This window comes from Thunnus albacares, chromosome 7, assembly GCF_914725855.1.
Source record: "Thunnus albacares chromosome 7, fThuAlb1.1, whole genome shotgun sequence".
Taxonomy (NCBI): Eukaryota; Metazoa; Chordata; class Actinopteri; order Scombriformes; family Scombridae; genus Thunnus; species Thunnus albacares.
Window position 1 is genome coordinate 4773 of NC_058112.1, and position 144179 is coordinate 148951.

Sequence of the window (144179 nt, forward strand, 5' to 3'; positions counted from 1 at the left end):
ACACCTAATGCTCGGTTCTGCTAGCAGAGTGAAGGCACACACAGAATATGCATTTTCATGTGTTTCTATCAATTTCAGTGTTATCGGACAGAAACTAGTCACTTTTCATCATATTCGATCCAGACTCACACCTAATGCTCGGTTGTGCTAGCAGAGTGAAGGCACACACAGAATATGCATTTTCATGTGTTTCTGTCAATTTTTGTGTTATCGGGCCCAAACTAATCAATTTTCATCATATTCGATCCAGACTCACACCTAATGCTTGGTTCTGCTAGCAGAGTGAAGGCACACACAGAATATGCATTTTCATGTGTTTCTATCAATTTCAGTGTTATCGGACAGAAACTAGTCACTTTTCATCATATTCGATCCAGACTCACACCTAATGCTTGGTTCTGCTAGCAGAGTGAAGGCACACACAAAATATGCATTTTCATGTGTTTCTATCAATTTCAGTGTTATCGGACAGAAACTAGTCACTTTTCATCATATTCTATCCAGAGTCACACCTAATGCTTGGTTCTGCTAGCAGAGTGAAGGCACACACAGAATATGCATTTTAATGTGTTTCTATCAATTTCAGTGTTATTGGACAGAAACTAGTCAGTTTTCATCATATTCGATCGAGACTCACACCTAATGCCTGGTTCTGTTAGCAGAGTGAAGACACAAACAGAATATGCATTTTCATGTGTTTTTGTCAATTTCAGCGTTATTGGGCCCAAACTAGTCACTTTTCATCATATTCGATCGAGACTCACACCTAATGCTATTCGATCCAGACTCACACCTAATGCTCGGTTCTGCTAGCAGAGTGAAGGCATACACAGATAATATGCATTTTCATGTGTTTCTATCAATTTCAGTGTTATCGGACACATACTAGTCACTTTTCGTCATATTTGATCCAGACTCACACCTAATGCTTGGATTTGCTAGCAGAGTGATGGCATAAACAGTATATGAATTTTCATGTGTTTCTATGAATTTCAGTGTTATTGGGCCCAAACTAGTCACTTTTCATCAGAATCGATGTAGACTCACCCAAAACGCTCTGCTGTACTGGCAGAGTGAAGGCATACAAAGTATATGCATTTTCATGTGTTTCTGTCAATTTCAGTGTTATTCGGCCCAAACTAGTCACTTTTCATCATATTCGATCCAGACTCACACCTAATGCTTGGATCTGCTAGCAGAGTGAAGGCACACACAAAATATGCATTTTCATGTGTTTCCATCAATTTCAGTGTTATACGACACAAACTAGTCACTTTTCATCATATTCGATCCAGACTCACACCTAATGCTTGGATCTGCTAGCAGAGTGATAGCATACACATTATATGCATTTTCATGTGTTTCTGTCAATTTCAGTGTTATACGACACAAACTAATCACTTTTCATCATATTCGATCCAGACTCACACCTAATGCTTGGTTCTGCTAGCAGAGTGTAGACATACACAGATAATATGCATTTTCATGTGTTTCTATCAAATTCGGTGTTATTGGGCCCAAACTAGTCAATTTTTATCAGAATCGATGTAGACTCACCCAAAACGCTCTGCTGTACTGGCAGAGTGAAGGCATACAAAGTATATGCATTTTCATGTGTGTCTGTCAATTTCAGTGTTATTCGGCCCAAACTAGTCACTTTTCATCATATTCGATCCAGACTCACACCTAATGCTTGGATCTGCTAGCAGAGTGAAGGCACACACAAAATATGCATTTTCATGTGTTTCCATCAATTTCAGTGTTATCGGACAGAAACTAGTCACTTTTCATCAGAATCGATGCAGACTCGTCCAAAACGCTCTGTTGTAGTAGCAGAGTCACGGCACACACCGTACATGCATTTTCATGTGTTTCTGTCAATTTCAGTGTTAGTGGGCCCAAACTAGTCACTTTTCATCATATTCGATCCAGATTCACACCCAATGCTTGGTTCTGCTAGCAGAGTGAAGGCATACACAGATAATATGCATTTTCATGTGTTTCTATCAATTTCAGTGTTATTGGGCCCAAACTAGTCACTTTTCATCAGAATCGATGCAGACTCACCCAAAACGCTCTGCTGTACTGGCAGAGTGAAGGCACACACAGAATATGCATTTTCATGTGTTTCTGTCAATTACACTGTTATCGGGCCCAAACTAGTCACTTTTCATCATATTCGATCCAGACTCACACCTAATACTTGGTTCTGCTAGCAGAGTGAAGGCACACACAGAATATGCATTTTCATGTGTTTCTATCAATTTCAGTGTTATCGGGCCCAAACTAGTCACTTTTCATCAGAATCGATGCAGACTCGTCCAAAACGCTCTGCTGTACTGGCAGAGTCAAGGCACACACAGTACATGCATTTTCATGTGTTTCTGTCAATTTCAGTGTTATTCGGCCCAAACTAATCTCTTTTCATCATATTCGATCCTGACTCACACCTAATGCTTGGTTCTGCTAGCAGAGTGAAGGCACACAAAGTATATGCATTTTCAAATGTTTCTTTCAATTTCAGTGTTATCGGACACATACTACTCACTTTTCGTCATATTCGATCAAGACTCACACCGAATGCTTGGATCTGCTAGCAGAGTGAAGGCATACACAGTATATGCATTTTCATGTGTTTCTGTCAATTTCAGTGTTATTGGGCCCAAACTAGTCACTTTTCATCAGAATCGATGCAGACTCACCCAAAACGCTCTGCTGTACTGGCAGAGTCAAGGCACACACCGTACATGCATTTTCATGTGTTTCTGTCAATTTCAGTGTTACTCGGCCCAAACTAATCCCTTTTCATCATATTCGATCCAGACTCACACCTAATGCTTGGTTCTGCTAGCAGAGTGAAGGCACACAAAGTATATGCATTTTCAAATGTTTCTTTCAATTTCAGTGTTATCGGACACATACTAGTCACTTTTCGTCATATTCGATCCAGACTCACACCTAATGCTTGGATCTGCTAGCAGAGTGAAGGCATACACAGTATATGCATTTTCCTGTGTGTCTGATAATTTCAGTGTTATTCAGCCCAAACTAGTCACTTTTCGTCAGAATCGATGCAGACTCACCCAAAACGCTCTGCTGTACTGGCATAGTCACGGTACACACCGTCTATGCATTTTCATGTGTTTCTGTCAATTTCAGTGTTATCGGGCCCAAACTAGTCACTTTTCATCATATTCGATCCAGACTCACACCTAATGCTTGGTTCTGCTAGCAGAGTGAAGGCACACACAGAATATGCATTTTCATGTGTTTCTATCAATTTCAGTGTTATCGGACAGAAACTAGTCAATTTTCATCAGAATCGATGCAGACTCACCCAAAACGCTCTGCTGTACTGGCAGAGTCACGGTACACACCGTATATGCATTTTCATGTGTTTCTGTCAATTTCAGTGTTATCGGGCCCAAACTAGTCACTTTTCATCATATTCGATCCAGACTCACACCTAATGCTTGGTTCTGCTAGCAGAGTGAAGGCACACACAGAATATGCATTTTCATGTGTTTCTATGAATTTCAGTGTTATTCGGCCCAAACTAGTCAATTTTCATCAGAATCGATGTAGACTCACCCAAAACGCTCTGCTGTACTGGCAGAGTGAAGGCATACAAAGTATAGGCATTTTCATGTGTTTCAGTCAATTTCAGTGTTATTCGGCCCAAACTAGTCACTTTTCATCATATTCGATCCAGACTCACACCTAATGCTTGGATCTGCTAGCAGAGTGAAGGCACACACAAAATATGCATTTTCATGTGTTTCCATCAATTTCAGTGTTATCGGACAGAAACTAGTCACTTTTCATCAGAATCGATGCAGACTCGTCCAAAACGCTCTGTTGTAGTAGCAGAGTCACGGCACACACCGTACATGCATTTTCATGTGTTTCTGTCAATTTCAGTGTTATTGGGCCCAAACTAGTCACGTTTCATCATATTCGATCCAGACTCACACCTAATGCTTGGTTCTGCTAGCAGAGTGAAGGCATACACAGATAATATGCATTTTCATGTGTTTCTATCAATTTCAGTGTTATTGGGCCCAAACTAGTCACTTTTCATCATATTCGATCCAGACTCACACCTAATGCTTGGTTCTGCTAACAGAGTGAAGGCACACACAGAATATGCATTTTCATGTGTTTCTATCAATTTCAGTGTTATTCGGCCCAAACTAGTCACTTTTCATCAGAATCGATGTAGACTCACCCAAAACGCTCTGCTGTACTGGCAGAGTGAAGGCATACAAAGTATAGGCATTTTCATGTGTTTCTGTCAATTTCAGTGTTATTCGGCCCAAACTAGTCACTTTTCATCATATTCGATCCAGACTCACACCTAATGCTTGGATCTGCTAGCAGAGTGAAGGCACACACAAAATATGCATTTTCATGTGTTTCCATCAATTTCAGTGTTATCGGACAGAAACTAGTCACTTTTCATCAGAATCGATGCAGACTCGTCCAAAACGCTCTGTTGTAGTAGCAGAGTCACGGCACACACCGTACATGCATTTTCATGTGTATCTGTCAATTTCAGTTATATTGGGCCCAAACTAGTCACGTTTCATCATATTCGATCCAGACTCACACCTAATGCTTGGTTCTGCTAGCAGAGTCAAGGCATACACAGATAATATGCATTTTCATGTGTTTCTATCAATTTCAGTGTTATTGGGCCCAAACTAGTCACTTTTCATCAGAATCGATGCAGACTCACCCAAAACGCTGTGCTGTAATGGCAGAGTCAAGGCACACACCGTATATGCATTTTCATGTGTTCCTGTCAATTTCAGTGTTATCGGGCCCAAACTAGTCTCTTTTCATCATATTCGATCCAGACTCACAGCTAATGCTTGGTCCTGCTAGCAGAGTGAAGGCACACACAGAATATGCATTTTCATGTGTTTCTGTCAATTACACTGTTATCGGGCCCAAACTAGTCACTTTTCATCATATTCGATCCAGACTCACACCTAATGCTTGGTTCTGCTAGCAGAGTGAAGGCACACACAGAATATGCATTTTCATGTGTTTCTATCAATTTCAGTGTTATCGGACAGAAACTAGTCACTTTTCATCAGAATCGATGCAGACTCACCCAAAACGCTCTGCTGTACTGGCAGAGTCACGGCACACACCGTACATGCATTTTCATGTGTTTCTGTCAATTTCAGTGTTATTCGGCCCAAACTAGTCACTTTTCATCATATTCGATCCAGACTCACACCTAATGCTTGGTTATGCTAGCAGAGTGAAGACACAAACAGAATATGCATTTTCATGTGTTTCTATCAATTTCAGTGTTATCGGACAGAAACTAATCACTTTTCATCATATTCGATCCAGACTCACACCTAATGCTTGGTTCTGCTAGCAGAGTGAAGGCACACAGAAAATATGCATTTTCATGTGTTTCCATCAATTTCAGTGTTATCGGACAGAAACTACTCACTTTTCATCATATTCGATCCAGACTCACACCTAATGCTTGGATCTGCTAGCAGAGTGAAGGCATACACAGTATATGCATTTTCATGTGTTTCTGTCAATTTCAGTGTTATTGGGCCCAAACTAGTCACTTTTCATCAGAATCGATGCAGACTCACCCAAAACGCTCTGCTGTACTGGCAGAGTCAAGGCACACACCGTACATGCATTTTCATGTGTTTCTGTCAATTTCAGTGTTACTCGGCCCAAACTAATCCCTTTTCATCATATTCGATCCAGACTCACACCTAATGCTTGTTTCTGCTAGCAGAGTGAAGGCACACAAAGTATATGCATTTTCAAATGTTTCTTTCAATTTCATTGTTATCGGACACATACTAGTCACTTTTCGTCATATTCGATCCAGACTCACACCTAATGCTTGGATCTGCTAGCAGAGTGAAGGCATACACAGTATATGCATTTTCATGTGTTTCTGATAATTTCAGTGTTATTCAGCCCAAACTAGTCACTTTTCGTCAGAATCGATGCAGACTCACCCAAAACGCTCTGCTGTACTGGCAGAGTCACGGTACACACCGTATATGCATTTTCATGTGTTTCTGTCAATTTCAGTGTTATCGGGCCCAAACTAGTCACGTTTCATCATATTAGATCCAGACTCACACCTAATGCTTGGTTCTGCTAGCAGAGTGAAGGCATACACAGATAATATGCATTTTCATGTGTTTCTATCAATTTCAGTGTTATTGGGCCCAAACTAGTCACTTTTCATCAGAATCGATGCAGACTCACCCAAAATGCTCTGCTGTACTGGCAGAGTCAAGGCACACACCGTACATGCATTTTCATGTGTTCCTGTCAATTTCAGTGTTATATGACACAAACTAATCACTTTTCATCATATTCGATCCAGACTCACACCTAATGCTTGGTTCTGCTAGCAGAGTGAAGGCATACACAGATAATATGCATTTTCATGTGTTTCTATCAAATTCAGTGTTATTGGGCCCAAACTAGTCACTTTTCATCAGAATCGATGTAGACTCACCCAAAACGCTCTGCTGTACTGGCAGAGTGAAGGCATACAAAGTATATGCATTTTCATGTGTTTCTGTCAATTTCAGTGTTATTGGGCCCAAACTAGTCACTTTTCATCAGAATCGATGCAGACTCACCCAAAACGCTCTGCTGTACTGGCAGAGTCACGGCACACACCGTACATGCATTTTCATGTGTTTCTGTCAATTTCAGTGTTATTCGGCCCAAACTAGTCACTTTTCATCATATTCGATCCAGACTCACACCTAATGCTTGGTTATGCTAGCAGAGTGAAGACACAAACAGAATATGCATTTTCATGTGTTTCTATCAATTTCAGTGTTATCAGACACAAACTAATCACTTTTCATCATATTCGATCCAGACTCACACCTAATGCTCGGTTCTGCTAGCAGAGTGAAGGCACACACAGAATATGCATTTTCATGTGTTTCTATCAATTTCAGTGTTATCGGACAGAAACTAATCACTTTTCATCATATTCGATCCAGACTCACACCTAATGCTTGGTTCTGCTAGCAGAGTGAAGGCACACAGAAAATATGCATTTTCATGTGTTTCCATCAATTTCAGTGTTATCGGACAGAAACTACTCACTTTTCATCATATTCGATCCAGACTCACACCTAATGCTTGGATCTGCTAGCAGAGTGAAGGCATACACAGTATATGCATTTTCATGTGTTTCTGTCAATTTCAGTGTTATTGGGCCCAAACTAGTCACTTTTCATCAGAATCGATGCAGACTCACCCAAAACGCTCTGCTGTACTGGCAGAGTCAAGGCACACACCGTACATGCATTTTCATGTGTTTCTGTCAATTTCAGTGTTACTCGGCCCAAACTAATCCCTTTTCATCATATTCGATCCAGACTCACACCTAATGCTTGTTTCTGCTAGCAGAGTGAAGGCACACAAAGTATATGCATTTTCAAATGTTTCTTTCAATTTCATTGTTATCGGACACATACTAGTCACTTTTCGTCATATTCGATCCAGACTCACACCTAATGCTTGGATCTGCTAGCAGAGTGAAGGCATACACAGTATATGCATTTTCATGTGTTTCTGATAATTTCAGTGTTATTCAGCCCAAACTAGTCACTTTTCGTCAGAATCGATGCAGACTCACCCAAAACGCTCTGCTGTACTGGCAGAGTCACGGTACACACCGTATATGCATTTTCATGTGTTTCTGTCAATTTCAGTGTTATCGGGCCCAAACTAGTCACTTTTCATCATATTCGATCCAGACTCACACCTAATGCTTGGTTCTGCTAGCAGAGTGAAGGCATACAAAGTATATGCATTTTCATGTGTTTCTGTCAATTTCAGTGTTATTCGGCCCAAACTAGTCACTTTTCATCATATTCGATCCAGACTCACACCTAATGCTTGGATCTGCTAGCAGAGTGAAGGCACACACAAAATATGCATTTTCATGCGTTTCCATCAATTTCAGTGTTATCGGACAGAAACTAGTCACTTTTCATAAGAATCGATGCAGACTCGTCCAAAACGCTCTGTTGTAGTAGCAGAGTCACGGCACACACCGTACATGCATTTTCATGTGTTTCTGTCAATTTCAGTGTTATTGGGCCCAAACTAGTCACTTTTCATCATATTCGATCCAGACTCACACCTAATGCTTGGTTCTGCTAGCAGAGTGAAGGCATACACAGATAATATGCATTTTCATGTGTTTCTATCAATTTCAGTGTTATTGGGCCCAAACTAGTCACTTTTCATCAGAATCGATGCAGACTCACCCAAAACGCTCTGCTGTACTGGCAGAGTCAAGGCACACACGGTACATGCATTTTCATGTGTTCCTGTCAATTTCAGTGTTATCGGGCCCAAACTAGTCTCTTTTCATCATATTCGATCCAGACTCACACCTAATGCTTGGATCTGCTAGTAGAGTGATAGCATACACATTATATGCATTTTCATGTGTTTCTGTCAATTTCAGTGTTATATGACACAAACTAATCACTTTTCATCATATTCGATCCAGACTCACACCTAATGTTTGGTTCTGCTAGCAGAGTCACCGCACACACAGTACATGCATTTTCATGTGTTTCTGTCAATTTCAGTGTTATCAGACTCAAACTAGTCACTTTTCATCAGAATCGATGTAGACTAGTCCAAAACGCTCTGTTGTAGTAGCAGAGTGAAGGCACACACAGTATATGAATTTTCATATGTTTCTATGAATTTCAGTGTTATTGGACACATACTAGTCACTTTTCGTCATATTCGATCCAGACTCACACCTAATGCTTGGTTCTGCTAGTAGAGTCACGGCATACACAGTACATGCATTTTCATGTGTTTCTGTCAATTTCAGTGTTATTGGACCCAAACTAGTCACTTTTCATCAGAATCGATGCAGACTTGTCCAAAACGCTCTGTTGTAGTAGCAGAGTGAAGGCACACACAGTATATGTATTCTCATATGTTTCCATCAATTTCAGTGTTATCGGACAGAAACTAGTCACTTTTCATCAGAATCGATGCAGACTCGTTCAAAACGCTCTGCTGCACTGGCAGAGTCACGGCACACACAGTACATGCATTTTCATGTGTTTCTGTCAATTTCAGTGTTATTGGGCTCAAAGTAGTCATTTTTCGTCATATTCGATCCAGACTCACACGTAATGCTTGCTTCTGCTAGCGGAGTGAAGGCACACACAGTATATGCATTTTCATATGTTCATATCAAATTCAGTGTTATCGGACAGAAACTAGTCACTTTTCATCAGAATCGATGCAGACTCACCCAAAACACTCTGCTGTACTGGCAGAGTCACGGCACACACCGTACATGCATTTTCATGTGTTTCTGTCAATTTCAGTGTTATTGGGCCCAAACTAGTCACTTTTCATCATATTCGATCCGGACTCACACCTAATGCTTGGTTCTGCTAGCACAGTGAAGGCACACACAGTATATGCATTTTCATGTGTTTCTATCAATTTCAGTGTTATCGGACCCAAAGTAGTCACTTTTCATCAGAATCGATGCAGACTCGTCCAAAACGCTCTGTTGTAGTAGCAGAGTCACGGCAGACACAGTACATGCATTTTCATGTGTTTCTGTCAATTTCAGTGTTATCGGACCCAAATTAGTCACTTTTCATCAGAATCGATGCAGACTCGTCCAACACGCTCTGCTGCACTGGGAGAGTCACGGCACACACAGTCCATGCATTTTCATGTGTTTCTGTCAATGTCAGTGTTATCAAACACAAAATAGTCACTTTTCATCATATTCGATCCAGACTCACACCTAATGTTTGGTTCTGCTAGCAGAGTCACGGCATACACAGTACATGCATTTTCATGTGTTTCTGTCAATTTCAGTGTTATCGGACCCAAACTAGTCACTTTTCATCAGAATCGATGCAGACTTGTCCAAAACGCTCTGTTGTAGTAGCAGAGTGAAGGCACACACAGTATATGTATTCTCATATGTTTCCATCAATTTCAGTGTTATCGGACAGAAACTAGTCACTTTTCATCAGAATCGATGCAGACTCGTTCAAAACGCTCTGCTGCACTGGCAGAGTCACGGCACACACAGTACATGCATTTTCATGTGTTTCTGTCAATTTCAGTGTTATTGGGCTCAAAGTAGTCATTTTTCGTCATATTCGATCCAGACTCACACCTAATGCTTGCTTCTGCTAGCGGAGTGAAGGCACACACAGTATATGCATTTTCATATGTTCATATCAAATTCAGTGTTATCGGACAGAAACTAGTCACTTTTCATCAGAATCGATGCAGACTCACCCAAAACACTCTGCTGTACTGGCAGAGTCACGGCACACACAGTACATGCATTTTCATGTGTTTCTGTCAATTTCAGTGTTATCAGACACAAACTAGTCACTTTTCATCATATTCGATCCAGAGTCACACCTAATGCTTGGTTCTGCTAGCAGAGTGAAGGCACACACAGTATATGCATTTTCATGTGTTTCTATCAATTTCAGTGTTATCGGACAGAAACTAGTCACTTTTCATCAGAATCGATGCAGACTCGTCCAAAACGCTCTGTTGTAGTAGCAGAGTTACGGCACACACAGTACATGCATTTTCATGTGTTTCTGTCAATTTCAGTGTTATTGGACTCAAACTAGTCACTTTTCGTCATATTCGATCCAGACTCACACCTAATGCTTGGTTCTGCTAGCAGAGTGAAGGCACACACAGAATATGCATTTTCATATGTTTCTATCAATTTCAGTGTTATTGGGCTCAAAGTAGTCATTTTTCGTCATATTCGATCCAGACTCACACCTAATGCTTGCTTCTGCTAGCGGAGTGAAGGCACACACAGTATATGCATTTTCATATGTTCATATCAAATTCAGTGTTATCGGACAGAAACTAGTCACTTTTCATCAGAATCGATGCAGACTCACCCAAAACACTCTGCTGTACTGGCAGAGTCACGGCACACACCGTACATGCATTTTCATGTGTTTCTGTCAATTTCAGTGTTATTGGGCCCAAACTAGTCACTTTTCATCATATTCGATCCGGACTCACACCTAATGCTTGGTTCTGCTAGCACAGTGAAGGCACACACAGTATATGCATTTTCATGTGTTTCTATCAATTTCAGTGTTATCGGACCCAAAGTAGTCACTTTTCATCAGAATCAATGCAGACTCGTCCAAAACGCTCTGTTGTAGTAGCAGAGTCACGGCAGACACAGTACATGCATTTTCATGTGTTTCTGTCAATTTCAGTGTTATCGGACCCAAATTAGTCACTTTTCATCAGAATCGATGCAGACTCGTCCAACACGCTCTGCTGCACTGGGAGAGTCACAGCACACACAGTCCATGCATTTTCATGTGTTTCTGTCAATGTCAGTGTTATCAAACACAAAATAGTCACTTTTCATCATATTCGATCCAGACTCACACCTAATGTTTGGTTCTGCTAGCAGAGTCACCGCACACACAGTACATGCATTTTCATGTGTTTCTGTCAATTTCAGTGTTATCAGACTCAAACTAGTCACTTTTCATCAGAATCGATGTAGACTAGTCCAAAACGCTCTGTTGTAGTAGCAGAGTGAAGGCACACACAGTATATGAATTTTCATATGTTTCTATGAATTTCAGTGTTATTGGACACATACTAGTCACTTTTCGTCATATTCGATCCAGACTCACACCTAATGCTTGGTTCTGCTAGTAGAGTCACGGCATACACAGTACATGCATTTTCATGTGTTTCTGTCAATTTCAGTGTTATTGGACCCAAACTAGTCACTTTTCATCAGAATCGATGCAGACTTGTCCAAAACGCTCTGTTGTAGTAGCAGAGTGAAGGCACACACAGTATATGTATTCTCATATGTTTCCATCAATTTCAGTGTTATCGGACAGAAACTAGTCACTTTTCATCAGAATCGATGCAGACTCGTTCAAAACGCTCTGCTGCACTGGCAGAGTCACGGCACACACAGTACATGCATTTTCATGTGTTTCTGTCAATTTCAGTGTTATTGGGCTCAAAGTAGTCATTTTTCGTCATATTCGATCCAGACTCACACCTAATGCTTGCTTCTGCTAGCGGAGTGAAGGCACACACAGTATATGCATTTTCATATGTTCATATCAAATTCAGTGTTATCGGACAGAAACTAGTCACTTTTCATCAGAATCGATGCAGACTCACCCAAAACACTCTGCTGTACTGGCAGAGTCACGGCACACACAGTACATGCATTTTCATGTGTTTCTGTCAATTTCAGTGTTATCAGACACAAACTAGTCACTTTTCATCATATTCGATCCTGAGTCACACCTAATGCTTGGTTCTGCTAGCAGAGTGAAGGCACACACAGTATATGCATTTTCATGTGTTTCTATCAATTTCAGTGTTATCGGACAGAAACTAGTCACTTTTCATCAGAATCGATGCAGACTCGTCCAAAACGCTCTGTTGTAGTAGCAGAGTTACGGCACACACAGTACATGCATTTTCATGTGTTTCTGTCAATTTCAGTGTTATTGGACTCAAACTAGTCACTTTTCGTCATATTCGATCCAGACTCACACCTAATGCTTGGTTCTGCTAGCAGAGTGAAGGCACACACAGAATATGCATTTTCATATGTTTCTATCAATTTCAGTGTTATTGGACCCAATCTAGTCACTTTTCATCAGAATCGATGCAGACTCACCCAAAACGCTCTGCTGTACTGGCAGAGTCACGGCACACGCAGTACATGCATTTTCATGTGTTTCTGTCAATTTCAGTGTTATTGGACACAAACTAGTCACTTTTCATCAGAATCGATGCAGACTCGTCCAAAATGCTCTGTTGTAGTAGCAGAGTCGCGGCACACACAGTATATGCCTTTTCATATGTTTCTATCAATTTCAGTGTTATTGGACACAAACCAGTCACTTTTCATCATATTAGATCCAGACTCACACCGAATGCATGATTCTGCTAGTAGAGTCACGGCACACACAGTACATGCTTTTTCATGTGTTTCTATCAATTCAATTTCACTGCTTTTCCACACAAACTAGTCATTTTTCATCAGATTTAAACCAGAATTATCCGAAATCAGTAATTCTATGACCATTTTCATCCTACACAGAATAATACCCATTGTGTCATTTCTGTCCGTTTCATACTTATTCAGCCTCAAAAATCGATGTTTTGCAGAATTAATGCCTTAAAAGCTTTTCCACTGTCATTAATAAAATATGAGTGGATTTTCATCATCTCTGAGTGAAAATCATCGAAAATCACTGATTCTATGAACAATGTCATTATACACACAATCAGTGGCGTTTCTACATGTAAAAAATTGGTGGGGCACCAACTACTTTAATAGATAGGCTACATACCAGGAAAAGTATAAAACACTTGTTGTTACTTATTGAGCCAAGCAAGCCTATGTCTAAGAAACATGCAGTGAAGCCACTTTTTTTAGACGGACTTGTTCTGAAGAATAAAAAAAACAGGTTACCAGTCACGTTCAAATGTTTCTGCACGGAGGACAGCACACGGTGCTCTACATACATCGATTGACGAACGGTTCCGCACCACCATTGATAGACAGGGGAACACGCAGACTGTCGCTGTCTATCGCCTGTGGTGCTGAACGCAGACAGGCCAGGTGCACTGTCTCAGTAACATAGCTGTCTTACACAGGAATAAAATAAACATAAAATTCACGCAGCGGCATATAACAGCGGCATATAACACTGTACACGGCCTATTCAAACGGGCGAGGACCTGTAGTGGCATGGACAGCGCCATAGATTGATCATTAAACGGTGAACTGCTGATATTTAAACAGCACAACTGCTGATATTTGATGCCCATACAGCCACCAAGCCCCTCCCAGCTATATATATATTAAAAATATATGTGAAATTTGCGGACGTAGTAGCCGACACAACAAAGCTCAGAACAAATGAGCCTACAGGGCCATAAGTGAACGTCAAAGAGCTCAACACCACAACGAAGTGCAAAGACAACTTTTTAAGGATACTAACCCATTCTGTGAAAACTTTATGACAACAACCTCAATAGATAAGCATGGACACACTGACACTCGTCACCATCTATATCAATCGATCAAGCACAACAATATGGCCAATGCATGGACCAGAACCACCAAGGCAGGATGATAAAATATGCTTTCACTCACCAACTGACGGCTCAGAAAAGGACAGCATGGCGGTTTTTCCTCTGGGCAAACTTCACAACGTTAAACCCGCGGTTAATTTTACCAGCAGTTTGAGCTGGTGGGCTCCGAGACGCTTTAATTCCAGTTTCTCCTCCAAATAAAGGGTTTATAACCTGTGCTCAAGTATGAAATCCATTTAATTTTTTTCCAAGTTAGCTGGCGTTAGCTAAGAAAGTCTCCCCTCTTTTGCTGACTATAAATTCCCAGCCCGTGCTGTAGCCCCATTGCAGCATCATTTGAAATATTCCACAGTTTGAATGGCTATCTGTCAGACAGAGAGCTATCTGATTGGCTAGCTATCAGACAGAGAGCCAATCAACTGTGAAATATGAAATGACGCTTTAGTGGGGCTACGGGCTGTCTGCCCTACTTCTCATCAATTTCGTGTGATCTACAGTGAATCATGGATGTATAAAGAGAACTGGATACAGGAAGAGCGCCAGGCTTTGAAGCCAATTTGAAATAGCGGCCAAACCATGTAATTACAACGTCATGTGATGCACACTTGCCCAAAAAGACTTTTCCCATAGACTTACATTGTGAAAGAGACGTCTGTAAATCAGCGGATATTTTTTTCTGAGTGTCACAACCCCCGCGAAATGACCTGTCTCACTATCAGAATTAAATCCGTTTGGTCCGATCACATTTTTAAAGCCTAGAAGAGCCGCATGATTGAATTGTTCTCTTTATACATCCATGCATTGAATACAGTAACACTCTGAGCATGCATATTCATATTTTCCCACGTACAATGCACATTACATTGTGAAAGAGGGGCTAGCCGGTTCCCAACGAAAATCCGTAAAACCAAATTCAAAAGACCGTGCAATTTTGGTTTAGAAATCAAGTATTTTTGTCAGTTTTGTACGATAGCGGAAGCGGCTACATTAGCCTACCCATGATCCTCAGCGACCGTTGCTATGGTGAAGACGCCAGCAACAGCCGCGCGTGTGTGTGTAAACGGGATGAAGACGGGGTTATGAAACTGAACTTTACATTTCACATCCCTCATTTAAGCCCTACACTTTCACTTTCGTAATTTTCATCAAACTGTACTTTAGATTGTGCATTTTATTCAACCTCCACTGTTACATGATGTAATTATTTATTAATTATTTATGTTTAATTTATTCTCTCATCACCTTTCTTATATTTCATACACCTCGTTTCTTTGTCCATAGCACAGATTATTTTCTTTTCATTTCAATGTACAGTAAAGTACGTTGATCCCGATTGTAACCAATAATCTTGGGATAATCCTTTCTAGAAATCATGGCATTTCTCAAACTGAATGAATACCTCACATATAAACACATAGCTGCTTCCCTAGCTTAATTTTTCCACGGACAGACTTAGCTACTACGTTACGCTAGCTGCGCCGTGTCACCGGCACCGCTGATGGAGGATGCCGGAGTGGGAGCTGAGATATGATCTCAACTGAAGGGTGGTAAAGAGTGGAGAAGGGTTCGGGTTTTTCATTGTGTGACACACTGGATGCGTGAACCTCAGCAGTGCGTGTGCGTCGCTGAACTGATGCGTCTCTCACGATTGTAGTGCCCACACTGAAAGCGTGTCTTCTGCCACTGGTAGCCGTATCTTTCTATCGTGTTCCCTGTCTATTTCTGCTGAGAACCGAAAATAAGCGAGACCTCGAATCTCTATATGAAGCGATGCAGCAGCCACGCGCATCTCAAGCTTCGTTTATACTCCCAAGCAGACGCGCACACGTTCAGCTGCGGACACCACAGACAGGTAGTTGATGTGTTTATACTACCTTCTGGGGTCCGCTCGGAGAACGCGCGCCACACATGCGCAGTAGATCGCCGTCTACAGGAACACAACGTTGTGACCGCGCAGACTGGTGTGGACAGGTCCGCGCACACACAACAAATTGCAGGTACACGGATGTCCGCACAGAGCCCACGCGCACACCCTCTGATGACGAGATTTACGTCCTAGCCCTCGCGGACTCGCGGACGCCGCAATTATAATTTGAGTTTCACGCGGGCTGTGTGGCTGCTCTAACCTGTTAACATGGGCGCCTTTTTTGCATTTTCACAAATAGAATAAAGGTTTCAAGGTCAATAAAAATGAATAAAACTCAAAATTATGATACCCTGTGATGCTCCCTATCATATTAGAGTATTGGTTTCTTGAGACTTTTTAATACTGAGCAGGCAGCAAATAGGCAGGAATAGCAACAAGACTGAAAATCAGTTTACCATGAGTAAGGGCGATGAGAAAAAAAATGCTACGGTTAAAATAATCAAAATTTAGGATTGTAAATCAATTAAAGACCATTTCATTCTATGATTTATTCTCATTTCATCTTCCTCCTATTAATGTTTTTCAGTTCATGAACTAGCTTGAAAATGACTCAACAACACTATCTACAGGCGTTATGCCACTAAGTCATTATTATGAGATAGTAAGTCATTATTATGAGATACTAAGTCATTATTATGAGATAGTAAGTCATTATTATGAGATATTAAATCATTATTATGGGATACTAAGTATAATGCATAATCTACTGTGCTACTGCAAAGGAGTCCCCTCTTAACTGACCATTGACAATGTACAGACTGAGGGCCCGGCAGAGCTGCAGTAGTTCTGTCCCATTTTTGTTTGTCATTTTATCATAATTATTCCTTGGTGGAAGAGTTAGACAGGTGTTAGTTTTGTTATTCATGTATTTGTCTCCCTTTGTGCTTGTCGTGTCTGATTCTTGTGCTGTGTTTCCATTCATATCGCCTACAATTAAGATATTTCCCAGAGTTTGGAAATGGCTGATGTCTCTTTCTAGAGAAGTTGAAGGTTTGATCCTTAAAGTAGGGAGATTCAGCTGGAGGGATATATATCGCACATAAAAAGATGTTATGGGTATTAGAGGTCAGGTCCTTTTGTAATTTAAACCATATATAATTTCCACCTTCTCTAACAAGTTCAATGGAATTCGTATATTCAGCTTTAAACCAGATCTGTGTTCCGCCTGAGCTCCTTCCTTGTGTTACTCCACGAAGTTTTCTCGATTTGACTGTCAGCTCCCCATAGCCTGGAGGACAGCCGGTGGGCAAGTCTCCCTTATCCCATGTCTCCATTAAAATGGTGATGTCAGAGTTTTTGAGTTCATCAATAAACTCAGTGTTATTACTTTTCAGTCCAAAAGCTGATGATCTCAATCCTTGGATGTTCCATTGGCTGATTACAAAAGATTCATGCTGCAATGTTAGATATTAAATTTGTTGTTGTTTTCATTCAAAGTGGAAATGCATTCTTTAAACTATGGATTATATCCCTAGAATTGTGAGAGATTATTTTAAACAGTATTAATAGTTGTATAATTGTATTGATATTAATTTGATCAGTTAACAGTATTCATAAACAGTTTACAAAAGCAGTTTATAACAATAACAACGTGTGTGTATATGTGTGTGTGTGTATGTGTGCATGTGTGTGTATGTGTGTATGCATGTGTGTATATATGTGTGTGTGTGTGTGTACGTGTGTGTGTGTGTGTGTGTGTACATGCAGTAGTGTGTGTTCACCAAGGCTCCTGGCTGGTAAGACGAGTGCAGATGAGGGTGAGCATGTGTCTGATGTCGGTCATGTCACAGGAGCCTGGAGCTCCAGTGAGGGCTTCTCTCTCTCTCACTCACTCACTCACACACTCACTCTCTCACTCTCACTCACTCACACACACACACAATGTCTCTCTCTTCCTCTGTAGATGTGTACAAAACCTGATAGAAGCAGCCACTTTGTTGTTAAAAGTGTTTTGTGGAGCCATGCATGGACCCATAACGTTTTTTAAAAAACACATCAGTAGCAAGAGCAAGTTTTATACTTTTCCTGGTATGTAGCCTATCTATTAAAGTAGTTGGTGCCCCACCAATTTTTTACATGTAAAAACGCCACTGATTGTGTGTATAATGACATTGTTCATAGAATCAGTGATTTTGGATGATTTTCACTCAGAGATGATGAAAAGCCACTCATATTTTTTTAATGACAGTGGAAAAGCTTTTAAAGCATTAATTCTGCAAAACATCAATTTTTGAGGCTGAATAAGTGTGAAACGGACAGAAATGACACAATAAGGTATAGTTCTCTGTAGGATGAAAATGGTCATAAAATTACTGATTTGGGATGATTCTGCCTCAAGTCTGATGGAAAATGACTAGTTTGTGTGGAATAGCAGTGAAATTGATAGAAACACATGAAAAGACACATGTTGTTGTGTGCCAGGACTCTGATAGTGGCATCGTTTGGGATGAGGCTGCATCGATTCTGATGAAAAGTGACTAGTTTGTGGGGAATAGGAGCGAAATTGACAGAAACACATGTTGTTGTGTGCCGTGACTCTGCTCTAGTGGAATCGAGCGTTTGGGACGAGTCTGCATCGATTCTGATGAAAAATGACCAGTTTGTGTGGAATAGCAGTGAAATTGCTTTTCCTGCAATTGTTGTGTGTGCCATGACTCTGCTAGTAGAATTAAGCTTTTGGGATGAGTCTGGATCAGATCTAATGAAAAATGACTAGTTTGTGTGGAATAGCAGTGAAATTGCTAGAAACACATCAAAAAGCATATGTTGTTTGTGCCATGACTCTACTAGTAGAATCAGTGATTTGGTATGAGACTGCTTCAAATCTGATGAAAAATGACTAGTTTGTGTGGAGTAGCGGTGAAATTGCTAGAAACACATTAAAAAAAGCATATGTTGTGTGTGCCATGACTCTGCTAGCAGAATCAGTGATTTGGTATGAGACTGCCTCAAATCTGATGAAATATGACTAGTTTGTGTGGAATAGTAGTGAAATTGATAGAAACACATGAAAAGGCATATTTTGTGTGTGCCATGGCTCTGCTAGTAGAATCAGTGATTTGGTATGAGTCTGGCTCAGAGTATGTGGAAATGAAATCTTTCAGTTAGGCCAGTGAATCTTCGGGTCCTCTACGACATATAATTATTCAAAAATAGTTAAAATACCCAAAAAGTCAAAGGTCAATTCAAAAATTCAAAAAATATATTGAAACGGGCAGAGTTCAATATCACGTTTTGATTATCCTGCTGATGGTGGACTGGTAAATGTCGAAACGATCATCCAGATCCTTCTCCTTCAGACCCAGCGACAGGTACTTTCCATTGGGGAGTGGTCTCAGACTCAGACTAGACTGTCTGTGTTTTTAATTAGATTGAATTAGATAGCAGCGTTCTCTCGGGTGCTGATTTATCAGCAAGCTGCTTTTAAAAACAAAATAATGTAGCATGAACTATGCCTACCAGTTGACGAGCTAGATTAGCTGCCTTGTCAGGAGCTGCTGTTGTGCTGGAAGTGAATTACTGTGTATCAACATGCACAATTCTCCTTGTTGCAGGTTCAGTCTGTCTCCAAAATGCCTGCATACGGCAGTAGCTGGCAAATCTAGATGAGTGAAAGAAAATTATTATTACCTTTAAATAGAATTATAACCCATTATTGATGTTCGCCCTGGTTGATCTTGCCAGGAGGCAGTGGCAGCACACTGGCCTAAATGTTTTGCTCCTATTAGTTAGAATGAATTGCAGCATAATCTTAAATGTAATCATCTGGTTTTAAACTTGAGTCCACTATAAACTGCACCTATACCAGCAATGATTGAGTAGAGATTTTAATCATGTTTTGCCCCACATTTTTGCTGACTCAATGCCTTCCATCTGTGTTGTCTCAGAATGGTTCTGGGCATCACCTGGCAGGACCGCAGTCTAAACAAAAATGTTCTAGTACAGGCAGGAATACAAAGCATGTTCCCTTGCTCGCTCATAAGCACTTGCACTGGCTTCAAATCATGTCAAAATCCTTATATACATGTAACAATCCTTATGGCCACTGGGAAACAGTCCTCCAATTTTTGAACACACTGACAATCATTCATTCAATTTCGCAGAGAATTGGTGTTTGAAAAATTGTAAGATACACACATACTTTCAGTATCTCGTTAATGTTTTTCCTGAACTGGTTTGGGATGTAGTGCAAAATGCTATACAATTTTAGCCTCTGAATGGAATGCTCAATGTGTATCCTTACACTGGAGATCAGCCTGTTATTGTTCACTTCTATGAACTGTCCATTTACGAGGAAAGATGGGATGTTCAGCAGAACTCCCTCTGGCAAAATGTCCCGTATTGTGAAGCCCTTGTCTGCCATGACCATATTACCTGGTTGCAGATGTGGGAGAAGTCCACAATCAGCTGTTATGGCCTTGTCTGAGGCACTCCCACCATACAGGTCACTGGTGAGGTTAATTACTCCATTGGGAGCCACACTAATTAGAACCTTCAGAGTGGTCCGTCCTTTGTAATGGCTGTACAAATGACTCTGTGTGTCCAGGCTCTCTGTGTTAGGGACTGCAACCTCAGTGCAGTCAAGCACTATCTGACAGTTGGGAAAGGACCGGAAGCAGTCTGGCAGTGATGTTTGATTCTTGGCTGTTGAGGAGATGTTGTTCTCAAGCATACCAACATACGAAATGTCATACAGCGCATTAACAATGGTGGTAAAGATGTTTGTTACTGTGGCGTGCTACAATTAAACCTTGTCGCAAATTCTATGTGGCCGCAATTAAGTTTGAGTTTCATTAATATCAGGAGCAACTGATCTACTAAGGTTCTGATTCTACTACATAATTTGGACAGTCCAATCAGAATGATATTGTAGCTCAAATTTAGAAAGAAGTGCTTCCAAAAACAGAATGGTGGCAGCATCGGGCAATCCGGTGAAGTATTGGACTCTGAAGTATATGCATGATGAGAACTGGTAAGGACAGGTGGGATGTAAACAGGTAACGTTAACTGGATGTAGACAGTAATATCAGATGTGCTCTTGCTTGGTTAGAACAAAAACACAGTAAAAAAACATGTTTTTTCTTACTCAGATCTATTAGAACAACAAGGAACACAGCACTGCGGCATATTGAAACAATGAGGCTTGGACCCGGAAATAGTATTTTGGAAAGGTGTTACGTTGTGACTTAAAGACTGGATATAACACTAACGTTATACAGTGGAAACCGCTTACATAATTACAGTTACAGTGATCAACTTCTTATATGGATCAAAAAGCTCAGGACAGAATCATTCCTATACAAATGCTGTTTAAGTAATATGCTTATAGCAGGGGCGTCGCTAGGCCTATTATACTAAAATCCTCTTTAGCCCTTTAATCAAATGATGGTCAATGTAGTGAGCTATCAAGTTGTTACTCATTTGTTTCTTGCTAACGTTAGCTAAATTTAGGCTTAAGTGAGGAAAAGACAAGAGGATAGGCTATATAACACTAACATTATACAGTGGAAACCGCTTATATAATCACAGTTACAGTGATCAACCACTTATATGGATCAAAAAGCGGACAGAATCAGTCCTGTACAAATGCTGTTTGAATAATTCACTTATATTAATCAATAGTCCGCTTACAGTGTTCATTTTGGGTCTTTTCATACATGAAAACATTGGGGGAAAAATAAAATAATGGTAACTCTATTTTTATTTTTTACCTTACTCCCATTATAAACATGATATTGTTATTAGTGGCTGCAGCACCATTATCAGGGGTGAGGAGGTGCAGGTGTGGGTGTGTTTATTTGTAACCGCCTTGAAACAATCAGAAAATAACATTTTCTCTCTCTTCTTCTCTCCTTAAAGTGAAGCAGGAAGGCATCAACAGCGAAACAGCTGTACTGAATGTTGAAACATCAACAGTAAATAGCAAAGCTACCATTTCATTACTTTTTTATTTGTGTAATAAATATACAAATGTCAGTTAGATGGTAATCTGCATGAGAAATAAAGAAAGAAAAAATTGGTTATAATAATCATCCGCTTATAGTAATTAATTTGACCCAGACAGCATGATCACTATAAGCGGTTTCCACTGTACTAACTTGCTGACGAGCCAGCCAGCCAAAGAGATATCAAAAGAGATAGAAATAAAGTTATTGACAGCTCTTTACATACTTTTATATGTCTCTTAAGTATTTCGAAACAATCATATCAGTAGGCATAGATTGTTGTTTGTAATCAGTTAATGTCAGTTAAAAGGTCACATTGTGTTGATCATAACACAATTTTATATCCATCAATTCCTCAACATGTAGATGGATATGCAACATTTCTTCAAAAAGACGGCAGCTCTGCTGAAGGCCGGTCAGGTGAGAAGATTTTGCCAGTTCAGACAAATATAAATTTAAACTGGTTCTTGTAAATCTGAGTTTAATAAAATAATGTACTACTGAAAACAGGCGAGGAGAGGGAGAGGAGGAAGATGAAGGCGACTGAGAAGGCTGAAGGAGCAGGTCTGATGGATGTTAGTGATCAAGAAGAAAGCAAGCGGAAATTGTTGAAGCTTTCAGTTAAAATTAATACTGAATTTTATGACATAGGCCTATTACTCATACTAGGTATAAACTAGCCTAAATGATTTTATGACATTTTTAGTTTTAGAGGTTCACGCATCAAACATCAATCTGTCTTAAATATGTTAATATACTTAGGACCTGCAACATATCTAAGAGAGAGGAGGTAGCATTCCTTGACTTCAGTACCTTTGCTTGATCTGTGCCTGTTGTAAGTGGATGGATATCATTTAAGTCATATTAGATCCGTGCCTATAACAAACTATGAAGAGACAGATCTATTGTGTTGATTTTACGCCTATTGCTACTCTAAAAATTCATTACAAACAGACATTTTGGGGCCATTTAAAAAAAAAAAATCCTCCTCCCAGCCCCCCTTAGTTAAGGCTTAGCCTCCCCTAACCATAAATCTCTAGCAACACCCCTGGCTCAAGTAGTCCGCTTACAGGGTTCATTTTGGGTCTTTTCATACATGAAAACATGGGGAAAAAATTAAAATTAGTAGCTCTATTTTTATTTTTATTTTTTACTTTACTCCCATGATACACATATTATAATTAGTGGCTGATGCACCATTATCAGGGGTGCGGATGTGCTGTTTGTGGGTGTCACCGCCGTGAAACTATCAGAAAATAAGGTTTCCATTCTCTCATTCACCAGCTTTTTCACTCCCACTGCTCGCTCTCCTCATCCATTCTCTAGCTCTCTTGACCACTACTTCTTTCTCTCTCTCTTTGTCTCCTCATCATAAAATGAGTCAGGGTGGCATCAGCAGCGAAACAAGCATTTGAAACAGCTGTACTGTATTTTGAAACAGCTACATTAAATAGAAAAGCTGGCCATTTCATTACTTTATATTCATGTAATAAATAAAGAAATGTCAGTTACATGGTAATTTGCATGAGAAATAAAGAAAAAGAAAAAAACCTGTTATAGTAATCATCTGCTTATAGTGATCAATTTGACCCAGACAGATGTGATCACTATAAATGGTTTCCACTACTAAGTAGCTGACGAACCAGCCAGTCAAAGTATGAACAAGCAAAAGAGACAGTAATAATGTTATTGACAGCTCTTTACATACTTTTCTTTAATATGCCTCTTGAGAATTTCGAAATAAGCCTATCAGTAGGCATAGATTGTTTTATAATTAGTTAATGTCAGTGAAAAGGTCACATTGTGTTGATCATAACACAATTTTATATCCATCAATTCCTCAACCTGTAGATGGCGAAAAGGCGGCAGCTCTGCTGAAGGCCAGTCAGGTGAGAAGATTTTGCCAGTTCAGACAAATACAAATTTAAACTGGTTGATCACTCACTAAGCCCTGGGTTCTTGTAAATCTGAGTTTAATAAAACAACATGTGAACTGAAAACAGGCAAGGGGAGGGAGAGAAGGGAGATGGAGGAGACTGACAAGGGTGAAGGAGCAGGTCTGATGGAGATTAGTGATCAAGAGGAAAACAAGTGGGAGTTGTTTCAGCTTTCAGTTAATATTAATATCATTTCTGCTCCATGACCTGGGAAAGTACCTTTTCTGCTGTTATCCTGACAAGACACTCTTTTTTGATGCAGAATAAGTGGAAAACAGCCAAAAGAGAGATTATGAACTACTATTGTGTGTAAGGTGGAAGTGCTCATGAAATTAGTGATTTTGGATGATTCTGGTTCAGATCTGATAAAAAACCACTAATTTCTGCACCATGACATAGAAAGTGCCTTTTCTGCTGTTATCCTCGCAAAGCACTGCTTTTGGAGCCCCAGTCCATGGGAAAAGGCCAGAAATGACAGATCCAGATACCATTCTGTGTATGATGAAACTGCTCATGAAAATAGTGATTTTGGATGATTCTGGTTCAGATCTGATGAAAAACCACTAATTTCTACTCAATGACATGGGAAGTACCTTTTCTGCTGTTATTCTGGCAAGACACTCTTTTTTGATGCAGAATGAGTGATTTTGAATGATCTGGCTTAGATCTGATAAAAAAAACCCATTAATTTTCATCATAGTAGAAGAGCTTTTTCTGCTAGAATGCTGCAAAACGGCCTTTTGAGGCTGAAGAAATGGGAAAGAGCCAGAAATTAGATAATAAACTATTGCTATGTGTATGATGAAACTCCTCATGAAATCAGTGTTATTAGATGATTCTGGCTCAGATCTGATGAAAAACCACTAATTTCTGCTCCATTACATGGGAAGTACCTTTTCTGCTGTTATCCTCGGAAAACAGTCTTTTTTTGAGGCAAAATAAGTGGGAGACAGCCAGGGGTGAGACAATAAACTACCACTCTGTGTGTGCTAAAACTGCTCATGAAATTAGTGATTTGGATGATTCTGGCTCAGATCTGATGAAAAACCATTAATTTCTGCTCCATTACATGGAAAGTACCTTTTCTGCTGTTATCTGCGGAAAACAGCCTTTTTTGAGGCAAAATAAGTGGGAGACAGCCAGGGGTGAGACAATAAACTACCATTCTGTGTGAGCTGAAACTGCTCATGAAATTAGTGATTTTGGATGACTTTGGCTCAGAACTGATGAAAAAAACACAAATTTCTGCTCAGTGACATGGGAAGTACCTTTTCTGCTGTTATCTTGGGAAAACACTCTTTTTTGATGCAGAATAAGTGGGAAACAGCCAAAAGAGAGATTATGAACTGCTACTCTGTGAAAGTGCTCATGAAATTAATGATTTCGGATGATTCTGGTTCAGATCTGATGACAAACCACTAATTTCTGCACCATGACACGGAACGTGCCTTTTCTGCTGTTATCCTTGCAAGACACTGCCTTTGAAGGCCCAATAAGTGGGAAAAGGCCAGAAATGACAGATCCAGATACTATTCTGCGGTGGGGCACAGTCCTTCCTGCTGTCACCAGACAGAACTGTGCAAACAAATGATAATATATCAAATTTCAAATTTTTATCTTTTGTAATTTATTATCTATGAATATAGCATATTCATAAATTGCATTATATAATTTGTGTCAGGATTTTAGTTTATTTTTAATTGATCCCTGCCTTGCTGCTTCAGACTGCCTTTTCCTGATTTGTGTCCGCAGTGGGCCTACAGTGACCGGCGTGAATGTGGGGCTAGGTTTATAAGGGTTATAGGGTTATAAAACTGAACTTTACATTTCACATCCCTCATTTAAGCCCTACAGGGCGGAAGGACGACACAGGCTATTTCCACACATGTAATTAATTAGGCTATTAATTCACACTACACAAGTAAATAATATATCACATTTTTTGGATAAAATATATTTCATATGCATCGCATATGTAGGCCTATTTATTTATTTTATTAGGTCCTGTGTTTGCATAATGTTGGGTGTTTTTTTAATAGATTGGCCATTCTATCCTCTTGGATTTTATTTTGACGTTTTTACACTTCATGTCCGCTTCCTGTCTTTCCACCGCGCTACTGTGTGTCCCAAATGAGAAATGAAAAAAGGAATTTGCAAAAACCAAAATTGCACGGTCTTGAATTTGGTTTTCTGGATTTTCATTGGGAAACAAAAAAGGAATAAATTACGTGATTTAGTTTTTCGTTTTTAGTTTAAAATGAAAAAAGGAATTGGCTTGATGTCCGCAGACCTGCTCGATATTCAATCCAAGAAGGAATAAAATGAATAAAACAAATCGGCAAAAACCAAAAACCGGGTTTGATTGGTTTTTTGTTATTTGATTCTGACACCAAAAACTGTTTTCCGTTTTTTGTTTTGAAACAAATAATAGATTTACCGTGTTTTAGTTTTTGAATTACAAATGAATTGCGAATTATCCGATGATACCAGGACCGGCTAGCCCCTCTCTCACAATGTAATGTATATTGTACACGGGAAAATATGAATACGTATGCTCAGAGTGTTACTGTATTCAATGTAGATCACACAAAATTGATGACAAGTAGGGCAGACAGCCCGTAGCCCCACTAAAGCGTCATTTTATATTTCACAGTTGATTGGCTCTCTGTCTGATAGATAGCCAATCAGATAGCTCTCTGTCTGACAGATAGCCATTCAAACTGAAATATTTCGAATGATGCTGCAGTGGGGCTACAGCACGGGCTTGGAATTTACAGTCGGCAAAAGAGAGGAGACTTTCTTAGCCAACGCCAGCTAACTTGGAAAAAAAATTAAGTGGATTTCATACTTGAGCACAGGTTATAACCCCTTTATTTGGAGGAGAGACTGGAATTAAAGCACCTTGGAGCCCACCAGCCACGGAATACTGTCATCACTCAAACTGCTGGTAAAATTAACCGCAGGTTTAACGTTGTGAAGTTTGCCCAGAGGAAAAACCGCCATGCTGTCCTTTTCTGAGCCGTCAGCTGATGAGTGAAAGCATATTTTATCATCCTGCCTTGGTGGTTCTGGTCCGTGCATTGGCCATATTGTTGTGCTTGATCGATTGATATAGATGGTGACGAGTGTCAGTGCGTCCATTGAGGTTGTTGTCATAAAGTTGTCACAGAATGGGTTAGTATCCTTAAAAAGTTGTCTTTGCACTTAGTTGTGGTGTTGAGCTCTTTGATGTTCGCTTATGGCCCTGTAGGCTCATTTGTTCTGAGCTTTGTTGTGTTGACTTATGACGATAGGATATCACATTTTTAATTAAACAATATTACAGAGAGGGTGTGCTTCAGTGATGCAGTCAAGCGCCTCGTTCCTGACCGCATCACTGTCGTGACTCAGCCAGCCAACTTGGGCTAACGCCTGGGACACACTGGATGCGTGAACCTCAGCAGTGTGTGTGCGTCGCTGAACTGCTGCATGTCTCACGCTTGTAGCGTCCACACTGGAAGCATGTCTGCTGCGGCGCTTCTGCCACTGGCAGCCCTATCTTTCTCGTATTCCCTGTCTATTTCTGCTGAGAAACGCGTGCGTCACGCGGAGAAAATAGGCAAGACCTCGAATCTATAGATGAAGCGACACAGCAGCCACGCGCATCTCATGTGGGCTCTAACCTGCACTCTAACCTGTTAACCTGTTAACATGGGCGCCGAAATTAAAAGCAAGAGGTTCCGCGTCGCACACGTGCTGCTTATGCAACCACTGTGTCCCAGCTTCCAGTGTGTCCCAGGCGTAACTCGTCTCACAGTCTCGGAGTTCAATCCACTCGGTAAAGGGTCTGTTTTGTTTTCCCCACAACTCCTAATCAGTTCAGTTCAATCCAGTTTCACAAACATAAAAGAAAGACAACTCAAAACTCCGCCCTGGTTTTTCACCGCTGATCCCCACAAAACAAAACAAACCACAGACACTAGCAAAGCAACACAGTACATACAATAAAGCCAGCAGAAACGTCAGATAGGTCACGAACAAAATAATGACTTATTATCTCATAATAATGACTTAGTATCTCAAAATAATGACTTAGTATCTTATAATAATGACTTCGTATGTCATAATAATGACTTAGTGGCATAACGCCTGTAGATGGCGTTGTTAAGTCATTTTCAAGCTAATTCATGAACTGAAAAACATAAATAGGGAAAGATGAAATGAGAATGAATCATAGAATGAAATGGTCTTTAATTGATTTACAATCCTAAATTTTGATTATTTTAACAGTAGCATTTCTTTTCTCATTGCCCTTACTCATGGTAAACTGATTTTCAGTCTTGTTGCTATTCCTGCCCATTTTCTGCCTGCTCAGTATTAAAAAGTCTCAAGAAACCAATACTCTAATATGACAGGGGACATCACAGGGTATCATAATCCTGAGTTTTATTCATTTTTGTGGGAGCATTTTTTTCTTATTGACCTTGAAACCTTTATTCTATTTGTGAAAATGCAAAAAAGGGAGATTTCACTGCTTTCAAGACCCCATTGGACCAGGTCAAACTGAAAAAAGGGCAAATTCATTAACTGGCTGGCTAGATATTCACAGAAAAAACATTCCTACCTTTGTTTTAAAAGGAAAAAGAAGAGCTGTACATGGCCATTCCCAACAAAATAGAGAGACATGGAATTGTGCTGTGAATAGTCAGTGAAATTGCCCTTTTTTCAGTTTTCACAAATAGAATAAATGTTTAACAAATCTGAAACTGTGCTTTAAAGAGTCTCTGGAGTCTCCTTGATAATCTAGTCCAGATTTGACAAGTCTAAGTGTAGTGGTATTTTGATCTGGACCTGGTCTGATGGGGTCTAGATTAGGGCTGCTCGATTATGACAAAAATCATAATCACTATTAATTTGGTCACTACTGAGATCACTGTTATTTAACACAATAACTTTTTGACTCTCATTTTTGCAGATTGCCAATGCCGATATATGCACACATTTTTTTCCACCTGGCTGAGGAGACTATTACACATGCAATCATAGATTGTACTAATGATCAAGAAAGACAATATATGAGGGAAGAACTCAGGAAGACTGGAGTTCAAGAACTCAGCATTAAAACCTTAATGAACCTATCAAGTGGGTGGAGCAACAGTTTTCTTTTAGTTTATTAGACAGACAGGATTAATGTGCATGATTTAATCTTTGGTCCACAGTCTGAAGCAGAGGATGGCGGTAATGCACCTAATACGCTGGTTGCCAACCGCTGTAATAAACCAAAAAAAAGAAGAAGAAAAAGTTTTTTCAAACAGAGTGGTACATCCTGTCAGCCGAGGGGTTTCCTATCTGTGCAGCGGAATGCCGCAGCACCTCCACGGACTATCACATCCTGATGGTCCCAGTGTTTCCTCCGCTGCCCAACAGACCCACTGCTTCTTCCACTTTAACCTGAATAACAAACCAGGGCTCCGTGCTCCAATTGGATCCAAACGGAAGCTAGCTGGGAGGCTAGCAGAGGCTAACTGGCTGTGCTTCCCTCCGGTCAACTAATGCTCCACTAGCCTCCCAGCTAGCCCTGGCTCTCCGTTTGAATCCAACCAGAGCACTGAGTACTGTTTTCTTCTCGTGGAGCCGACATGCAGACTATTTTGGTTCAGTAAATTTCAGCTGTTAGTTAGCCTGGTGAAGGCAGGTTGACCAGCTGCCTGTCAGAGGCGCTTAGAGAGGAGCGAAAGCACACCACTGTAAAGGAAAGGGGTGTGCTAGATTTGCAACACAAAGCAAAATGAGAGCATCATTACAAAATGACAAAAATAAACAAAAATTGTTTTATCTCGAATATCGTTTTTTGTAATCGTTGGAAGCCAAAATCATAATCAAAAGTCAAATTCGATTAATCGCACAGCCCTAGTCTAGATGTGAAAAAAACAGTGAAATCTCCCTTTTTTGCATTTTCACAAATAGAATAAAGGTTTCAAGGTCAATCAGAAAAGAATGCTCCCGTAAAAATGAATAAAACTCAGGATTATGATGGTAAATGGACTGTACTTGTATAGCGCCTTTCTAGTCTTCCGACCACTCAAAGCGCTTTTACACTACGAATCACATTCACCCATTCACACGCATTCATACGCTGAATGGTACACCATGCAAGGTCCCAATCTGCCCATCAGTGGAAATCTAATCATTCATACACATCCACACACTGATGGCACAGCCAGGAGCAATTCGGGGTTTAGTGTCTTGATCAAGGACACATCAACATGTGGACTGGACGAGCCAGGAATCGAACTGCCAATCTTCCGATTAGTGGATGACCTACTCTACCTCCTGAGCAACAGCCTCCCCAGTGATGCCCCCTGTCATATTAGAGTATTGGTTTCTTGAGACTTTTTAATACTGAGCAGACAGCAAAGAGGCAGGAATAGCAACAAGACTGAAAATCAGTTTACCATCAGTAAGGGCGATGAGAAAAAAATGCTACAGTTAAAATAATCAAAATTTAGGATTGTAAATCAATTAAAGACCATTTCATTCTATGATTCCATAGCTACCCTGAAAGGAATGATAGGCGTGTCACCACACGGTGCCAGTACTTTTGTTTCCTCATTGAATTCTGGCTCTGTCAGTGACAAAGACCTGTTCAAGCAATCTGGCATTGTCCCTCTTTTGGATGATGATATGGCTGTAATGGTGGACAACGGATTCAGAATCAACAGCCTAGTGCCCTGCAAAGTTTACAGATCACCTTTTCTAAGTAAAAAATCACAGCTGTCTCATGTCAAAGTCCTGGTCACTCAAGACATTGCATGATTAAAGATAAATTTGGAGAGGACAATTAGGCACATCAAAGAGAACAAACTGTTTGACACTATTATCCCTCTGACCATTGCTAGCAATATCAACCAGCTTTTTCTGGTAGCCTGCCTCCTAACAAACTATCAAAACAAGCCAATGGTCAAGGCTTGGGACCCGACAACGTGTTAACCTCACTGAGCCAGACACTCTGGATACTTGCACACTGAATGGCCTGTCAATATGCTTGTCTCAGATGTGCTCGCCACACTGATAATGGGCCTTCCTCAATTCTGTTTCTTTTGTCACTCTTTGTGATAAACAATAACACTATACAACAATTTCAATGATAACTGGAATCTCTAATGTTGCAGATTTGATACATATTTTATGATACATTTTTATATAGCAATACAAGTTATGTTTTGACTTTGAGTGGTTTAATTTGTCAATGCCAACTGTTCATTAACTGTCCCCCTCTATATCCCTTGTATATCTAGTAAAATGTATGGAATCAAACCATGCATGCAGTATGAAATCAGAAAACATCTTTTATGTACATTCACCATGAGACATAAACTGTATATGAAATGTTTCAATTATTTTTGTCAAATAAATCTTTGTGAAAAAAACATTTTTGTCTTTTTATGATCATTACAAAATATACAGTACCTATTTATGTAACAATTACTGTGTAACCTTTTGATGAACATAGACACAAAAGTGAACAGTTCCCAAAGTTACCTTGCTTGTAGAATCAGAACAATATTTTACTGTCAAGTAAAGGACAACATTGAGAAAGGGTGCCCCTGTGTAGTATAATGCCTTAAAACACTTGTGAGGCATATGCTGTGGTTAATATGTAGATTTGTGCGACTATCCTGTATATTATGGAGACCCAAAGTATTTAAAATTAAACAAACAAATAAGACATTATGAAATAAAAAATTACACAAAAACACAGGTGAATATGTTATGTATTGTAACAATGCAATTGTAAAATAAGCCGATACATTTTCAAAATTCAGTTGAAATGCATGAATTGACTCCTTCCATGAGCTGGTTGAATCTTGGTCTGTTGATAAACATTTTGTTCATTGGCCCTGGTTTCACTCCTGGCCAAAAAAAAGACAAACAACATACAATCTCAACAGTAATGGACAAGAAAATTTAAAGGAAAAAAATAACACAAAAAACTAACTAGTCAGGCAAAATATGTGACATATTATCTAAGACTGCCTATGTCAAAACAATGATGGCAAAACAAAATTGCATTCAATAATGCATTGCTCCCCCTCTAAACTTCCTGACCCTTTACAAGTTGGACTCTGGCATTGACAGCTCATGCTTCCAATACAGTTGTCCCATTGTTAATACTTAAATATCAGTAATACCAGGAATATGAGGCCTATGAATTGTGTCTCAACACTTTCTGCTGTTCTGGGCTTGTGTCATTGCTGCTCTTTCTCAGTGCAGATGTAGACAAGGGGCACAACCTGCACCTTCAGCTCTGTATGTGTAAGTTTAAAACAGCAAAGCAACTGTGTGATTAAACACTGCAGTACCAGCTACACATGAGCACCAATTTGATATGAGGATGACGAGGTCCGAATCCCGAGGCACAATCTGTACAAAATTTTTTATGAACACTGACACTGATTTGACAGTATGGTTGAGCTTTAATTTTTTCCAGGTGGGGAGTTTTTATTTTGAAGAAAATACAATAAAATATGGTTAAGAATATTTCTGATCCCAAAGTTTCACTAAACTCCATAAAAAATCAATAAGCTAAATTATTCAGATAGATAGCCTAGTCTACAAAATTATGAGTGATATAAAATCATAATCAGGCATTTGCAAGGTCAGCTACATTTCCTCTCTGTGGTTGGAACATCTGTTGTCACCATGAGAAAGCATTTACAAACAAAGGTAACGAGTTAACAGGAAATTTTATTTGTAACACCAGTAGCCTGCAGCTGCATTACTTATGAGACACCATGGCCAGATACCAGGTACCAGATCGGCTCAGGGTCCTGCATTTACAGATGATGTCACACATTATGATTGGCTGTACGTCAGAAAGTGTACAGATGCTGTGTGTTTGCGCTGCAGACTACCATTTAAATGAGCAAATTCTGATTCTTTGATTGTTTGTGTAGAGAAAGAGCAAGCAAGCAAATAAAGTTTATGTATATAGCACCTTTCACAGACACCATTCACAAAGTGCTTTGCAGTCAAAGAAATCAAATCAAATCAAAAAAAAAAAAAAAAAAAAAAGACGCCAGATAAAATATACAAGGATAACAGACATAAGAGACAAATTAAAACATAAAATACCACATGCTACCCATATGCCTGTGTTGGGACGGGTAGGAGGCGTTTGGTTATTAGTAATAATTCATAATTATTGCAGATTATTATGAATTATGAAATCAAGAGATTATCAATATCAATCAATAATTCGGGCACCAACGAGGGTTTGGGATGTGGACGTGACTATGGGTCACGCGAAAACCAAATGGCGGAAGTACGGCATTGTCTTGGTTAGACAATAGCAAGATGGCGCCACCTGGTGGCGTCTTGCACTCACCCAAGTCCGTGTAAAACATACGTGTCTGATGGCAGATAGCGAGGTACGAGTCCCACGTTATCTGACCATCAGATGTGCAAAAATATGTTGGTGCATGTATGTGTGTGTGTGTTAGTTGCAAAAGAGGGAAGAAAGAGGAGGGAAAGCAATCGTGAGGGGGAGAGAAGCGGTTCCTTTGTGCACAGAGAGCGCGCGTAAGGACAGCAGTCTGTAAAGCATGTTGTCTGGTTTCTGATCGACAAAGCAACTTACTTTCTCCCTCACAGTGGCACAAACACAGCAGTAGTCCCAAGTAATACAAACACAAAAACAGTCTAGCGTGGTGAACACAACTTAACAGGCAGCAAACTTTAAATTATATATACATATTTAAATTAAATTAAACAATTAATTTAAATTAAACATAAATTAATTTATGTGCTATATCTGCTATACTTAGCAGGGCAAATGGACTCAGTGGTCCGTCAATTCACACAACAAAACAATAGCAATAAAGCTTAAAAAGCTAAAAGCTAAACAACAGCACTGATGCTGAAACTAACACACAATAACACTGCCTCTGCCCAGACTTATACCTCTTACTTGGTCGCTTCAGAAAGCGAGCAGGGTGTGTGTGTTAAGTCCGTCTTTCGATCCGGCTCGGTTCCTTGGCTTGGGTGCTGACGGTGGCCATCCTTGCGCTGTCGGTGGATCTCACAGCAGCTGATTCTCAGCAGCGTGGCGGAGAAAACAGCCAAGTCGACTCAGTTGAAGATGAGCAGGGCAGAGAGGTTTCCTGTGTCTTCGTGAAGAAAATCTGTTTCTTCCTTCTGCAGGAGGTGAGAGAGCTGAGATTCCAAAGCTTTGGGGCAGCCGCCTGGAAAGCACAATCGCCCTGAGTCTTAATATGTTTCCAAGGTACACTTAGAAAGCCCTTGGTGGAGGACCTAAGAGCTCAGCTTGTAGTGTGGGGATGCAGAATGTCTGTAATATACTGTGGGGCCTGGCCATGTAGGACTCTATAAGTGAGCACCAAAATTTTAAAATGAATTCTAAAATGAACTGGAAGCCAGTGCAGTGAGGTTAAAATAGATGTAATAAGTGACCATCTGTTGGATTGTGTTAAGAGCCAAGCAGCAGCATTTTGGACAGTTTGTAAGCGTTGTAAAGAAGATTTATTAAGGCAGGTAAAAAGAGAATTACAGTAGTAAACGTGATGAAATAAAAGCGTGTATAAGCATCTCCATTTCATTTCTTGACACAACAGACCGGAGTCTGGCTATGTTTCTTAGATGAAAGAAACATGATCGAGTCGGCGTCTTAATGTGCGCTTCAAAACTCATGGATTGGTCAAAAATTACAGCAAGATTACGCAGAGAAGACGAGGATGAGGTACGAAGGTTCTGCCTGACTGAGGAGTGAAGATTATCAGGACCAAAAATCAGGGCTTCAGTTTTATCTGAATTCAATTGCAGAAAATGATTTGCCATTCAATTTCTAATTGCGTTTAAACAGTTGTTCAGTACAGACAGTTTGAGAAACTCATTGGGTTTAAATGAAAAATACAACTGGATATCATCAGCGTACAAATGGTAGGAGATGTTGCTGAAACTGCTGATAATCTGTCCCAGTGGCAGCATGTATATGGAGAATAAAATGGGTCCAAAGACTGATCCCTGGAGGACGACACATAACAAAGCTGCAGACACAAATTCATCTACAGATACTGACAAAGACCTGGCTGTGAGATATGAGGGAAACCACTCCAATGCAGTCCCAGAAATGCCCATCAGATGATTTAGCCCGTGGATTAAAATGTGGTGGTCCACAGTATTGAATGCTGCGCTAAGGTCCAGTAAAGCCAAAACAGAACAATCTCCAGCATCTGCAGCCATTAAAATATAATTTGAGACCTTACAGAGAGCTGTTTCAGTGGAATACAGTTTACAGCTTCTCAACAGCCTTTTCTAAAATTTCCTCTGTCATGGCGAAACATCAAAACTCAACACCACGCCACAGCCACACGCTTCAAAGATTATTATTTGGGAAAATCACAGGAGCGTGAATTGTCGTCGTTAAAGAAACGAAAACATGAAGAAGCTAAACGAAATCAGGACAAATGAAGGCATAAAACAGGGATAAACATTGGTGTTGCCTTTCCCAGATGGAAATCAATGTATGTGTAAAATATTTATAAGCAGTAGACCTATATTAGTTTCCCTGAAAATAAATGCCGCCACGTTTAATGTTAAATATTAGCACACTGTAGCCTCAGTTGGTGCCTCTCACAGAGCTGGTGGTGTAATAAGAGACAACAGGGAGGCGACGTTGCGTTAATAACCCAATGATTTATTCATTTTCTGTAGCAGTAAGACAACACATGGACTGATAACTAACTAAGATGTTTAGGGCTGGTGATGTGCTGAAGACACTTAAGTCAGAGTAATGAGTTAGTGTGAAAGATAAACTGAGGAGAAGTCTGCTCATCACCCAGTCAGTATATTCTGTGAATATTTTTCACAGTACTCCATAATTTCATTGTATGCTCCTAATTTGTCATTTAGGAACACATGTACACACTGAGGGGAGGAGGTGGAGTTAGCTTATAGTCCAACACAAGTAACCTTTTCCCCATTTCAGTACTGAATTGATATTTCACCATGTGCCACTGATGACCGAGAGAACATTTTTCATTACAATCAAAGACAACAAAAGTTGATTTCACTGAATAGCTATATATATATATATATATATATATATATATATATATATATATATCATATATATATGATTTCTAATAGTAAGCTGATTCATTTCTATGTGATGGGACTTTTTATAGTGCTGTTTTATTTTTCTCAGGCACTATGGGTTGGCATTATTCACCATGTCTGTGACATTTGCACCTGCCATATCAGAAGTATTGCAGACACAAGTCAGGAGAGGTCTAGGTAAGTGATAGACATTTGTTTGCCTATATAGCATATTAACTTACCCTGTAAGTCCTGCTCTTGGTTAAATAGCATTATTTCCACATGTATAACTGTATAAAAACTATGAAATAGTAAATTAACTTTATGTGTAATGGTACTGTCTTCCACAGAACCAGTTTTCCATGCAGCTGATGCTCTACACACAGCTCCTGGAGCAGATGAGGAACAGCAGTGCCAGTAAATCATGGGTGTCGTCCCTGCCCTGAGAGCATCTTCATACAGAACAGTAAATTGAATACCTTTGGTGTGGTGTTGGTCTGACCCTTGGGCTTGTCAGCTATTATATGTGCAGCAATTTGACTACTGGAAGGTGATTGGATAAGTTTAATCACACTGCTTTTAGTGTTCAAACAGACTAATGATTTGATAGCTTATTCTGTCTTCATCAGAGTCAACTCTGAAGAGGACAGAATAAGCTGTCAAAATACTTGTGTGTTTGAACAGTAAAAGCTGCACGTTTATGTTTTCCTTTTATTGTCCAGATTTAAAAGGATGTCCAAAAATATTTATGTCAAATAAAAAATATTTATATTACAAATGTCATTATTCTTAGTGTTGTTTTTTATATTTTAATTTTGTGGTTCAAACTAGTAAATTACAGTTTACATAACCTGAAGTGGTAATGACAATTAATCCATAACATGTACCACAATGCCCTGTTCTGAGGATCATTGGTATTCAAATTTTACCGCTGTTTTATGTTGCTTCACAAAATATAAATTATGAAAATATATATTAATGGTGGAAGTGATAATGATAAACAATATACTGACTGCATGGAAGTACTGTCATTGTATAAGTATATATATCATTGCTTGTATATCATTGCAATAATTACAGCGCATACATCTGATGAATATCTTTTATATGGTAAACTTGCAAATTTAAATTGAACAAATGTGAATATATAAACAAAAAATGTAATAATTATCCAGAAAATATATAAATATAGAAAATGTATAGAACAAGTATAAAAATAGATAAAATATCAAAAATGTAACAAATAAATATGAGATGATTTGATGCCTTGATGATGAACAGGCAGGTGTGTGAGTACTTGAGATACTGTGTGGACGTTCCAGAGGGCCTGGAGGGAAACTCAGAGGCCAGGTGAGAAACCAGTGTTCTGTGTTTGGAGGATCAGGGAACTTGTCCCTGATCCCTGAACATAACGGTACTCCCGGTTGTCATCCTCAGGCTTCCTGGTTTGGCCTAATACTGTAAAGTCCTCCTGGTACTCCCTGTGAATGCATAAAAAGCCTTCTTCAAGGCAATACTGGGAGAAGTGCGGTATTAGGCTCAGATAATTTGCAGGGTTCTGGCCACAGCATTTCCTCTCCCAGTCCGTAGGCATGTCCTTACAGTTACCACAAGTACACCATCGTACCCCTGGCACTCCAGCAAAAGGTGGGACACTATGCCTGCGCTGATGCACCCGCGCTGCCTGTGCTCCTCCAAGGTCATCTCTTCAAGAAGTCTCTGAAAAAATAAAACACAGGAAAAACACAGATAAGGCTTTATAGGTTATAAGTTTCAGGATATGTTGGAAATATGGTAATGGTAGTGCAGAATATACAGTGGTATGAAAAAGTTTGGGCACCCGTGACAATTTCCATTATTTTCATTTATAAATCATTGGGTGTTTGGATCAGCAATTTCATTTTGATCAATCAAATAACTGATGGACACAGCATTATTTCAGTAGTGAAATGAGGTTTATTGGATTAACAGAAAATGTGCAATATGCATCAAAACAAAATTAGGTGCATAAATTTGGGCACTCCAACAGAAAAATCACATCAATATTTAGTCGAGCCTCCTTTTGCAAAAATAACAGCCTCTAGATGCTTCCAATAGCCTCTAATGTCTGCCTGGATTCTGGATGAAGGTATTTTGGACCATTCCTCCTTACAAAACATCTCCAGTTCACTTAGGTTTGATGGTTACCGAGCATGAACAGCATGCTTCAAATCATCCCACAGATTTTCAATGATATTCAGGTCTAGGGACTGGGATGGCCATTCCAGAACATTGTACTTGTTCCTCTGCATGAATGCCTGAGTAGATTTTGAGCAGTGTTTTGGGTCATTGTCTTGTTGAAATATCCAGCCCTGGTGTAACTTTAACTTTGTGACTGACTCTTGAACATTATTCTCAAGAATCTGCTGATATTGAGTGGAATCCATGCGACACTCAACTTTAACAAGATTCCCAGTACCAGCACTGGCCACACAGCCCCACAGCATGATGGAACCTCCACCAAATTTTACTGTGGGTAGCAAGTGTTTTTCTTGGAATGCTGTGTTATTTTGCTGCCATGCATAACACCCCTTGTTATGACCAAATAACTCAATCTTTGTTTCATCAGTCCATAGGACCTTATTCCAAAATGAAGCTGGCTTGTCCAAATGTGCTTTTGCATACCTCAAGCAACTCTGTTTGTGGTGTATATGCAGAAAAGGCTTCTTCCACATCACTCTCCCATACAGCTTCTCCCTGTGCAAAGTGCGCTAAATTGTTGAACGATGCACAGTGACATCATCTGCAGCAAGATGATGTTGTAGGTCTTTGGAGGTGGTCTGTGGGTTGTCTTTGACCATTCTCACCATCCTTTGCCTTTGTCTCTCCGATATTTTTCTTGGCCTGCCACTTCTGGCCTTAAGAAGAACCATGCCTGTGGTCTTCCATTTCCTCACTATGTTCCTCACAGTGGAAACTGACAACTGAAATCTCTGAGATAGCTTTTTGTAGCCTTCCCCTAAACCATAATGTTGAACAATCTTTGTTTTCAGGTCATTTGAGAGTTGTTTTGAGACCCCAATATTGCCAATCTTCAGAGGAGAGTCAAAGAGAAGAACAACTTGCAATTGGCCACCTTAAATACCTCTTCTCATGATTTGATGCACCTGGCTATGAAGTTCAAGGCTTAATGATCTCACCAAACCAATTTTGTGTTCCAATTAATCAGTTCTAAGTATTTACAGGTGTTCAAATCAACACAATGACAAGGGTGCCCAAATTTTTGCACAGCCTATTTTTCACGTCTGATTTAATTTCATACAACTTAATATTGCTACACTAAAAATCTTTGTCTGGAAGATACCCCAGTACTCAGCTTTTATTAGAAAATGAATGGCATGCCAATGTGATCATTTTCTGTGAAGACAGAGTAAATTATTATGCAGCCTTAGAGGGGTGCCTAAACTTTTATATACCACTGTAGATTGTAGGCTATCCAGCGTTCCCAAACATGTCTACAACAATAACATGATTTTTAAAAAAGTCAAAATATTGCTGCATGATACTGTTCCTATATAGTATTTTTATAATCATTCAGTGGTGTTGCTGATGTTTTCAGTAGCCACATTATGGCCATAAAGAGGATCGGCCTTTGCTTTTTTACACTGAACCACACAAAGCCAGCATAAAACCACCTCCGTGTGTGGTTTTACATAGCATGCCGGTGTCGATGAAGATTAGACTGATCAGAGTTGTAAACTCTGCCATGAAGGAGAACAAAGATGTTACTAAAATGAGGGGAGGACATTTCTCTTCATTTGATAACGTTAAAAGTTAAGGTAAGGAGAGCAGCTGTAGTTGGGGGTGAGCTAAGTTAGAGAGTGAATGAAGAGAGGGAGCGCTGGTAGTGAGGAAGCTGGTTAATCAAATCAATAAACATTATTTTCTGATTGTTTTACAGCAGTTAGGTTCTAAAGCACAAACACGCCTACACCCCCACACACCTACTCAACCCTGTGGCTGTATGCCGCACCGCCTGATTTGGTCTGAATATGGGCTAAACAGAACAGCTAGGTGGATTACAGGCGCAGTATTCCCCCCTTGAACAGGCTGTGTAAAAGGGGCTACGTACTGACTCACGTTACACTGTGATAACACATCAAACCATACAGACTGCAGTAATGTAAAGCACAGAGCTGCCATGTAAATACCACTTTGTGTTGTATTGGTATTTTTAATATTGTGCAGAACAGAACACAATTGTATAAATAACGTAACAAACCTCAGCCGCTCCGTTTCGGATGAGACTGAAGGTGGCATCCGATTCACAGCCTCAGAATGGAATTTCCCGGTCCACCTTAAAAGTGGCATAACGCCTGTAGATGCCTTTGTTCAGTCATTTTCGAGCTAATTCATGAAGGGAATAACGTAACAAATAGTGGGGAAATTAGTAAACTGAAATTGTCCTAAATTTTGATCATTTTAACTGTAGCATATTTTTCTTATTGATCTTACTCATGGTAAACTGATTTTCAGTCTTATTGCTATTTCTGCCTATTTGCTGTGGGCTTACCTGCTCAGTATTAAAAAGTCTAAACAAACTAATACTCCAGTATGACAGGTACATCACAGGGTATCATAATCCTGAATTTTGTTAATTTTAGCTGTAGCATTTTTACAGTTGTGAAATCTAAAAAAGGGCAATTTCACTCCTTTTTTCAAATCTAGATCACATTAGACCAGGTACAAATCAGAAACCACTATACTTAGATCTGTCATATCTGGACTAGATTAACATGGAGAGGCTAAAGTGTCTTAAAAACACAGATTCTGATTTGTGAAACCTTTATTCTATTTGTGAAAATGCAAAAAAGGACGATTTCACTACTTTTCCCCCCATTCAGACCACATTAGACTAGGTGCAGATCAAAAACCTGGTCAAACCATAATCACGAGCAGCAAGTGGGAAATTCCAATCGGAGGCTGTGAATTGGATGCCAACTTCAGCCTTGTTCCCTTTGGAGGGTTTCCAGCCTCTCCTCTTCTTCCCTTGCTTCCGCAGTGCTGGTTTTTGCTCTCCTCCCTCACCTGGCCCTGCCTGCAGCAGCACCTCTACCTTGCCCTCTCCCTCTTCCTCTCCCTCTAACCTCCGGTACTTGACTCTGCAAACGGATAATAAAATATGTAACGCTATCTCGCTATCAATAACACCTAGCATTAGAATAAAATAATCGTTAGTTTTGTTTAGCATTATGTTGCTAATGTTAGCTTGTATTACCAAAACAATAAAACACTCATAAGTGCTATCTTTCTTGTGAGCTATAACCTATAGTATTATAGACTAATTAACTAAATACATTTTCACCTTATCACTTGACTTGTTAGAAGTGCTCGAAACTGTCGTGGACGATGCCATCTTCGGCAAATAGCTTCTTGTCTTTGAAGGCTACCGTAGCTTCGAGAATTTCTCCAGTCTTAGGAAGGGGAGGGGTGAGCGGCAGCGTGTTTCAATATAGAACCTCACCGTTAGAGGCCACTAAATACCACACATACTACACACTGGACCTTAAAGAAGAATTTGAAAATGTAAATGATACTTGTCAGGGCATAAAACCAAATATCTGTTGATCTTTACAAATGAAAAAAATTTAAATTGAAAAGTGAATCTAATTTTGACCTTTAAATCAAAAGTCAAATCGAATCATGGATTTGGAGAATCCTGATACCAGTCAGTGACAATTACAGTGACAGTCTTTACCTCTGGCTTGATGGATTTAAACACAGACTTATAGTATTTGGGGGCAGGGATGCTTTTTGGCATAGGCAAGCTAGGTGAGGATATGGATATATATGCAGTGTATGCCTGTGTATGCACAAGTGTGTCCTCAGCTTGAGCCATGTAGTAGTCAGTGAGTCAATGAGTTTAAAAAGAGATAGCCTATAATGATATACAATGATCTATATCCTGAAATTAAAGTAAAATAATTTATGTCCTGAGCCAGGCAAATCCAGCCATTTTGACTAACAGTTATCCACAATAAATCCAGATGTTTGCTTATGGAATAAAAGCTGTCAAAATCAGTCAGCGACACTCCTGCAAACATGCAAATCAGTAACCTGGATAATGTTATAATATTACAGGGATATTAATAATCACATTATGTTCTGTGACATATGTTGATATGATTAAAACCAGAAAAAGTGCTAAAACCAGAAAATTGCATAAACTAGTGCTAGGGACTACTGCATGTAAAAATCCTATCTGAAAGATGATGTTGATGACATGACAGAATAGAAGGTTGTTGAATAAAGTAGTGTGCCAGTGGACATCTTGTCTAGGGCACCAAAATGTCCAGAAATAGCCCTGTATAAGGGAATCAGGTGGACTATGTTGTGGTCAGTATTGACGGTGTGGCTTAAGCTTGGTTGTATAGGCAATTCTGATGATTTCATAACACTTGTCTAACAACACGATCTTCTGTGCAGTGCACTATTTTCAGTGGGATGTAGCTAAAGCCTGCAGGAACAGTTGCTAGATGTCGCTAGATGATGTCACATGCTAACTTGCATATCTATGACATCATGACATAATTACATACATACAAGATTTTTAAAAATCGAAAGAAAATTAAGTTTCATTACACTAAACTGACTAGCTATATCATTAGTTATTTTTTTCAAGCAGCTCCTTTATGTGCATCTAAATCTACCTCTCATATTAAAAAACTGTCTCATGGAGGCTGTTGTATCAACTCTGTAACTGAAGAGATGATCATGCACTGGACTAAATTCTATATTGTTAACGCTCTATTTTGACACAGCAAAATCAAACTTAGTAAAGTTAAATTTAAATCATTTAGAATAAATACAGTGAGGAACAATGTTTGAAACAAACATTGTCTCAGGAGTAGATGAGTGGAAGCCATTCAGTGGAGTGGATGTCCAACAAAGTGCAAAAAGTTAGCTCATGAGTAGCATCTGGAGTGATATTTGGAAGCATGTAGCCATGGCTACATTAACCGTGTTAGCTATCACATACCAACTACTAGTTGGCTTGATACGCAGTCTCAGACATGCACTAAAAATTTTGAGTTAAAAACAAAATGCCCTGAAGCAAAAGTTAAAAGGCAACACTATAAATACTGGGTTAAAAGGAAAAAAACGTGGACATAGAACTATAGATGATAAGATGAACAGGGGCAGCGGCCACCACACTCAGTTGTGGTTCCAGGTCACAACATTATTATTTATGTTGAAACAAATTTGCAGCACTGAAATATATCCTACAAAACAGGGAATGGACATAAGGAGATTTTTTTACAGTCAAGTGTAAGTGTCACATGTTTGTGAGCTTTCTTTACTTAATGTTAAATAATCAACAGTGCTGTGAGCTAACCAGCTAACGTTACCCCAGACTTTAAAGCGTTTTTTATGAATATTTTCTTGTTCAGTATTGGTATTTAAGTGTTAATATGCGTCATTCAATTACAGTTGTAGATAGTTAGTGATAGGAAGGCGGTTTGATGATAAACATAGAAGCCAAAGCAGATAATTATGATAACAACTTGGTTAGTTGTGAATATTAACATGTGCATTGTTAAAGTGTTCACCCTCAAAAAAACTGACTCCACACCCCTGGTCTCATCAGTAATTTTTTCTCTTTGTAACACAAAATGTAGGAAGCTAGTGAGCTGTGCTGAAAAGATACTCATAAGCCAAAGCCTATGTAAGTAATGTGCGGAGGCATTTTGGATTAAACACCATATATGGAAAAATAGTGGATAAAGGTAAGCCTTACCATAAGTAGGGATGGTTATGAGTAATAGATTATTCATTTACTAGTACCTGACAGATCTTTTTTCCTTTAGCATGTACTGACTGAGTACACGTGCATGGAAAAAAATGTGCCCCATGGCCAAGACAGCATTCTAAAAATACTCCCTTAACTCGAATGCAAAAAGTGTTTTTTTTTCTGGAAATTTTATTTGAAAAAGTGTGATTGTGTTATATTCAAGGACAAGACAGTCACGTATTATTCACATTAGATAATCTTTTTAAATTAAACTCTCCTACAGAGAGTGTAGTCTTTCTGTTGCTAGCTAAGTTTCTTCAAGTGTGTATTTTTAGTTAGTCTACTCTAGTGTTCAACCTACAGGAGTTGGTTTATGTGACATGTTTTACTCCTACAGAGGAAATGAATTACTGAGTGAAAATGAGTCCAAAGCATCTCCCGATGTCTACTGCAAGAACACACAGGAGACTGAATCATGCGTCAAACAGCCAAGAATCACTGGTGTCACAGAAGACTGGAGCACAAAAAAGAAAAGTGCTAACTCTAAACCATTTTGACTGCTACCAAGACTGACAGGAGAGTATGAGTGTGTGACTAATAGACATAGATAAATTAATGTGGGATTTGTTTCTGCCTTAATGGAAGTACTTCACTTTTTACAGACGTGGCCAAAAATATTAGTACCCTCCACCTTTTTTTGAACCCCCCCCCCTAAATTTCCTCAGTATAAAGTTGAAACTATAGTATATGGTAAAAGTATATGGTATCCATCAGTCTTAATTTCATGTTGAATATAACTGAAACTTTGCTTTTGATTTACAACTTAACATATTATTTAATACAATAAAACAAATGAAAATGGCATGGCCAAAAATATTGGTACCCTTAACTTAATATTTTGTAGCACGGTCTTTGGAGGCAATAACTGCAGTCAAGTTCTGTAACTCTGAATAAGGTTTCTACACTGGTAGTTCAGCCCACTCTTCTTGAGCAAACTGCTCCAGTTCTCTCAGGTTTGATGGGTGCTGTCTCCCAACTGCAAGTTTCAGCTCTTTCCACAGATGTTCAATGGGATTCAGATCAGGATTCATAGCAGGCTACTTCAGAATGGTCAGTTTTCTTCTCATCCATTCTTGGGTGCTTTTTGATGGTGCTTACTGTTGCTGTCCTCGCTAACACACTTATGTTTTTTCACACGAGACTGTCTAGTGAATTTTTTGCCACAAACACTGCAACTGAACGACCTCTCTCCTGTGTGGAGTGTCATGTGTTGTGTCAGATGTCCCTTTTGTGTAAATTTTTTATCACATATTGAGCATCTGAAGGGTTTCTCTCCTGTATGGATCCTCATGTGTTTTAACAGCGACTGACTCAGACTAAAAGTTGTGTTACACAGTGAACAGCTATAAGGCTTTTCTCCTGTATGAACTCTCATATGCCTGGCTAAAATTCCACTCCGGATGAACCGCTGATGACAGACTGAGCAGCCGTAAGGTTTCTCTCCTGTGTGTGTTCTCATGTGTGAACCCAAACCTGTACTCTGAGAGAATCTTTTACCACAAACTGAGCAGCTGAAGGGTTTCTCCCCTGTGTGAGTTCTCATATGTCTCACAGCATCTCCTTTATAGCTAAATCTTTTCTTACAGACTGAACAGCCAAAAGCTTTTTCTCCTGAACAAGTTCTATTATGTGTGACTAAATGCACACTCTGTGTGGATCTTTTAACACAAATTGAGCAAACATATGTTTTTTTTCCTGAGGGACCTTTCATGTGGCTCTGCAAACAGTCCTTGGGGTCAAATGTTTTACCACACTTGGAGCAGCTCAGAAACCTCTTGCCAGTGTTACATTCTTGATCACCTACAGGAACACTTCTGTTTTTCAGTGTTATTAAATTTGACTGACATCCCCTTGTCTCTTTCCAGTCATCATCACTGTTTTCAGTCTCTGGCTCAGAAGAGTCTGACATCCTGTCATCACTAGCTGCTTGACTGACAGACACACCTGTCTGGGTCTGTTTTGAGTTCACTGTCTCATCATCACTATCTGGTTGTAAATATATATCTGGATCTAAGTTCCTGGCTGGTCCTGATCCTCCATAGTCCCCTCCATCAGTGTCTCTTTCCATCTGTTGAGCTGAGCTGCTGGCTGGAGGTTCTGCCTCTCTGTTCTCTTCTGCTTGTGTTTGACAAAGCTGTGAGGACTGAGCTTTCTTTTCATCATCTTCACTCTTCACAGGGACAGATCCATCTTGACTCTTCCAAAGTTCCTCCTGTTCCTCTTTAATGTGTGGGTGTTCTGGGTCCTGCTGAACATCTGCAGATAATATTGGAAAAAAAAAAATGCAAACACACTTATATATCTATTCAGTACACCAAGTGCAAGCAAGTGCTACAGATCACTGTTTGCTGAAACAAGCAGATGTGTCTTCCCACATACTATCACACTCATTAACAGTTCATTCATGTGAGGTCTATAGTATATTAGCTGTACAATAACTGTGACATGGATATCAAGTCAAATGTATCTATTTTGCTTGCTTTCTTAAATGTACTGTAAATGGAAATGATGTAACTCAAAACAAACCTGATGCTCAGGGATGTGTGTTTCTTGCTGACAGACATACAGACAAAATAACAAAACTGAGTACACCCCCATGCAATATCACTAAAATGTTGAGTGATTCAAAATTTCATCATCCTACAATAATTGGAGTATTTTTAGGGAGAAGTGCAGGGTATTTGATCTTATTTGTAATTAAAAACAAACAGGTTAGATAGACTAAAATAATGAAAATACAGGTGTCATACTACAACCTCAATGCAATGAAAGTGAGTACACTTGTGACCACTGAAACAAAAATGATTACACCTGTGACTTCCAATTAAGAAAAATTGCCTTAACAAGGCTATAAAAGAATCAGAACTTTCTCAGTTTTGGCCTGGGTTGGGTCTAATGCAACATGACTCCATACAGGGGAGAGGGTACAAGATCATCAGTACACTACTGAACAGAAGCAAAACACAGTTGCAGCAGTGGTTAGGAAGTACAGGAGGACCCATACTACCAATAACGGAAAATGACAGAATGCACAATTCACTATTTACGCAGCCTTGCACTGAAATACAGACGGGCAAGTGCTTCTGACTTAGCACAAGGATTAACTTGTGGAAATTGGTGTTTCAGTGACTGCTCAGACAGTGCGAAGGACATTGCATGAAACCAACCTCTACAGATGATGACCAAGAAGAAAACCATTGCTCACAAAACAGCACAAAACTGCAAGATTAAACTTTGCTAAAGAATATGAAAAGAGCGTGATGAATACTGGCAGCACATTCTTTGGTCAGATGAGGTCAAGTTAAAATTGATTTGTATAGCACATTTAAAACAAACACAGTTGACCAAAGTGCTGAACATGCCTAAAATACCAAAATAAATTAATGTAAAAGTAAATAACAAATAAGAATAAAAGAAAATGAACATAATAACAATAAAAGAATTAATCAATTATTATTCATTTAAAACCTTAAAAACAAGCAACAAAATCTTAAAATCAACCCTAAAACAGACAGGAAGCCAGTCAGGAGAGGCCAATACTGGTGTTATATGATCACGCTTTCTTTTTCCAGTTTGAAGACAAGTGGCTGCATTTTGTACCAACTACAGACTACAAAGAGACGACTGTTCCAACCCACATACAAAGAGTTACAATAATCTAACCGAGAGAAAATAAAAACATGACTAACTCTCTCAAAAAATTTGGGAGAGAGAGGCCTGTCAAAAATCACACCAAGATTCTTAACAAAAGATTGACTGTAAGAAACTAAAGGGCCAAGCACACCATCAGAGTCATCCAATAGGTAAGGTTGTCCAAACATAATAATCTCAGTCTTATTTTTATTAAGATTGAGAAAGTTTAAACCCATCCAACTTTTGATATCTTTTAAGCAGTTCAGCAAAGGCTGCACTGAATCTTAACTGAAAAATTAAACCAAAATAAATTTGCTTGGCTCAGATGGGGTTCAGCTTGTTCGGTGCGGACCTGGCCGCGACTACCACAATGACTGCATAGTACTGACCCTGAAACATGGAGGTGGAAGTGTGCTGATATGGGGCTGTGTGAGTACAAAAGGTGTAGGTGAGATGACATTTATAGATGGCACTATGAATGCAAATTTGTATACCCAAATATGAAATCAAAAGATGACTCCCAATATCAAGGAGGTTGGCAGGAGAGGAATTTTCCAACATAACAATCATCCCAAACACACTGCAAAAATCACACAAGAGTTTTAAAAGAAGACAAAAGTGAAAACTATGTCCTGGCCAAGTATGTCCCCTGACCTAAATCCAATAGAACAACTTAGTATTTTAAAGTGGAGCAACAAAACAACTACAACAAAGAGTAGCACGTCAGGCTGCAGCACAGTCGAAGGGCTTCTGTCACGGGCATGTAGATGTCTTCAGACTCGGGCTGTTTTCAGACAGTGCAAGAAGGAGATAAACATCACTTCCTTTGTCCACTATTTTGCCCGCTGCTGGGGCTGCTTTGCTGCAATTTCGTAGGTGGCGCTATTCAGCCACTTTGCATCACTGACTGAATATTGTCATGAGGACGTGTTCAGGCCGGGACTCTTATCAAACATGCAAAGTTTGGGGCGGACTGGAGCATTTGCACTAAAGTTATAGCAGTTACAGTTTACTCTGTCATGGTGAAACATCAAAACTCAATGCCATGCCACGGCCACATGCTTTAACGATAACTAAATTATAGCATATTAGGCACATTACAGCCACCCTCCGCTTCGGACTGTAGACCAAATATTAAATCCTACACATCAATCCTGTCTGTCTAATAAACTCAAAAAAAACCCCCAAAAACTGCTACTCCACCCACTTGGCAGGTTCATTAAAGTTTTAATGCTTAGCTTCGGAACTCTAGTCTTCCTGAGTTCTTCCCTCATATATTGTCTTTTTTGATCATACTTAGTACAATCTATGCTTGCATGCGTAATAGTTTCCTCAGCCAAGTAGGAAAAAACATGTGCATATATCAGTAATCGCCAAAAATGATAGTCAAAAAGTCGTGTTAAATACCCGTGATGTCAATATTGAGCAAAAGTAATTGTGATTATGCTTTTTGCCATAATCAAGCACCCCTAAAGAGAACATAAATTTTGATTTACATACACACACACACACACACACACACACACACACACACACACACACACACAAAGCATTTAAATATGAATGTGATAAATTGTTGTCTTTAATAAACAGTTACTTGAACATTTTTCAGTGTGCTCCTAAATTCCTGTGTGAACCGCTAGGTGCTTGGGCCCTGATAAAGGAAAAACTGCTGTACAGAGCTACAAATTTTAGTTTCGATTTTATTTTTCTGCAGCACTTTATCACTAAACTGTCACTCTCACTCCATTTTTTCCCTTCCCCACTACTTAATTATACATATAAGACTCATAATTATTGTAAAATAAATGATAATAACACCAAACTTCATACAAAGTTTGTATATAATGTACTGTATGTATAAAGACCTTTCTGCTCTATCCTTCAAAAATGAGCTGCATTTAACCGTGACACCCATCCCCCCACTTTCTTCCCTCCTTCTCCCTCTCAGCTGGAGAGAAGGATTCCAGAGTATTCTTGTGAAATATCCTCATAAATCCCATGACTATGGCCAAATCTTACATTAAAAATCATATTTTAGTTGGAATTTTCATCGCGAATCCATTGATACAGGTTTGAAAGTGATCTGACTTATAGTTTAGACATCAGACGCCCCAGTTTGGCACAAAGTTCATGCCCAGAGATTGCCTCTCCATTGGTTTACATTGTAAGGTGCCATGTGGCACTCCAACTTTCAGGGCTTACAAAATCTAAACCATTCGAGTTATTACAAAGTTTTTAATAACTTTTGTTCAGCACAGTGTGATAAGTCATGTATTAAAGTTTGAAGCCGATACCATTAACGCCCTAGGAGAAGATAGCTTTTATTCAAGGTCCAAAATTGGCACAAAGTCATACTTTCATGGGTGAATTGTGGACTTCCTGTTGGATTTAGGTCAGGGGTGTCAGCTTATGATTTGTAGGTCTTGATGAGACGAATAATTGAGTTTTGGTTTGATCTCTCTATGACATTCCTACGGGCCGTGGTGGCCATTTTGTGACATAGGTGGCGCTAAAGAGCACATTTTGGCACTTTGGGGGATAATTTTTACATTTTATCAAATTTTTCACCAGACCTGATGAGCGTGCCAAATTTTTGAGCATGTTTAGGGGGTCAAATTTAGGGTTGAAGTGGCGGATTAATAAAGAAAGAAGAAAGAAAGAAAGAAACAGAACAGATACAAGAGGGTCTTTGCCCCTTTGGGGCTCAGGCCCTAATAAAGGCAGGCGTACAAAATGTTGCAGCCCTTGCACCTTTGTGCACGTTGGGGCACGTCGCAGTTAAAGGGCTTTTATTGCAGGCATGCAGATGTGTTCAGGACTGGGCTCTTATCGAATTTGCACAAAGAAGTTAAATCTCATTTCCTGTGTCCATTATGTGGTGCTAGAAAACACCCATTAATTATACATCATGTTGCTGTATATCAACTGTAGACCACACCTTGAAAATTTCATGTGAATCAGATGATGTTTGTCATATAAGGCTGACTTCCTGTTGTCAGTAGGTGGTGCTATGACTATGACTCAATATTATGTAGATGTGTTCAGGACAGGATTCTTATCAAGCACGAGAAATTTGGTGCAGGTTGGACAATGTACATTCAAGTTACAGCAACTTCCTGCTTCATGGTGAAACGTCAAAGTTTGCCACGTCATCACAGCAAGGGGGTTCAATGAAAATTCAAGATTTTGATAACTTTTGATCACAAACTAGTCTAGATGACACATACTGATTTTGAAGTCGTTATGATGAATTCTGTAGGAAGAGTTTGTTAAAATACAAGGCATGCAAAATCGCCAAAATTGACCACTAAATTCAAAACGGCCAACTTCGTCTTGGGTTTAAGCTATGGGACTTTTTGGTGCGCCCAGGCATGATACATGTGTATTCTGATTTTCCTACATGTAGGTCTAACGTTGCACGGAGGCTACTTCGTTGAAACATTGTAGGGAGCACTGTTGAGCCATTCTGCCACACCCATGCCCGCTACCTGTACAATATTACAGACTTTTAGAACTGTCAGGTGTGTGCAAAGTTTTGTGGGTTTTCAAGCATGTCTAGCCCCTTAAAAACAGCTTTGTACTTTGCAGCGAACAATGTGTTGTCATGGCAATGGCTTTTGATGAAAACTCAAAGCCTCAAGAGTTATCATCATCAAGGTCTTACACCTTGGCTGACCAAATTTTATGTGTTTCTGGCTAACCTGCTAGGAGTAGTTAGCAAAAGAGTGCTGCTCAAGACTTCCTATTGCCAGTAGGTGGCACTATGACTATGACTCAATATGAGCCTGTACTTGCCTTCAGACTGGGACCCTTATGAAGCATGGGAAATTTGGAAAAGAAGAAGAAGAAAGAAGTTATAACACTTTGTTAGTTCATGGCGAAACATTGAAATTCGCCGCGCCACCACAGCAAAGTCGTCCAATGAAACTCACCATATTCACAATATGGAATCATCAAAGACTTATGGCTTTTCTGACCAAATTTCAGATGGATCTGTTCATCCTGCTTGGTACAGCTCATGTACAGAACATGTAACTTCCTGTCGCTAGTAGGTGGCGCTATGAGTATGTCTCAATATTGACACATAGATGTATTCAGGATGGAACACTCATGAAGCATGAGAAATTTGGGGCAGATTGGACAATGTACGTTGGAGTTATAAGGACTTCCAGTTTTATGGCGAAACATCGAAATCCGCCACATCCCCACGGCAAGGGCGTTCAGTGAAAACTCATGATTTTGACTTTTGACAACTTTTGATGACAAACTAGTCTAGATGAGACACACAAATTTGGAAGTCAATCTGATGAAATCTGTAGGAGGATTCATTAAAATACAAAGCGTTGTTTGTTATTCAAGAGCCCTGATCAGTGAGCTGTGTGCGCATCTTCGTTGATGCAGAGAATCAAGGCGTTTCAGGCCGCTCTGAAAGAGTCTTTAGGCCAGCTTATCTTCTAGTTTGCAATATTGCTCTCAGGCAGGTAGAGGTTCAGTTTCAGACTCACATTTGATTGTCATCCCATTGACTGAAACACCCAACTCTAATATCCCCTTCAAACGAACTGATAATCTTAGGGGTTCACATACTTTTGCCACGCACAAATATGTAACATTGGATCATTTTCCTCAATAAATAAATGAACAAGTGTAAAGTTTTTGTTTCAATTTTTTAACTGATGTCTCTTTATCTTAGTTTTAGGACTTGAGTGGAAATCTGATCATGTTTTAGGTCATATTTATGCAGAAATAGAGCAAATTCTATTTTTCATCAAAAATCAAAGATTAGATAAAAAGTCCAAAAACTGAAAGAAGATCTGTGTATCAGAACTTTTTTCTTCTTTCCTCTCCCATTAATCATCTCATGACCCTCAGATTTATCTGGTGACCCTTTGGAGGGCCCAACCCCTAGATTGGGGACCACTGGACTAAACTAGCTAACTGTATATATAGTAATTCAAACTAGCTCCACCTCCAGCAGCTACAACAGTAACATGCTGCTTACACACTGATGCTTCAGTATTAATAATCTAATTATGTCATATATAATAATATGCCAGTCAGAAGGACCATACCACTACTTTTACTGCAATACTTTAACTACATTAAGCTCATAATATTTATGTACCTTCACTTAAGTAAGACTTTTCATGCAGGAGGATAATGAAGCATAAATGTATTTACTACCATTTGATACACAAACATTAGTGTCCTGCATTATAGTGGCTTGAGAGGTGTGCTACACCTAGTACTGGAAAACTCGAAATACTCGATACATTTAGAAGTCTGGACTCAAGAGTACTGAGAGACAATTCAAACACTGGAACTTCCCAGCACTACCTCAGAGCAGAAATAAGTGCTCTGGGATGGCCTTCATGATGGCAGACCATGTGTATTTCATATATGTGAGATGAAATGATGATACCAAGTACCTGTAGAAATTTTCTGTTTTAGGGACAGCAGAAAGTCAAATTCAACAAAGTGAAATGTAAACCAGCCTGTAATCATACAACAGAGTACGAAGAAACACTAGAAATAATTTCCAAATATTAAAAGTAAGGCAAGGTTTAAAATACATGTAGGTATTATTATATATGACTTAAAGGTCCAATAAATGACAATGAGCCTCACTGAATGTCAGTAAACAACTATTTGCTATGTAAAGATATAGTTGAGTAATGGCAACCTGAGCAGTGATGAAATCACACTCCATGTGTGTGTGTTATTATCCAAGCTTTTCTGTTCTTTGTTTGGGAAGCCGCACCGGCAACACATGCATGTTAGTGCATGTGAACGTGCACGTGAGTCCCTCTGGGTCCTCCACATCCGTTTCCAAAATGGCAGCTATATTACAAAATTTCTGAAATTACAGTTTAACAGTACACTAAAATTTCAGAAAATATTTGAGGTGAGAAATAGGCAATGCACTGACAGAATCTTGATCCATATTTGATCAGCACTGCCTAGTTTGACAGTCTGATCTGAATTTCGTGAGTTGTTGGCCTTCTTTTTTTTATCACAAACTTTATTGAGTAAACAACACACAAGTTTGTTTAGGTCTGAGATGTTGGTGCTATAGTGCGACATCTAGTGGCTGAATGTCGTGTATTGCAACTTTAACTATAGAGTGATTATGTTTTGCTATTTAGTTGGGTGATGAACAAACCATTCTAAATACGTCACATTAAAAAAAGCTTAAGAGTAATGTCAGACTGTTTCTGTTACCAAAGAGTGGAAAAGTAGTTCAGGACTGATGAGGTCTATCTGACCCAAATGTTTCATTTATAATCATGGGAGCCAATTAACAGTGTGTGGATTATTTTTCTAATCAAAGACAATCTTTCATTTTTATTTTCAGTTATCATCACACAGTTGTTTCATGTTATTCTGAGCTACAGTGATGGAATCAGAGTGTAAAATCACCTACACTCCGGGGATAACATCAACTTTGCACAATTATAATGCAGCTAAAATCATCACATCATCGTGTGTTTAGTGTCATAAACAATCCCGTCTATTAGAAGCTCTGTTTTAAATAGTGGAAATAGAAAGCTTGGAACAATAAAATGTTTCCACAGACCTAAAAAAATATATTGCTCTTTTTTTACTTGTCACTTTATTGTAAACTCAGGACTTTTGTCCATGTCGGGATCTTGTAGTAATGATGACTCTTTTTTTTTCCTGTGATCTGACTGGTCATTGGTCGGGGTGTTGACAGGTTGTGGCGAACGGTTCAACATCAACATACGTTACCATGATGGTGTACCCCGATAAGAAGTGAATCACCGTCGTCACTCTGAAAACCCCGAGTTAAACCTGAAGTTACCTCGCTAACCGCGAATCCTGCACCGTAGTACAAGCCTCAAATAAGGGAAATGGGATGTACAGATTCTATCCATGCAAATGCCACACCAAGCGTTACCAACAATATGTCGCCATTTCGACTGTAACGTCATTTAAAGCTTCGAAACAGTGGAACATTTTCAACACAACTGCTATGGTAATTCAGGGCATCAGAAATCAAAATCTATTAAATAGCACCAACCTGTTCTGTGTAACCGAACTTCAGGCTTCAAAACAGCATCCAGTAGTTTGCGTTGTCGCTCATTCTCCCGCTTTGAACAAGAAAGTTCCTCTTCATAGTCTGCTATGGTTCTTTCAAACAGTTCAAATACCTCTCCTACAGCAGCCGTTAAACGCTGGTTCACCAAAACTCTCAGTATTTCTACTTTAGACATGTTTTAAACTGTCAGAGTGACTTTCGTATCACCTATTTCCGCAGCTAAAACAACTACCACTAGCTTCCGCGTTCTGTCATCAGCAACAACAGAACGACTTCCGGCCCGAGTTTTTCAGTAGAAATCGCATCTCCAGAAACGTTAACTTTGAAGTCTACACAGATGGACCAAATATATGTTTCGATTCGACTCGATTCGATTCGATTCAATTCAATTCAATTCAATTCAATTCAATTCAATTCAATTCAATTCAATTCAATTCAATTCAATACGGAAATGTTTGACTCATTTAATCTGTGTAGGACAGAAGTTTAGGTTTATTAGTAGACCAAAACCATGACAACCCAGAGTTGTCATGGTGGGAGGCAGAGCTGCAGTCCTACACGTTTCTCTGCACTTCTATTGGAGCAGTTACCCACGCAAAACCACGTAGAAACTGTGTCTGTTCCCCAACGCCTTAAATCAATTAAAGCTACAGTAAATAGAAGAGGAGTCATTTATAAAAATCTAATAAAAATTAACACGACTACTGCAGTAGTACAATAAAATAGGAGAATTAAATGTGGACTCTTAAACATAAGATCTCTGTCATGTAAAACTGAATAATAAATTATCTAATCTCAGATTATCATATTGATTTATTTTGTCTTACTGAAACCTCGCTGTCTCATGAGATAAGAAGAATATGTTAGTCTAAATGAATCCACTCCCCCCCAGTCATATTAATACTCACATTCCTGGAGACACCAGCCGAGGAGGTGGAGTTCAGCCATTTTCAAGCTTAATAATCAACCCTAGACCTAAACTTATAATTAATTATAATTATAACTCATTTGAAAGCATTGTTCTTGGTCTTTCATACTCAACCTGGAAAACTTTAAAGGCAATTCTATTTGTTATAGTGTACAGTCCTCCAGGCCTTCACTCTAAATTTATATCTGAATTCTCAAAGTTTTTATCAAATTTAGTCCTTAGTACAGATAAAGTTATTATAGTAGGTGACTTTAATATTCATGTGGACGTTGATAATTATAGCCTCAGTGCTGCATTTATCTTGTTATTAGACTCAGTTGGCTTCTCCCAGAGTGTAAATAAACCCACTCACTAGCTTAATCACACCCTTGTTCTCACATATGGCATCGAAACTGAACATTCAATAGTTTTTCCACAAAATCCTATTTTATCAGACCACTACTTTTGAATTCCTATTGCTGGACTCCACGCGATTAGACAAAAATGTGCTCACTAGATGTCTATGTGATAGTGCTGTAGCTAAATTTAAGGAAGCAGTTCCATCAGCACTGAATTTAATGCCATGTTTCAATACTACAGAGGACCCTAATGCTGACTTTAGTCCCTCCCAAATTGATCATCTTGTTGATAGTGCTGCAGGCTCATTGTGAATGACACTTAACTCTATCGCCCCTTTAAAAAACAACATAATAAAGCATAATAGGTTAGCTCCATGGTATAACTCCCAAACCCGCAAATTAAAGCAAACATCATGAAAATTTATATATAGATATAGTGTTCCATCCAACTGGAAGAATCTTGCTTAGTCTGGCAAGATAGTCTTAAAACATATAGGAAGCCCCTCTGTAATGCCAGAGCTGCTTATTACTCAGCATTAATGGAGGAGAATAAAAACAGCCCTAGGTTTCTTTTCAGTACTTTGGCCAGGCTGACAAAGAGTCATAACTCTTGATCCACTAGGCTTGACTAGGCTGCTTAAGGACGTCCTACCCTTAGTTAGCACCTCTTTACTAGATATGATCAATCTGTCTTTAGTAATAGGCTATGCATCAGAGTCTTTTGAAGTAGCTGTAATTAAACTTCTTCTTAGAAAGCCTACTCTTGATTCAGGCATTTTAGCCTACTATAGACCTATATCTAACCATCACTTTTTCTCTAAGATCCTTGAGAAAGCAGTCGCCAAACAGTTGTATGACTTTCTACATAACAATAGTTTATTTGAGGATTTTCAGTCAGGATTTAGAGCACATCATGGCACAGAGACAGCACTGGTTAAAGTTACAAATGACCTACTAATTGACAATCAGACAAAGGATTTCTCTCTGTACTCGCCTTTTTAGATCTTAGTGCTGCATTTGAAACCACTGACCATCGCATCCTATTTCAGAGACTGGAACACTCAATTGGCATTAAAGGAACTGCATTGAGCTGGTTTAAATCCTATTTATCAGATTGAATTCAGTTTGTCCACATTAATGATGATCCTTCATGCACGCAAAAGTTAGACATAGAGTCTCACAAGGTTCTGTGCTTGGACCAATACTATTTACCTTATATATGCTTCCTTTAGGTAATATTATTAGGAAACACCATCAATTTTCATTGTTATGCAGATGATACCCAGTCATATTTATCAATCATATTTCTCTCATTTTGGTTTTGCTGCATTGACTTTCTATAAAATCCAAAACAGAATTTAAAATCCTTCTCCTCACCTACAAAGCCCTTTAATGGTCAGGCACCTTAAAGAGCTCATAGTACCCTATTATCTCACTAAAATACTGCACTCCCAGAAAGCTAGCTAACTTGTGGTTCCCAGAGTCTCAAAATGGAGAATGGGAGGCAGAGCCTTCAGCTATCAGGCCCCTCTCCTGTGGAACCATCTTCTAGATTTGGTCCAGGGGGCAGACACCCTCTCTATGTTTAAGAGTAGGCTTAAAACTTTCCTTTTTGATAAAGCTTATAGTTAGGGCCAGCCCAGACTTGCCTTGGACCAGCCATCAGTTATGCTGCTATAGGCCTAGACTGCCAGGGGACTTCCCATGACGCACTGAGCTCCTCTCTCCTCCTTTCCTCTCCATCTGAACCCATTCATGTACCATTAATGCATGTTACTAACTTGGCTTCTTCCTTGGAGTTTTTGTGCTTTCTCCTCTCACAGGATGAGGGACTTTGACCCCCTGCATTGGCTTCCTGTACAATCCAGAACCCAGGTCATGAATGGTGAGGCCTCGAACCCCCAACTTGCTATTATTAGTACTAGTCATATCTTGATTATTATTACTGTTGTTATTGTTATTATTATTGATATTATGCCTCTCTGTCTCTCTCTCTCCCTTCTCCCTCTCCCTTCTTCTTTCTCTCTCAACCCAACTGGTCAAGGCAGATGGCTGCCCACCTAGAACCCGGTTCTGCTTGGGGTTTCTTCCCATTAAAGGGGAGTTTTTAAGATTAAGATGAAATCACTAATTCTATGAGCAGTTCTCTCACTTCTTACCGATTCCTACTTATTCTGCCTCAAAAAAGAGTGTTTTGCGAGGATCCCAGCAGAAAAGGCCTTTCCATTATCATGGTGCAGAAATTAGTGGTTTCTACTCAGATCTAGGCTAGAATCATCTAAAATCACTGATTCTATGAGCAGTTTCATCATACACAGAATAGTAGCTTGTTCTCTCACTTCTGGCCGTTTCCCACTTATTCTGCCACTTATTAAGGGGGAGTTTCATCTTCACATCATCACTGAGTCTGCAGAGGAAAAACTAACTCAAATTCAGCTAGCACTGAAGAATGGCAGCATTTTCCCTATATAAAGCAAGGAATCTCTGTCTGTCTGTATGTATGTATGTAGGATTGTCCTATGCATATCTCAAGAACCATTCATCCCGACAGGTGAATTGCTGGGGAAACGAGCAAGTGCAATATCAATGTGTGAAGTTGTTTGGATGAGCAGTACTTGAGAAATATATAAAAAATACCTCATAAATCTTGATTTGCTTCCTCTGCCTGTGGAGTGTACGAGCAGAAATGCGGACAGTGCCACTCTGCCATTGCAACCCACATTGTGGTCGGAGGTGGGATTACATCTGTAGTGATAATGACTTGAAAAGGTTTTAGAGACTTAAGCTCTACTGTTCAACTGTGTACTGTGAACAAAACTTATCATGTACGTTCCATACTTAGTGCTGGATGTCTCAGGCATATTCAGAAATATATAAAATTAAAGCTGCAAGCAGCGTTGAACGGGCCTTCGTGCCTTTGCGTACGTCAGGCCGCGGCGCAGTCGAAGGGCTTCTGTCACAGGCATGTAGATGTCTTCAGACCTGGGCTGTTTTCAAACAGAGAAGAAGGAGATAAACATCACTTCCTTTGTCCACTATTTTGCCTGCTGGGGCTGCTTTGCTGCAATTTCGTAGGGGGCGCTATTCAGCCAGTTTCCATCACTGACTGAATATTGTCATGAGGACGTGTTCAGGCTTGGACTCTTATCAAACATGCAAAGTTTGGTGCAGACTGGAGCATTTGCACTAAAGTTATAGCAGTTTCTTCTGTCATGGCGAAACATCAAAACTCAACGCCACGCCACGGCCACACGCTTCAACGATAGCTTAATTATAGCATATTAGGCACATTACAGCCACCCTCCGCTTTGGACTGTAAACCAAATATTAAATCCTACACATCAATCCTGTCTGTCTAATAAATTTAAAAAAAAAAAAAAAAAAAATGCTACTCCACCCACTTGGCAGGTTCATTAAAGTTTTAATGCTGAGCTCCGGAACTCTAGTCTTCCTGAGTTCTTCCCTCATATATTGTCTTTTTTGATCATACTTAGTACAATCTATGCTTGCATGTATAATAGTTTCCTCAGCCAAGTAGTAGAAAAAATATGTGCATATATCAGCAATCGCCAAAAATGATAGTCAAAAAGTCGTGTTAAATAACCGTGATGTCAATATTGAGCAAAAGTAATTGTGATTATGCTTTTTGCCATAATCAAGCACCCCTAAAGAGAACATAAATTTTGATTTACATACACACACACACACACAAAGCATTTAAATATGTATGTGATAAATTTTTGTCTTTAATAAACAGTTACTTGAACATTTTTCAGTGTGCTCCTAAATTCCTGTGTGCTCCTAATTTTTTTCATTTAGGAGCACATGTACTCCTCGACAAAAAAGTAAGCATTGAACACTGCTGTCAGATGTGTAGAGACAATAAGTAACTGCAACTAGACACAGAAAAATACTCTAGGTGCTTGGGCCCTGATAAAGGAAAAACTGCAGTACAGAGTTACAAATTTTAGCTTCGATTTTATTTTTCTGCAGCACTTTATCACTAAACTGTCACTCTCACTCCATTTTTTCCCTTCCCCACTACTTAATTTTACATATAAGACTCATAATTATTGTAAAATAAATGATAATAACACCAAACTTCATACAAAGTTTGTATATAATGTACTGTATGTATATAGACCTTTCTGCTGTATCCTTCAAAAATTAGCTCCATTTAACCGTGGCACCCATCCTCCCACTTTCTTCCCTCCTTCTCTCTCTCAGCTGGAGAGAAGGATTTCAGAGCAGTCTTTCTAGTGGAAATATCTTCATAAATCCCATGACTATGGCCAAATCTTACATTAAAAATCATACCTTAGTAGGAATTTTCGACGCGAATCCATTGATACAGGTTTGAAAGTGGTCGGACTTATAGTTTAGACGTCAGACACCCCAGTTTGGCACAAAGTCCATGCCCAGAGATTGCCTCTCCATTGGTTTACATTGTAAGGTGCGATAGGGCAACTTTCGGGGCTTACAAAATCTAAACCGTTCCGAGTTATTACAAAGTTTTTAATAACTTTTGTTCAGCACAGTGTGATAAGTCATGTATTAAAGTTTGAAGCCGTGCTATAGAGCACATTTTGGCACTTTGGGGATAATATTTTATCGAATTTTTCACCAGACCTGATGTGCGTGCTAAATTTGGTTAGTTTTTGAGCATGTTTAGGGGGTCAAATTTAGGGTCGAAGTGGCAGATTAATAAAGAAAGAAAGAAACAGAACAGATACAAGAGGGTCCTCTACCACTCTACTCTCTATCCACTCTACCACTGCAACCCACATTGTGGTCAGAGGTGGGATTACATCCATATTAATAAGAACTACCATATAGAATGAACTGATAAAGTTTAGAGAGTTAAGCTCTATTCCCATTCCTCACACGTGGGAACTTTGTATGTATGTTCAAGATATAGTACAGAACAGTGGCGGCTGGTGACTCAAACATTGGGGAGGACAGGAAGAAAACCAACATGGAATCTTACAACAAACCGCATCAAACTATATGATTGTCCCCCACCTGATGAAATTTTATATGCCAATAAAACAATTTGCTTTTAAAAACAAAAACCCCTGAGTAGTGTAAAGGCTGCCTCTTTAAAGACATTTAGCACATACATATTGTTTCTAAACAGAGATGTGCTCATTTTAGCCGTGCAGTGGTTCAGATCTGTCATTTTACCAACAAAGTCAAATTCAAATTTATAGTATCATTCTTTTGTGACAACAACAGACAACATATCATATGATTAACACATTTTTCCTATGTATTTTCTTAGTATACAGAAATAGTACCACAAAGCTTATAATGTGATACAGGAACAGATCAGTGTTGAACACTAAAAAGATTCACAGATCTAAAAGTGTAGACTCACATCAGAAAGTATTAATGCATGTATCAAATACATGACTTACACACTCTGATCTATGTGCACAACATACAAAATATAGTCTACAAAGCTGATATGTTAACACTAGGAGTGTTAACATGAACACAAAACTCACGGTTTGGATCGATTTGAGTCATGGATTCTTATCCATGACTCAAATCATTATTAGGATCAGCGGGAAAAAAGGGGGGTAGACAAATAAAACTTTGTTTTCCATTTATTCTGTAACACACTTACAGCCAGAAACAACAAGGAACATTTGCCCATGGTCTTAAATGAAAACAATATTTAAGATGTTCATAAATAAAATAAAATAAATGTCACTTCGACCCATTAGATGCTGATTTGATCGTTGCTCTTCAAAATCCCTGTTAGCGACATGCTGTCTGCCCATGACTTGTACTTACTGCAGTTTGTTTACTTAAATGAGACATTAAATTTTGCAATTAATCTGCAGTTCATATGCCTGCTGAACTGTGCGGGGTGACCCATACAGATCACGGATCAACTACAATCCATTGCGTTACACCACTAGTTAACGCTTGTTATTCTAGTTACTTTAAGCTTATTACTCAATATAGGCTCAGTTTAAAGTCAGAAGCAAGCAGCCAGACCTCCTGCACACTAATCATGCAACATCAACAGGTGACTGAACAACAACTCAATTAAAAAACAATGAATGAGTGAGTCCAGACAGCTCACTGTGACTTCAACAAGCAAACTAACGTTACCCACAACACATTATGATCTCTGCTGCATTTTTGTTAAGGAGATAAATTCACAAAAAAGCCATACAGAGACATTTAACCGTCAGAGATGAAATTAGCGACCAGCGAGACAGAGAGAGAGAAGCTGTATCTGACTCACGTTATCTGACATCTTCTTTCTTTCATGGAGATGAAGTACTCATGTCATAACGTCCATTTGTGGCTGTTGGTAATCTTGTTTGTTAGTTAACAGAACTTTGTGGCTGCTGGTTAGCCAGTCTGATATCATTAGCAACAATGACAAACAAGCTAACTCTCCTGGTTGTTTCTCCGGTTGCTTCTCTCTCCAGCTTCCCTGGCGGTGTCCTGCTGCTGCTGTGCTGCACAGTCCAGATAATTTCTCCCGTTAGCTTAACAACAGTCCTCCTCCTTAACCCGTCCTCCTCTGTCCCCCACTCTCCCTCACTATCCCCTACTGCCCCCCACCACCACTTCACACACACTGCTCTTTCTCCTCCCACCCTGCAGGTGTCGCTGTAAACAGAATTTCAATAATGGATTTTTTCCAAAGGACAAAAATATATTTTATAAATAATACTGACATTTGTAATGGTCTATTTCAACCAAATATTGTTTTATATATTTTGATCTCCCTCTTGTCTCTCAAAAAATAGAGGAGGATCCTCTGCCTCTATGGACCAGCCTTCACTTCACAGCCTTTTGAATGGGCACTACAGTTCATCCGATCAACTTTAGCTCAACTCAAAATTGTTGTCTCCAGATATTCTGCGTGTGAGGAGTTTAGGGAACATCGATAAGTTGTAGCATCTACTGATAGTATGCATGAGATCTCTGCCATGAAAGAGAGGAGGGGATGACATCTCTTTTTGTTTGATAAGGTTAAAAGTTAGGCTTTGTTGTGGGTTTCCCGACTCATTTTAAAAAAGATGAGAGAAATGGCGAGAGATGGCAAGCGACTTGAGTGAAAGAGCGAGTGACAGAGGGACAGTGCTGGTGAGGGGAGACAACGGTGGAAAGCTTTCTCTGAGAGAGAGAAAGTCTGTGAATTACAGAAATAAAACATTGGGTTTCCTTACTCATTTCAAAAAAGACAAGAGAAAAAGAGACAGACAGAACTGCAGGAACAGACAGCTGGAGTGTTGAAGAGCTGCAGGGCGAGATGCGAGGAGGATTTCTGTTGTTTTTTGTGGCTGCCAGCAGCTTTTCCTTCCGCAGACAGTCACAGATGGAGAGACGCCCCCCAGCAGGCCAGCACCGCTGTAGCTGCTGTTAGCTGGTGTTAGCTGCTGTTGCCTCCTGAAGCTAAAATTGTCTCTCTTGATCAACATATATTTGTGTGCAGTACCTCTTTAATTTATTATGTCCATGTTGTTTTAAATGATAATATTGATATGTCAATTGATACATATCCATGTGGTTGCTTCTACAGTTCAACCTCAGTTTAGTCTCAAGTTTCTGCCTGGATTAAAACTATTTAATTTATTAAATCCTTATCATTTTAATTGATACATTTGTCAATTGATATATGAATATGTGGTTCTCGAGAAATTATAAGCGGCCTGTTCTGAACAAGCATGTTTTGAAATGCACTGCATTTGTTTTTATAAAATAAAGAGAATCTTTACACATACTTTTTGATTGCTTATGTATTAATGTTGATTTTCTATCTCAGCAGGAAGTCTATAAAGATATGTAAGCAAAAAGAATGCAAGGTGGGAGTAGTTGTACAGCTGCTGTGTGATGATGTTAGCTTGGGTCCAGGGCCGGAGCAGGAATTTTAGAAATACTGAGGTCACAAATCCAAGTGCCACTAATGTGACTTTGCCACCCTCAGTTTGACTAAATATCAAAACTTTTCTAATCATTCATATTTTTCATGTTTAATTTTTTCCAGTGAACTGGTGAATTATATTTTCTGTGAATTTTAATTTTCTTCATAAATGCTGTTTCCAAACCTGCAAGGAGTAAAAGTTCAAATAAGATTCAATGGGGAATTACTAAATAATTTCTTTTATTATTGTCTGATAATGTGGGTCTAAAAATACTGGAATCAGCCAATAAAATATGCACCAAGTGTAAGTTTTAATTGTCAAATGTAAACTCCTTCCAAGTATCTAAAGCCCCAAATTCTCAGAAATTCATTTTCAAACTCTGTGTCCCTGCAATAAAGAGCAAAGATAACATGGTGTGCGAGCTGCAAAGCAGCTCTCACACAATAAAGAGCAAAGATTTTGATTGGCCTCATGGTTCATGAGTTATTAGCCAAAAACAGCGAAATGATATATAATAATAATAATAATAATAATAATAAAGAGAGGAGATAACATAGTGTGCGAGCTGCTTTGCAGCTGTCACACAATAATAATAATAATAATAATAATAATAATTATTATTATTATTATCATTATGTCTTCAAAAACAATAGGTTCCTCACACTTTCAGTGCCAGGGACCCCTGGCACTTTCATGGTCAGGCTCTAATAATAATCCCTTCAAAAACAATAGGTTCTTTATTTATAGATATATTTATAGGTTCTGTATTTGTAGAAGAAGCAAAATTATTTGTATTGGTTTCCGAATAAAAGTGGAAAGAGGCTTAAAAATCCTGTTTTTGTTTTTATTATGCTTTTAATTTTAGAAAATTAAAGTGTCACAATAAGTGTTCATGAATAAACTGCCTTACGAAGGAGGTCCCCACACTGGGTCTTGAACTGGCGTCTCCCAGATCATAGACCACTGCACGGACTACTGAGCTAAAACTTGACTCATTGTCTCATTGTAGACAGACCTCTATACATTTATACACCTATAACACAGAGACAGCACAGTGTGTAATGTGTAGGGAGGAACTTCAAAGGCAATTCTTTTGCATTGCACTTTTCATTTATTGCCTATTTCTTACAACCTAACTTTGTGGAAAGGAGAAGGGGAACAACAGGTTACGGAGAGTCCCTTGGGAGCACTTTGTGTGTGCCAGTAGCTCAGCTTTATCTGTGGGGAACACCCCCAACTCCGGGAATGATGTCTAAATTAGGAAATGTGCGTCATGTAGCAGGTGGATGTGACTCCCTCCCTCCCTCTCTCTGTGAGGAGAGAGACTGAGATAGCGATATAACCGAACCACGCGCTGGTATCTGACATGGGCTTTTTTTTTTCTTCCCAAAAACAAATAATTCTTAAAATATTTGTATGAAACAAATATTTGTAAAAAAAAACCCCACTATTTGTGCTTTGCCGAATTATGTATATGTATTCGGGCACACCCCTTGTTCACACCCACAGTTGGCAGCATATTCGTTCTTTTAAATGAGACCACTGGTCACTTGAGTCAGTGTCAGTTGGGGCTGAAAAAAATAAAAAATCGATCATGAGTCTGAAAATGTTATAGGGCAATGCTAAATCTGTGGAGTGTCCTCTTAATGCCCATACTCTCCCTTGTGAAGGCAGTCGCACCCCCTGCTGGCTATAAACAATTCCTGCACATATACACTTAAAAGTCCCTCTCCACTCTCAAATGTGTTTTTCTTCTTGCTCCTTCAGTTCTATTCACTGTGCGGAATGATTCATGTGCTGAGGAAAGAAAGTTTCTCTTAACTCACCTTATATCTCAGTTTAAAGTGTGTACCTATGAGCATGATTTGTGACATCACAACTAGTTTGGACATAATTGTGGTCCAGTATCCAACAAGTGTGATGTGGAAACTTGAAATTTCCAGTGTACCTTACATGTACAGTGTACCTTACATGTACAATTAGAACAGACTTAACAGAGATGTAGGAGACATCATATATTTTAGAACAAAAAAATATCTGCACATTCATAGATTCTGGAATTTTCAATGAGGGAGCCAGAGAAGATATAATTTTAAGATTTTCTTACAAGGTAATTGTATTTTCTTGTTTGAAAACATGGCCAGTAAGGGATCTTTAAGGGGTCTGCGTGCTTCAAATGAAGTGCTTGCTGGGTCATTGCAAAGGCGTTTAAACTACCCATCTTTTTGACAGCAGAATTAACGGACCTGCGTCCAGCAATTTTTTTTACTTTACTAAACCGACAGTTTGATTATTCCCAGTTTATGCAGCGATTGGCTAAGTGTGCAGAGCTGAGAAAGTAGGCAGGATTTCATCATCCAGCTACTGTCACTTTTCATATGCATAAAAGAGAGAAATGACAAGAATGCTTTTCGGGAAAGAACCCTAACCAGTTATTCCCATTTGAATGATTATCACATCTCGCTCCTGTCCATGACTACAGCTTTCAATCCCTGTGATGACTAGTGCTGGATATCAGCACTGTTCTCCCAGTTTGATTTTAATTCAAAGTCCTGCATCGATTAATCTCAATTCAATTCAATTCAGTTCATGAATTAGATAAATACCGATATTGCATGGAGCTCTTCATGGAACTTAAATTTCAACATTCAGCAAGTGAGCAATGCTGTTGTGTACACTATATAAAATAGTGTAAAGAGAAGATTACAGGCTAAACTGTAAATGCATTTCCTGGTTATAAAACTATGGACCCAGGATTTATTTCTTTAGGCTTACAACAGCAAGAATAAAGACCTACACCACCAGTCATCATTATGCATATTTAAAAAGTGAATGATATCTCCTACAGCTACACATGGACTCTCAGTAAAAGATGCTTCAACTAAGTCCAGCACATCCACTTCAATGATCAGTGTGAGCACAGACAGCAGAAACTATAAGTCTGCTCATTAATTAATTTGCACTGTTTGCATTTGTGTTCAAAAGACAGTCCGATATCTGCAGACAGCTGCTAGTCAGCATTAGCTACCTGACAGATAGAGACAGACTGAATAAAGTAGAATCTGCACACTGTTCAGTCGACTTCCATGGCTTCACATCTCGTAGTCAGAGATAATATCTTGTCACAAGTCAATACGCGTTGGTCTGCTTGATTGCCTATGCTCAAAGAATAAATTCACTTTATTATGTCACCTGAAGATGGAGTGCCTTAATTTTTTTCCATGGTTGTCTTCCTGGATTTTGTTTTTTGTACTTTCAACCTGCCCCACTAAAGTGCACCTGTCATTTGAGCCGTCAGAACCATGCAGTGCTTCCTCCTCCTGTTGTAAACACAGACCGAGAGCTCAGATTAGTGTGTGGAGTCTTTCTTCAGTCTGTTCCTCTCATAGATATGATCTCTAGATCTGCAACAAGATGGAGTCAGCCTGCCATCCTGAGTCACAACAGTCCTGTAAAATGTGTCGGGTCCACAGACTAACTGTTCACCTCACTGTTTAGCTTTTTGTGCATGTTGTAATAACTTGATTTCCGTAAAGAAGATATTTTACACTTCATGCAGCCCTAACTGAACCACTTATGGAACAAATAACCACAGCTTACACACAACAGCGCAGATAAACATTGTTTACTGAGAAAATGCAAAGATCAATTTTGGGATTTCAATAATTGATACTGGATCAGTAAAAATCACAATTAATCATAAACTATTTTTTTTAATCCAGCCTTTGTGTCGACTATAAATCGAGCTTTACATTAGCAGACCAACTATTCATTAACTTTTCCAACAATGCAATGCAATGTCATCCAGCAAAGCAGTGCCTTGGCCAATCCAATACCTTCAAGTGCACATTCCTGGTAGATTCATTTGTAAAATGACTGCTGCCATGATGACTTTCCAGAGGTATAAAATCCTATCTTATAGTCTAATAAACCACTGTACGGTGTTTTGGCATCTGATAAGCCTTCAAACTCAAGGATTTCACGGTCTCACTGGTACCTAGTGGCACTAAAGTCACACAGTTTCTTGTATTTTTTTTTTTTAACACTGTTGTTTGGGGTCTGAACAAAGCTTCATCCAAACATCAATCTGAAAACACAAACCAGGCAGCTTTACTTGTTACTTAACATGTGACAGCAAACTAAAGTTTCGTCCACAAACAGCTGTATGGTTTCTCTCCTGTATGAACTCTGATGTGTCTCTTCAAAGTTCCATTTTCACTAAAGCATTTACTACAAAATGAGCAACTAAATGGTCTCTCCCCTGTATGACTTCTCAAGTGTATGACTAATGTCTTCTTCTGACTAAAACTTTACACATTGAGCAGCTGAATGGTTTCTCACCTGTATGACTTCTCATATGAGTCTTCAGATTGACCTTTGCACTAAAACCTTTGTTGCAAACACAGCAGGTGAAAGGCTTTTCCCCTGTATGGCTTCTCATGTGGGCATGCAGATTTCCTTTGCAGCCAAATCTTTTATCACACACTGTACAACTGAATGGCCTCTCATGGGTGTGGGATTTACTATGATTCACAGTGCTCTCATTCATCAGTGTGTCTCTTGTCTCCTTACAATCATCATTACCATTTTCAGTCTCTAACTCACAGCAATACAAAGACAGCAGCTGACCACTGTCAGTGTCTGTTTCCATCTGTTGAGCTGAGCTTCTGGCTGGAGGCTCTGCCTCTCTGTTCTTCTCAATTTGTCTTTGATGAAGCTGTGAGGACTGAGTTTGTCTTCATCTTCACTTTTTACAGGAATGACTGGAGTAATTGGGAAATTTGTGATATCAGCCTGCTCCATTCCTTGAGGCTGCTCTCCATCCTGAATGATGCAGAGTTCCTCCTGTTCCTCTTTAATGTGTGGGGACTCTGGGTCCTGACGGTCCACACTGGAGCTCCACTCCTGCTGCCCTTCTTTCCTGACAATAAGTTTTAGAACATCTGGAGGTGAAGATGAAATACAAACAGGTATTAATATAAATCATAATGATACTTTGCTAATTGGTAAACATGCCTGGACTCAAGGTTCATACAGACAGTCTGCCTTAATTTCCTCCAAGACACACCGATAAACTAATGTTGTCACGTAGACTAGCATGCTAACATTCACAGGTTGAATGGATCACGACAGCTGAAAAGAAAGGATTCTGAAGCTTTCAGTACTGAGCAGCTAGAAGCTACTGATTATGTTAATCAGCAATTATTCACTTAAGCAAATCAATCTCTGATGACGAGCTAGGTAGCTCGAAGATGTTTTTTTTTCGCTCTTATAAATACTCAACATATTTACTGTTGGATCTGGTAGGAATGTGTTTGGTTATTAGTAATAATTCATAATTATAGATAATCATGGATTATGAAATCAAGATATTGTTAATATTAATCAATAATTCGAGCACCAACTGTTAAAAAAACTCACAGGGAGGACAACTGTCAGATCTGTGAGGAACACAGTTGGTTATTAGCAATAATTAACAATTATCAGTGATAATTAATTTATTAAAAAATTAATAGAATTATTAATATGAATTAACAAGTACGGGGCACCACCCAGAAACCAGGACCAATAACCAAACAAGGTAGTCCCAAAAGAGTTCACCTAGAATATTAATATCTGAGGGATATCAATATTCACAGGTGAACACAGAAGGTATACATTCGAGCTCTGACTCCCTCAATCAGCCACTTTTCACAATATATTAAACACAATAATGACAAAAGACTTCTTGTTAAAGATATAACAGTGTTTATTACGCTTAGCAAAATTAACAAAGTTAATGAAAGCTTTGATCAATAAACAACTATTCTAAAATCTAATTCTACCAAAACAAACACAAACAGCTATGTATAGGGTTGAACACATGCAGGTGAGTGCGTGTGTGTGTGTGTGTGTGTGTGTGACAAGATGGCAACGTGATCTGGCGGGATTGAGGGTTTGGGAAGCGGATGTGACTATGGGAGGAAGTCACGTCACGTGAGAACTGAATGGCGGAAGTACGGTGGCAGCTGGTGGTCGGCGTCTTGCACTCACCCAGTTCTGTGTAAAACACACGTGTCTGACGGTGAATAAGGACAGATAGAGCAGCGCTCTATCCAACGTTATCTGACCGTCAGAAGTGTCAGAGGATGTGTCTGTATATGTGCATGTGTGCGCATGTTTCTGCATGTGTGTGGGTTAATCACAAGAGAGGGAAGAAAGAGGAGGGAAGCGACTATGAAGGGGAGAGAAGCGGTTCCTTTGTCCACAGAGACCGTGCGTACGGACGGCAGTCTGTAACGCACGTTGTCTGATTTCCAATCGACAAAGCAACTTACTTTCTCACTCACGGTTGCACAAACAGAGCAGTAGTCCTGAGCAGGACAAACACAAAACAGTCTAGCGTGGTGAACTAGACAGGCAGCAAACTTTAAATACTCTTCAGAGTAAGAACAAAATGGAGCAGAACAAATGGACTCAGTGGTCCATCAATTCACAAAGACAACAATAGCAATAAAGCTTACTTAAGTACTTAAGCTGAAACTAACATAACATTGCCTCTGCCCAGACTTAGACCTCTTGGTCGCTTCAGAAAGCGAGCAGGGTGTGTGTGAAGTACGTCTTTCTGTCCAGTTCTGTCCGGCTCTGTCCTCGGCTTGGATACAGACAGTGGCTGTTCTCGCACGGTCGGCGAATCTCACGGCAGCTAGCTGATTCTCAGCAGCATGGCGGAGAAAACAGCAGAGTGAACTAGGTGAAGAGGAGCGGGGCAGAGAAGTTCCACGTCTTCCTGAAAAAACTCCGTTTCTTACTCCTGCGGGGGGATTTGAGGGCCCTGGTTGCAGCAGCGGTCTTTCTTGGATCCAGGAATGTGTTCGGGTGAACACGGGCGAAGTCTCGTCTTGTCCAGCAAGGGGAGTCTTCGGTGAGGGAAAAACACATGCGTGGGGTACCTACGTTAGCGAAGCTGACTCACAGAGGGACTCCTGGCTCAGTTCACAATGAAGGCGTATTTTTCAGGGCGTGCTCTGATTTAAAAGGGGCGGTGATGTCATGGCTGTGTCATCAGGATGCTCCACTGTGCAGGAGCGTCTCCACCAATGAGAGACTGTATGTTGACTGTTCCCTGCGGAGGTGTGAAAATCGCAAAGCATCACTGGAAATGGAGTTTGCAATGGACTCCCATCCAACTCCCAGCGTTTTTGGTGCTGTTCCTTTGTCTCAGGGGGACAAAGGAAAGAGCACCTCGTGGTCAGGCTTCACAGGTTACATGTAGGCCTTCTCTTGTCAACAAGTCTCATATGCAAAACCAAACCAACATTGAACTGATCAACTAACAAGTATTGTGTGTGTATCCAAAGCTTGATATATCTCATTCCTCTGTGCTGTAGACCTCTATTGTCCAAAAAATATTACATTATAAATTCCTCAAAGAACTTTAGTACAAAGTCAAGAGGTTGTGATATGTAGCACAACAAGCTGGCAAAGCTGTAAAAAAAAAAAGAAAAATGCATTCAGGTGCATGCTCAATGGTGTCTGCCTTACAGAGAACTACTCTCTGGAGACTGAATACGTGATTGCTGTTACTTCTGTAGAGCCATTTCCTAACAATTACCACACCCAGTCTCATAATGATGAAGGAACATGTCACCCAGAACAGCAGTGTATTTCAATGATGTGTTTTTTATAGTTTTTAGACAACAACGGAGGTCTACAGCACGGAGGAATAAGATAGCAATGTGTGACAAATTTACACGAAGTGCTTTTTTTCACTGCTATTTAAATTGAAGGCTAACTAAAAGCAGCTAGCTAGTAATATAAATGACTGATAAAATGCCCCACCTCCATTACAGACCAGTCTTAGGAATCATAGTTCCAAATGATTATTCTTATTTTCATTGAAATTGAAACATTGAAACATTGAAGCACTGTCATGTCCATAAAAGAAGATCTGCGAATGAGACGTCAGTGGTATTATCCTATCCTTTCATTTCATAGGGAAAAAAACATTTATTTAAGGAAATTAATACACAGCACATATGGCTAGAACTGGTTCTCAACCTTTTTTGTGCCAGTGCCCCCCTATCCATTATCCATGTTCCTTACCGCCACCCATCAATTGAAATGTAGGCTAAATGTCTTCCCTCAATATTAATGTTGATTATTATTCTTTTCTGTCATTACAAGCATGTCATTGGATGCCAAATAACAGATTTGTTTAACTGGACGGTTGGAATATCATTATCATTAGTTACCCAGGGAGCAAAAAAAATGTGAATAGAAATTATATTTATGAGTGCTAAACAAATGCAACGGTTAGAAATTTGACATTCAAACTTTAAGTCTTGTTACTGATCATGAACAGCAGCCAGTCAGAAAGCAGTAATTTGGTGCCGGTGCCAAACAAGGAGCATTCTTCTTAATTGTTCCAACAGAAAACAAGAGCAGCCTACCAAGGAAAAAGTCTAAGGCTACTGAAAAAAGCCATAGCTAAGGTATTCAATAGAATACTTGGTGGCACTTTTTTTTCTGCACCATTTTGATATGATATGTTATTGTTATTCAGTTGATTAAATAATCATACCTGCAGTGGTCTGGCAGAGAGTGTCAAATGAAATAACCAGGTCAAAGGCCCACAGGGGTTTGGGTGGGGGGATTTGGGGGTCCTCCCCCTAGAAAATTTGATGTTATTTGGCTAAAAACTATACATTTTCACACAATTTTATTTATTTTCTATTATCATTACAATATTTATTTAAAAAAAACACACTGTGTGCTGTTGGGCCTCATGCTATGAGGTCACACAAAGAAAGGCCTGCATGCTGATAAAGGCTGATGAAAGACTGATAAAGGCGCTAGGACTCTGGACTCCCTGAGACAAAGGGAGTCTATTTTGGACTCCATTTCCACTGATGCTTTGCAAATTTCACACCTAGGTGCTAAACAGGAAATAGTCTCAAACAGTCCCTCATTGGCCGAGACGCTCTTGCACAGAGGAGCGTCATGATGACACAGCCGTGACATCACCGCCCCTTTAAAAAGTGAACGTATCCTGAAGAACACGCCTTTCCATGCCGACTGAGCTAGGGGGAAACCTCTGCCCCACTGTGAGTCAGCTTGACTACAGAGGGTACCCCACGCACATGTTGTCCCCCACCGATCAGAAGACTCTCCCCTCGCCGGACAAGACGAGACTTCGCCATGTTCACCCGAACACCATCCCTGGATCCAAGAGAGACCGCTGCTGCAACCAGCGCTCTCACTTACTGCAGAAGGAAGAAACAGAGTTTCTTCAGGAAGACGTGGAACTTCTCTGCCCCGCTCTTCTTACACTGAGTTGACTGCTGTTTTCTCCGCCACGCTGCTGAGGACCAGCTCGCCGTTAAGCCCTCCGACAGCGGCACAGCACCGTCAGCATCTGAGCTGAGAAACCGAGCCGGACTGAAAGACGGACATAACACACACCCTGCTCGCTTTCTGAAGCGACCAAGTACGAGGCTTACGTCTGGGCAGAGGCAGTGTTAGTTTGTTTCTTTACCTTCAACTTCAGTGCTGTTGTTGTTTTGTTAGCTTTTAGCTTTTTAAGCTTTATTGCTATCATTTTCTTGTGTGAATGAGTTCATTTGTCCTCCTTTACTCTGAGGAGTATTTTACGTTTGCTGCCTGTTTAGTTGTGTTTAGGCTGTTTTCGTGTTTGTCCCACTCAGGACAACTGCTGTGTTTGTACCACCGTGAGGGAGAAAGTAAGTTGCTTTGCCGATCAGAACCCAGACAATGTGCATTACAGACTGCCGTCCTTACACACGCCCTCTGTGGACAAAGGAACCGCTTCTCTCCCCCTCACAATCACTTTCTCGTCTCTTTCTTTCCTCTCTTGCGACTAGCACACGCACACATGCGCGTGCGCACACACGCATACATGTTCATCCTTATCTGCCATCAGACACGTGTTTTTCACAGAACTGGGTGACTTCAAGATGCCGATCACCTGGCGGAGCGATCTTGCTATTGTCTAACCAAGACACCGCCATACTTCCGCCATTTGGTTCTCGTGTGACGTGACTTCCTCCCATAGTCACGTCTGTGTCCCAAACCCTTGACGTCATCATGCCAGATGACGTTGCCATCACACACTCACACACACACACACACACACGTGCATTCACCTGTATGTGTTCAACCCTGTACATATCTGTTTGTGTTTTCCTAGGTAGAATTAGATTTTAGAATAGTAGTCTATTGAATTAAGCATCTGTTAACCTAAACATTGTTATATCTTTAAAGAGAAGTCCTTTTGTCATTATTGTGTTTTATATATTGAGAATAGTGGCTGATTGAAGGGGTCAGCACTCGAATTCAACCCTTCTTTGTTCATCCATGAATGTGGTGAACTCTTTTATGAGACTACCTTGTTTGGTTATTGGTCCCGGTTTCCGGATAGTGCCCCATCTTTGTTAATTCATATTAATAATTCTATTAAGTTTTATAATAAATTAATTATCACTGATAATGCTTATTTATTGCTAATAACCAACTGTGCTCCTCACAGATCCAACATATTGGTGCCTTCCCATGTGCTATCACCAGTTGGTTCCCAAATTATTGATATTAATAATCTTTTGATAATCTCTGATAATTATGAATTATTACTAATAACCAAACACACTCCTACCCGTACCAACAGTGCCATAAAAAATAATAACCACAAAACATTCGTAAAACAGGCTCTCAGTGAATGGAGTTGAATTGCGATTTTCTCATCCTGCCACAGTCAGGCTGTAGCCACAAGACAGCAGTAGGGATGGGCATGGTTGAAATTTTATCTTTATCTTAAATCATAGGCCTACACTTATCAACCGGTTCTTTATCAATACTCTTATTGCTTGTTTTTGGTGACCATTTTTTTAAAAATTATCTTTTTTAAAAAAAAATTCAGGATTAGACTACATTTCTATACTAAATATGACAAAATATTGTTTCCACAGCAGCAGCAGTAATGTTTCTATCAGCAAAGTCACTATATAAATCGAATAATATCTCACTGGAAAGAAATCAAAAATGTCAGTAAATGAATATTATTCCTGGCATTAAAATACTGAGTGAAGTTTAGAAAGAATGAAGAACAGAGACATCAGTCAATATCACACATTCCTCCTGTCCTCTGTCCTCCTCTGCTGCTGGTTGAGAGGAGGGGCTGGTTTAAGCCAGTAGCTAAAGCTAGGCAGTAGCTAAGTTTACAAGAATGTACCAAATTTTTAATAAACATTACAAACTAAGCTAAACACAAGCACTGACAAATAGAGCAGAGAAGGGGACAGAGAAGCTAGCGCAACCATAAATGACAGCAAAACACAGTATAGCATAGCAGCACCAGTGAGAGCTCCGTGTCTACACAGGAGGCTTTCAGGTACAGTATTACACGGCCCAATACACAAATTTGACTGTAGTTACACGTGTAAAACTGAGGAAAATAGACTTGTGCTTGTGTTGACAGTGCTGCGAAAAAACAGGAAAACCGTGAAGTCTAATGATAAAATTGTGAAAATGTGCATTCAAACTAAACTGGCATTAAAAACAGACACACACAGAACCCCCAAGAACACTTCAACGCCCCCTTTTTGAAAAATTGCTTCCAGCGCTCCCCGATGTTCTCTGAACGCACTGTGGGGGGCAGTACCGCCCCCGTAGAGAAATGCTAGAATAGAGTTTAAGGTAGCCCCAATGTGTGCCTCTGATGTAATGGCATACATTTGGGTCACAGAGGTCTTTAAAAGATAATTAACTAGCAATGTTTTAAAAACCCAGAGGGTCGTTTAAAAACACTTACTGCTGTTCTGAAGGTATTTCAAGAATCCCCAAAGACTTCTAACTATCTGGATGAACAAAAAATCTGTCTGCTGCATTATAAAAAAAGATTTTTGACTTGTTTCCCAAATTGTGACTCTGTTTCCTTTCCAGGTAGCCGGTGGGCTGCCATCTTTGTATTGGCACAGAAAAAGAGGGACAACTTCGGAAATAGGTTAAACATATTTCTTATGATTCAGCAGGCAAAGTATTTTTCATCCAGATGGTTAGAAGAGTCTTTTGTGAATTCTGGAAACACTGTCAGAAGAGCAACACATGCAAACGACCTTCTGGCTCTTCTTTTAGAGAAACCAATGGTTACCTCTGTCACCAGAATGTATGCTGATACATGATAGGCACAAACTGGTGTAAGACTGCAATTAACAATTCATTTAATTATCAATTACTATGCCAGTTATTTTCCTGATCTATCATTTCAGAATATTTTCCATAACAAGTTCTCAGTGTCCATACTGACATCTTCAAATGTCTTATGACCAACAGTCCAAAACTAAAGATGTTCTGTTTACCATAATAGAAAAATAGAAGATATAAATATATATTCACATTTGAGAAGATTTTGGGACATTTTTTCTAAGAAAAAAAAAAGAACCATTAATTTGCATAGGTGAGATATTCTCCATTTCATTCATCAGTTGAACGTCTCACTTCACGCTTTTATTACTAGGTCTGAATTGCTCAACTACGACCTTTAACTGGCTGTACTTGACGCAGCTGTGGGAGGATAACTGCTAATGTGCTGTTCTGTTAGTTGTTTTAAAGCTAAGACTGTTTGGGCGAAAGTGAAAGTGTTTTCATGTAGCTTGAATGACACCAGTGAAGTCGCAGTGAAAGAAAGCCCTTCTACAAACCTGCTTTGCTTACGTTGGTCTCAGGCTTGACAACATCCACCAGCAGCCTGCGCTGGCGACCAATCTCTTCTTCATAGTTACATATAGTTGTTTCCAGCAGCACAAAGATCTCTTCTACTGCCGCAGCTTGTCTTTGGTTAACAAATGCTCTCAGTGTTTGGATAATGGACATTTTCACAGAATAACCGGGCAGAGGCAGTGTGCGTGTAGCCGCCTCTTCATCCTCCTCTTCCTCTGCTGCCGCCGCCGCCTCCTACTCCTCCTCCTCCTCCTCCTCTTCTTCTTCTTTCCGTTCTATGGCGGGTGGTAACCAGCGTAAAAGTGCATTACCGCCACCCACTATGTTGGGGTGTGAACCAGAGTTATCTACCCCTATGAACACATCAGAAAAAAGAGGGAAAAAAATGTCCTGAATGCTAAATTCTGTTGATCAATCCAGTTTCTTTCAAGTAGTGGAACAGACTCCCTAACCCAATTGTAAATACACTTCTCAAACTCTATTCTTCCCCTCCACTCTTCCTGATTTCGCTCTTTGATAATTCTCGCTCTCGAGAGTACCTATTGCAGTGCAAAATGACATGCTTCACTGATTCCTCTATTTGACAAAGGTCACATAATCCTGAGGGATATTTGTTTATTAAATGCAGTGTCGTCTTCTTCTTCTTCTTCTTCTTCTTCTGCTGCTGCTGCTGCTGCTGCCTCTTCTTCTTCTTGATTTTTATGGCGATTGGCAAACAATGTTATGGTGCATTACCGCCACCAACTGGAATGGAGTATGGATCGGGAATCTCTCCCCTCATCTCAATCTATTGCCGTCTTCTAGAGTTAGTTAGCCTAACTCCTACAGTTGTCAAACCTTTTCCATCATTCCTGAGATAGATTCTCCTGAGATAGCTGATCAAACATCTTCTACCCTGTCCACTAACACCACACTTCAGTATGTTCTTTAATCCTGCTCCTGTTAGCCTGAATTTTATTTTCCCCCATCATGTCCTTTCTCTCTGATTTACATTTCCTGCGGTTAATGGGCACATGTTCCACAGTTTCTGGTACCTGACAATGTTCACAACGACCAGTTACGACCAGTTGACTGCTTCCCTATAATATTAAGTGCAGTGCATAGATTGCTGTGTCATATTCTTAATCTAGTTATACTACCTCCTCTTTTTTGTTTCCTCCCCTATTTCTCACACTACCCACTTTATTTTGAATTGAATGTCTTCCCCTTATCTCCTGATCCCAGTGCTGTTGCCACACAATTACCTTTCCCTCTGATTTTGAAAGTTCAATATGGATGTCTGTGTTTCCCTTTTGTAACTGCTTGTTTGGTTAATTTGTCCACTCTTACATTACACAGAGTGCCTATGTGAGCAGGAACCCACATGAATATGACCTCAGTGCTTTGTTTCATTACTCTTGAATGTATTGCAATTACTCTGAATAGTAGTCTTGACAATTACTGGACACAAGTGACATAAGACAAGACAGTGCAGAGACTGAATCACTACAGACTAGGACTCTATTTGGTTTGATTTTTTCAATTCATCAAAATGGCATAGGGTACAACTCAACTGTATACATGCTTAAGACATTTTAAGTGCATTTGCATATTTCATGTGACTTGGAAGTGCAACTGCAGAACCTTAGATCCTTTGAGCCTTCAGTAAAAATGTGAACAGTCTGTATATTTGCAATCCATATAACCATAAACTCATTCACTACATCTGTACTTCTGTTTCTTGCCATAAAGGACAGATTCACAATTTTTTAAGTCTGTCTTAAAACAACAGTCAGGGGAGCCCAGATGAACACTGACATAGGTTTCTCTTGCTGTAATCATTCCTCCTGTGCATACCGACCATTAGAAGATCCCTTCATAATGCAATTACAATGCAAGAGATGGGAGACAAAATCCACAGTCCTCCTTCTGTGCAAATATGTATTTAAAAATTTATCTGAAGCTAATATGAAGCTTCAGCTTCCTGAATGAGTCAAATCAAGTAGATAGCTTTCAATGTTACAGTTGTTTTAGTGCCAATTTCCCTTTTTTTGTAAGCCCATTTAGTGTTCATATGGGCACCTGACTGTTATTTTAAAACAGACTTGAAAAACTGTGTAGAAGCACACAGAAAGTCCAGATTAATTAACAATCTGTAATGGCAGTTTTCTTTGATGTGGGAAAGGCATATGATAAGGAGGGATTCATGATAAATTTATATATGATAGCAATAGCAGGAAAACATTTAATTGAATTAAAGACTTTTTATTTGATAGATTTATTCAAGTCAGGATTGGGACAGCCTTCTCAAGAAGATATATGGCAGATGTTGATAAAAAAGCAAATCCTCAGTACTCCTCAGGGCAGTGTCACTGGTCCAATACTCTTTTCCATTATGATAAATTATGTTTTTTCTAAGTTCAGGGAAATATTGGGTAGTTATTGTTTACTAATGACGGAACCTTGTGGAAAAGGGGAAACATTGATGTTCACTAGAAAGAGAGCTGCCGATACACAGATAAAGATGTATAGGCAAAGGTTAGAGCAGGTGAAAACGTTTTGATTTTTATGGTATTGTTTGGTGCAAGGTTATTATGGAATGAACATATTCATAAAATAAGCTAACCCTAACCCTAATGTTTAACAGGGTCAGAATGTGGAGCAAGCAGATGTGCAATAAAAAATATTAATGTAACACTGGTTAGATCAGTGTTAGACTATGGGTGTCAACATCCAAGAACAAAAGAACTACTCCCATGTTGGGAGAGAGAAACCGACATAGTAGCTAGAGACATGCCATTAAGTCAGAAAAGATAGGTTACAAACGCTGTATCGTGCATGTGTTCCAATATATACAGATGGATCTGATCCACAACACAGGATTTACTTTTTATCAGGGTTCAAGATTAACACCCATCAAGTGCCAAATGTGTGTAAATTTTGGGTTTGGCAGAAAAATAAATTGGGGTCACTGGCCAGCTGGCAAGTAAATACTTTTGATTCACAGCATATGGGCCGACTTTACATCACTGTGGTTTTTATATGCTTAGACCGGCAGGAAATAATGTAACCCTCATCCACCGTATCTATCGTGACGTCAGTGATTCAGTGAATCAAATCAAAGCAGCTTACTACTATTTGGTGCTCTCTGCACGATGGCTGTGTTAGCCAAGAGAATTATTAAGCAGAGACTGAAGGAAAGGTGGCAAAAGCAATGGGAAGAAGAGAGCAAGGGATATAGTAGAGAGTAGAGAAAAGAGGTGTGCAGGAAGGAACAGGAGAGATGAGACTTAGAGATATCAAGACTTAGATTAGGAAACATTGGACTAAACAGTACACTATTCAAAATAGGTAAACACAATACAGGCAGATGTGAATATAAAGTGGGCAAGAAGAAACAGTAGAGCATGTTATACAACACTGTCAGAAATATGAGGCAGAAAGGTGGCATCTGATTCAAAACCTCAGAAAGATAAAAGTACACTTTCATCTAATAGATATTCTACAAAAGAAATCAACTCTTAAACAAACTGATTTGATTGAGAAGATATGAGCTTTTTTTATGAATATTGTGAATAATAGACACTGTGAGCCACACTCCATACCAACTGGTAGCAGTAATGCACCAATTTGTTGTTTGCCAACCTCCAACAAACCAAAAAGAAGAAGAAGAAAGAAGAAGAAGGCTGTGTGAGCGTTACATGTTATTAGAGATGTGGCGACACAGTCCCAGTGTTAAGTCACCAAAAAGAAAGCATGAAGACGAAGAGAAAAGTCATGAAGGTCAGCATTTTATACAAGAGGTGTCGTCTGGACAACACAGGAGCCCCAAGATCCTGGCTAAAATATGAAGCTTAAAACCATAATGCCTTGCATTGTTTGCTGCCAACATGCAAGAGACAAACTAAGAAACGATTCATTTGTCCTCGGCACAACAATAATTAAACTTGAAAACATCAAGGATCATGAAAAATCAAGGTGTCACCAAAATTGCCTCACACAACATTACGTTACCTGTGTTATCATCCCCTGCTGTGAGGGCTCTGACAACAATGACAGAACAAGCAACAACCAGAATGACAAATATGTTTCGCACAGTCCACGCTATCATGAGGAAGAGGAGGCCTATAATTCGCTTGACTATGCAAGTGTTTCACTTAGATAGTAACCCAGCAAACATGGTTCAGACAGCGACATTGTGTCCCTGGCCAAAAATGGTTCTGGTCAGACGCCAAAAAACCCCAAAACAGTTGTCCTTTCCACGTTCAATAAAGGTCCACCTGTATTTCCAATTGTATTTGTGTGTTTGTTTCTTTCTTCTTCTTCTTATTGGGGCCTGAGCCCAAAGGGCGAAGACCCTATTGTATTTTGTGTGTTTGTTTCTTTCTTATTATTCTTTCTTTATTAATACACCATTTCAACCCTAAATTTGACCCCCTAAACATGCTCAACAACTCACCAAATTTGGCACGCATATCAGGTCTGGTAAAAAATTTGATAAAATGTAAAGAAACGGCTGCCACAGCCCGTAGGAATGTCATCGAGAAATCAAAGCAAAACTCAATTATTCGTCTCATCAAGCCCTACAAATCATATGCTGACACCCCTGACCTAAATCCAACAGGAAGTCTGCAATCTCAATTTCAAAGTACGAGTTTGTGCCAATTTTGGACCTTGAATAAACGCTATATCCTCCTAGGGCGTTAATGGTATCGGCTTCAAACTTTAATACATGACTTATCACACTGTGCTGAACAAAAGTTATTAAAAACTTTGTAATAACTCGAATGGTTTAGATCTAGTGAGCCCTGAAAGTTGGAGTGAGACATCACACCTTACAATGTAAACCAATGGGCAGGCAATCTCTGGGCATGGACTTTGTGCCAAACTGGGGCATCTGACGTCTAAACTATAAGTCCGACCACTTTCAAACCTGTATCAATGGATTCACGACGAAAATTCCTACAAAAAAATGTGATTTTTAATGTAAGATTTGGCCAAAGTAATGGGATTTATGAGGATATTTCACAAGAAGAGTACTCTGAAATCCTTCTCTGCAGCTGAGAGGGAGAGAGAGAATTGGGTTGGGGGGGGTAAAGTAATTCCTGTCAGCCCAGGTCTCTAAACATCTACATGCCTGTGACAGAAGCCCTTGGACTGCGCCACACTCCAGTTACTTAGTGTTTCTTCACATCTGACAGCAGTGTTCAATCCTCACACTCCAGTTACTTAGTGTTTCTACACATCTGACAGCAGTGTTCAATCCTTACTTTTTTTCAAGGAGTACATGTGCTCCTAAATGAAAAAAAGTAGGAGCCCACATATAACTTTAGGAGCACACTGAAAAATGTTCAAGTAACAGTTTCTTAAAGAAAACAATTCATCACATACTTACAATTTATCACATACATATTTAAACTCTGTGTGTGTGTGTGTGTGTGTATGTAAATCACAATTTATGTTGTTTTTAGGGGTGCTCGATTATGGCAAAAATCATAATCATGATTATCTTGTTCAATATTGGATCGCAATTATTTAACACGATTACTTTTTGACTTTCATTTTTGCCAATTGCCGATGTTGATATATGCACATATTTTTTCCCACTTGGCTGAGGAGACTATTGCACATGTAATCATATATTGTACTAATGATCAAGAAAGACTATAGCCTATATGAGGGAAGAACTTGAGTGCTGAGCTACTGAACTCCAGTCTTCCTAAGTTCTTCCTTCATATATTGTCTTTCTTGATCATAGTATAATCTATGCTTGCATGCATAATAGCCTCCTCAGCCAGCTGGTAAAAATGTGTGCATATATCGGTATCGGCAATCGGCCACAATGACTTGGAAATATCAGCATATCGGATATCGGCAAAAATCCAATGCCGTACATCCCTAGTTAAAAGTCCTTACATTCCTAAAAATAGACTTGATGAAAATTAGGAAATTAATTTGTTTTACACACAAACTCATCAAGGGTTTTCAATTTACTATATTGAAATTCAAGTGAATGGGCACCGCGGCCCGACGTGCGCAAGGACGCGAAGGCCTGTTCAACGCTGCTTGCAGCTTTAATTATTATTCTTTCTTTATTAATCCGCCACTTCAACCCTAAATTTGACCCCTAAACATGCTCAAAAACTCACCAAATTTGGCACACACATCAGGTCTGGTGAAAAATTTGATAAAATGTAAAAATGATCCCCCAAAGTGCCAAAATGTGCTCTATAGCGCCACCTATGTATCTAATATGGCCGCCATGGCCTGTAGGAATGTCGTAGAGAGATCAAACCAAAACTCAATTATTTGTCTTATCAAGCCCTACAAATCATACATTGACCTAAATCCAACAGGAAGTCCACAATCAGACTTTCAAAATAAGACTTTGCACCAATTTTGGACCCCGAGCAAATGCTATCTCCTCCGAGGGTGTTAATGGTATCAGCTTCAATCTTTAATACATGACTTATGACACTGTGCTGAAAAAAAGTTGTAACTTTGTAATAACTCAAATGGTTTGGATTTGATAAGCCCTGAAAGTGCCACATCACACCTTACAATGTAAACCAATGGGGAGGCAATCTATGGGCATGAACTTTGTGTCAAACAGAGGCTGCTGATGTCTAAACTTTAAGTCTGACCACTTTCAAACATGTATCAATGGATTTGCCAAGAAATTTCCCACTATAATATGATGTTAATGTTAGATTTGGTCAAAGTAATCGGATTTATAAGGAGATTTCACAAGAAGTGTTCTCTAAAATCCTCCTCTCCAACTGCTCCTGGTGATGTCACTCCCTCAGTGCTGTGAAACATTCTGCAATACACACTCACTACACAAGACTTTAAAAGTCAAACTCTAATATCTCAAAAACAGTAAAAGATAGAAAAAACATGTAAATTCAAGATTTGTAGGTCAAAGTCTTGTGACTCATTTAAAGTTCAAATGAAGTCTGTATCTAAAACTATGTGGAAGCAGTAAATGTTCAAAACGGTGTGGGTTCACTCAAACTCTCCATTCAAATGTATTGAGTATTTTTCTGTGTCCAGCTGCAGTTACTTATTGTCTCTACACACCTGACAGTACACATGTCAATCAAACTTTCAAAATAAAAGCACACCACACTTGTAAGAAATATCATTTTTAAAAAGCAAAATGGTCTGATCCCGAAGGGCCAGAGTGCGAGGTCCCGACCAACGCTGCTTGCAGCTTTAATTATTGTTGTTATTGATATTATTTTTGTTATTATGCTTCTCTGTGTCTCTTTCCCCCCTCTCCCCTCCCTCTTTCTCTCTCAACCCAACCGGTCAAGGCAGATGGCTGCCCCCTTAGAGCCCGGTTCTGCTTGAGGTGTCCTCCCATTAAATGGGAGTTTTTCCTTGCCGCTCTTGCCAAGTGCTTGCTCATGGGGAAATTGTTGGGTCTCTCTAAATTAAAGAGTACAGTCTAGTGTTGTGAGAAATCTTCAGATGGGCCAATAAATCTTAAGGTCACCCATAACTTAGCATTAAACTCAAAATTTATAAGAGAAAGACTCAAAGAAATACACTCTTTTGACGTGCTGACATGCTACGGTAAGCATATTGTATCATTTCCGGTTGCCGACTGTGTCTACTGATAGCGTTGTTGCTACTCTCAACTCAGTTGATTTTCCTATATATATCACATTACTGTGGATTAATACCTGCTGTATATTTAAACTTTCGCTAGTTTTACACAAGCACTCTCAGTGCTTTTCTCTTAGCGACTTTTCTCGCTAATCGCACAAGTTGTTAGTTACTTTAGCTCTGCAGCTAGCATTAGCAGCTAACTTAAACTAAGCAGTTAGCGATGGCTTCTCTCTCTCCCTCTTGTTCTCCTGCTCTCTCTTGCTCGGTGTGTCAAATGTTTAGTTATTCCTCTGTCTCCTTTAGTGATAGTGGTACGTGTAATAAGTGTAGTTTATTTGCAGTACTGGAGGCAAGGCTTAGTGAATTGGAAGCGCGGCTCCGCACTATGGAAAAACAATCAGCAGCTAATGTAGTTAGCCAGCCCCCAGTATCCGGTGTGGGCCGACCTAGCGTAGCTCCCACTCCCCCGGTAGCTCCCGAGCAGCCAGGAAGCCAGAGTGGCTGGGTGACTGTCCGAAGGAAGCATAGCCCTAAGCAGAAGCCAACGGTTCACCACCAACCAGTTCATGTTTCTAACAGGTTCTCGCCACTCAGTGACACACCCGCTGAGAAACAAACTCTGATTATTGGCAGCTTCATAGTCAGAAATGTGAAGTTAGCGACACCAGCAGCCATAGTTAAATGTATTCCTGGGGCCAGAACATTGAGTCAAATTTAAAACTGCTGGCTAAGAATAAACGTAAATATGGTACAATTGTCATCCATGTCGGCGGCAACGACTCCCGATTACACCAATCGGAGGTCACCAAAATTAATGTTGAGTCAGTGTGTACATTTGCAAAAACAATGTCGGACTCCGTAATTTTCTCTGGACTGCTGCCTAATCTGATCAGTATGCATGTCACAATTCAACCGCTGGTTGTCGAGGTGGTGTCAAGCAAATGATGTGGGCTTCATAGATAATTGGCAGACTTTCTGGGGAAGACCTGGTCTGATTAGGAGAGACGGCATACATCCCACTTTGGATGGAGCTGCTCTCATATCTAGAAATATGGCTGAGTTTATTAGTAGACCAAAACCATGACAACCCAGAGTTGAGACCAGGAAGCAGAGCTGCAGTCCTACACGCTTCTCTGCGCTTCCATTAGAGCAGTTACCCACCCAAAACCACATAGAGACTGTGTCTGTCCCCCGACCACTTAAATCAATTAAATCCAAAGTAAACAAAAGAAGAGTCATTCATAAAAATCTAGTAAAAATTAAAACCACTACTGCAATAGTACAACAAAATAAGATAATTAAATGTGGACTCTTGAACATTAGATCTCTATCATCTAAAGCTGTATTAGTAAATGATTTCATTTCAGATCATCATATTGATTTATTTTGTCTTACTGAAACCTGGCTGTGTCATGAAGAATATGTCAGCCTAAATGAATCCACTCCCCCCAGTCATATTAATACTCATATTCCTCGAGACACTGGCCAAGGAGGAGGAGTTGCAGCCATTTTCAACTCAAGCCTATTCATCAACCCTAGACCTAAATTCAATTATAACTCATTCAAAAGTCTTGTTCTTTGTCTCTCTCAGCCAACCTGGAAGACTTTACAGCCAGTATTATTTGTTATAGTGTACCGTCCTCTTGGCCCGTACTCTGAATTCCTATCTGAATTCTCAGAGTTTTTGTCGTATTTAGTCCTTAGTACAGATAAAGTAATTATAGTAGGTGATTTTAATATTCATGTGGACGTTGATAATGATAGTCTCAGCACTGCATTTATCTCATTATTAGACTCAATTGGCCTCTCTCAGTGTGTAAATAATCCCACTCACTGTCTTAACCACACCCTAGACCTTGTTCTGATTTATGGGATTGAAATTGAATATTTAATAATTTTTCCACAAAATCCTATTCTATCAGATCAATTTTTGATAACTTTTGAATTCCTATTACTGGATTACACACCATTAGACAAAAATGTCCTCACTAGATGTCTATCTGATAGTGTTGTAGATAAATTTAAGTAAGCAATTCCATCAGTACTGAATTCAGTGCCATGTCTCAATACTACAGAGGACTCTTATGTTAACTTTAGTCCCTCCCAAATTGATAATCTTGTTGATAGTGCTGCAGGCTCATTAAGAAAAACACTCGACACCATCGCCCCCTTAAAAAAGAAGGTGATAAAACATAAGAGGTTAGCTCCATGGTATAACTCCCAAACCCGCAAATTAAAGCAAACATCGCAAAAATTGGAAAGGATTTGGCGTTCCACCAAAGTAGAAGAGTCTCGCTTAGTCTGGCAAGATAGTCTTAAAACATATAGGAAGGCCCTCTGTAATGCCAGAGCCACCTATTACTCAGCATTAATAGAAGAGAATAAAAACAGTCCTAGGTTCCTTTTCAGCACTTTGGCCAGGCTGACAAAGAGTCATAACTCTATTGATCCATGGTTTCCTATAGCTCTCAGTAGTAATGACTTTATGAGCTTCTTTAATGATAAAATTCTAACTATTAGAGACAAAATTATCCACCTCCTGCCCTCAACAGGCATCGTTCTCTCCCCAAACACAGGCACCTTAGAAACAGCTGTAAATCCTGACATATATTTGGACTGTTTTTCTCCAGTCGACTTTTCTGAACTAACTTCAGTGATTTGTTCAGCTAAACCATCAACCTGTCTCTTAGACCCCATCCCAACTAGGTTGCTTAAGGAAGCCTTACCCTTAGTTAGCACTTCTTTACAAGACATGATCAATCTGTCTTTAGTAACAGGCTATGTACCACAGTCCTTTAAAGTAGCTGTAATTAAACCTCTTCTTAAGAAGCCTAGTCTTGATTCAGGAATTTTAGCCAATTATAGACCTATATCTAACCTTCCATTTCTCTCTAAGATCCTTGAGAAAGCAGTCTCTAATCAGTTATGTGACTTTCTACATAACAATAGTTTATTTGAGGATTCAGTCAGGATTTAGAGCGCATCATAGCACAGAGACAGCACTGGTGAAAGTCACAAATGACCTCCTAACTGCCTCGGACAAAGGATTTGTCTCTATACTTGTCCTGTTAGATCTTAGTGCCGCATTCGACATAATCGACCATCAAATGCATTGCAGAGACTGGAACATTTAATTGGCATTAAAGGAACTGCATTAAGCTGGTTTAAGTCCTATTTATCAGACAGATTTCAGTTTGTACATGTTAATGATGAATCCTCCGTTTTCATTATTATGCAGATGACACCCAACTATATTTATCAATGAAGCCAGATGAAACCAATCAGTTAAACAAACTCCAAGCATGCCTTAAGGACATAAAGACCTGGATGACCTGCAATTTTCTACTACTAAATTCAGATAAAACTGAAGTTATTGTGCTTGGCCCTAAACACCTTAGAAACACATTATCTAATGATATAGCTACTCTGGATGGCATTACCCTGGCCTCCAGCACCACCGTAAGGAATCTGGGAGTTATCTTTGATCAGGATATGTCCTTTAACTCCCACATAAATCAAATCTCGAGGACTGCCTTTTTTCATTTACGTAATATCGCAAAAATCAGGCACATCCTGTCCCTAAAAGATGCAGAAAAACTAGTTCACGCATTTGTTACTTCCAGGCTGGATTATTGCAATTCCTAATTATCAGGCTGCCCTAACAAGTCTCTAAAGACTCTCCAGCTGGTCCAGAATGCAGCTGCACGTGTATTGACAAAAACTAGAAAAAGAGATCACATTTCTCCCATTTTAGCTTTGCTACATTGGCTTCCTGTAAAATCTAGAATAGAATTTAAAATCCTTCTCCTAACTTACAAATCCTTTAATGGTCAGGCACCATCATATCTTGAAGAGCTCATAATACCATATTATCCCACTAGAACACTGCGCTCCCAGAATGCAGGCTTACTGGTGGTTCCTACAGTCTTTAAAAGTAGAATGGGAGGCAGAGCCTTCAGCTATCAGGCTCCTCTTCTATGGAACTATCTACCAGATTCGGTCCGGGGTGCAGACACCCTCTCTATGGTTAAGAGTAGGCTTAAAACGTTCCTTTTTGATAAAGCTTATAGTTAGGGCCGACCAGGCTCGCCTTGGATCAGCCCTTAGTCATGCTGCTATAGGCCTAGACTGCTGGGGGACTTCCCATGATGCACTGAGCTCCTCTCTCCTCCTCCTCCCCTCTATCTGTATGCATTCATGTAACATCAATGCATGTCAATAACTTTGCTTCTTCCCCGGAGTTTTTTGTGCTTTCTCATTTCACAGGAAACCTTGGGTTCTGGGCCGAGCCTTCGCGGTCCTTCACAGTCCTGATGGCATCCTTCCCTGGCTATTGATGCTTATACTTATTGTTATTGTTATGATTGTAGTTCTTCTGTCCCCCCTCCCCCTTTCCCTCTCTCTTTCTCTCTCTCAACCCAACCGGTCAAAGCAGATGGCCGCTCACCAAGAGCCGGGTTCTGCTTGAGATTTCTACCTGTGAAAGGGGAGTTTTTTCTTACCGCTGTCGCCAAGTGCTTGCTCATGGGGGAATTGTTGGGTCTCTGTAAATTAAAGAGTACGGTCTTGACCTGCTCTATGTGAAAAGTGCCTTGAGATGACTTTTGTTGTGATATGGCGCTATATAAATAAAAATTGAGTTTCAGTGTATGAATGTGTGTGAATGGTTAGTTTCCTCTGATGGGCAGGTTGGGACCTTAGGTACCTAAGGACCTACAGGGTAGCCCCTGTGCCATTCAGTGTATGAATGTGTGTGAATGGGTTAATGTGATTCGTAGTGTAAAAAGCGCTTTGAGTGGTCGGAGGACTAGAAAGGTGCTATACAAGTACAGTCCATTTACCATTTAGCAATATCATAATAAAAGAATCACATTGTTGCCCTAAGCTGGTGATAGCATATAATATGAGGCTAGCATTGATTCAAAGAAACATGTAATACTGTAACTTATGGTTACTCAATATTGCAGAATATGCTGTTTTCTGGTCTAAAGACCTAAAGGTAATAGCAAGCATAATCATACTATTACACCCTAAATAAGAACAAAAGATAAAACACATGATTAAATTGGATCAGCCCTCGGTTCAATTTAAATGTGACAATAAACTTTCAAAAATCATGGAGTGCAGAGTGAATTGATTGGAAACATGCATAATAAACATGAAAAACACTAGGCAACTGCAGTGCCGAGTCAGGGGATGGGTTCCCAGATAGCAAAAGTAATATGGCCCAGATCCGGCCCAGAGCCTCCAGAAGTTCTGGGCCGGATCTGTAAAATGGTGTTCTTTGGCACAAAGGGCCAATAATGGTGTGGATCCGTTTTTTCACTTCTGGGCTGGCACTGGGCCAGCTCCAGAATGGATGAGAGTATTTTGTATACGCGTGTAGTGCAACTGCCACAGTAATCATGAATGCAAAATATATGTAAAATATACAGTACCTTTATTAAGTAAGCCACTGCTGCTTGGTGGAATGCTGTGATGCCTATAAACAACCAACTGTGAAATTAAAAACACAAAACATAAGTGCTGCTGCAAAAGACTGGCACAATGCTTATGAAACTTACCATGATTAATGCCTCTTTAGCCTTGGTGCGATCTTTGCGGCCACTTCCCCAGTCAAACACAAGGTTAAACCATTGGATAGCGTATGAATCGATCTCACTGTCCAAAGCACTGCTGGCAGCTTGGTTCTTCCTTACAGCCCCTGTTGAGAGAGAATGTCCATCAGTTGATAAGCTGACAGTGACCGAAATTCTCCATTTTCCACTTAGCCCAGCTAATAAGCCACTGTTTTGATAGCTTCTTTAGAGAGTTGGAAAAAAGCATGTCCTATAGGTCAGTTAAGTGACCTATAAATAAATTATGCAACAGCTAGGGATGTCAACAATTAAATAATTACAGAATTTCCTCAACTAGCATCTCAACTACAGAGGCTACCAAGCCTTATATTAGAGACAGGCCTTTATTTCTAATTCCTTCTGTTTATATTTTAGTCTGAAGCCTCATTTCCTTCTGATCCACTCCTGTTTGCCCTATTAAAGTTTTGTTACTACATTATGCTGTTACATATAAACTCAAGACTTCCTGTATCCGTTTCAAATTAAAAGCCCTCTAGAATTTCTGTGGACAGCATCCTTTCATTTCTTAACAAGGCTTTTATTGTGAATTATTTGCAGGAATATGTTGTGGAAAATTCAGTGACTTATATGGTTATATAACACTTCAGATGAGTAATCCACAACAAGAAGGAGTTATAAATAGCATAGTTAGTATTGTTAAATGTATTAAATTAAAGCAATATAAATGTACATCATGCTTAGTTGGCATGCACATTATAGGATAGGCACCAGGAGTTTATCCATCCTTGTTGTTATCCCTGGCCTATATTGGGGGTAAACCTTTGTTTGTGTCGACCATGCCCCTGGCCATTATCTGAGGAAATACAGTAATTTTTATTACCAATTTAAATGATCATTATCCGATTAACAGACAAATAGGAGACATGCAGTGTAACAGCTGGAAATTGAATTGTGTTTTTGTGTTAGTACCGGGTAGGGGGCACACTTTCAGCAACATCAAATAAGAAGTCAAAAACTTAATTATTTTGAATTTTGTTTGGTCAATACTGACAGAGTGTTAGTAAAAGCAGTACTGCAGTTACTGACAGAGGCAGTCTACCTCAGGCTAGTTAAGGCTAGTGTTAGCAGTTAAAGCAACTTCCAAAGCACTGTGCCACTAACTACATAAGGTATTTTACTTATAAGCTCATATAGCTTTGATAAAATACCTAATTCAGATGAATGACAGTTACACTGGATACGAGGTAAAAAATTCCTACTCAACAGCACTTAAGTGAAACATTCATTTTCCTCGAGTTGCATCTCTTACATCAGCACTGTTGTGAAGTAAAAAAAAACCCAAAACACTGTGTTTTGTCCTCGTTTACTAGCAATGGCCACACTGTATTCTACAATACTTACTGATCAACAGACTTCTTGTGAGCATTTCTTTTAAGCACTTTTTCCCATTGACTCCTTTCCAGTTTATTTTTTGGCCACGGCCACTGTGTCTGACAAAATCCTTGACAGTATACTCCATGTGATTCTTTTGGTGTTCTGTCCTCCTACAGCACCAAGAGCAGAAATCTGACAAGACAAAAAAGTATTTCAGATCAAAAGACAAAAACTGGATACAATTGTGCACTTTTTTGTTGACAAAATCAAGCCTGACATAAAACTCCCAATTACATGTATTGTTTTGATTAACTGTTGTTGGGCCGTGGCTACAGGTTTGGCTATCAGCAATAATTAATAATTATCAAAGATAATTGTTAATTATTAAAATCAATAAAATTATAAATAAGAATTAATAATAACGGGGCACCACCCTGGACTCAGGATAAAAGATAGCCAATTCAGTCTCAAAGTGTACTAATCTATGAATTTGGGACTTTGATTAATAATTAATTTAATAACTATAAACAAAATCACCATATCAATAGCTAGTTCAGGTTGAAGGATTTGGAGTTCTTTACAGAGCAGGGGTTGTCAAAACTCATTCTTGTGCAACATTAAAATAGACGACAGGTATATCCAAAAGCATTTATTTAACAAAAGGGTAAAAGCAACACACAATACTAATCTAGCTAAGTGTACCTATATACAAGTGTGAGTGTGTGTGTGTGTGTGTGTGTGTGTGTGTGTGTGTGTGTTTAGGGAAGACAATAGCAAGATGGCTGCAGTTACCTGGTGACTGAGCACATGGCATGCCGACAATTTGGCTGATAAAGGGAACTACAGAGATAAAAGGCCAGACCATGTGGTGTCTTGAACCACATGCGCTGGTTGAACCAAAGTTTGCCAAACTAGGTTTTAACCTTTTAACTATGTGGTTCTCTATTCAAGGTCAATTGGTGTAGGCTAGAGGTGCCAGGTTAAAATGAGGTTAGTTGCATGCAAGGCCTAGTTACTGGCTGTAACATGTGTTAAGCATGCTAACATTAACCTAGTGGTGTGGCTATGCAGTAACCTGACTATAGGCAACAAGGACATCACAACAACAGTTCAATGTATAACCTCAACCAAATCAATACACGTACAATACATTGTTTGAGTTAAACATTCTTGCTTAGCCGTACTATGCTTCACTGTGTTGCTAGGCTATGCCTAGTTGTTACCAGTCCATGAAGGAAGAGATGCTTTGTGGTGTTCTGCTTTGTAGCCAGTGAATCCGTGGGTGAGTCACGCTGAGAAGGCTTTGGCTCTGAAGCTGAAAGATGCAGGCATTGCTGGGGAGAGAGCACTCCAGTCATGCAGAGGGCCCAGGTCACTCCTTTGTGTAGAGTTAGCGGCAAGCTAACGCCATTTCGCGGCTCCTGTACTTGTTAAACTGGCCAGCAGACTTGTGTGTTAGCTGCTGGCACAAGGAAACTTAGTTTCTGAGTCTTAGGCAGGCTCTCGTGTCTTCTGCCGTAAAGAAGAAAGTGTGTGTCTGCCGTGAGCAGGCCACACAAGAGAGCAGAGAGCTGCTCCAGCAGCTGCTGGAGGTGTGAAAGACCAAGCAGCTGCTCCTACAGCTGAAGGAGAAAGAGAGCAAGGAGCTGCTCCTGCTGCAGCTCGTGGAGAAAAGAGAAAGATAAGAGAGGAATCTTTAGTTTTGATAACCTGGATACATGGGTGGAGCTTCACACTTTGGGTGCGAACCCCCAGGGCTCAGGTTTCTTGGAGTCTTGAAACATGTGGTAAACTGTGGTCCACATGTAGTCCCAACACTGTATCAAAAATTTTGATCTAAGGGGGGCCCTGTGACTGACTGGTGACCTGTCCAGGGTGTACTCCCCCCGCAGTAAATTGTCCTTGTAACTTTAAATTCTTCCAGAAGACAATTATTTGCTACTGGAGTGAACAGAACTGGGCAGTTTGATACAGTTGCTTATTCATCAGTCATGTTATTTAGTTTGAAAAAATTCTAAATTTACCCAGCTTCAATGGCAAATTAGTCCTTAAAATACTCAGTTATTAGTTTGCTCTAAGCCATGGTCAAAGTCTTTCTTTGTGAAACCAACCCCAAATGGCTGTATGTGCAAAGCCAGCAGAAACAAGACAAAAGGTAGGGCAAATTAAAAAGAACGAGCTACACAGGTTGTATCTCTACCAGACGTCTCAGTGTACTGGTATCATGAACCTCATCACAGTTTTACATAACTTCATCTGTCAAATTTTAGTTAATAGCTGACAACCATCAGCCTCCAGACAAACAAATATTTCCCTACAGCTCTTGACAGGCATGTGAGGGAGAACACTTCGTGATAAAAAGCTTAAATATGAAATTTGTTATTTGTTACAAACTCCATTCCAATTTCAAAATACTCACTATTGCACACTATTTAACTCTACTTGAGCTCAAAAAGATGACATGTATAGTTTGTGAATTATATAATGTATTAATGTCCATGGAGGCCCATTCAGTCCCATTGTATTTATAACTCAGCACTTGTATACAGTACAAACTCCATTCAAATTTCAAAATGCTCAGTATTGCACACTGATAAACTTTACTTAAGCTTAAGAGGTCATGTACTGTAAGTTTATGAATTACATAATGCATTAACCCGAACATGGTGTTGGTGGAAAATCCCTAACACATTCACATCAGAATCACTACATGCAGGTTACTGCTGTAAAACCAGTGAAACCAGTGGTCATGAAGTTCAGTTTTTGTGCAGGCTGTGCCACAGCAACCTTTTCAATGGTAACACATATTGCAGCGCATTACACCATGCAAGAGGTTTTAGTATTCATCACCAAGGACACTGAAGTTAAATTTTTAACTTCTTTAGATGGCTTTAATGTACTTATCCAATAAGACTTTAACTATAGTCTGGATTTGAAAATGTACTGTAATGATAGGGAAATCAAAGCAGGAAAAAAAATAACTTACCCTACTAATCCGTGGCACTTTGGGGGAACCTGAACCTGAAATAGAGACAGGTTGTGCTGTCAAATGGCACTGTTTCAGGCTAATGATAGCAGTTAGCCTTAAAGCTAGCTGTTAGCCTATATGTTACTGGCTACATTCCTATGAGCAGCTAACTTAATGTTAACAAATAGAAAGATGCGGATGAAAAACGAGTTGTGGGCAACATTCACAGAGTTGTTTATTCATTCAATTCTAACTAACTTAGCTAGTCAAGTAAGCTAGCCCAGCTTAAAAGCTACTAGTTACCTATATAATGCTATTAGCAAGCTAAAATAGGAAGTCAAAACCTTCTGAAATTATGTTAACAAGCATTTAACGGCATTATACACTGTTTTACCACAACATTGTTTGCCTTATTGTTATAAATCATTTCCAAGAGCTGGTAGAAAAGCCGCAAACTGCCTATTGCTTCTCCCTGGTCCGGTCTGAACTGTCTGAACAAAGAAAAAAAAATAAAAATGTGCACACTCGTTGCCACGGCTCTGGCCCATAACTACTTTGATTCTGCTGACTGACTGTGAGTCTAAATGACACGCCCACTCCTGAGTGCACACAGCCTGTATGTGGTCCGTACCTGGCATGGGGACGTAAAACCGGTGTGACTGTAACATGGATCTGCCGGTTTGGAGGCGGATCCAGTCCAGAGTCAGTTGCTATCTGGGTTACTTGTAGTGGCACATCCTCTTTGCAAGTCATGGCACATCCTCTTCGTAGGTATTGGCACATCCTCTTCTGGTCCTCCTAACACAGGCGTTGCAGGTGAGTCATAGCAACGCTCCCCAGCACAGGTGTCAGAAGTTACTTCTTCAGGCCACCCCTTTGCTCTCCATCAGTGTTGGGTGCTGGCTCCAGAACCACGGAGGGGCTTGAATGGTCCTTCGTTCCTGGGCTAGTCCCAGTGTTTTCTCTTGAAGACCCTGATGTACACGTAGTCACCAGGTTGTACCTGTCGGACTTCCTCTGTGATTTCACTCCTTCTCTCTTCGGTGCCTCCTTTAACCTGTTGAAAGATAACTTTGTGGACAGCAGTTAGGTATTTGACATAACTTGCTAATTCCATTTCCAACTGTTCAAGCGGAGGTCCCTTATAGGGTCCTCAAAGGTATGCAAATAGCATGGGTTGACCCGTAAGCATTTCATGTGGGGTTAAATGAGTCATGCAGTTAGTTTGCATTCTCATCTTCGTTAATGCCAAAGGTACCACATCTGGCCATTAAAGCTTCCCATCTGCACACAAATCCCAACACATCTTAGCCAATCTAAGTTTCAAAGTACCATTTGCTCTTTCCTGAGGATGTTGAGGATGATACACACACCCTAACCTGTGCTTGATACCCATACACTTAGTCAGCACTTAGTCACACCCTAACCTGTGCTTGATACCCATACACTTAGTCAGGAGCTGTATTGTCACATTTACAAAGTGTGGTCCATTGTCTGAAATGATCCTATCAGGTACACCAAATCTGGGTAAAACCTCCTTAATGATGATGACTTTGCTACTGCTTGTGCATCGTTCTTAGCTGTAGCTGTAGCTTCTACCCATCTACTGAATCTGTCAGTGATCACCAACATACACTGCTTGCCTTGTGCTTGTGCTTTTCTGTCTTCTCCTGTCTGAAGGGCCCATCAGGCACCGGAATTGCAGCAATAGGCATCAAAAATGTTTTTCTTCGATTATGCACAGCACATGTTGGACAATCTGCCAAAAATCTGTCAACCATAGCTGTCTAATATGATGACCAATTCCCTTGTCTCCTAACATCCTGGATCTTCCGTATCACTTCCGTATCACTTCCATATCACTTCCCCCCTTGCGCAATGCCCTTGGCTATGTGCTTCCTAAACAAGGTCTGTTGCACAGAGGTTGGAGTCAGAAAATGACCAACAGGACCTCACCTGAGGCCTGTGTGGGGCCCTTCTTGAGTCTTAATTTCCCCCCTTTTTTAACCAAACACTTTTTTATAAATGCTGGCTGCTTCTTGAGGTTGGATGAGAGAGGATAAGTCAGATGTTGGGCTTTGTTCTGCTAAAACCAAGCTTCAACCAGTTCTTTGTGCATGTCTGGGCTTGGCTTCAGGAATGACTCAGTTTGTGCCTCACAGTCATGGAGCATGCCATCTGTGGGCCACACCATTCATGATGCAGGATTTGTTTTGAGGTTTTGTTTAGCTTGGTGCTATAGTAGGCTAGTGGCTGTTTGCCAGTGGGCGTGTTGCATTAATACTACATTTGTATATCCAATTTTTATTTATATAGCGCCATATCACAACAAAAGTCATCTCAAGGCACTTTTCACATAGAGCAGGTCAAGACCGTACTCTTTAATTTACAGAGACCCAACAATTCCCCCATGAGCAAGCACTTGGCGACAGCGGTAAGGAAAAACTCCCCTTTAATGGGTAGAAATCTCAAGCAGAACCCGGCTCTTGGTGAGCGGCAATCTGCTTTGACCGGTTGGGTTGAGAGAGAGAAAGAGAGAGGGAAAGGGGGAGGGGGGACAGAAGAACAACAATCATAACAATAACAATAAGTATAAGCAGCAACAGCCAGGAAAGGATGCCATCAGGACTGTGAAGTGCAGCAAAGGCTCGGCCCAGAACCCAGGGTTTCGTGTGAGATGAGAAAGCACAAAAAACTCCGGGGAAGAAGCAAAGTTATTGACATGCATTGATGTTACATGAATGCATACAGATGGAGAGGAGGAGGAGAGAGGAGCTCAGTGCATCATGGGAAGTCCCCCAGCAGTCTAGGCCTATAGCAGCATGACTAAGGGCTGATCCAAGGCGAGCCTGGTCAGCCGTAACTATAAGCTTTATCAAAAAGGAAAGTTTTAAGCCTTCTCTTAACCATAGAGAGGGTGTCTGCCCCCCGGACCGAATCTGGTAGATAGTTCCATAGAAGAGGAGCCTGATAGCTGAAGGCTCTGCCTCCCATTCTACTTTTAAAGACTGTAGGAACCACCAGTGAGCCTGCATTCTGGGAGCGCAGTGTTCTAGTGGGATAATATGGTACTATGAGCTCTTCAAGATATGATGGTGCCTGACCATTAAGGGCTTTGTAAGTTAGGAGAAGGATTTTAAATTCTACTCTAGATTTTACAGGAAGCCAATGTAGCAAAGCTAAAATGGGAGAAATGTGATCTCTTTTTCTAGTTTTTGTCAATACACGTGCAGCTGCATTCTGGACCAGCTGGAGAGTCTTTAGAGACTTGTTAGGGCAGCCTGATAATAAGGAATTGCAATAATCCAGCCTAGAAGTAACAAATGCATGAACTAGTTTTTCTGCATCTTTTAGGGACAGGATATGCCTGATTTTTGCGATATTACATAAATGAAAAAAGGCAGTCCTTGAGATTTGATTTATGTGGGAGTTAAAGGACATATCCTGATCAAAGATAACTCCCAGATTCCTTACGGTGGTGCTGGATGCCATCCAGAGTAGCTATATCATTAGATAATGTGTTTCTAAGGTGTTTAGGGCCAAGCACAATAACTTCAGTTTTATCTGAGTTTAGTAGTAGAAAATCATCCAGGTATTTATGTCCTTAAGGCATGCTTGGAGTTTGTTTAACTGATTGGTTTCATCTGGCTTCATTGATAAATATAATTGGGTGTCATCTGCATAGCAGTGAAAATTTATGGAGTGTTTCCTAGTAATATTACCTAAAGGAAGTATATAAAAGGTAAACAGAATTGGTCCAAGTACAGAACCTTGTGGAACTCCATGTCTAACCCTTGCCTTCACGGAGGATTCATCATTAACATGTACAAACTGAAATCGGTCTGATAAATAGGACTTAAACCAGCTTAATGCAGTCCTTTGATGCCAATTAAATGTTCCAGTCTCTGCAAAAGGATTTGATGGTCAATTGTGTCAAATGTGGCACTAAGATCTAACAGGACAAGTATAGAGACAAATCCTTTGTCCGATGCAGTAAAGAGGTCATTTGTGACTTTCACCAGTGCTGTCTCTGTGCTATGATGCACTCTAAATCCTGACTGAATATCCTCAAATAAACTATTGTTATGTAGAAAGTCACATAACTGATTAGAGACTGCTTTCTCAAGGATCTTAGAGAGAAATGGAAGGTTAGATATAGGTCTATAATTGGCTAAAATTCCTGAATCAAGACTAGGCTTCTTAAGAAGAGGTTTAATTACAGCTACTTTAAAGGACTGTGGTACATAGCCTGTTACTAAAGACAGATTGATCATATCTTGTAAAGAAGTGCTAACTAAGGGTAAGGCTTCCTTAAGCAACCTAGTTGGGATGGGGTCTAAGAGACAGGTTGATGGTTTAGCTGAACAAATCACTGAAGTTAGTTCAGAAAAGTCGACTGGAGAAAAACAGTCCAAATATATGTCAGGATTTACAGCTGTTTCTAAGGTGCCTGTGTTTGGGGAGAGAACGGTGCCTGTTGAGAGCAGGAGGTTGTTAATTTTGTCTCTAATAGTTAGAATTTTATCATTAAAGAAGCTCATAAAGTCATTACTACTGAGAGCTATAGGAAACCATGGATCAATAGAGTTATGACTCTTTGTCAGCCTGGCCAAAGTGCTGAAAAGGAACCTAGGGCTGTTTTTATTCTCTTCTATTAATGCTGAGTAATAGGTGGCTCTGGCATTACAGAGGGCCTTCCTATATGTTTTAAGACTATCTTGCCAGACTAAGCGAGATTCTTCCACTTTGGTGGAACGCCAAATCCTTTCCAATTTTTGCGATATTTGCTTTAATTTGTGGGTTTGGGAGTTATACCATGGAGTTATCTTATGTTTTATTATCTTCCTTTTTAAGGGGACGATGGAGTCGAGTGTTTTTCTTAATGAGCCTGCCGCACTATCAACAAGATTATCAATTTGGGAGGGACTAAAGTTAACATAAGAGTTCTCTGTAGTATTGAGACATGGCACTGAATTCAGTACTGATGGAATTGCTTCCTTAAATTTATCTACAACACTATCAGATAGACATCTAGTGAGGACATTTTTGTCTAATGGCGTGTAATCCAGTAATAGGAATTCAAAAGTTATCAAAAAATGATCTGATAGAATAGGATTTTGTGGAAAAATTATTAAATGTTCAACTTCAAACCCATAAGTCAGAACAAGGTCTAGGGTGTGGTTAAGACAGTGAGTGGGATTATTTACACACTGAGAGAAGCCAATTGAGTCCAATAATGAGATAAATGCAGTGCTGAGACTGTCATTATCGACGTCCACATGAATATTAAAATCACCTACTATAATTACTTTATCTGTACTAAGGACTAAATACGACAAAAACTCTTAGAATTCAGATAGGAATTCAGAGTACGGGCCAGGAGGACGGTACAGTATAACACATAGAACTGGCTGTAAAGTTTTCCAGGTTGGCTGAGAGAGACTAAGAACAAGGCTTTCGAATGATTTATAATCAAATTTAGGTCTAGGGTTGATGAATAGGCTTGAGTTGAAAATGGCTGCAACTCCTCCTCCTTGGCCAGTGTCTCGAGGAATATGAGTATTAATATGACTGGGGGGAGTGGATTCATTTAGGCTGACATATTCTTCATGACACAGCCAGGTTTCAGTAAGACAAAATAAATCAATATGATGATCTGAAATTAAATTATTTACTAATACTGCTTTAAATGACAGAGATCTAATGTTCAAGAGTCCATATTTAATTATCTTATTTTGTTGTACTATTGCAGTAGTGGTTTTAATTTTTACTAGATTTTTATGAATGACTCTTCTTTTGTTTACTTTGGATTTAATTGATTTAAGTGGTCGGGGGACAGACACAGTCTCTATGTGGTTTTGGGTGGGTAATTGCTCTAATGGAAGCGCAGAGAAGCGTGTAGGACTGCAGCTCTGCTTCCTGGTCTCAACTCTGGGTTGTCATGGTTTTGGTCCACTAATAAACTCAGCCATATTTCTAGATATGAGAGCAGCTCCATCCAAAGTGGGATGTATGCCGTCTCTCCTAATCAGACCAGGTCTTCCCAGAAAGAATTGTGACATGCGGCTATACATGTCATCACTGGTCAGATTAGGCAGCGGTCCAGAGAAAAGTCCGAGTCCGACATTGTTTTTGCAAATGTACACACCGACTCAACATTAATTTTGGTGACCTCCGATTGGCGTAATCGGGAGTCGTTGCCGCTGACATGGATGACAATTGTACCATATTTACGTTTCTTCTTAGCCAGCAGTTTTAAATTTGACTCAATGTCGCCCACTCTGGCCCCAGGAATACATTTAACTATGGCTGCTGGTGTCAACTAGCTTCACGTTTCTGACTATGGAGCTGCTAATAATCAGAGTTTGTTTCTCAGCGGGTGTGTCACTGAGTGGGGAGAGCCTGTTTGAAATGCGAACTGGTTGGTGGTGAACTGTGGGATTCTGCTTAGGGCTATGCTTCCTTTGGACAGTCACCCAGTGTGGGAGCTACGGTAGGTCAGCCCGCACCGGTTACTGGGGGCTGGCTAACTACATTAGCTGCTGATTGTTTTTCCATAGTGCGGAGTCGCGCTTCCAATTCACTAAGCCTTGCCTCCAGTACTGCAAATAAACTACACTTATTACACGTACCACTATCACTAAAGGAAGCAGAGGAATAACTAAACATTTGACACACTGAGCAAGAGAGAGCAGGAGAACGAGAGGGAGAGAGAGAAGCCATCGCTAACTGCTTAGTTTAAGTTAGCTGCTAATGCTAGCTGCAGAGCTAAAATAACTAACAACTGTGCGATTGGCGAGAAAAGTCGCTAAGAGAAAAGCGCTGAGAGTGCTTGTGTAGAACTAGCGAAAGTTTAAATATACAGCAGGTATTAATCCACAGTAATGTGATATATATAGGAAAATCAACTGAGCTGAGAGCAGCAACAACGCTATCAGTAGACACAGTCGGCAACCGGAAATGATACAATACACTTACCGTAGCACGTCAGCACGTCACACACCTGCCCACCACATGTCTTATTTTTCTTTACGCTTCTCAAGAATAAGTTTTTGTATTACTGGCTAGGTTTTTGTTAAGAGTGGTCAAAATGACCACTGTGAATTTACTTTTAGACTTTCAGCGGAACCGTTTCAGGTTTCATATTTTTCCTTGACATTAAAATCTGTTCTTTCAAGGTAAATCCCAAGCTCTGTTTAATGTTGGCTAGTTGGCATGTGGTGCTGGTGAAATTATTCACTGTACCTTTAATGAATCAGTTATTGGTAATTTCAGAGCCTTATTCTCAGAATGCCCATGCAATGCTGTGTGCATTTCACTCGAGTAAATTGTCTACATGCTTTTTACACAATTGTTTTTAATGCCAGCTGACCAATGACTTTCTCACATTTGTGTCCAATATGAATGACTATAAAATGCTTCGTAACATTCGCTAACAAATGTATTTTAAACCTTATTTACCCCATCACTTTTTACCCATATAGATTGGGAGCTAGATCAACTAAATCAACATTCAACTGAAGACCTGGAAACTAATGTGGTAGAAGTAACATTTTATTAACATTAAAAGTTTATATAAAAAAACATTTTCTTGGTAATACCAATAATAAAATGATCAAATCTCACAACTAGATAGGTTGGTCTGTAAAGAGCATATGACCAGAATGTCTCAACTTTTTAAACTAACATTTCAATGTTAAAAGTAACATTTAACATTTTTACAGTCAGAGGCTTTATATGAAATGTCAATGTAAGTGATGATCATAAGCTAAAAGCAGTCACTGCATGAAATATTCTACACAATGTAATGCAAGTTTGATGGCTAAAAAAAAAAGTAAAATATGTTTAGCCTTAGATAGTCTCATATAGCCTCTTTATCATAACATATCTTCTACATCAGTGACCTAATGTAAAAGATCATGAACACTTTAGGTAACATTGACTATTCAACCAGGCTCTGTGGTATCACAAAATACCTGAAGAGTCATCCATAAACATGGTGTAGAATTAAGTCAAGTGTTGATGCTTAAGAAGACATGCATACAGCTACACAAAAGTTATACTCCACACTTGCTTTTAGTAACAATGAAATACTTTCTGGTATTGAATTAAGATTATCACGACACCTGAGAACATGAGAATTTGGAATATTCTATTTGACATATTAATTTGGAATATGTCAGGAGCTTATCTGATTTCCAGTGTCTTACAATAAAGCTGTGACCAAGCCAACCATTAAGACTGAGAATACACACTTTGGGCCCTATTTTAACGATCTAAAGTGCACGGTCTGAAGCGCATGATGCAAGTGCACTTAGGGTGTGTCCAAATCCACTTTTGCTATTTTAACGGCAGAAAAATGGTTGATGCGCCAGGCGCATGGTTCAAAGGGGTTGTCCATAGTCTCCTAATTAATCATGGGTGTGTTTTCAGCGTAACATGCAATAAACCAATCACAGTGTCATCTCCCATTCCCTTTAAGAGCCAGGTGCGCTTGCACCTTGGCGGATTGCTATTATGACAGCGCATTTGCCAAATAGTAAGAAGGAATGCTTCTCTGCAGAGGAAGCAGATCTGCTTGTCTGCAAAGGGAGAGCACACGATCCATAACAAGCACACTGGCCTCTGCTGCTCCTGGACCCTCCTGTGGTTAGCCCCAGACCACCAGTTTAAGATCCTGTTCATTAATTTGTTGGAAATTTATCTTCGTTTGATTTTTGAAAAGGTTTATTTTTTTAATTTGTTTTTTTTTTTTTTAAATCATTTGGTCAGTCATGGAGTTACAGGTCAAATCAGCAGGGTTTGGTCAAATAATTAAACAATTTAATCCGTCATTACTGCGATTAGTTAATTCTAATAAATATTATGACTAATCATTATGGCGTATTTCTTAAAATATATTATTATACACACTAATAATCTTTCACATTGTAATCGTTTATTTGTTTGCTTTTTGCATGTTTGTGTGCTGCTGTGTGTCCTGTGTATGTAACAAGTGTTACACACAGCGAGTGCATGTTGTGCGCCTGCCTCTGTAGGTGCATATTACTGTCCTGATAATGCGCCCTTAAAATAACAGTGAAACATTGCGCCATTGACTTTAGACCAGGTTTTTGTTGGTCAATAGCGCAATCACTCTCTGCTGCCTCAAGATAGCAATGCGCCAACAATGCGCCTGACCACACCTTACTTTTAGACCAACAAGCCTATGGGCGCACTGATGGGCACAAGTGCCATTGCTATTTTAACAACGTGACTTACCACAACAGACTTGCGCCGCTCTGCTCCGGGCATAAGATAGGGCCCTTAGTCACATTTAGTGTTTGAGATCTGTTGGGTGAGAACCCACCAGACACAAGCTGGGAGTCAGAGGAATTATTAAACCAGACCATTCGCTTAGCACCATCAGCACTGCCTAGTTTGACAGTTTGATCTGGGTTTCTTCAGCTGTTGCTTCAGGTGCCATTCCCCCCCCCCCCCCCCCCCCCCCCCCAACTTTATTGAGTAAAGATGCACTGCACCGGAGTTAGCTCTAAGCTAATTTGGCCTTGAATATATTGATAGAACTACAGTTCTTCATATCATCAGGTAGGGCATTCCATTGAGTTAGGGCTGTCACAGAGAAAGCTGACTGCCCAAATGCAGTGCAAGGAAATGGTATGGTACAATCTTGTATTCAATTCAATTTTCAATTCAATTCAATTTCATTTATATAACGCCAAATCACAGCAAAAGTAATCTCAGGGCACTTTTCACATGAAGCAGGTCTAGACCATACTCTTTAATTTACAGAGAGAGAGACCCAACAATTCCCCCATGAGCAAGCACTTGGCGACAGCGGTAAGGAAAAACTCCCCTTTAATGGGAAGAGGATATTCTGGAGGATCTAATAGAACTTACTGAATGAGTATACACAAAGTCACATAGTGGAGCAGGGGCCAAACCATTTAATATTTTATAAACTAGGCAAAAATTTGAGAATAATCTAAAATTCTTAAAGCTCAGTATTTTTCCATTACCATACAGTGATGGAAATGCATTGGCTTTTTGTCCAGAGTTTTTAGAGTTTGTTTGTATAAGGACTCAAGAGGTTTCATGGCTGTTTCTCCAGCCTGCCCTCAACATGTGATGCAATAAGACATATGGGAAAGAATCATAGCATGCATAAATGTCTTGGCTATGTCCAAAGAGACACAGTTTCTAATATGTCTAAAATTTGCTAAGTTGTACTTTATAGTTTTAACCATTTTTTAAACATGTTTCTTAAAGTTCAAATTTGGATCCACTGTCCACACCAAGATTTTTAAAATCAGTAACTATGTCAATTTTTTCACCTTTGATGAAAATATCAGCATAGCAACAACAGGAGGTTGTACCATAGTTTTAGAGAAAAACATACCATTTGACTTGTTTACATTTAGACTCAGACATGATTGATCAAGCCAATGTGTGATCTTTTCCAATGCAATTGTTAGCTTAGCAGCAGCTAACTCAGCTGTTTTTGCATGTGTGTACACAACGGTATCATCTGCATACATTTATAGTTCTACATCATGACACTGTTGAGGGAGATCATTAACGTATAGGCTAAATAATAGGGGACCTAACACTGACCCTTGTGGAACACCCGTTGTGCACTTCATGTTACTGGACAGTGTGTCACCAACTTTAACACATTGTATCCTATTGGATAAATATGAAGACATCCATGCCTCTAGATGAGAAGTTAAATTTAGAGAGTTAAGATATTAAAATGTCATGATTGACTGTGTCAAATGCTTTATGTATATCTAAAAATACAGCACCAACTACTCCTCCTTAATCAAGTCTTGATTTAATTTGCTCTATTAAGTGAAAGGTAGTGGTTTCGGTGGAATGATTTGCTCTAAAGCCAAATTGCATACAATGTAGACCAAAATTGCTTGTATTAAGAAATGTTGTCAGTTGTTTAATGACAACTTTCTTAGCAACCTTTGAGAGTACTGGCAGTATACTTATTGGTCTGTAGTTACTGGCTTCAAGGTGGTCTCCAGATTTAAATATGGTACATTTCCAGTCTGAGGAAAGGAGCTGTGTTTAAAAGACAAGCTAATTAAATGAGCAGTAGGGAATTAAAGTATCTTTGTGTGATTTGACAAACAAAGTGTCAAATTGGAAAGCATCTGTACTTTTGGAGCTTTTTAAGGAACTGATGATTTTGTTTACTTGTAACTCATTAGTCTCTACCAGCTCAAAAACCTGACCTGTAGCATCTATAGGAACAATATCCAGTTTCTTTTTTGTGAATTTTTTTCCTAACTCATTTACAGACTCAAGAAAAAAGTTATTAAACACAGAAAAAACAGTAAAATCATCTTCAATTAACTTTCCCTGTACTTTGAGTTTAAAATCTAAAAATTTTGGGTCCCTCCCTGAGATTATTGATGTTTTTCCAGATCAATTTACTGTTGCCTTTTGCCTCATTCAAAATATTGAGATAAAAATGAGATTTAGCTTCTCTTAGCTCTTGGATAACTTTGTTCCTTAAACCTTTATAAATCAGCATGTCAGTGTCTCTTCTAGTTTTAATTGCCTACCTTAGTGCAGCATCTCTAGATTTCATTAATTTCCACAAATTTTCATTAAACCACGGTAAATTGTTTTTATTTTTAGATTTCATCTGTATCCTCATATTAAATCTTTCCCTTACAGAGTTGATTCTTTGAGTAAAAGTGTCACAGCCATAGTCCAGATCATCAGAGGACAGTACATCATCCCAGTTCAAGCTATTCATTTCACTGGTAAATTCTTCTTGCTTAGCTCTGGATATGCATTGAAGGATCATTGTCTTAGTTGCCGTGGTCTTGGTCAGTTTTCTCATTCATAGGGTTAGGTTATCATCTGATAAGCCAGTGATTAAATTATAACTTTTAGTTAGCTATTCTGTCTGGTTTGTCAGTAAATATCAGATCAATTTGTGTACTGGAGCATTTTGCAATCCTAGTTGGGCCTTTTACTAGTTGTTCTAGTTGGAATTTCTCTGTGATCATTTTTAGTTTTTTCATAAGTAATAATTCTTTGTTGAGATTGCACTCTTTCAAGACTTCTGTGAGTTGATCATAGAAAGTGTCATCTGCAGAAGGGGGCCTATAGATACCTACGATGTTAAAAGACCTTTGCTGGGATAACATTATTTTTATCCCAACGTATTCTAACATGTGGCCCGCATTATAAACCACATGTTCACATTTGATGTTGTCTCTCACATAAAAAAGCACCCCTCCTCCTCTTCCATCAGGTCTGTCTCTTTTGAAACACTGGTATCCGGGCACACTCTTGCAGGAGTTGTTTGTTTCAACCATGTTTCAGTCAGACAGAGAAAGCCCAACCTTCTCCCGACCTCAGCAGGGAGAAAAGGCCGCCATCCGGGTGGTTAGGAACCCCAGAAGATACATGTGGCCAGGACCGTTTCCTTTGATGTTGAGATGGATGTACAGATAGTCTTACTTGATGTTTAATCTGATGTTTACATCTGAAAACCTGGACTGGCCATTTGTTTTGGTCTGAGATGCTGATGCTGGTTTGACATCTAGAACCTACTTCTATCCAGGAGAGGATCCATCACCTGATTACAGTCACCAGCTAAGATAATCTGACCTTCCATATCCCCTGAAATATTGTTTATATTGCGGATAAAATGTGCATCGTCCATATTGGGAGCAAAAATGTTACAAAATACCATCTGTAACCTTTCAATTAATGCTTGGACATATAAAATTCTACCCTCAGTGTCTTTAACATTTTATAGAGACAAAATTTACATTTTTGTGAACTGAAATTATCACCCCATTTTGTTAACTTTAGAGGGAGCTATGAAAAATATGAACTACCCAACCTGTTTTAAATGTCATTGTTTCCTCCCCCTCCATGTGAGTTTCCTGGATAAAAGCATTATCAATGTGGATATTTTTTAAATAAGCCAATATTTTTCCTCTTTTAACTGGATTTCCACATCCATTAATATTCCATGAAACAATTTTAACACATCTCACCATAAATTATTTTAAATCCATGAAATGACTGATCTCTCATGATTTTAGAACTTCCATCTGTAGCAGCCAGGTCAGTCATACCAAGCCTAACTCTAGAAATCTGGTAGAAATACCAGGATGAAAAAGCTATGTGTATGTATGGTGATTAGACGGAATTTTAAACATTTTGATGAGCAGGGCTTCGTGAATAATCTTTTGAAAAATAATATTCATGGTACTGCTAAAATCTCAGATGTTGAATCAGTTTTTGACCATTTCTGTAAGTCTTTTAATGCAGTGGTTGATAAACATGTACCTTTTAAAAATATAGAGTACAGAATAGATCAAGTCCCTGGTTCTCAGCAGAAATGTCCTACTTACTTAAAGAGAGAAATCAAGCCTGGGCTCTCACCAGACATACTGGGGACCCCGGTCACTGACTTGTTTTTAGGTAGCTTAGAAACAAATCCACATCTGCAATAACAAAGGCTAAATCTAATTATTATTTGCATTTAATTCCCAAAACATAGTCAAATCCAACAAAATTCTGGTAGGCAGTAAATTCTCTCAACCAAGTCTTCCCCTTCATTTCCTACTCTCACCACAGCTGATGGGAGTTCAATTTCAGACTATAAAGAGATTTTTAATGTGTGATTGCTTTCAGCTTTCAAGTTGGTCCACCCGGAGTCTACCCGGCCACTTCTGGCTTAAACAGACATTTTGAATTTTTAAAATGTTAGAAATGGATTCAGCATCCCCCACACCCCTCAAGACTACTCCAATATTGTTTAAATCAGTCAAGCATTTGCTGAAATATTGTCCATACAGGTGATTATGCTAATTGATGCTAAGTATGTAAATTGCCTAACATATACTAGCTAGCCCAGCAGTTTCTAAATGCTGAGGACCCATACTGTACATTTCTAACATAAAACTTTGGGGAACTCAACATTTCCAGTTTCACATTACTGGCAAGTAGACTATTATGACTTATGTGTGGCAAATGATTGCACATCAAACACCAGCACATTTTGTACACCATGTTGGTGTAAAAAAGTATAATTTCAAAATTTCTACACAAATCTAACATCTCATGGGAGTGGTGAATCAGATACAGGACCCTATTTTTGTGATCCCAGCTGGCATGGCACAGATCACAGCAAAGTGCGCCCTGTGCAGTGCAATGGGGGCATGCCTAGCAGTGTTTTGGTATTTTTGTGCACCTGAGGCACAGTGGATATGGGGTGGGATCAGAAAGAACACATTGCCATACATCAAAGGGGCTTTCCCCATCATGATGCACTGACAATTTGAATCCTGTGGAGAGGTTTCCCCAGAGGAAACTGCTTGTTGTCTGGAATGTAAAGAGTTTCAAGTATAAATACAGCACCTAAAATATGCTGCCAAGAGCAGATTATGACTCTTTTTAGGTTGAATTCTCTTTTCTGGACAAATTGAGGATCCAGAGGGGAAAGACTACACATACACACAGGAAACTCACATCACACCATTCACATACACAGAAGGAAGAGAGACAAGAAACCACACAGAAAAGGGAGGGAGAGAAAAGAGAAGTAAATAAATAAATAAATAAATAAAGAGGTTAATGTGGCTATTTTGCAACAGTCTGCTGCTGGTTGCACATAGTTTAACCAGCAGATCTGGTGTGCGTAATTGTGCGTTGACAATGCACAACATCATTCCACTTAGAGACTGCAGATGGAACAGATATCTGCCGTGTTCAGATGGCTTTACAGAGAGTCACCGGGGTAAAGAAAGGCTGTCAGTGTAGAATGCTAGCTGTTGTGGATGACAGATGCTGTTAAGAATCACTCATTATTCACTTTAGTCAGTCTTGAGGGCATGAATGCCATAATCCGAATAAAACTGTTAGTGGAAAGTGGAAAGATGAACAAAACATGAATAAATAGGTTTGTGTGAGAGGTTTATATGGGTGTGTTTTCACCAAATAAAGTGACAAAATGTTGTGGAACACAAATATACTGGACTTTCAACCTGCTCTGAGCAAGCAAGTGGTAGATGGTGCAACGCGCACTGGATTGGCATTGCCACAGCCTCTACTCTGCCTCTCCTCCCACTGTGCTGTATGGCAAGTCACCAAGATACCAAACTGGCACAGTCAAGGAAATAACCTCAATGCACCACAGGAAAATTCCAGTTTGACACTGCGCTTTGCACCCTGCGCGAGCATGAAGATAGGGCCCACAGTCTGTGGGGAAGATTTTTCTTGATTTTTTTGTGTATGTGTGTGTGTAGTGAAACAGACTTAAAACCAGGAGAACCAAAATCATTTCCAGAAGAATTCAGGGGCATTCTGCCCACTGAAGTGAATGTAGTGAATGCTGTGTCTACAATGTCTCCCTGTCTATTCACATTCAAGTTCGATGGTGTCCCACTCTCCTGAAGTGGGTAAAGAAGCTGTAAATTTCACTGCTAATATTTTAAGTAGTTCCCTTTATTATGGATGGTGTTGATGCTTTTTTAATACATTCTAGGTGTTGGCCCTGGCCTGGACCCCTATGAAATTACAAAGGTTAGTTTCAGGGTTTGACTGGGGCAAAAGTTGAGTGAAAGGTACATTTTAAAAGGGTTTGTTTTGTATTTTGAGATGAGAGGGAGAGAAGGGTACGGCATGCAACAAAGGTCCCTGGTCAGAAGTGAACTCTGGACATTGTGGTTATATGGTATTTGTCTTAATCTAGGTCACTGTGAAGCCAGGAGTGAAAGGTACTAAAGAATTGTTGTTGCACTTAATCAATGTTGCCTATGTTACTTGTTGGTCTTGGCATTGATGTAGTTGAAAGCCCATACTTTCTGTAGTTGGACCAATAACCTCATAGATTTTGCATGCACACCATCTCCTCTGCAGCTCTGTGTGTCACCCATTTAGAAGTTAATGAAGCAATATCACGTTTGTGATCCCTGTACAAAAGGATATTTTTCTTTGTGTCACACAAACTAGGAGTCAATCATCAGCAAGAGGCCAGGAATAGTTGGTGCAACTGCAAACTGTGATGTTTTAAATTAGAGGCATATGCGTCTTGTAAAAGCATAGTGCTATGCTTTTTTGTGCCAGCCTGGTGAAGCTTGTGAAGCTTTCTTTCCCATAACTCACCAGAAATGTTGTTGTGTGTGTCCCTCAGGAACACCTACACAGATGGTAGGCTGGAAATTCATCAGTGGCCTCAAAATTTTTCAATTGTTCTTCCAAATCAGACTGTAATTCTTACCTTCATCCTTATACCTGACAAGAAATTAATGCTCTACTGGAATGGGTAGTCGTTTCCCTACATGTAGTCAATAAAAAGTGACTTGGCAGAAGATTGTGAACAGTGATGTGTGGTCCTGCAGCGTCTGATGGCTGAACAGCCAACAGAAGCAGTAAATTTCACTAATGACTTTCCAATGGTCTTTAATTCCCCATTTAGGAGGAGAGGAAATGTCAGGGCCGATGGAAAGGTTAATGTGATTTCACCCACTAATAAACATGCCTTGATCAAAGAACAATGCAATTAAAATAATTCTTTTATTCACTGGACACACATGTACACACACGTGCATATTCATGCACATATATGCATGCACAGATATCACAACAATTTTCCAATTAGATTTTTAATTTTGAACTAAATGGATGAAGTTAATGGAAAGAGCAAGCAAGGGTGATGAATTAACAGGAAGGAAATCATTCAGATTGGTCTGAAAATGTAATATATTTAATAAGTGCAACAGATTTAAAAGCTGATATCAAAGATTGGCCAAAAATGGAATGATTGCAAAACAAAACAAATGCAGACTGATGGAGGTGCAGATGATGATACTGATTACTAGATGAAGCTGTTTCTGCAGCTTTCTCAGCCAAAGAGAAGCTAAATAGTTTTTGATGCTTTGGAGTTATAAAACACACTAGTTACTGTTGTTTTATGGAAACCTTATAGGAAGAAATGGACTTGAAGTTTTGGGTCTAAAAAGAAAGAGACACATTTCTTTTCTACCTCCTCAGGTCCAGGACTGTAGGCTTCTAAACTCTATAGGCATTTCTCAACAGGGGTGGTACCACCCCCCAGGGGGAGTTCAGAGAAAGTCGGGAGGTGCTGGAAGCAATATTTTTGAAAGGGGGGGGCGACTGTGTGTGTCTGTTTTTAATGGCACTTTAGTCCTACATTTGAATGCACATTTTCATAATTTTAACATTAGACTTAAGGGTGTTTCTGTTTTTCCACAGCGCTGTCAAGTCTATTTTCCTCTATTTTATATGCCTAACTGCAGACAAATTTGTGTATTGGGCTCTGGGCGCTTCCAAAACACGGGTGACCTATGCTCAACACTGTGCCTGAATGCCTCCTATGTAGACACAGGGAGCTCTCGCTGATGCTGCTCTGCTAAACATGCTCTGCTTTCTGTGTAGACACGGGAAAACAAGGCTAAGTCTCTACCGTGTGTTGCTGTAATTTATGGTCGCACTAACTTCTCTGTCCTCTCCTCTGCTCTATTTTTCAGTGGTTGTGTTTAGCTTAGTTTGTAACGTGTATTAAAATTTTGTAAACTCTTGTAAACTTAGCTAGGCTTAGCTACTGGCTCAAACCAGCCCCTCCTCTCAACCAGCAGCAGAGGGAGGAGGAAAGAAGACAGGAGGAATGCCTGATACTGACTGATGTCTGTATTCACCATTCCTTGTAAACTTCACTCAGTATCATTTACTGACATTTTTAATTTCTTTCCAGTGAGATATTAGATATTAGATATAGATATTGGATTTATATAATGTTTTTGCTGATGGAAACATTGCTGTTGCTACTGTGGAAACAATATTTTGTCATATTTAAAATAAAAATCTATTCTAATCCTGTGTAGATCCATGAATTTCTTCTTTTTTTAAAAAGATAATTAAAAAACAATTCTATAGTAATGACAAAGAACTGATGAGAATATTGATAAAGAATCGGGTGATAAGTGTAGGCCAATGGATAAGATAAAAATAAAATATTAACCACATCCGTCCCTACAGCTGGCTACAGCCTGACCATGGGATGATGAGAAAATCGCATTTCAAATTTATTTATTTATTTATTTTATTGATTGGGACAGTGTGCAGTTTTTAAACATTAAAGATGCACAGTACCCGAGTTAGCTCAAAGCTAATTTGCATCCGCAGTCCCCCAAAATCACAACATACAACAGCGCAACAACAAACAGTACAAAGCAAAAAACACACAGAACACACCATACAAAATACAAAGTTACACACAACAGTACATCATTAACACCCACAATGTCAATTAGAAAATAATAATGTAAACTTGTCAAATTAAAAGCAAGACTACCCGCGCTGAGAAGACCAGAGATTTAGACTCAGTGGTCACACAGCTGATTGGTCTTTAGTAGATTTTTTAATTTGGCCTTGAATGTATTGATTGAACTACAGTTCTTCCTATCATCAGGTAGGGCATTCCACTGAGTTGTGGCTTTCACAGAGAAAGCTGACTGCCCAAATGCAGTACGACAAAATGGTATGGTACAATCTTGTATAGAGGATATTCTGGAGGATTTCATAGAACTTACTGAGCGAGTGTGCACAAAGTCACATAGTGGAGGAGGGGCCAAACCATTTAAAATTTTATAAACTAGGCACAAATTTGAGAATAATCTAAAATTGTCAAAGCTCAGTAAATTGTATTTCTCCAGTGCCCCACAGTGATGGAAATACATTGGCTTTTTGTCTAGAATTTTTAGTTTGTTTGTATAAGGACTCAAGAGGTCTTATGGTTGTTTCTCCAGCCTATCCCCAACATGTGATGCAATCCAAAGAAAGACAGTTTGTAATATGTCTAAAATTTGCTAAATTGTACTTTATGGTTTAAGTTTCTTAACGTTCAAATTTGGATCCAGTATCACAACAAGATATTTAAAATCAGTAACCATGTCAATTTTTTCACCTTTGATGAAAATATCAGTGTCAGGAGGTTGTACCATAGTTTTAGAGAAAAACATACTTTTTGTCTTGACTCAGACATGATTGATCAAGCCCATGTGTGATCCTTTCCAATGCAATTTTTTAGCTTAGCAGCAGTTAACTCAGCTGTTTATGCATGAGTGTACACAACGGTGTCATCTGCATACATTTGTAGTTCTACATCATGACACTGTTGAGGGAGATCATTAATATGTAGGCTAAACACTGACCCTTGTGGAACAACCATTGTGCACTTCATGTTACTGGACAATGTGTCACCAACTTTAACACATTGTATCCTATTAGATAAATATGAAGACATCCATGCCAGTGCTCTAGATGAGAAGTTAAATTTAGAGAGTTTCGATATTAAAACATCATGATTGTCTGTGTCGAATGCTTTAGGCAGATCTAAAAAAACAGCACCAACTACTCCTCCTTTGTCAAGTCTTGATTTAATATGCTCTATTAAGTGCAAGGTAGCAGTTTTGGGGGAATGATTTGCTCTAAAGCCAAATTGCATACAATGTAGACCAAAATTGAAATCCTTTGACTTCACACAATGCATTGTTTAAATATTACAATGACAATAGTACAAAATTAAGTGAAAATGCATATTTAACTGCCATAAATATTATTTATGTCATTGTTGATGTTTTGTTACATATTTTATTTTTATATGATTTATTTTCCTGGATACTTATTTGTGTAACACCATTGTGTAGGAACTTGCGTTCCGTGTTCCGCGTGGGACATTTTTTGTTGTTACAATACAGGCATGTAAACAGATGTGAAGCGGGAGAAGTAGGCAAAACTCCGCTTAGAAGTTTTTATGTTTAAGAGGAGCAACATTGCATTGCCTGTTGAAGATTTATGTTTTGGTTTCAAGAGCTATATTTTGTGAAAGCCAGCCAGCGAGGTATGTTTGTTTTCATGTTTGCATATGGATTTGCAGTCTGTGTGTGATGAGAATGTGTCTTTATTCTGTACAACTGTTTATTTGAACAGTTCGACGGTGGCTTATGGTGATTTATGACGGTGATGAGAAGAAATAAAGCTACTTGTAACTGAAGAACCATGGTCCCATGTATTTCCTGGAGGGAGTGATAGCATAGTTGTTAGTCAAATAACATCAAATTTTTTGGGGGAGAATCCCCAAATCCAAAACCCCTGTTGACCTAGCCCTTGAACGGGGTTATTTTATTTGACGCTCTCTACCCGACCGTTGCAGGTCCAATTATTTAATCAACTGGATAGCATCATAAAACAACAACAATCATATCATATCAGCAAAATGGCGCAGAACAAGAAAAAAGCCAATATTCTGTTGAATACTTTAGCTATGGCTTTTTTTTCCCAGTAGCTTCAGATTTCTTCCTTGGTGGCTGCTCTTGTTTTCCATGGGAACAATTAATGAGAATGCTTCTAATTTGGCTGACCTAATTAAAGTTTGAATGTCAAATTTCCAACCGTTACATTTGTTTAACACTCATAAATATAATTTCTATTCACATGGCTTGTTTCCTCCCTGGGAAAGTAATGATAATGAAAGATGCAAGCAGCAATTATTGGGCCCTCGCACCTTTATGGATGTCATATTGTGCCACAGTCGAAGGGTTTTATCACAGGTATGTAGCTGTGTTCAGGCCAGACTCTTATCAGACGATGCCCGAAGGAAATAAAGATCACTTCCTGTGCCCGCTATGTGGTTTACCTAACAAGAAGTCAGCCATTATGGATTTCATGCGCAAATTTTCATTTTACCATCATGTGTTTGAGGCCTTTAGGATTGCCAAAAACTCATGAAAGTTTACAAGTGTGTTTGTACTAGCTATTAACTATTTTGATTTGATATCACAAATGGGCATGGGCATGACACGCTGGCTCTATGGCACCCTCTAATTACTTTTAGCATTTCTGTGGTGCTAGGGGTGCTCGATGGATCATGAGTAGAACAACTGAAAGTCAACGGACAGGAATCCAGTGGACCTTGTTTACACAGCTCAAGGACCTTGATTTTACAGACGACCTTGCACTAGTCTCTGAAAACCACACACACATGCAACAGAAGACAGATAGGCTACAGATTATTAGTGACCAGCTTGGACTCAAGATCAAAACCGGAAAAACCAAGACCATGAGGTTAAATCCGAAAACACATGATCTAATCACACTCAGGGGAGAGGCCATAGAGGACATGGAGCATTTTACCTACCTGGGGAGCAACATCAGCAAGAATGGAGGAGCAGACAGGGACATTAAGGCACACATCAGCAAAGCACAAGTAGCATTCAAGATGCTCAGGCCAATCTGGTTGTCCAAGCAACTCTCCAACAACACCAAGCTACGAATCTTCAATACCAATGTGAAGACTGTCCTGCTCTATAGCTCTGAAATGTGGAAGACTACCGAGGGCCTCACAAGCAAGATCCAAGTGTTTGTTAACAAATGCCTGCGCTTTATCCTTAAGCTGTGGTGGCCCATCAAAACCACAAATGAGGAGCTGTGGAGGATAACAAAGCAGGAAAGCATAGTTACCACCATCAAAAGGAGAAAGTGGAACTGGATAGGGCATACCCTGAGGAAGGACTCAAACAACATCACTAGACAGGCCCTGGATTACAACCCGCAGAGGAAGAGGAAAGCCCGTAGGCCGAGAAACACCTGGAGATGTTCCACACTCCAAGACCTGAATAACATTGGAGTGAGCTGGCAAGAAGCAAAGGCCCCAGCCCAGAAAAGAGTGAGATGGAGAGCTCTGGTGGACGCCCTATGCCCCTCAATGGGGTAAAGAGGATTAAGTCAAAAATTGTTGGGTCTCTGTAAATTAAGAGTACGGTCTTGACCTGCTCTATGTGAAAAGTGCCTTGAGATGACTTTTGTTGTGATTTGGCGCTATATAAATAAAAATTGATTGATTGATTAAGTCAGGGGTGCTTGAAAACTCACGAAAGTTTGCTAATTCCATCGGCACTGGCATGACTTGACAAATGATATGGGTCTTGGTCTGAGATGTGGCAACATGGCTTGATCGTGCCCCCTTGCAATATTTCAAAATCAAGGCCCCAACTTTTAAATTTTATGTAGATGAGCAAAATTTGGTAGGCACATGTATCATGTCCAGCCGTACAAAAAAGCCTCTTGGAGCTGTTGGGCCTCAAACCATGAGGTCACATAGAGAAGGCCTACACGCAACCTGTGAGGCCTGACCACAAGGTGCTTTTTCCTTTGTTTCCCCTGAGACGAAGGAATAGCGCCAAAATGCTGCTTAAAGACGATGGGAGTCCATTGCAAACACCATTTCCAAGGACGCTTTGAGATTTTCACACCTCAGCAGGGAACAGTCAACATACAGTCTCTCATTGGCGGAGACGCTCCTGCACAGCGGAGCGTCCTGATGACACAGCCATGACATCACCGCCCCTTTAAAAACTGAACGTGCCCTGAAGCACACGCCTTTCCCATGTCCCATGAGCTAGGGGCAACTTCTGTTCCTCTGTGAGTCAGCTTGACTAAAGGGGGTACTCCACGCATGTGTTTTCCCCTCATCGAAGACTCCCCTCGCCAGACGAGACAAGACTTCGCCCGTGTTCACCCGAACACATTCCTGGATCCGAGAGAGACTGCTGCTGCAACCAGCGTCCTCAAATTCCCTCGAGATGGAAGAAACGCTCTGCTCTTCTTCACCAAGTCGACTCTGCTTTTCTCTCCGCCACGCCACTGAGAGCCAGCTGCCGTGATTTTCGCCGACCGTGTGAGAACGGCCACCGTCTGCCTCCGAGCCAAGGACAAAGCCGGACAGAAAGACGGACTACACACACACCCTGCTCGCTTTCTGTAGCGACCAAGTAAGAGGCATAAGTCTGGGCAGAGTCAGTGTTAGTTGTGTGCTCCTATCAGCATCAGTTGCTGTTGTATAGCATTTAGCTTTTTAGCTTTATTGCTATTGTTTTGTTGTGTTGTTGACGGACTGCCGAGTCCATTTTTCCTGCTTTACTCTGAGGAGTATTTTAAGTTTGCTGCCTGTTTAGTTGTGTTCACCACGCTACACTGTTTTGTGTTTGTCCCGCTTGGGACTACTGCTGTGTTTGCGCCATCGTGAGTGAGAAAGTAAGTTGCTTTGTCGATCAGAAACCAGACAACGTGCATTACAGACTGCCGTCTGTACACACGCTGTCTGTGGACAAAGGAACCACTTCTCTTCCTCTCACGATTGCTTTCTCTCCTTCTTCCCTCTCTTCTGACTAACACATACACGCGTGCGCACACACACATACATGCACCGACTTCTTTTTGCACTCTGGTCAGATAACATCGGACAAAGCTTCGCTTTGTCTTTCCTTATCCGCCATCAGACACGTGTGTTTTTCACAGAATTGGGTGAGTGCAAGACACCGACCACTAGGTGGCGCCATCTTGCTTTTGTCTAACCAAGACACTGCCACACTTCTGCCATCCGGTTCTCACGCGACGTGACTTCCTCCCATAGTCACGTCCGCGTGACCGACCGACGACATCATCACGTCAAGCCCCGTCACCATCTTGTCGCGCACACACACAGACACACACACACACACACGCACGCACGCACCCACACACATGCATTCCCCTGCATGTGTCCTGTTTGTGTTTTGTTTGGTAGGATTAGATTTTAGGATAGTTGTTTGTTGAATGAAGCGTTTGTTAACTTTGTTTTTTTGCTAAGTTTAATAAACACTATTATATCTTTAAAGAGAAGTTCTTTTGTCATTATTGTGTGTAACATTGTGAAAAGTGGCTGATTGAAGGAGTCAGAGCTCGAATTCAACCCTTCTTTGTTCATCTTTGAATGCTGATATGTCTCAGATATTAACATTCTAGGTGAACTCCCATTTATGAGACTACCTTGTTTGGTTATTGGTCCTGGTTTCCGGGTGGTGCCCCGTATTTGTTAATTCATATTAATAATTCTATTAATTGTTATTATTAGTTAATTATCTTTGATAATTGATAATTATTGCAAGTAATCAACTTTGTTCCTCACAGATCCAACAGTTGGTGCCTGAATTATTGATTAAGGTTAACAATATCTTGATTTCATAATTCATAATTATCATGGATAATTATGATTGCTAATAACCAAACGCACTACTGCTCGTCCTGACAGAGCCATACCCTAAGTCCACCAGGAAGTTTCAGAACATACATTGCCCAATCTTCCTCAGATTTCTCATACTTGACCTAAATACATCTATTTGTCAGTATTGACTCATTGTCATAGCGCCACCTACTGGCAACAGGAAGTTACAGGTGCTTTACTTTTATGACCTGGTCCTAGCAGGTTTTCATTTTACACCGTTGCCGTGTTTTGATGTTTTGCCACGAAGCGGGAAGTTGCTATAACTTGAATGTACATCGTCCAACCTGCACCAAACTTCTCATGCTTGATAAGAATCCTGGCCTGAGTATATCCACATGTCAGTATTGAGTCATAGTTGTAATAACACCTACTGACAACAGGAAATCAGGCTGATATGACAAACACCATCCAATTAACATGGAATTTACATGGTGTTCTAGTGCCACATAATGGACAGAGGAAATGATATTTGACTCCTTCATGCAACATCCGATATTCATGAAAATACATATGCATTTAAGTCGATCCCCGATTAATATGTTGCTGTATTAATGACCCTCTTGTGTAGCACTGCCTACTGGCAACAGGAAATTCAGCCTTATGTGACAAACATCATCCGATTCACATGAAATTTAGTAGGTGTGGTCTACATTTGTCATACAGCAACATGCTGTATAAATAGTGGGTGTTGTCTAGTGCTACATAGTGTACACAGAAGTGATATTTAACTTGTTTGTGCAACGTCCGATAAGAGCCTGGTCTGAAGACATCTGTATGCCCACAGTAAAAGCCCTTCGGCTGCAGTGTGCCCCGACTTGCGCAAAGGTGTGAGGACCCAATCATTGCTGCTTGCAGCTTTAATTAGGACCCAAGCATCAAGTGGTGCGAAGGCCCTATTGTAATTACGGCCCGTGCACCTAGTGGTGTGAAGGCCCTATTGCATCTGAAAGAATACTTCTCCTTCGTTCTTCTTCTTCTTTGGTCAGAAAAGCCTTAAGTATTTGATGATTCCATATTGTGAAAATGGTACCACAAATGGTACCTTTGCTGCACCACTACAGCAAAGGTGTCACTGGACACCTTTGCTGTAGTGGTGCAGCGAATTTTGATGTGAACAAACAAAGTGTTATAACTTGACTCTGCATGATCGGATCTTTTCCAATTTCCCATGCTTGATAAGGGTCCCAGTCTGAAGGCAAGTACAGGCTCATATTGAGTCATAATCATAGCACCACCTACTGGCAACAGGAAGTCCAAGCCCAAGGACCACTCTTTTGCTAACTAGTCCTAACAGGTTGGCCAGAAACACATAAAATTTGGTCAGCCAACGTGTAAGACCTTGATGATGATAACTCCTGAAGCTTTTGAGTTTTCATCAAAAGGCACTGCCATGCTTATGCATTGTTCGCCCTAAAATACTAAGCTATTTTTAAGGGGCTAGACATGCTTGAAAACTCACAAAACTTTGCGCACACATGAAAGGTTTTAAAGTCTGTAATATTGTATAGGTGGCAGGCATGGGTGTGGCAGAATGGCTCGACAGCACCCCCTACAATATTTCAACAAGGCAGCCCCCGCGCCACGTTAAACCTACATTTACGAAAATCGGTACACACATATCACGCCAGGGCCATTTTGAATTTAGTGGTCAAGTTTGGCAATTTTGCATGCCTTGTATTTTGACAAACTCTTCTACAGAATTCATCATAAGGACATCAAAATCAGTGTGTGTTATCTAGACTAGTTTGTGATCAAAAGTTATCAAAATCTTGAGTTTTTGCTGAACGCCCTTGCTGTGGTGTTCTGCTGTTACTATTCTTCTCCTGAAAGAATCACATTTCTGAGGGCCTAAACATGCTTGAAAACTTACGAAACTTAGCACATTCATCCAAGGCGAGACATGTGGATGGGTGTGGCAAAATAGCTCGAGGGTGCCCCCAGAATTATTCAAAGTCAAAGCCTCCACCTTTAAATTTGATGTAGATGAACGAAATTTGGTAGGCCCATGAATCATGTCCAGACACACAAAATACCCTCTTGGAGCCATACTCTCAGTGCCATTTTGCCATTTTTGCCATTTTGAATTTACTTTGCAACTTTAGCGCAGTTTTTGCAATTTGCAGCCATTCTATTTTAACAAAGTCCTCCTAGAGATTTAGCTTGACTGACTTCAAATTTGGTCATTGTCATCTAAAGACCTTTGTGATGAAACCTTATGAAAATCTTCAAATTTTCATTGAACGCCCTCACTGTGGCGATGCAGCAAACTTTGATGTTTCATTGTTTCACCATGAAGCAGGAAGTTGTAACTTGAATGTACATTGTCCAACCTGCACCAAATTTCTCACGCCTGACAGGAGTCCCAGTCTGAACACATTTACATGTCAATATTGAGTTGTAGTCATAACGCCACTTACTGAAAACAGGAAGTCAGCTGTATATGATGAACATCCTCCGATTTACAAGGAATTTACATGGTGCGGTCTACACATGATTTACAGCAACATGATGTATAAGTAGTGTGTGTGCCACATAGTGTACAGGAGTAATATTTAACTCCATTCAATGTCTGATATTCATGAAAATGCATATGCATTTCAGTTGACCTCTACTAAATATATTGCTGCTGAGCAAAATTTGGTAGGCATATGTATTATGTCCAGATGCACAAAAAAAGCCTCTAGGAGCCATACACTAAATTCAACAGGAAGTCAGCCATTTTAAATTTGATTTGCAATTTTTACGCAGATTTTGCCATTTGCAGATGTTGTATTTTAATGAACTCCTCCTAGAGATTGAACCTGACCAACTTCATACTTGGTCAGTGTCATCTAAAGATCTTTGCGATAAAAAGCCATAAAAATCTTGAGTTTTCATGGAAAGCCCTTGATGTGGTGATGCAGCGAATGTTGATGTTTTGCCATGAAACAGGAAGTTGTTGTAACTCAAATGTACATTGTCCAATGTCCTGCTCCACATTTCTCATCCTTCATAAGGGTCCTATCCTGAACACATCCATGTGTCAATATTGAATCTTAGTCATAGCACCACCTAGTGGCAACAGGAATATCCTGTGCTGTACTGTTATCAATCAATCAATCAATCAATCAATCTTTATTTATATAGCGCCATATCACAACAGAAGTCATCTCAAGGCACTTTTCACATAGAGCAGGTCAAGACTGTACTCTTTAATTTACAGAGACCCAACAATTCCCCCATGAGCAAGCACTTGGCGACAGCGGTAAGGAAAAACTCCCCTTTAACGGGTAGAAACCTCAAGCAGACCCCGGCTCTTGGTGGGCGGCCATCTGCTTTGACCGGTTGGGTTGAGAGAGAGAAAGAGAGAGGGAAAGGGGGAGGGGGGACAGAAGAAAAACAATCACAACAACAAACAACAACAAGCACAAGCAGCAACAGCCAGGGAAGGATGCCATCAGGACTGTGAAGGACCGCAAAGGTTCGGCCCGGGAGTCAGGTTTTTCTGTGAGATGAGAAAGCCCAAAAAACTCCGGGGAAGAAGCAAAGTTAGTGACATGCATTGATGTTACATGAATGCATACAGATGGAGAGGAGGAGGAGGAGAGAGGAGCTCAGTGCATCATGGGAAGTCCCCCAGTAGTCTAGGCCTATAGCAGCATAACTAAGGGCTGATCCAAGGCGAGCCTGGTCGGCCCTAACTATAAGCTTTATCAAAAAGGAAAGTTTTAAGCCTACTCTTAAACATAGAGAGGGTGTCTGCACCCCGGACTGAATCCGGTAGATGGTTCCATAGAAGAGGAGCCTGATAGCTGAAGGCTCTGCCTCCCATTCTACTTTTAAAGACTGTAGGGACCACCAGTAAGCCTGCATACTGGGAGCGCAGTGTTCTAGTGGGATAATACGGTATTATGAGCTCTATCTAGCAGGTTGAATGGATCTACTTCAAATTTGGTCAGAAAACCCGTAAGATTTTATATTGATTTTATTGATTGATTTTATATTGTGAAGATAGTGAATTTTCATTGAGCGCTGTTGCTGTGGCAATGCAATGTGCAGTGTTTCGCCTCTTCAATACAAACTGTTGTAACTCGACTACACATGGTCAGATCTTTCCTTAAATTTCACATGATTGATAAGAGTCCAGGCCAGTATCGAATCATAGTAATAGCGTCACCTACGGGCAACAGGAAGTTAGAGGCCCCATACTTTTCCTAACTATTCCCAGTAGGTTAACCAGATCCACCTAAAATTTGGTCAGCTAAATTGTAAGACATTTATGATTCTAAACGGTGGACCTTTTGAGAATTCATCAAAAGCTGCTGCCATGGAGACACATTATTCACCATGAAACAGGAAGCTATTTTTGAAGGGCTAGGGATGCTTGAAAACTCATGAAACTTGGCACACTTGCAGGTAATTCAATGTCTGATATGAGTCTTGTGCTTTGGTGTGGGAAGATGACTTGAGGGTGCCCCCTACAAAATTTCAAATTCAAAGCCCCCACCTTTAAATTTGACGTAGCTCAATGAAATTTGGTAGGCAAATATACCATGTTCAGATGCACAAAAAAGCCTCTTGGAGCCATACCCTATGTCTAACAGGAATTCAGCCATTTTGAATTTACTTTGCAATTTTAGTGCAGTTTTTGCAATTTCCAGGCATTGGAAAGTTGGCACACCTGTCAGTGTATTTAGTTGGCTGATATGGCTACTGGGCTTGAGTATAGTAAAATGATTCAAGGGTGCTCCTTAGAAAATTTCAATGTAAAAGCCCACACCTTTATATTTATAATAGATGGACGAAATTTGGTAGGCCCATTTATCTTGTCCAGATGCACAAAAAAAGCCTCTGGGAGCTATACCCTAAGTCCAACAGGAAGTCAGCCATTTTGAATTTACTTTGCAATTTTTGCGCATTTTTTTGCCATTTGTAGGCATTGTTTTTCAACAAACCCCTCCTAGAGATTTAATCTGACCAACCTAAAATTTGGTTGGTGTCATCTTAAGACATTTCCTATGAAAATCTCTCAAAATCTTGACTTTTCATTGAATGTTGTTTCCGTGGCGATGCGGCAAACTTCAGTGTTTCACCATGATGCAGAAAGTAGTTCTAACTTGGATGTACATCGTCCAACCTGCACCAAATTTCTCATGCTTGATAAGAGTCACACAGTGGACACAGGAAGTGAGGATGTAAGTCATTCGTGCAACATCTGATAAGAGCCTGGTCCTGAACACATCTGTGTGCACACAATGAAAGCCCTTCGACTGTGGCACTACAATCATAATCATATATGTGGGCAATTGTATGCTGTTGTAAATTTTATATTTTTAAATCTGTTTAAAACATCTATTTTTAATTTTTATTTTCAAATCAAACTTAAATGCACAATATGTAATTTCTGCCACTAGGGGCCTCAATTTTTAACGTGAAACTGCTTTATTCATCATACTCTCTCTTTTGTTACTTTTTTGACTGAGAGACCCCTAGTGGCAGAAATTACATATTGTGCGTTTAATGCATGTGTGTACTCCTCAAGTAATAAATAACTTTGATTCAAAGCTTTCTGTTTCTGTTACTCTCTCTCATTGGTACAAATATTATGTTCAGTTTTATTCAACTGTAAATGGATATGAATGATCGGTGGATTAACAGTTCAAGCATCCATATGAAATATCCATATGAGAAATAACTTTTGCTTCAGATATAAAAAAAGTTACATTTTAGAGTATCTGATTGTCTGTATTTTGTAAATATTGAGCAATGAACACAGTAACAATGTTTTCTCCAAAATGGTTATATCTAGAAATGAAACTTGTCGGTTTATGACTAGTAACTAGCTACATAAACAACCCAATAGTAAAGAACTCTACTGATCACTATTTAAAATATATGTAGTCTTGCTGTAGTGTTGTGACTACATATTCACTATACAAGCAAGTTGTAGAACCTCTACACAATTACTATTTAAAAGCCTGTGTAGTAAAGCAGTAGTGTTTTGACAACTTATTCACCACTAACACCAAGTAGCAAAAACTCTAGTGTAGTTTATGTACTACTCGAGTGGTACATAAACTACACATTCACTGCACAATTCATACATTTCACTACATAGCCACTACAACGTGAATTGGTTTTGTTTAGTGTTTCAGTAGTACTTTTTAATGAGGGAGGAGTCCTATTTCTCTCCTTACTGAACAAAAAACTTGTACTTATTTTAACTATCCAACTATGTTTTAGAATAAAAATTACACAAATATCTGTACTATCGTTACCAACTTGCAAACAGAATCTATATCCTTCAGTAAAAGAAAAAAGTTAAAATTCTAGTGTGCTGTGCTTGTGTAAAACATGCCACCAGTGGATAAGAGAATGTGGACAGAGCAGGTTGAAGCAGGTTTATGTTTATTGAACAGGTGTATTGATAAAGTATTGGATTTTTACTCACCAAGGTTTTATTGCACTTACAGTAACGAGCGTTGTTGTCATCAACTCCATTAATCTTCACTTCACTGTCTCATGATAATAGCATGAAAATAACTTACGCCAAACTTTAAAAACTACAGTTTAAAGAATATTTTTTTGTATTAGCGGCAAAAATAAATGGATTATGACGGAAATCTGTCTGTAGACAGAGCTCTTGCACCCATGTGTGACACTTTAAGCTACAGCCTTTTGCATTTTGTTTGACATACAAAATATCAGAAGCCCGGTGGCCATGTTCAACACAACAGTCCCCATAGCGTTGGTCCCCAGTGGTGCCCACAACAAATGAGTGACTTGCAGCCTTGTGTTCAAATGCCAACAGCTACAATCTGTACAAACAGTTTTAGCCAAAAACATCAAATCATATCAACATCATATATCATTGGAATTTGCGTGATGGTTGTGTGAGCCTCTCCTAATGCTGCAAAATGCCTGCCGTTACTTTTCAAAATTATTTTAAATTAATCAAAGCATGTCACTTAACTTGAAATGAATAACATTATTTAATGTAATTTAAATTTAATTGCAAAACAGCTTAGCCCAAAATAGCATCCTTTCATTAATCACATTTTAATGTAACGATTGGATTATACCTTGTTAGCCCCATTGTTAACTCCCAACAGACTCCCGACAGAACTTTATCTTTGTAAGCTAACACTATCCTAAACATCTAATGAATGATTCTCACTTACACTTCTTTGCTGGTTATTACTCTGAGTGTGTTGGTCTGACAGTCCAGTCCATGACCGTGACTGCAGGGTGAGCAATTACCCTCGACGGTGGAATATTCGTTAGGGTGACATCAACTGTACATGACCTCACATAGGTGAGCTGTGCCATGGGGGGTGAACCCCTCCCCCCTTAAGGGACAGACCAGGACAGGACCACAAATGCCACCAAGGGACACAGGATGGATGGCTGCTGAAAGACGGGGGGAGGAAGAGGCCAAAAATGAAAGTCCATAGGCCACAAAAAAGTGCGGGAGGCCAGGGAGGTGGTGCTCAGGCACATGGCCAGAGCATGGGGAACCGAGAAGGTCATGCTCAGAAAGGTGGCCAGGGCATGGGGAACCAGAAAAGTGGTGCACAGGCAGGCGGCCAGGACACTGGGAACCAGGGAGGCGGCACTCAGGTGGGCAGCCTGAGGCTGGACAGGGGTGGAGCAAAAGAGTGCAGGTGGACAGCCAGGGGGCCGGACAGAGGCAGAGCCAGAAAGTTCAGGGGGACGGCCCAGGGTCCGAACAGAGGCAGAGCGAGAATCCCCAGGCGATTGGCCCGGGGGCTGAACAGGGGCATAGAAAAAAGGTCTCAGATGGGCAGCCTGAGGACAGGACCAAGGGAAAACTGAGGACCTCCGGAGGGCAACCGGAGGGCAAGGGCAATGGCTGAAACTGCTCTGGAGGGTGACAGGTGCAGGACAGACAGTTGAAGTTGCTCGGGAGGACGAACAGGAGGCAGGACAGACGGCAGAAGTTGCTCTGGAGGGCGACCAGGGCACAGGATAGATGGCAGAAGTCACTCAGAAGGGCGACCAGGGCACAGGACAGATGGCAGAAGTCACTCGGGAGTTGGGCTGCAGATCAGCAGCGAAGGCGGAACCCCTCCGTTGGTGAGACGGCCAGCTGGAGATCTACAATGTCTAGGAGGTCTGGAAGGTCATTGGCTGGTGCCCTGGGCAGTGGAAACACAGAGAGCTGGGTCACTGGGAGTATAGCCAACTCTGGGGGCCGCTCCACCAGGGATGCTGCAGGCTCGGAAGGTGACGCCACTGGGGATACTTCAGACTCAGGGGGCAGGTCCACCAGGGATGCTGTAGACTCAGGGGGCAGAGCCACCAGAGATCCAGGAAGTGGAGACCTGGCCCTCCTGGGAAAGCTGGAACCATAGGGACCCGGGAGCCAGAGGAAACAGTTGCACAGGAACCCAATGACAAGGGACTCCATGACCTCAGGCAGACAGGATGGATGCAGCTCAGGAACTGGGGATTGCTGCCACGGCCCAGCAGGAATGGGGAATTGCTGCATGCCAGCAGGAACGGGGAATTGCTGCACACCAGCAGGAATGGGGAATTGCTGCACGCCAGCAGGAACGGGGAATTGATGCATGCCAGCAGGAACAGGAAGTTGCTGCACGCTAGCAGGAACAGGGAGTTGCTGCACACCAGCAGAAACAGGAGGTTTTGTGAAGCACTTGATGCATGTAATTTCTTTATTGTAATGCACTTTGAGCTGCATTTCCTGTATGAAAGGTGCTATATAAATAAAGTTTATTATTATCATTGTTATTATTATTACCCAAAAATATCTGACATTACATTTTAAAGACAAGACAAGACCAGCAATACATATGTGGCCCATAGCTGACATCTGGGCCAAATACTACTCTTAACAACTGGCTAGTTTGCTGCCTTAAAGACGATGCCACCCTGCCACACCTCGGCCATTTTCGGTTCACATGCCTTATGCCAGTGCCAGCTGAATACTAGCTGTGCCAGTTTCATACCAGTTCCGGGCCGAATGTCTCTGTACCAGGCAGAGCAGATACTTGTAGTGTACTAGTAGCCACAGTTGAAATACAGGCCAAGTTATGTCCTTGGACCCAAAACGACTTTTTCCCATACATAATATATTTAGGTTATTTTATTAATATCCACTTATGAGAACTTTGTTTTGTATTGTATTTATTGGGACCATGTACAGTGTTAAACATAAATGTTAACATTTGATATACTGCACCAGAGTTAGCTTAAGCTAATTTTCATCTGCAGTCCCTTACTATTAAAATATATAGCAGCACAATAACAAATGGTAAAAAGCAAAAAACACACATGACACATTATATATATTTCGAATTTGGATCCAGTGTCACACCAAGATATTCAAAATACAAAGTTACATGCAATAGCACATCACATACACCCACAATGTCACTAGAAATTAATAATGTAAGCTTGTCAAATTAAAAGCAAGATTATTTGCGTTCATGAGAAGACCATGAGATGAAATTTAGATTCAGTGGTTATAGAGGTGAGTAGTTTTTAGCAGATTTTTAATTTGGTTTTGAACGTCTGTGGAACTGCAGCTCTTCATATCATCAGGTAGGGCATTCCACTGAGTTGTGTCTTTCACAGAGAAAGCTGATTGCCCAAATGCAGTGTGATGAAATGGTATGGTACTAATCTTATATTCTGGAGGATCTAACAGAACTTACTGAGCGAGTGTACGCAAAGTCACGAAGTGAAGGAAGGGCAAAACCATTTAAAATTTGAGAATAATCTAAAATTGTCAAAGCCCAGTAAATTGTATTTCTCCAGTACCCCACAGTGATGGAAATGCATTGGCTTTTTGTCCAGAGTTTTCAGAGTTTGTTTGTATAAGGACTCAAGAGGTCTTATGGCTGTTTCTCCAGCCTGCCCCCAACATGTGATGCAATAAGACATATGAGAAAGAATCATGGCATGCGTAAATATCTTGGCTGCATCCAAAGGGAGACAGTTTGTAATATGTCTAAAATTTGCTGAGTTGTACTTTATGGTTTTAACCATTTTTTTTTTAACATGTTTCTTAAAGTTCGAATTTGGATCCAGTGTCACACCCAGATAGTTAAAATCAGTGACTATGTCAATCCTATTACCTTTGATGCCTTTGATTTTAGAATATCAATGTTAGGAGGTTGTGCCATGGTTTTAGAGAAAAACATACCTTTTGTCTTGTTTACATTTAGACTCAGACATGACTGATCAAGCCAACTAAAGCATAACATTTAAATAGTTCTGTGTAGGCAACTCAAACTCCCTGGTTAGGCTGTGTTCAGACAGATGTTGGGACGGGCAGTAGTGCGTTTGGTTATTAGCAATAATTCATAATTATCATAGATAATTATGAATTATGAAAATAAGATATTGTTAACCTTAATCAATAATTCAGGCACCAACTGTTGGATCTGTGAGGAACACAGTTGGTTATTTGCAATAATTACCAATTATCAAGGATATTTGACAAATTATGACAATTAATAGAATTATTAATATGAATTAACAAATACGGGGCACCACCCGGAAACCGGGACCAATAACCAAACAAGGTAGTCTCATAAATGGGAGTTCACCTAGAATGTTAATATCTGAGAGATATCAACATTCAAGGATGAACAAAGAAGGGTGAATTCGAGCTCTGACTCCTTCAAATCAGCCACTTTTCACAATATTACAGACAATAATGACAGAAGAACTTCTCTTTAAAGATCTAACAGTGTTTATTAAACTTAGCAAAATTAACAAAGTTAACAAATGCTTCATTCAATAAACAACTATCCTAAGTTCTAATCCTACCAAACAAAACAAAAACAGCTATGTACAGGGTTGGACACATGCAGGGGAATGCATGTGTGTGTGTGCGTGCGTGTGTGTGTGTGAGCGTGCGTGTGTGCGACAAGATGGCGACGGGGCCTGACGTGATGACGTCGCCGGTCTGCGACGCGGACGTGACTATGGGAGGAAGTCACGTCGCGCGAGAACCGGATGGCAGAAATGTGGCGGTGTCTTGGTTAGACAGAAGCAAGACGGCGCTGCCTGGTGGACGGCGTCTCGCACTCACCCACTTCTGTGAAAAACACACGTGTCTGATGGCGGATAAGGAAAGACAAAGCGAAGCTTTGTCCGACGTTATCTGACCATCAGATGTGCAAAAGATGTCGGTGCGTGTATGTGTGTGTGCGCGCGCGTGTATGTGTTAGTCAGAGGAGAGAGGGAAGAAGGAAAGAAAGCGATCGTGAGAGGAAGAGAAACGGCTTTGTCCACAGACAGTGCGCGTACGGACGGCAGTCTGTAACGCACGTTGTCTGGTTTCTGACCGACAAAGCAACTTACTTTCTCACTCACGATGGCACAAACACAGCAGTAGTCCCGAGCGGGACAAACACAAAACAGTCTAGCGTGGTGAACACAACTAAACAGGCAGCAAACTAAAAATACTCCTAAGAGTAACAGAGAAAAATGGACGCGGTGGTCCGTCAACAGCACAACAAAACAATAGCAAAGCTAAGAGCTAAATGCTAAACAACAGCAACTGATGCTGATAAGAACACACAATTAACACTGCTTCTGCCCAGACTTATGCCTCTTACTTGGGTCGCTTCAGAAAGCGAGCAGGATGTTTGTGTGTAATCCGTCGTTATGTCCGGCTTTGTCCTGGGCTTGGATGCAGACGGTGGCCGTTCTCGCACGGTCGGCGAAAAGCACGGCAGCTGGCTCTCGGTGGTGTGGCGGGGAGAACAGCAGAGTCGACTCGGTGAAGAAGCGTTTCTTCCGTCTCGAGGAAATTGAGGACGCTGGTTGCAGCAGTGGTCTCTCTCGGATCCGGGAATGTGTTAGGGTGAACACGGGCGAAGTCTCGTCTCGTCCGGCGAGGGGAGTCTTCGATGAGGGGAAAACACGTGCGTGGGATACCCCCTTTAGTCAGCTGACTCACAGAGGAACAGGAGTTACCCCTAGCTCAGTGACATGGGAAAGGCGTGTGCTTCAGGGCACGTTCAGTTTTTAAAAGGGCGGTGATGTCATGGCTGCATCATCAGGACGCTCCGCTGTGCTGGAGTGTCTCCGCCAATGAGACTGTATGTTGACTGCTCCCTGCTGAGGTGTGAAAATCTCAGAGCATCCTTGGAAATGGAGTTTGCAATGGACTCCCATTGTCTAAGCAGCATTTTTGGCGCTATTCCTTTGTCTTGGGTGAAACAAAGGAACAAGCACCTCGTGGTCAGGCCTCACAGGTTACATGTAGGCCCTCTCTGTGTGACCTCATGGTCTGAGGCCCAACACAGACAACACCACTGTGTGAAAAAACATAGTGCCCATCATTCATGGGGGTGCCAACACAGAAGCTTCTAACAAAAAAACGCAAGGCTGTTAAACTAAAATGTTGAACCTGGCTCAACTTTCACTGTAACTCAGCCAATTAGGTCCAGTCACTGGATTTTAACCCAGAGAAATAGGGATTTTGTGTATCACAGTGTTGTGTTTGAAGCATAGGCACTTCAACAGATGCAATCACATATATGGAAGTTATACCAAATCAATGACTGAAGTAATTGTTTTGTGCTTGTGATTCATACAGATGTGAAAAAAGTTAAAAATAAAAATCTTTACCAGAAAGAGTGTGTTCCAGACCTGGGCCAGAATGAGATGAGAGACAGGAGAGTGTCATTACTGCTGACAACAGGCTGAGGCAAGCTGCTGAGCTGTTCAACGTCAACTGAAGCATGCCATCCTTTTCCCTGCAATACAGCGCACACACACACTTACACTTACAGACACACACACACACACACACTGAAATCCTGAACACATGAAAAACACCAACAGAAGGACTGCTGTAGCAGCTGGAGGCCCACTGACCCAGAGAGAGAAGACAGGACAACACAGAATCAGTGGAGAGCTGGAGTGTGTGCCAACACACTGAGCTGTTGTTACGGTCACAATCTGCCCTTTTCTTTTGTCATTTTCAAAACAGCATCACAAACACAGCTGTGTGATGCTGTAGCCATTATTCAAACAGAACATGATTAATCTATACATAAAACTGTTTTTTTCTGCACCCAGACCCCCCTCTGGTGTCAACACTTTGTCACTGTGCTCTGAGAGCAGTGTTGCTTTTATTTTTCCCTGATAATTTATCATATATTTGTTGACATTTCTGGGTTTTATTCGTCACTATAAAATCACAAGGATTCACAAGGAGGGACTCTGGGAGTTTGCCCATCCAGTCTTCACTGGATGGGCACTTGGAGAAGGCTTGTGGCTGTGTCTCTTTAGGGTGTCTTGTGGAGGATGCTGCAGGTAGTGGGGCCATTGCTACATGTCATCTTTTTATAATCGATGCAAGAGGTGTGACAACATTCTTGTCAAGCACAATATCAATAGGTGTTTGACTCTAGCCAGGCTGCCCTGTGTCATTAATTCAGTTTGTGTTTTGTGTACAGAATCTTGAGATACAGCCAAGGAGTGGAGAGCATCTGGTTTGAGATGTCAGATTTGCATCTAGGATTTTTCTAGAAGATGTAGTTCCTCTGGCTTCATTGACCTGTGACCTCCAGCGAGCACTGGGACAGAAGCTGAGTGTGAAGCAGCTGGAATGAGAATCAGGAGCAAAGTCTGAGGCCATGTCACTATCTTGGAAAACAATGGATTAGTTGGTTTGGTTTGGAAGTCAGCTGCTGCCTGAAATGAAGGACCTCGAGTATCTCTGGGTCTTGTTCACAAGTCAGGCTAACATGGATTGTGAGATCAACGGGATCAGTGTCAGCAGTAATGAAGACTGTACTGGATGGTTTTGGTCACTTTTGGTCACAATTGTGGCATGTGTAATGGCTTTTTTATAAAGTGTGTAATAATCAGTCCTTCCTTGAGTCCAAATGGAAATTTGTGCCAGATGTAATGAAATTCCTTCCCGGTGTTCCTGAGATATTAAGTTCACAAGAATGGGATGGACATGAGGTCACAGTGACCTTGACCTTTGACCACCAAAGTCTAATTAGTGCATCCTTGGGTCCAAATGGATGTTAGTGCCAAATTTGAAGAAATTTCCTCAAGGCATTCCTGGGATATTACATTCATGAGAATGGGATGGACGGATGTACGAACGGATGGACAACCCAAAAAAATAGTTCCTCTGGCCACAACTGTTGCCGGCACAGACGCATAGAAATACAGGCAAGATCTGAAAAACTTGTGAAAATGCCAGTTTTATTATCAACAACAAAATAGAATATCCATTTGAAATAAAACTTCACAAGCTGATTCTCTCCAGCAGACACTACTGTCTGTTGGTAAATATGTGTGTGTGGTGTGTGTGTGTGTGTGTGTGTGTGAATTGCTGACTTCATTAAGACAGGCATCCTCTCCTCTCATTTAATTACGAGAGAAAAGGTTAGTGCCACAACGCAATTTACCAAATGTGATTTCTTAGCAGCTATTAACTGTGTGTGTTGGTGTGTGTGCAGTGACAGAGAGGAGGAGGGGGATGGAGGGGTCTTTTTGTGCTGTGTATTAGCATTTCTGTTTGTGGATGTTTCAATTCTCCAAATGCTATCAAGTTCACTGGCCATCATTTACTGTTTTAGAGGGTTTCTGAGTTTATATTATTTGTAGGTTGCATGGGTAATGACTGAAATACAATATAAATGTGCAGGATAAGTAGAGAGGAACACAATGTAGAGAGAAAAAAATAAAAGTACAATTTGAGACAAATGACTCATGTAGTTACATTCTGGTGGGGATTTGTGTGGAAAAACAGTCACAAGAGTGCAGTCTGCATTAAGCCTAATCATGTTTTCTTGTTTTTGCTTTTGTATCTGTGACACAGGGGACAGTTAGGGTTGGATCACTGCCTGCCTAGAATGACTTCAAAGTTTTGCTTAGGTACCAAAACCTTGCAGCTATTGCCTGCAGCTCCAAAATATTTCATAAATAGATTAAAATGACCATGTATTTTGTCCCTCATGGGATATTTGTCAAGCCAAAAAAAGAAAGTGATGAGTGTGTTTTTCACATTATCACCATAATGGATATCACTGCCATTGGTGTCTGTGTGAAAAAGTTGAATGTGGTCCAGTGATTATGATCCAATCCTACATTATGGACAGTTTATTTTATATTATACACTCAGCAATAAACTTTGCAAAAACAAATCTTTTCTTTAAATGTCATATACGGGCATGCTGTTAAGCTTTCTTGCTGTAAACATCCTCCACTAAAAAAGGAACACATTAATTTGAACATTCCTGGTCCTGTTAGTGTCAGGGTCTTCATCAGTTAATTGTTAATCACTGACCTGCAGTAAGTTGTTAATTGAGACTCTGTGAATTAAAGATGATAGTCATTAGAGCGAGGACAGAGATCACCCATCACACTGAAACAGGAGATGTCACAGCTCTAAAGATGAATGATGGCTCTCAGTGTCAAGAGCACAGAGCATGAAAGAAGGAAATGGATGAACATGGAAATACACAGTTCCAGCTGCTGTCTCACTCAATCTAGAAATAAAAACACTGAAGATACAGTATGTAGCCACACTAATACCCAGTGCAGTAAAATACTTGAATAAAATAAAGAGAGAGCTGGATGTGTGAATTATATGGAGACAGCCTACTGTACAAAACTCTGCTGCACATATTTTAATTATAATTAAGAGATGGGATTACATTGCACATTTTTTATCCTGTTCATTTTAGAATTAATTTCAAAATCTTATTGCTCACATTTTTTAAGTATTACATGGCCAGGCACCTACCTGCATTAAAGGTAATTTGGACTGCATTTATATATAGCGCTCTTATCTAAAGCGCTTTACAATGTCTCATTCACCAATTCACACACATTCACACACCAATGGCAGCAAGCTACCATGCAAGGCCCTGGCCTAACCTGAGCATCAGGATCAGTTTGGGGTTTAGTGGTTTGCTCAAGGTTGTGTGTGTGTGTATGTGTGTGTGTGTGTGTGTGTGTGTGTGTGTGTGTATCTGTAACAGGTCATAAGTCATGACCATGACTCTTTCTTCTCACCTGCAGAAAAATACAGGATAACCATGATTAAATTCAAATTAATCTAACATGGGTGGTTCAGTTCTGAAAGCGATCACTGTCATAATGATTTTAGTTATTTCATGAATGACATTTATTTTCTAAATGATGACATATAAATCCAAATCTACACTGTCTTCAGCTAATCACCCCAATACCCGATTTACATTAATGGTTCAATTTGACCTCAAGTGGCCTCTATACATATTCATACAGAGCACATCTGTTTTTCACCCAGGGGGTATTGGAAACATAATAGCACATGAATGATATGAGTAATTGGGTGATTGCATGGTAATCCTGCATACATTTCTAAAGATGGGATCCTAATAATCAAATTACTTCTCTGGGTCATTTTGACTTGATTAGGCCCATATTCAAGATTCAAGATTCAATTGTTTGTTTTCTTATTTCTTAATGTTTTGTTTTTCTATGTTAGGTTATGTGAAGGGATGGGGGTTGGAGTGGGGATGGGTGAAGTCAGGATGGGAGGAGATGGTGGAAGGCTAGAAGGGGGAGGGAACGAGAGAAGGAAGGTACGTAGTCCTTAACAATTTCAGTGATTTCAATGATGCTACACTTACAGTATACTGCATTTATTTGCACTTGATAATGAAGAGAACAAACATGCAAATTTGTTCAACGCATTTTCTCTTGCCTAATCAATAGCAAAAAGCTATGAATTATATCTTGGAATGTGAATGGTGCTAACAATCAGTTTAACTGTGGTAAAATTTTAAAACATTTAAAAAGGTTTTCTGCTGGACAGCCTTCAAAGAGATCTGGTGTTGCTGTATTATTTAACAAGAAATTCAATTTCAAAGTTAAAAACATATCAAGAGACCCATCAAGAAGATATATTTTTTTATTAAGGGTTCCTTTGAGTCAAGAATAAACAGCAGCACCAAGAAGAAAACAGATTGTTAATAGAAATCAAGCTGTTACAAAATTCACTGTCAAATGAACATAAGGATGAAATATGGAATTAATTGTGTAAGCTAAAAATTAAATATGATGACATTATAAGGAACAAATTTGAATGTAAACCAAAAAGAGCAAAATTAAATTATTATGAATGTGGGGAGAATGCAGGAAAGTTGCTAGCTTCAAGACTTAAAAACAGATGACTAAAAATACCATATCTTGTATTAGATTACCTAATAACTCAACTACCACTGATCCAGATCAAATAAGTAAGGCCTTTACTGACTTTCATGAAAATCTTTACAAGTCTGACAGTGATGATGACCCTGATTCAACACAGGAACTCTTAAAGAGTATTCATCTCCCCTGCTTATTAGAGGAAGAAAAAAATGCATTGGAAAAGCCAATAACTCTATTTGAAATAAATAAAGTCATTAGTTCATTTTCTAAGAACAAAACTCCAGGGCCTTATGGTTATAATGCTCTACCAGTTCCACCAAGACTTCTGTGAGGACCTATCCCCTCTACTTTTGTAGGCTTTTCAAGCATCTTTCGACAATGGAAGTTTTCCACCTATGTTTAATTATTCCCACATTACTTTAATTAATAAAAAAAAATAAAGATCATTTAATTTGTAGTAACTATCATCCATATCATTGGCAAATTTAGATAATTTTGGCCAAAATTCTTGCAGACGAATTAGTTCAGGTAATCGGAAAGCTGATACACACTGACCAAACTGGTTTCATGAAAAATCAACATTCATCTGACATCACAAGGAAATTATTCAGTATCATTCATTATGTAAAAAAGCTCTCTCATCGGGCAGCACTGTGTACTTTAGATGCTGAAAAAGCCTTTGACCAACCTTTAAAATTTATGGTCAATACCCTGCAATTTCATGCAGTGGATTAGGATGATCTACTCAAAGCCATGGCTTCAATAAGAACTAATGACTTTATTTCAAAACATTTCATTTTACATCAAGAAGCTAAACAAGGATGTCCAGCTTCAGTACTTTTACTCAATCTAATTACTGAACCATTAGCTGACAAAAAACAAAATCTGAAAAGAATATTAAAGGCATAAAATTTGGAAGTCAAATATATAAAATGATGTCGATGACCCCCGACACGCTGTTGTACAAGTCCTCTCCCCGAGTTGTCCCCTTCAGGGATTCCATTGCCAAAAACTCCTCCGTTATCTCAAAATTGTCAGTAATCCCTCTGATAAAAATTAAAAGTTGAGCGGTGTCCTTTGTGTCATTACTTTTGTCCAGTGCCAAAGAATATAACATCAATGATTCCGCTTTTTTTGTTTAGCTTGCTAGCTAAGTCTTCGTCAATTAGCTCAACACGGCGAGTCACTGTCTGGCGTGATAGGCTTATTTTTTCAAATTTCTTCTTGCTCTCAGGACACAAGATACCTGCTGTCTCTACCATGCACTCTTTGAAAAACTCCCCTTCAGAGAAAGGCTTCGTCCTTGATACTTCGATGGCAGTTTGTTGGATAAAGGTGTTTTGCTGAGCCTGTAAACTAGCTGCCAATGTCTGAGCCATAGCCGTCTGTTCTTGCGTTGACTGGTTATTAGCATAATTAGCATGCTTGGTGGAAAAGTGACAGCTGATGTTGTATTCTTTGAAAACTGCATTGGTTTCTTGGCAAATGAGACATACAGCCTTCGACCAGACTTCAGTGAAAAAGTATTTAGTTGTCCATTCATTATTAAACACTCGACCCTCACTGTTGACTTTTCTTTTCTTTGGCCCACTCACTGCTGCCCACTCATTGCACTCAGAGCAGTGGCAGAGTATTAACAGAGAGGCGGGCTGGCAAAGTCAAGTCAAAGTATCACTGTGCCTAATGCGCCACCTGGTGGCACGCCAGGCATTACAGGACATAGTCAAATGAATGCAGTCATAATTATGATTTGATTTGTTTTGGGCAATTCTGTACCAACCTTCGGCGGGCCGGACTAAAAAGACAAACGGGCCGGATGTGGCCCGCAGGCCATATTCCCCCCCCCCCCGATCTAGAGACCTGATTTTCTGGTGACAGTTCTGCCTAATTCAAAGACTTAATAATGAGCTTGAATTCATTTAGGACACAAAACCATATGGAGGTTTAATTCAAGTAAATAATGACACCAATGTAACATTTTCACACAACAATGGTTGTTCTCTTTTAGTTTATTTCTACAGAATAGCATGATGATAATGCAAAGTTTCATTTATGTGGATCAGACATAGAATGTGGTTGTGTAAAGGAATAGAATGAGAACAGGGGCGTCGCTGGGCCTATTTTAGGGGGGCTTTAGCCCCCCATAAATTGTCTTTAGCCCCTCCACCCCCCAAAATAAATGTACATTATTAGTTTAAATCATCAATAGTTTTTCCTCATTCATTTTTCATTAAAGTCGATTGAATTGTGCCATTGCATCTCCAAATTCACAGTGTACCTAAAGCCCCAGGCACTAGGACCTGGGAGAGGCTGCTGCTGTTCTAATCCAGCATTTCCATTGGCTGTGCTCATATGTGCTGCCAGCTCAGAGTCCACAGTAGAGACTGTAACGATTGTTGGAAACCACTGAAGTGACAAGATGTTGGCAAAAACTTTACCAAGATAAACACAATATAAAGAGTGAAACAGTAAGTAGTAACAGAGTGAAGATACATAGCTCCAATATGAATCTGTGGCAAATGATGGTCAATGTAGCAAGCTATCAAGTTATTACTCATTTGTTACTTGCTTAACGTTAGCTAACTTTAGGGTTAAGTGAGGAAAAGATAAGACGGTAGGCAATATAACACTAATGTTATACAGTGGAAACCACTCATATAATCACAGTTACAGTGATCAACCGCTTATATGGAACAAAAAGGACAGAATCATTCCTATACAAATGCTGTTTAAATAACGGTTGTCGGAAACCACTGTAGTGACAAGATGTTGGCTAAAACTTTACCGACATGAACATAATATAAAGAGTGTAGTTACAGAGAGAAGATACATAGCTCCAATATGAATTTGTGGCAAATGGTGGTCAATGTAGCAAGCTATCAAGTTGTTACTCGTTTGTTACTTGCTTAACATTAGCTAACTAACCGCTTACATAATCACAGTTACAGTGATCAACCACTTATCAGGACAGAATAATTCTTTTACAAATGCTGTTTAAATAATTCGCTTATAGTAATCAAGTAGTCCGCTTACAGTGTTCATTTTGGGTCTTTTCATACATGAAAACATGGGGAAAAAATTAAATTTATGGTAACTCTATTTTTATTTTTATTCTTTACTTTACTCCCATGATACACATATGATATTGTAATTAGCGGCTGCTGCACCATTATCAGGGGTGCGGAGGTGAGGGGTGTGGGTGTGTTTATTTGTAACCATGGTGAAACAATCAGAAAATAATGTTTCCTTCCTCTCATTCACTGGCTTTCTCGCTACCGCTGCTCGATCTCCTCATCCACTCTCTAGCTCGCTTGACCGCTCGCTGCTTCTCTCTCTCTCTCTCTCTCTATCTCTCTCTCTCTCTCTCTCTCTCATCTGAAAATGAGTCAAGAAGGCCGGTTGTCTACTGATAGCGTTGTTGCTGCTCTCAACTCAGTTGATTTTCCTATATATCACATTACTGTGGATTAATACCTGCTGTATATTTAAACTTTCGCTAGTTCCACACAAGCACTCTCAGCACTTTTCTCTTAGTGACTTTTCTCGCCAATCGCACAAGTTGTTAGTTATTTTAGCTCTGCAGCTAGCATTAGCAGCTAACTTAAACTAAGCAATTAGCAATGGCTTCTCTCTCTCCCTCTTGTTCTCCTGCTCTCTCTTGCTCGGTGTGTCAAATGTTTAGTTATTCCTCTGCCTCCTTTAGTGATAGTGGTATGTGTAATAAGTGTAGTTTATTTGCAGTTCTGGAGGCAAGGCTCAGTGAATTGGAAAGGTGGCTCTGCACCATGGAAAAACAATCAGCAACTTATGTTGTTAGCCAGCCCCCAGTAGCCGGTGCGGGCCGACCTAGCATAGCTCCCACTCCCCCGGTAGTTCCCGAGCAGCCGAGAAGCCAGGGTGGCTGGATGACTGTCCGAAGGAAGCATAGCCCTAAGCAGAAGCCCATGGTTCACCACCAACCAGTTCGCATTTCAAACAGGTTCTCCCAACTCAGTGACACACCCGCTGAGAAACAAACTCTGATTATTGGCAGCTCCATAGTCAGAAACGTGAAGTTAGTGACACCAGCAGCCATAGTTAAATGTATTCCTGGGGCCAGAGCGGGCGACACTGAGTTAAATTTAAAACTGCTGGCTACGAAGAAATGTAAATATGGTACGATTGTCATCCATGTCGGCGGCAATGACTCCTGATTACGCCAATCGGAGGTCACCAACATTAACATTGAGCCGGTGTGTACATTTGCAAAAACAATGTTGGACTCCGTAATTTTCTCTGGACTGCTGCCTAATCTGACCAGTGTTGACATGTATAGCCGCATGTCACAATTCAACCGCTGGCTGTCGAGATGGTGTCCAGCAAATGATGTGGGCTTCATAGATAATTGGCAGACTTTCTGGGGAAGACCTGGTCTGATTAGGAGAGATGGCATACATCCCACTTTGGACGGAGCTGCTCTCATATCTAGAAATATGGCTGAGTTTATTAGTAGACCAAAACCATGACAACCCAGAGTTGAGACCAGGAAGCAGAGTTGCAGTCTTACACGCTTCTCTGCACTTCCATTAGAGCAGTTATCCACCCAAAACCACATAGAGACTGTGTCTGTCCCCCGACCACTTAAATCAATTAAATCCAAAGTAAACAAAAGAAGAGTCATTCATAAAAATCTAGTAAAAATTAAAACCACTACTGCAATAGTACAACAAAATAAGATAATTAAATGTGGACTCTTGAACATTAGATCTCTGTCATCTAAAGCTGTATTAGTAAACGATTTAATTTCAGATCATCATATTGATTTATTTTGTCTTACTGAAACCTGGCTGTGTCATGAAGAATATGTCAGCCTAAATGAATCCACTCTCCCCAGTCATGTTAATACTCATATTCCTCGAGACACTGGCCGAGGAGGAGGAGTTGCAGCCATTTTCAACTCAAGCCTAATCATCAACCCTAGACCTAAATTCAATTATAACTCATTCGAAAGCCTTGTTCTTAGTCTCTCTCAGCTAACCTGGAAAACTTTACAGCCAGTTCTATGTGTTATAGTGTACCGTCCTCCTGGCCCGTACTCTGAATTCCTATCTGAATTCTCAGAGTTTTTATCAAATTTAGTTCTTAGTACAGATAAAGTAATTATAGTAGGTGATTTTAATATTCATGTGGACGTTGATAATGACAGTCTCAGTACTGCATTTATCTCACTATTAGACTCAATTGGTTTCTCTCAGTGTGTAAATAATCCCACTCACTGTCTTAACCACACCCAAGACCTTGTTCTGATTTATGGCATTGAAATTGAACATTCAATAATTTTTCCACAAAATCCTATTTTATCAGATCACTTTTTAATAACTTTGGAATTCCTATTACTGGATTACACACCATTAGACAAAAATGTCCTCACTAGATGTCTATCTGATAGTGTTGTAGATAAATTTAAGTAAGCAATTCCATCAGTACTGAATTCAGTGCCATGTCTCAATACTACAGAGGACTCTTATGTTAACTTTAGTCCCTCCCAAATTGATAATCTTGTTGATAGTGCTGCAGGCTCATTAAGAAAAACACTCGACTCCATCGTCCCCTTAAAAAGGAAGATAATAAAACATAAGAGGTTAGCTCCATGGTATAACTCCCAAACCTGAAAATTAAAGCAAACATTGCGAAAATTGGAAAGGATTTGGCGTTCCACCAAAGTGGAAGAATCTCGCTTAGTCTGGCAAGATAGTCTTAAAACATATAGGAGGGCCATCTGTAATGCCAGAGCAGCATTAATAGAAGAGAATAAAAACAGCCCTACGTTCCTTTTCAGCACTTTGGCCAGGCTGACAAAGAGTCATAACTCTATTGATCCATGTATTCCTATAGCTCTCAGTAGTAATGACTTTATGAGCTTCTTTAATGATAAAATTCTAACTATTAGAGACAAAATTATCCACCTCCTGCCCTCAACAGGCATCGTTCTCTCCCCAAACACAGGCACCTTAGAAACAGCTGTAAATCCTGACATATATTTGGACTGTTTTTCTCCATTCGACTTTTCTGAACTAACTTCAATGATTTATTCAGCTAAACCATCAACCTGTCTCTTAGACCCCATCCCAACTAGGTTGCTTAAGGAAGCCTTACCCTTAGTTAGCACTTCTTTACTAGATATGATCAATCTGTCTTTAGTAACAGGCTATGTACCACAGTCCTTTAAAGTAGCTGTAATTAAACCTCTTTTTAAGAAGCCTACTCTTGATTCAGGCATTTTAGCCAATTATAGACCTATATCTAACCTTCCATTTCTCTCTAAGATCCTTGAGAAAGCAGTCTCTAATCAGTTATGTGACTTTCTACATAACAATAGTTTATTTGAGGATTTTCAGTCAGGATTTAGAGCGCATGATAGCACAGAGACAGCACTGGTGAAAGTCACAAATGACCTCCTTACTGCATCGGACAAAGGATTTGTCTCTATACTTGTCCTGTTAGATCTTAGTGCCGCATTCAACACAATTGACCATCAAATCCTTTTGCAGAGATTGCTCCATTTAATTGGAGTTCCATAAGGTTCTGTACTTGGACCAATGCTATTCACCTTGTATATGCTTCCTTTATGTGATATTATCCGAAAACACTCCATAAATTTTAATTGCTACGCAGATGATATTTATCAATGAAGCCTGATGAAACCAATCAGTTAAACAAACTCCAAGCATGCCTTAAGGACATAAAGACCTGGATGACCTGCAATTTTCTACTATTAAATTCAGATAAAACTGAAGTTATTGTGCTTGGCCCTAAACACCTTAGAAACACATTATCTAATGATATAGCTACTCTGGATGACATTACCCTGGCCTCCAGCACCATTGTAAGGAATCTGGGAGTTATCTTTGATCAGGATATGTCCTTTAACTCCCACATAAATCAAATCTCAAGGACTGCCTTTTTTCACTTACGTAATATCGCAAAAATCAGGCACATCCTGTCCCAAAAAGATGCAGAAAAACTAGTCCATGCATTTGTTACTTCTAGGCTGGGTTATTGCAATACCTTATTATCAGGCTGCCCTAACAAGTCTCTAAAGACTCTCCAGCTGGTCCAGAATGCAGCTGCATGTGTACTGACTAAAATTAGAAAAAGAGATCACATTTCTCCCATTTTAGCTTCGCTACATTGACTTCCTGTAAAATCTAGAATAGAATTTAAAATCCTTCTCCTAACTTACAAAGCCCTCAATGGTCAAGCACCATCATATCTTGAAGAGCTCATAGTACCATATTATTCCACTAGAACACTGCGCTCCCAGAATGCAGGCTTACTGGTGGTTCCTACAGTCTTTAAAAGTAGAATGGGAGGCAGAGCCTTCAGCTATCAGGCTCCTCTTCTATGGAACCATCTACCAGATTCGGTCTGGGGTGCAGACACCCTCTCTATGGTTAAGAGTAGGCTTAAAACTTTCCTTTTTGATAAAGCTTATAGTTAGGGCCGACCAGGCTCGCCTTGGATCAGCCCTTAGTTATGCTGCTATAGGCCTAGACTGCTGGGGGACTTCCCATGATGCACTGAGCTCCTCTGTCCTCCTCCTCTCCATCTGTATGCATTCATGTAACATCAATGCACGTCACTAACTTTGCTTCTTTCGCGGAGTTCTTTTTGTGCTTTCTCATCTCGCAGGAAACCCTGGGTTCTGGGCCAAGCCTTCGTGGTCATTCACAGTCGTGTTGGCATCCTTCCCTGGCTGCTGCTGTGTCATTGTCATTGTTGTTATGATTGTTGTTATTCTGTCCAGCCAGGTTCTGCTTGAGGTTTCTACCAAGTAAAGGGGAGTTTTTCCTTACCGCTGTCGCCAAGTGCTTGCTCATGGTGGAATTGTTGGGTAAATTAAATTATTGGTTAATTAAATTAAAGAGTACGGTCTTGACCTGCTCTATGTGAAAAGTGACTTTTGTTGTGATTTGGCGCTATATAAATAAAAATTGATTGATTGATTGATTGTTTATAATTAGTTAATGTCAGTGAAAAGGTCACATTGTGTTGATCATAACGCAATTTTATATCATTCAATTCCTCAACCTGTAGATGGATAAACGACATTTCTTCAAAAAAGGCAGCAGTTGTACTGATGGCCAGTCAGGTGAGAAGATTTTGTCAGTTCAGACAAATACAAATTTGAACTGGTTCATCACTCACTAAGCCCTGAGTTCTTGTAAATCTGAGTTTAATAAAATAACGCGTTACTGAAAACAGGCAAGGAGAGGGAGAGAAAGAGGATTGAGGAAACTGATAGGGCTGAAGGAGCAGGTCTGATGGAGGTTAATGATCAAGAGGAAAGCGAGTGGAAGTTGTTTCAGCTTTCAGTTAAAATTAATACTGAATTTTATGACAAAGGCATAAACCAGCCTAAATGATTTTATGACATTTTTAGTTTTAGAGGTTCACACATCAAACATCATAGTGTGTATGAATATCATACTTAGGACCTGCAACTTGTCTAACAGAGAGGAGATAGCATTCCTTGACTTCAATACGTTTGCTTGATCTGTGCCTGTTGTAAGTGGATGGATGGCATTTAAGTCATTTTGGGGCCATTTTTATAAAAAAATTCCTCCCCCCAGGCCCCCTCCTATCCATAAATCTCTAGTGACACCCCTGAATGACAGTGTTTTTTAAATCATTCACATGGGGCTTATGTGAAAGTTAGATGCCTTTGGTCTCAAATATGACATGTCAGAAACTAAAAGCAAGCTGTTCTAAAAAAATGTGTTGTGTGTGTGTCCTTCATGTTCTTTCTTCTGTACAGTACAGAGCAGCAATACACACACAGAAGCCATGTTTGTTTACCTTGAAGTAGAAAGTGAGAAATTTAAAAATGTTGTCAATAGATGTAATCCAGAGTTTTTCAGAATTCTTCAATATCAACATTGTTGGCTATGGATATAATACA

The 144179-nt window shown here is 39.9% G+C and overlaps 1 protein-coding gene and 1 long non-coding RNA gene across 3 annotated transcripts; one reads left to right on the forward strand and one right to left on the reverse strand.

Moving 5' to 3' along the window:
* Positions 1 to 44612: 44612 nt before the first annotated feature.
* LOC122986215 (gastrula zinc finger protein XlCGF57.1-like) lies at positions 44613 to 76697 on the reverse strand. 2 transcript variants are annotated; one of them, XM_044357361.1, is made up of 3 exons: positions 76458 to 76697; positions 68104 to 68705; positions 44613 to 46164 (listed from the first exon to the last, which is right to left on the reverse strand). In XM_044357361.1, the coding sequence occupies exons 2-3, from the start codon at positions 68411 to 68413 to the stop codon at positions 44972 to 44974; spliced, it is 1503 nt and encodes a 500-aa protein (XP_044213296.1). In that variant the 5' UTR covers positions 68414 to 68705; positions 76458 to 76697; the 3' UTR covers positions 44613 to 44971. The 2 variants fall into 2 exon arrangements, with proteins under 2 accessions (XP_044213296.1, XP_044213297.1); XM_044357362.1 differs by lacking the exons at positions 68104 to 68705; positions 76458 to 76697 and adding an exon at positions 54587 to 54846.
* LOC122986216 lies at positions 69554 to 91767 on the forward strand. Its single transcript, XR_006404265.1, has 3 exons — positions 69554 to 69657; positions 80617 to 80619; positions 91736 to 91767. It is a non-coding gene; the product is annotated as an uncharacterized LOC122986216 (long non-coding RNA).
* The last annotated feature ends 52412 nt before the right edge of the window (positions 91768 to 144179 follow it).

What these genes read in the sequence shown, in the direction of transcription:
- LOC122986215 (XM_044357361.1), bottom strand. Translation starts at nt 68,413, where the DNA reads ATGGAAACAGACACTGACAGTGGTCAGCTGCTGTCTTTGTATTGCTGT. An exon ending in TCATATGAGAAGTCATACAG is followed by an intron (nt 46,165 to 68,103) that starts GTGAGAAACCAT and finishes TATTATCTGCAG; the next exon opens with ATGTTCAGCAGGACCCAGAA.